The sequence below is a fragment of the Capricornis sumatraensis genome, chromosome 3 (assembly GCF_032405125.1).
Source record: "Capricornis sumatraensis isolate serow.1 chromosome 3, serow.2, whole genome shotgun sequence".
NCBI classification, from domain to species: domain Eukaryota; kingdom Metazoa; phylum Chordata; class Mammalia; order Artiodactyla; family Bovidae; genus Capricornis; species Capricornis sumatraensis.
The window spans coordinates 68,393,107-68,530,112 of NC_091071.1; the positions used below are offsets into that span (position 1 = coordinate 68,393,107).

The following is a 137,006-nucleotide window of genomic DNA, read 5'->3' on the forward strand; positions in this document are numbered from 1 at the left end:
CGAGCACTTGAGAGCCAGTATAAGTAAATTCTAAGTCCCGCAGCAGAAAGAAGGGGTCTGTCTGCTTTTTAACCATCCATGTGCTAAGTCACTTCAGTTGTGTCCAACTCTTTGTGACCACATGGACTATACCCCACCAGGCTTCTCTGCCCATGGGATTCTCCAGGCAAGAATACTGGAGTGGGTTGCCATGCCCTCCTCCAAGGGATCTTCCCTACCCAGGGATCAAACCTGTGTCTCATGTCTCCAGCACTGGCAGGCAGGTTCTTTACCACTAGCACCACCTGGGAAGCCCCTCAACCACCCATGGCTAATCTATATAAAAGGAATGTTTCCTGTTCTTTATTTCCTTATATTTGCCAGGTTGGTCTGCAAACCAAACAGGGAGTCAGTTGGTCATACATTTAAAGATACTAGGTAAATGGCACCCCACTCCAGTACTCCTGCCTGGAAAATCCCGTGGACGGAGGAGCCTGGTGGGCTGCAGTCCATGGGGTCGCTAAGAGTCGGACACGACTGAGCGACTTCACTTTCACTTTTCACTTTCATGCATTGGAGAAGGAAATGGCAACCCACTCCAGTGTTCTTGCCTGGAGAATCCCAGGGACGGGGGAGCCTGATGGGCTGCCATCTCTGGAGTCACACAGAGTCGGATACGACTGAAGTGACTTAGCAGCAGGACACAGTCCTAAAGGATAAAATCATTTGCTTAGCCACTGTTCAAGTGGTAACAGTGTGTGTGCCTTCAACAATGTTGTTAGAACTTTCGAGTCCTGAAAATACCTGACTTCTGAACTAAGCAAGCAGAATCTAGGCAAAGGAAAGTCTAAATTTTCTTTATAAGCTCGCATGCTACGGCTGCCAATAAATCACACAAATTCATATGCATAAGGGCCATGGCAAAGATGTTGAGTTCATGATAAGTTCCTCTTACTTGAGACTTACAAGTCTGGGACCTACTGCTAGAAAAGGCCTTCTGAATTGCATCCAAGGCACTGGCTTAACCCCAGGGATGAAACAATTTTTTGAACCTGTGCCATCACTCTTACCTCATTTGCTCATAACAGCTACTGATAATTAATCACAGGATTCTTTCCTATTAGCCTGGACACTACCCCAGAAAACTTCCCAGCACAGCACTACAAGCAAATTAGTAATCATTTGAAGTCAGCACATAAGATAAATCTTCACAACATTTAAGAAGACATTTTTTTGAAATCCCATCTAGTTTTTGGCTTCTCAACTTCACCTGCACATGAATGGCAAGAACCTGGAACAATGGTTCTTATGAGTGACCTACAGATAACTGACAAGCTTGTAATCGGAGCATGTTGACAAGGTGATCCACCAAGGGAAGGAACGGAGAGTGTATTAGGGTTGACTCTTTGCTGTGACATATTGGCCTCAAACTCTGTAATAGCTGAATCACAATAGAAGTTTATTTCTTGAAATAATCATGAAATAATTGAAATAGTCATGAAATAATCCAGATTGGTTCCAGGTTGGGGGGATGGGAGTGTGTGAGCTTCATTCCATGGTATGATTCCATTTATAGGACATTCTGGAAAAGGTTACACTAGAAAGACAGAAAACAGACCCAAGATTGCTAACAGCTGAGTATAACTGGGGATTCCTTGACTACAAAAGAAACGCTTGAGATAATGATCCTATTCTGTATCTTGAGTATGGTAGTAGCCATACAACTTTATGTTGTATGAACTGAACACTAAAAACTGTGTGTTAAAGAAGATGATTTTAAAGTTGTATGTAAACATATACTTGGCCTTGTCACATGGCATGTGGAATGTTAATTCCCTGACCAGGAATCTAACCCAAGTCCCTTGCTTTGGAAGCACATAGGCTTAACCACTGGACCACAGGGGAAGTCCCTGTTTCTAGATTTTTTTTTTTTTGATTGTGCAGGCATGGGTGTCCCAACCACTGCATTATTAAAAGTGGTCAACTTTGTATCAATTGTAGAAGATAGGGAAAAAAAATTGTTTATTGAATCAACTTTGGCCAACCTAATCAGCTATTTTAGTAATAAGTGTATATTTGAGCCAAGCATATGGAAATGGTGTAAACTGAGGAAAATGAAGGTGAATATATGGGCAAAGTAAACACAAAAAAACAAAGGCTTGTTTCTTTTTTTAAAACATTTTTATTGAGGCATAGTTGATGTACAGTATTTACAATATTATATTAGTTTCAGATGTATTACATAGTTTTTCAAACTTTATAGACTGGGACAGTGCTGGCCCACTGGCAGGCACAGTTGGGTCCTGGGGTCTGGCTGCAGGGCCCAGTGGTCCAACAGCTGGTGACAGGCTGGTTGCTGACATAGCTGCCTGCAGGCTCTGGGGCGTCCCAAAGCTTGCATTGGTCTACTGGTGAGAGGAGCCAGATCCCAAGGCAGCTATCTAAAGGGCCCAGAGTGTCTCAAGGCTGGTGTCGGCCTGCTGGTAGGTGGGGCCAGGGCCCAGCCAGACCCAGAGCTGGTGCTGGACTTCTGGCAGGCTGTGGGGCTGTGGTTGTCCCGGGGCTGGGGTCTGTCAAGGCTGGTTTCGAGCAGGCTTGCTGGTGGGCAGGGCCAGGACCCAGGGAACATGGGGGCTGACATCTGCCAGCTGGAGGGTGGAACCGGTTCCCAGGGTCTCTGGCTGCAGGGTTCTGGGCGTCCTGGGTTTAGCGCCGGCATGCTGGTGTGTGGGGCTGCGTCTTGCGCCCTCTGGTGGGCAGGGCCATGTCCAGGTGCGGCTGTGGGCTCAGCCTGTCTGTTTGTAGAGGGGGCTGTCTCCTCATCTAGTTGCTTGGCCTGAGGTGTCTCTCAATGCTGGTGTCCCCAGGTTGGTGAGCAGTGAGGCTAGTAAGCTAGAGGGAGGGCTCCAAAGTGATGGTTGCCTGCCCCAGTGTCCGTGTGGTAGCACAGCTCCCAGAAACGGTTGTCACCAGTGTCTGTGAATCCAAGGCGAGTTCTAATTGCTTGCTGCCTCTCTAGGAGACTCTTCAAGATCAGCAGGTAGGTCTGACCCAGGCTCCTTTCAAATTACTGTTTCTCCTCCTGGGACCGGGAACATGTTAGAGTTTATCTGTATCTTTTAAGAATGGAATCTCTATTTCCCATAGCCTTCTGGGTTTCCCAAAAGCAAGCTCTACTGTGGAGGGGGGTGCGGCAGAGAGGGGGTGAAGCGGGACTCAGACCCTAACTCCTTGGGAAGAACCTCTGCAATTATAATTATTCTCTGTAATTGTAATTATGGGTGGTTCACCTGGAGCTATGAGTCAACTATGCCACAACTCTGTCCCACCTACCCATCTCATTGTGGTTCTTTCTTTACATCTTTAGTTGTAGAAGATCTTTTCTGGTAGGTTCTAGTCTTCTTAATCAGGAGTTTTTCTGTTAATAGTTATAATTCTGGTATGCCCATGAGAAGAGGTGAGCTCAGGGTCTTTCTATACCACCATCTTGGGAACTCGCCAAAGTCTTGTTTCCAACATAATTCCACCTTCTTATTAATGAGGTGCCATCTACACATCCATCTGTCTTCATTTCCTAAATCTCAGGGTCAGTTTGTCCATTTTGTTCCTTTGCTACCAGATTGAATTTTTTTAAAAAAAATTTTATAAATGCCTTATAAATTATGCCAATTTAAAAATAGAGGCTAAAAATCATTATAATGTGATGAAGTATTCTCTAATGACCTATTATTAATCACAATTATGATACTCTAGATTGTAATATACACATTTATTTAATAACAGAAAAATAGCATCATAGTTTTATTTCTAGATCACTAAAAGAATGCTCATTTAACAGTTAAACTCCAGCATTTCAAGAGATCTTAAAATAAATGTATATTTAACATGATTATGACCTTGTCTGAATTTATCCATTACATTATGGTTTTTATATTACTCGAGCAGCCAGTTCACATGTAACAAGTTTTTTTTTTTTTTCTTATGGAAATAAACAATCACCCAAAGGCAGAGAGGTACTAAAAGCACTGGATAGTCATCCATCAGACTTTATTTGGCCCATGTCCTACCGTCCTCGTTGAGTATTTAGTCAGAAAGATCACAGTTCCCTGAGGAAGGCCTTTGTCATACAATGACTCAAGGTTATGTGAAGGTCTCTCACAGGGCAGCTTGGTGAGCTTCCTAGCCAGACTTTGTGTCTCTGGGCTTTCTAAAAATTAAAACTTAAAATACACTGTGGATTTCAGAGGTCTCTACTGTGGTCTTCATACTAGAGCTTGCGCAGGAATTGCAGGAGCAGAGTACCTTAGACAGTTTTAAGGGGAGTGATTTCCAGCCCCTCAGGGTCTGTATTACTTCTGCTTAAATCTGATCTGCCTGAGCACTTATGCTTGATCAAGGCATTGTGCCTAGTCTTTCCAAGCTCGTCACTCCCAGGCATCTCTATCCTACTTCCTAAAATAAGGCAGACCTCTCACCCATCTGGAGTCCTGCCAGCGGGCCTGATTTCAGGCTGTGAGTGCCTACAGGGACACTGCCTTGATCAAAGCACTGGTTTGTGTCCCAGCTGTGTGATTTCAAGAAAGAAGAGATAAACATTCCATGATTATCTGCTGATCAGTATTACATTTTCAAGTCTCTAGAACATGTATCAGAAGTGAGTTAGTATTTTATATTTTCTTGTACAGTCATCCAGACTCATAAGAGAAAATTTGTGATAAGCCACTACATAAACATAATTTGACACTGTATATTCATTTCTTACTTGGATGTATTTCCTGCTTGTTCTTGCTCAGCCACTTTCTACCAGTTTATTCTACCCTATGATGTACTTATCAGATATCAGCTTAACAAGAATATTTGTGGATTCTACTGTAAACAGTCATTAATATGATTTTCATAAATTCAACATGTAAAAATGGCTAATCATTTGTTTTTGCTGTCAAGTTCCACAGAATCATCATATTTTAGCAATAAGTGATACATATCTATTAATATATGGACTAATTAAAAAGGAAAAAGGATCCATCTGTCTCATTAAGATATATAGTTCCAGTAACACTTTATTTATTATGATAATCAGTATCAATTTTAATAATGCATTTATGTCATTATATTTAGTTGCTTACTAATAATGGTGATGATAATTTAATCCAGAAGAAAGAGTTAACACTTGGCTTTACCATTTCAGGAAGCAAATATTTTACATTTCAGCTTATACATAATTTTTGTTGCAGGAAAGTATGATAAAATTATTCACTTTTTAAACTTTCAAATATCAAAAATTTCAATGGGTAAAGTAGACATACAAGTTAAAGGGGGAACAAGAATGTAAATTTTCCTAATGTTGAAAAAGAGACTTCATATTTTTATTGAGATATAATTGACATATGTTAGGTTGAAGTGTACAACATAATGACTTGATATTTGCATATGTTGTGAGCTGATCACCACAACAAATCTAGCTAACATCACCATACATAGTTAGAAATTTTTTCTTTTGTTCAGAACTTTTAAGATCTACTCTTTTAGCAACTTCCAAATATGCAGCACAGTACTATTAAATAGAGTCACCATACTGTACATTATATCCTCATGACTTATTTCATAACTGGAAGTTTATACCTTGTGATCAACCTCATGCATTTTGTCTTACCCTGGCTTCCCACCTCTGGCAACCACCAATCTGTTCTCTGTATCTATAAATTCAGGTTTTCTGAGATTTCACATAAAAGTGAGATTTTACAGTGTTTGTCCTTTTCTCTGACTTTTATCACTTAGCATAATGCCCTCAAGGTCCGTCCATGTGTCATAAATGGCATGTTCATATGGTTTTGAGTAGTGACAGTGCATATAAAATTGCTTTGGTATTCAGATTATATTGTCTACATTAAAAAGAGTTGTTAAGTCTCAGTGCAGGCTATCCCAAAGTATGCCATGATGGCACATTGATTATTTTGAATTATATTGTTTGAGAAACAGTTGGTGCAAGAACACTCTGACCCTCCTTCTCTCTGTCTCCTTGGAAGCAGGAAATAAATCTCTCCTGTGAAATGTGCCCTCCCTGCCTCTGGAGGTGGAGACACAGCCTCAAGGCTAGAGAAAGCCTGTACAAACAAACTTCGTTGCTTTTTTTGCTAATTTATTACCCTAAACCCAAACTCTGTTTAGATTCTTCACTGACTAAGAATCCAAGCCTAAATTCCTTTGTCCTGTCCCTTCTGTACAAATTTGTTGTTTCTTTGTCTAAAAAGTATCAAAGCTGCCTGCTTTGGTCACTTGTTAGGTCCTGTTTCTGTAAGATTCCATTTGTATGAGTGAAATCTGCTTTGTTTTTTTTTTTTTCTCCTGTTAAGCTGTCTTATGTCAATTTAGTTACTAGATTAGTCAAAAAAAAAAAAAAACCAAGAAGGGTAGCAGGGAAATTTCCCTCTTCCAACAGAGTGGAGCAATAAACAGGTTTTTGTTAAAAGCCTCAGTATTATAATAGGACTACAGCCTTTGCTACTATATAAATTTATGAGGAAAACTTTCAGATGTTAACATAAAATGTTTGAGAAGGCACATTGTTTTTCAAAACTATTTTAGGGAGTATATAAGCCAAAAAATTCACTACTCTAATGAAATAAAATCAATGGCCCCAGTGTTCTGTTCCCAGATCTGTTGTAAAATTAAGCATTTCTTTCACTTTCTTCATTTGTCTTTATTTCTCTAAATATAAAATGGAAATAATAACTCTCCTTATGGCCAGAGATGTCTGCAGAATTCTTGCCAAAAAAAATCCCCTGTGTAATAGAAAGTCACGTTGCTTGTTAATTTACTTGCAAACTACTGACAGATTAGAAATAAAAACATTTACTACCTTGTTCTTTTTTAATATTTGTTAGAAGTTATTGCAGAAGAATCTGAAAATAAATGACCATCCACTATCCAAGAGTTCTAACAAGAAAGGTAATTCAGAATCTCAGAGCTGGACTTGCCTCATAGTGCAGTGGATTAGAGTCTACCTGCCAATGCAGGGGACACGGTTTCAATCCCCGCTCCAGGAAGATTCCACATGCCTCAGGGCAACTAAGCCCGTGTGCCACCACTACTGAGCCATGCTCCAGAGCCCGTGAGTGGCAACCACCAAGATCGTGTGCCACATCTGCTGAAGCCTAGAGAAGCCACCGCAATGAATAGCCTGAGCTCCGCAGGGAAGAGTCAAGCCCCCTCCCTGCAACTGGAGAAAGCAAAGAAAAAGCAGCAAAGACCCAGCACGGCCAAAAATCAATTAATTAATTTCTTAAAAAAGACTCTCAGAGCTTTAAGACAACCATTTCTAACTTTATCTTTTAAAAAGCCTATTCCCTTTATTGTCTTAACATGACTATTTTACATAAATAAACACGTCTGTTGAAAACAACAAAAATGTGAGACAAGCAGATACAAGAATTTTTAAAAGTTCATATTCCTAAATCTCCTCTTTTGATGAGAGTTTTTAATAGTCTTCTATAAGTTTATAGGTATACAGTTTGCCCATACTTCAGTTTCTGTTCTCATTACTGAGTGATACTAACCTTGGTTCCTTCACTAAAGAAAAGGAATATTATTTTATTCACACATTTAACAAAAAAAATTATTTCTTGTGGATTTAGCCTGTGCTAAATCACTGGCTAGGGCAGCAATATTGCTGTGTGTGGGAATGTAAACTGTGCAGGATTGGGAGTGAAAGAGGAGATTAATACAATATCTTGGAACTTACATAGTCTGGAAGCAGATCTGGACATTCTGGAAAGAAATTGAACGGCTGTATAGCTATTTATATCAGTCACTAGACATCTTTAAGTAACTATTAACACTAAACATTTCTGGGAGTAATTATCCAGGCAGTGAAGACAACCGCAGAAATAGAACAAAGAGAAAAAAATGTCATGTGAAATTCGGCCTAAGTCAAAAATCCAGTCTCTGCTTAATGATGATGGTGTCTGAGCTCACATTTACAACACAACACAAGCAATATCTTTGTTATGCAGTAAAAGTAAAAATGGTAATTGATGCTGGCATCAGCCAGCTTTGGACTAAATAACTTCTGGTGTTGTTTCCAACAGGCTTGCATGGGAAGGCTACACTCTGAGCACAGAATTAAGAGAATTCAGTTATGTAATTGGTGATTGTTTACTGGCGTCAAAGTCTTTCCCCACCAGTAGATAAAACCACTAATCCAACCAAGAATTAGAATTTTCTTGCTTCTGATGGGAAACACTTTCCATCTTGCAAGGGTGACAGTGAAGGGTAGGACAGGGCAGAAAAAAAGGTTGCTAACCATCTAGGCACAACTTGACAGTCTTTGGACAAGTTCATTAATCTTTGGCACCTCCAGCAGAGGGCAGGCAGGTATAGGGAAAAGAAAAGAAACAGCCCTTTATCTGTTTCATTTACTGGTGTCCGAGCCTTGAGCAGGAGAGTGAGACCATAAAACTGAATGTGAGAACTGAAACTGCAAAGCCATCTTCACTACCTATATGTTAATATTCACAATATGACTGTTCCATGACCTTCAACATTTTTGTCAGAACATTTAAACTTTCTCACTATCAGTTATAAATGTGTGGGGAAATGAAATAATAGTAAAGGTATCATTTATTTAGTATATTATGATGTGAAACATTAGATACATTGAGAGTTAAAGTGTTTCATTTCTATGTAAAAAAAAGATTATCAAGAGCACAGCGCTTACCTTCTTGCTGTAGAACTTACAATAAGAAACGAGTGTCTTTTCTATGTTTTGGCTCATCTCTAAATTTGAATCAGTCTGCAGCATGGCATCCTTTGCACTTTCAGTATCAGTATCATCAAGAGTTCCTTGAACAGCAACTCTGAAAAGATAGGTTACACACTGTTTCAACCACTAGCCTCAACTCAGGTACCAACCAATTGCCTTGAATGTGTTTGGATTTACACGTCTCCACCCAGCCCTGCCCAGACGCCACCTGCTGCCTCCCAGCCCAACCACCCATGACTAACTCCTCTGCAGCTGACCCTTCACACCCCAAGGGCTCAGATCCTTGGGGAACTCACTGGACTGTGCTCATTTAGGTAGTTGCCACCTGCCTGTCAAGTTTCTATTGAACTCAGCTTTTTTTCCTTTTTTTAAATCAAAATAAACTTTCCTCTCAAGACATTCTTTTGTGGGGACTTTGACTCACAAATTTGTATAGAAATATCAGAAGAAATAGCTGGCCAACCAGAAAATGCCTGTGTCTGTAGAGCAGAATTTGGGGGTGGGGGTAAGGGGATAGAACAGGCAGGAGATGTTTTTGTTGTTGTTGTTATGAGCCATGACTTTTTAATTATGTACATCTATTACTTTGCTACAAACAGAAATTCAAAAGGGAAATAAAACGGCAGGCTTATTTCCTCTGAAATAGGGTAACAATATTTGATTAAATTAGATCAGTAATTGTGGAGCACTTATTATATGCCAAGTGTTGTGCTGGGCATGAGGAAAACAAATCAGAACAGAATGAACCTGCCTGGAAACAGGCCACAGTGACCTGAATCCTTCAAGTGGCCTCTTAGTGGCCTTGTGGAATGAAATCCAATGTACTGCTTCTAACTCTTACAGTCAGAATGTAGAAACAATTCGGGCAAGGTATGTATGCAAAGTCAAGCGTCTCAGGAAAAAATGTGAAAGATTCAGTTGACAATATCCAAGAACTGAGGGATGTGTTTCCAAGCCCAAATTTATTTATAGCTCAGATTCACTGAGAAGTTCTAGTGTTACTCAGTGGAGTCTCCTGACAATTACTCTCTTGATGATGAGTAAGTTTTCCTTGCCATTTATTAAGTTCTTGCTGTGCTCATATCCTGCTAGTTTTAATTCTCTCATAGAAAATGGAACATTTATCTTGCCATAATAATGCTTAATTGAATATATGCCTGCCCTTTGCAGCAAACAGAAAGGAAAAGCTTATGTTATTATGACTACATACTATAATTCTTTAGTATTTCATACCAACAAATTCTGAGAACTTGAAACATATACTGATACGTAATGGCTTTTTAAATATTTTAAACAGTTCTAAAATATTAAAATATGTTTCTCACATAAGAGAAAAGACAGAATCTCTAGAGGAGTTTTGAGTCAAATCTCACTTCAACTTTTATGTATTTATCAGCTCCTCTTTTTTGCAGTCCTTCTCATGTGGCCCCATATTAGAATTACCTGGGAGCTTCTGAAAAACCAGCACCCTGGACACACCCCAGTGAGATTCTGATTTACTCAGTTGTGGGAGGAGCCTGGTCATGTGCATTTGTTTAATATGTCCAGAGATGGTTCTAATTTGTAATTAGGGTTGAGCACTATCGACTGTCACTTCAAGTGGTTCTCGAAGTGTGGTGCCTGGGCCAGCAGCATCAGCACCATCTAGGAAATAGCTACGAATGCAAATTCTCAGGCCCATTCCACCCCAGTGAATCCAAATTCTGGGGTGGAGCCCAGTAATCTGCGTTTTAACAAGCCCTCCATGTGACTTTTGCACAGTCAAGTTTGATCCATTAGACTCAAAAGAATATTAAAAACCAGAATCCCAGGAGAATGGAGTTAATGAATGAGAGATCATAGAGCTAGGTGGGCTCTCTTCCTGGGGTGTAGGAAGCTCTGTTGTAGTGTGGGTGCAAGTGCAGGCCTTGCTGATGAAGATGCTTTTTTTAATAATAAGCTGACTCAGTACAGATCACACCTTGGTGAAGTGAGTCACACTAGGAAACTAGCCTGAACCTGTTATACTTTTTTGTATCAGATGAGGGAGATTCTTGGGGAGAGAAAAGGAATATTCATTGGAAGGACTGATGCTGAAGCTGAAACTCCAATACTTTGGCCACCTGGTGTGAAGAACTGACTCGCTGGAAAAGACCCTGATGCTAGGAAAGATCAAAGGCAGAAGGAGAAGGGGACGACAGAGGTTGGATGGCATCACCGACTCAATGGACATGGGTTTGAGCAGGCTTCAGGAGTTGGTGATGGACAGGGAAGCCTGGCGTGCAGCAGTCCATGGGGTCACAAAGAGTCGGACAAGACTGAGCAACTGAGCTGAACTGGAAGTCTTCTGAGGCAAAGATAAGGTCATTCATCTCATCCCTGGATTGTACGTGCAGAATAAACAAATCCTGAGTTTCTGATCATTTTATAGGGTTTCCAGCTTCCCAGTGAGGTGCTCCAAGAGCTGCCATGTCCCTTTTGGACAGGATTTTAAATTCTTCTCTTTATCAAGGAGTACAGGGTGAGGTTCCACCATGCAGTTTTTGCTAAAATAATAACTGTGATAATGCAATACAAATGAAATCAGGTAGTTCAACTCCTGCTGAGTGGACCCAGTACCTTGGAAATGGGAAGATTTCTTCCTTCATATGGTCTCAAGATGAGGATTATACATATTTATTGGAAGATTAAGGTCACACTAATTATTTTTAAGTGGATCTCCAATCTTGGAGAGAACCTAATTTAGTTGTTGGGATTAATTAACATCTCTAACCATCTCAGAAGATTGTATTAGCAGGGACATTTGGAGTTGAGTTTAGAATCTAGAGCATCAGTGCTCAGCATATTCTAAAGATAGGGAAGACAGCTGCTCAATCCATCCATCATGATTAATATGGTGAGTGCTAAACTCATTATAATCAAAATCTACAGAGGAAATATTCTGCTGGAAATGTCAGAGGCTCATTAAAGCTGGTTATGAGCAGGAGAAAATAAGGGTAGGACTCTACCTGGATAGTTTGCCAGCAAATTTTAAACTAAATGCAATATTTAATCCTGTTGTGTCCTTCTGGGACTGTACAGATAAGGCCAATCATAGGTCTGGGGAACTGGCCACAGAATTATTTGTTGCTTTAATGATTTTAGCCCAGTAGGTTTTCCCAGCTGGAGTTGGCAAGCGAGAGAACTAAATTTCCTTAAGGCAGGAATGAGTAACATTTAACACAAGGAAGCCTCTCTATTCAGGGTAATCTCATTGTCATGATAAATTGGGAAACAAGTTTATCAAATTTACATATGCTATTATTTACATATTTAATAAATAAGTGCTTTTTTACTTTTTTTTAATTGAAGGATAATTGCTTTACAGAATTTTGTTGTTTTCTGTCAAACCTCAACATGAATCAGCCATAGATATACATATATCCCCTTCTTGTTGAACCTCCCTCCCCATCCCAGCAGCCCGGGTTGATACAGAGCCTCTGTTTGAATTTATTAGCCATACAGCAAATTCCCGTTGGCTATTTTGCATATGGTAATGTAGCTTCCATGTTACTCTTTCCATACAACTCACCCTCTCCTCCCCTCTCCCTATGTCCATAGTCTATTCTCTAAGTCTGTTTCTCCACTGCTGCCCTGTAAGTAAATTCTTCAGAACCATTTTCCTAGATTCTGTATATATGCATTAGAATAAGATATTTATCTCTTTCTTTCTTAATTACTTCACTCTGTATAATATGTTCTAGGTTCATTCAGTTCATTAAAACTGACTCAAAGGCATTCCTTTTTATGGCTGAGTAATATTCCACTGTGTATATGTACCACAACTTCTTTATCCATTCATCTGTTGATGGGCATCTAGGTTGCTTCCAAGTTCTAGCTATTGTAAATAGTGCTGCAATGAACAATGGCATACATGTGTCTTTTTTGATCCTGGTTTCCTCGGGGTATATGCCTAGGAGTGGGATTGCTGGGTCATATGGTGGTTTTATCCCTAGTTTTGAAAGGAATCTCCATACCATCTTTCATAGTGGCTGTATCAATTTACATTCCCACCAACAGTGCAAGAGCGTTCCCTTTATTCCACAGAGTCTCCAGCATTTATTGTTTGTAGACTTTTTGATGATGGCCATTTTGACCAGTGTGAGGTGATAACTCATTGTAGTTTTGATTTGCATTTCTCTAATAATGAGCAATGTTGAGAATCTTTTCATGTGTTTGTTAGTCATATGTATATCTTCTTTGGAGAAATGTCTGTTTAGGTCTTTTCCCCACTTTTTGATTGGGTTCTTTGTTTTCCTGGCATTGAGTTGTATGAGCTGCTTATATATTTTGGAAATTAATCCTTTGTCAGTTGTTTCATTATCTATTATTTTCTCCCATTCTGAGGGTTGTCTTTTCACTTTGCTTACAGTTTCCTTTCCTGTGCAAGAGCTTTTAAGTTTAATCAAGTCCCACTTGTTTACTTTTGTTTTTAATTTTCGTTACGCTAGGAGGTGGGTCATTACTTTAGTAGCGTGTGAGATGAGTGCAATTGTGTGGTAGTTTGAGCATCCTTTGGCATTGCCTTTCTTTGGGATTGGAATGAAAACTGACCTTTTCTAGTCCTGTGGCCACTGCTGAGTTTTCCAAATTTGCTGGCATATTGAGTGCAGCACTTTCACAGCATCATCTTTCAGGATTTGAAATCGCTCAACTGGAATTCCATCACCTCCACTAGCTTTGTTCATAGTGATGCTTTCTAAGGCCCACTTGACTTCACAATCCAGAATGTCTGGCTTTAGGTGAGTGATCAACCATTGTGATTATCTTGGTCATGAAGCTCTTTTTTGTACAGTTCTTCTGTGTACTCCTGCCACCTCTTCTTAATATCTTCTGCTTCTGTTGCTGCTGCTGCTGCTAAGTCACTTCAGTCATGTCCGACTCTGTGCGACCCCACAGATGGCAGCCCACCAGGCTACCCCATGCCTGGGATTCTCCAGGCAAGAACACTGGAGTGGGTTGCCATTTCCTTCTCCAATGCATGAAAGTGAAAAGTGAAAGTGAAGTCGCTCAGTCGTGTCCAACCCTCAGTGACACCATGGACTGCGCCTTCCAGGCTCCTCCGTCCATGGGATTTTCCAGGCAAAAGTACTGGAGTGGGCTGCCATCTGCTTCTGTTAGGTCCATACAATTTCTGTCCTTTATCGAGCCCATCTTTGCATGAAATGTTCCCTTGGTATCTCTAATTTTCTTAAAGAGATCTCTAGTCTTTCTCATTCTGTTGTTTTCCTCTATTTCTTTGCATTGATCACTGAGGAAGGCTTTCTATCTCTTCTTGCTATTCTTTGGAACTCTGCATTCAGATGCTTATATCTTTCCTTTTCTCCTTTGCTTTTTGCTTCTCTTCTTTTCACAGCTATTTGTAAGGCCTCCTCAGACAGCCATTTTGCTTTCTTGCATTTCTTTTCCATGGGGATGGTCTTGATCCCTGTCTCCTGTACAGTGTCACAAACCTCATTCCATAGTTCATCAGGCACTCTATCTATCAGATCTAGTCCCTTAAACCTATTTCTCACTTCCACTGTATAATCATAAGGGATTTGATTTAGGTCATACCTGAATGGTCTAGTGGTTTTCCCCACTTTCTTCAATTTAAGTCTGAATTTGGTAATAAGGAGTTCATGATCTGAGCAACAGTCAGCTCCTGGTCTTGTTTTTGCTGACTGTATAGAGCTTCTCCATGTTTGGCTGCAAAGAATATAATCAATCTGATTTCGGTGTTGACCATCTGGTGATGCCCTTGTGTAGAGTCTTCTCTTGTGTTGTTGGAAGAGGGTGTTTGCTGTGACCAGTGCATTTTCTTGGCAAAACTCTATTAGTCTTTGCCCTGCTTCATTCTGTATTCCAAGGCCAAATTTGCCTGTTACTCCAGGTGTTTCTTGTTCCTACTTTTGTATTCCAGTCCCCTATAATGAAAAGGACATCTTTTTGGGTGTTAGTTCTAAAAGGTCTTGTAGGTCTTCATAGAACTGTTCAACTTCAGCTTCTTCAGCATTACTGGTACTCAAAATTCTCCAAGCCAGGCTTCAGCAATACGTGAACTGTGAACTTCCTGATGTTCAAGCTGGTTTTAGAAAAGGCAGAGGAACCAGAGATCAAGTTGCCAACATCCGCTGGATTATCAAAAAAGCAAGAGAGTTCCAGAAAAACATCTATTTCTGCTTTATTGACTATGCCAAAGCCTTTGACTGTGTGGATCACAATAAATTGTGGAAAATTCTGAAAGAGATGGAATACCAGACCATCTGACCTGCCTCTTGAGAAACCTACATGCAGGTCAGGAAGCACCAGTTAGAAATGGACATGGAACAACAGACTGGTTCCAAATAGGAAAAGGAGTATGTCAAGGCTGTTTATTGTCACCCTGCTTATTTAACTTATATGCAGGGTACATCATGAGAAATGCTGGGCTGGAAGAAGCACAAGCTGGAATCAAGATTGCCAGGAGAAATATCAATAACCTCAGATATGCAGATGACACCACCCTTACAGCAGAAAGTAAAGAGAAACTAAAAAGCCTCTTGATGAAAATGAAAGTGGAGAGTGAAAAAGTTGGCTTAAAGTTCAACATTCAGAAAACAAAGATCATGGCATCTGGTCCCATCACTTCATGGGAAATAGATGGGGTAACAGTGTCAGACTTTATTTTTTGGGGCTCCAAAATCACTGCAGATGGCGATTGCAGCCATGAAATTAAAAGATGCTTACTCCTTGGGAGGAAAGTTATGACCAACCTAGTTAGCATATTGAAAAGCAGAGACATTACTTTGCCCACAAAGGTCTGTCTAGTCAAGGCTATGGTTTTTCCAGTGGTCATGTATGGATGTGAGAGTTGGACTGTGAAGAAAGCTGAGTGCTGAAGAATTGATACTTTTGAACTGTGGTGTTGGAGAAGACTCTTGACAGTCCCTTGGACTGCAAGGAGATCCAACCAGTCCATTCTGAGGGAGTGGGATTTCTTTGGAGGGAATGATGCTAAAGCTGAAACTCCATTACTTTGGCCACCTCATGCAAAGAGTTGACTCATTGGAAAAGACTCTGATGCTGGACGGGATTGAGGGGCAAGAGGAGAAGGGGATGACAGAGATAGCCAGATGGCATCAGTGACTCAATGGACGTGAGTCTGAGTGAACTCCGGGAGATGGTGATGGACAGGGAGGCCTGGCGTGCTGCGATTCATGGGGTCCCAAAGAGTTGGACACGACTGAGCGACTGAACTGAACTGAACTGAGGAGGTGGATCATAGAGGATCTTGCTTTGATTTACATCATCAAGTGTTCTGCCTATGTTTTCCTCTGAGAGTTTTATAGTTTCTGGTCTTACATTTAGGTCTTTAATCCATTCTGAGTTTATCTTTGTGTATGGTGTTAGGAAGTGTTCTAATTTCATTCTTTTACATGTAGCTGTTCAGTTTTTCCAACACCATTTATTGAAGAGGCTGTCTTTGCTGCATAGTATATTCTTGCCTCCTTTGTCAATTATAAGGTACCCATAGGTGCATGGGTTTCTTTCTGGGCTTTCTATCTTGTTCCATTGGTGTATGTTTCTGTTTTTGTGCTAGTACCATAGTGTCTTAAGACTATAGCTTTGTAGTATAGTCTGAAGTCAGGAAAGTTGATTCCTCCAGCTCCATTCTTCTTTTTCAAGACTGCTTTGGCTATTCGGGGTCTCTTGTGTTTCCATATGAACTGTGAAATTTTTGTTCTAGGTCTGTGAAAAATGTCATTGGTAATTTGATTGGGATCACATTGAATTTGTAGATTGCATTTGGTAGCATAGTCATTTTTGCAATATTGATTCTTCCTACCCAGAAACATGGAATATCTTTCCATCTGTTTATGTTGTCTTTGAGTTCTTTCATTAGTGTTTTATAATTTTCTGTGTATAGTTCTTTTTCCTCCCTGGGTAAATTTATTCCTACCTATTTAAATATAAATAAGTACTTTTAGTAGAAAAACTCAGAAAAATGCTAACTGGGGTAGAGATATTGGAATAAATTAGGATATATTACATAACATGAATTTTTTATTGATTGCTGAAAATGTCACCACTTTTTTCCTCTCCTTTATATATTATTTATATTTAAAGGTATGTAATACTCTAGAAAAGTTTCATACATACAAGGATATTTAAATGTCATGAATATATCATCTTGTAGATATTGAGAAACTCCATAGGACTCCTTATGAAAGATACTAACTGGAAGAATTTTAAGAATACAAAAAAATAAAAGAAAATAATAAAATTAAATCTACTCTTTATAATGAAATGCAAAGAATGTTATACATAGTTGGAATTTGTAAATAGGAAGAAATAGATCAGTAATGTATTAAATCCTAATATGTCAATCATCCTATGTGGTCATATTAAAGCATATTATGATCATCACATGCTTTCCTCGACAATAACCTCTCAATTATCTGCTGTCAGATAATTAGAACTGCTAAGTCAAAATGGACCACAGTCAATGTATTCTTTTTATTTTTTTGGCTCACTGGGTCTTAGTTGTAGCACACAGGAACTTCAATCTTCCCTAAGACATGTGGAATCTTTAGTTGTGGCACATGGGATCGAGTTCCCTGACCAGGGGTCAACCCCTGGCCCCCTGCATTGGGGAGCCCCATGGAGTCTTAGCCACTGGACCACCAGGAAAGTCCCGGTGATATTCTACAATAATGCCTTTCATCAACAGTTTAGGCTATTATGTTGAATTTTATATCAGTAAAAAATGAAAATTAGAACATGCTAAAAACCTATTTGTGATGGGTAATATATTAGTTATTTATTAATTAACAAATTCCCAATATGGCTGCTTACTCCTTGAGCCAACAAAGAGAGTCTCTTGAACAGGTCAACTACAAAATGAAGTCTCACACAACATCACATAGGAGGAGGAGCAGCATCCATCCCTTCTGCCATATTCTGTTGGTTAGAAGAAAATCCTAGATCCTGTCCACACTCAAGGAGAGGGGGGTTACACAAAAGCTTGAACACCAGAAGCAGGATCCTGGAGGCAGGGGGGTGGGAGGAAGAGAGATACTGTAGAGACTGTTCAACACAGGTAACTTACAAAATCTGCCAGCATGTCATTTCCCCCACCTATGAAGCAGGAGCCCATGGAGCCCCTAAGCCCCACGGTTGGTTGTTGTGTGCATTAAAATGAATATAAGGCAGAGCCTGGCAAATAATGGCCCTCAACACACAACAGTTAACACCTCTGTCTCCCTCTCTGTCCCCTTCCTCCACAGTGGGACAGAGTAGTTCTTCTTTTGTTTCTTATCTTTGCATTTTTTGTTTTGCTCCTTGATGAAACAGGATCCTAATAATGCCAGTCCAAAACACAAAATCAGGATGCTAAATTCCTGACTACTTGGTTGGGGGGCTGGGGGAGTGGCAAGGGCAGGTGTCTCTTTCTGTCTTGCTACTCTGAGAATATTGCTTTGGGATAATGAAGGATACTTACCTAAAGGTAGTACAGAGTATAGTTTTATTTTTAAAAAACTTTTATTTATTCATTTATTGTATTTTGGCTGTGCTAGGTCTTAGTTAAGGTATGTGGAATCTTTAGCTGTGGCATGTGAGATCTAGTTCCCTGACTGGAGATTAAACTTAAGTCCCCTGTACTGGAAGCATGGAGTCTTAGCCACTAGACCACCCAGGAAATCCCTATTTTTCTTAAATTAGTACTGTGGATCAAGAACAGTTTTGACTCTGGAGACTGGAGAACTCATTTCCTATAGTTGTGGGTAAAAAGAGCTAAGCAGAGAGAAAGAACAGTTAGCTAGATCCCCTGCCCTCCCCTGTCTCCTGGCCTCACTGTTCTCTGCTATGGTCACCCTGCAGAGATGAGTCCCCTTACCTAATTTGGTTCAGAAATCCCAGACTGATGCTGCTGCAAAAGCATCTATAATTGTCACCCTGTCCTCCAGCTCACTCTTCCACACCCACTGGGCGGTGTTTGACAGAGCTGTTTGTGACCTTGGTTGGATTCCTGCCTCAGACTTTACAGATTGCTGTCCTGGACCACTCTTGGTACCGCCAGTGTTAGGCTGGGTTCTCCAAGAGGCAGATGCTAAAATGGGATTAGATATACCAAAGATTTGTTGGGGGAGGTGCCGGTGAAGGACAAAGGAGGAGAGAGCACAGGAGGCAGAGAGTCTTCAGACCATGATGGTAACAGGGGTCTGACTCCTGAGAAAGGGAAGATTGGGAGGGAGAGCCTTCATCCTCAGGGCACTGACCTGGTCCTTCATTGTCTGCATGGCCTCAGCAAGAAGCTGTGTAGACCCCAAAGTTATTTCAGCTGAGGGCTGTAGGTCAGCTCTGCTCCCTGACATAGGTTCTGTTAAACAGAAAAGTGAACGTGAACTCGCTCAGTCGTGTCCGACTCTTTGCGACCCCATGGACTGTAACCTACCAGCCTCCTCAGTCCATGGAATTTTCCAGGCAAGAGTACTGGAGTGGGTTGCCATTTCATTCTCCAGGGGATCTTCCCAACCCAGGGATCGAACCCAAGTACTCCCATACTGCAGGCAGATACTTTACCGCCTGAGCCACCAGGGAAGCCTGCTCTGTTAAAGCAGATCTGAGCAATGTGCCTATGTGGCTGCCATAGGTGATGGGATGTGTTTCCAAGGTCAGGATTCCTGTCAACACCTTTTGAGAGACTTGTGTAAAGAACAAAATCCCTTTTGAAGGATATTTTGGCTAATTTGGACCCTGCTTCTTTAAATGCAACAGCGTTTGGGTATTCTACATCATACAAGGCTTCCATAGTTAAATTTCAGCATCTAGTACTTAACAACTCTAGAAATAGTATAAAAAACCCAATACTTTTTTTTGTGAGACAAATTTCTCAGTAACATAGATTTACGTACTGGAAATGTGAATACCTAGGGTAGGAATTTGTGCTTGACTTCATAGTCACTGGAGACAATGAAGATTTTCTGAGCAACAGTAAGACGCTGCAAGTAACCACATACAGCTGTCTGTTCAGCATCAAATGAAGGGTGTGGAGCTTTATAGGTACTTGTATAGAAATAAAAATCACCCGAAATAATTACAACCCTACAGCGCTGACTTATCAAACAAATATGTGTTGGGTGTCACATTGGGTTCTGTACTAAGTGCTGGTTTGACTCATTCACAATAATCAAAGGTATCCTGCAAAGCTAAATGCTTACATGTGATTCATGTGGTATCTTATTGTTTAAATTAGCATCATTGCAGTAAGGGAAAGATTATTATTCTCATTTTACAGACGAGGAAATTGAGAGAATATTTAAGTAACTTATTGACAGCAAGGCATTGTGCATTCATTCACTTAGCGAATGTTTCTTTGGGCACAGCTAGCCAAAATTAGACCACATAGCGTTCTGAAGGTCAGCGTCAGGATTTTAACCCAGAAGGGGGGACGCAGGGAAGTGATGTGAAAAGGTTTCCAGTTTTCAGAGCTCCCCTCTGCCTCTAATGGGCTCTGCGAACAGAGGAAACCCTCAGGACCATTTTGAAGAGGAGGCTTTTGGAGTGGTTCAAGTGAAAGAAGAGGTGTCAGTCAATGGAGGAGCGTAGATGAATCTGAGAGATATTTAGGAAGCCAAAATCTTCAGCAATTGGTGAGTGATGGACCTGGGGTGAGGGAGCGGGAGGTATTAAAAATAACTACCAGGATCTGGCATGAGCCAGTGAGTACATAATGATACTACTTGCTGAGATCAAGGACACAGGTGAAGGACTAGGTCTGAAGGGGAAGGTGGCATTCACAATGAACCCCTTAATTCCAGCTTGATTACTATCACTGGGGAGTCAATCCCAAGGCCACTTGAAGTGATGGGTTCACCTTCAGCTTAGTTTACTGGTCTCAGAAATACCTACAAAATTTTCATCTTCCCTCTAGAATGCACTCTTCTCCCTGGCATCAGTTCTTTCTTAAAACATAGTATTAATTGCTTATCATTGTTGTTCAAAAAAATATTTTTATCTCCCTCCTGCATTTCAAGGAATAAAATCCAAATGTTTCCCAACCTACCACGGCTGCCCCCAGCATACCCTATGCCCTGTGAGCACTTTCCTGTCCTCTGATGGGCCTCCCAGAGTTGCTCTCATAATAATCTCACTGGTTAATTTGTCTTTCTCCTGCTCCTGAAAGGCAAGGATCCATTTTCTGGGCCCTGATCTTTAGCATGGAGCTCTGCACTTCCACACGTGGTAGGTCAGTATTTCCAGCACGCGGTACTCTCCATCTCTTTCTTGCTCACCGGTTGCTTCTACTCAGTCACATTTGCTGGTTTCTTCCCATTTCCCACCTCTTAAACTTCACCTTACGGATAAAGTACCACAGGCCTCAGTCCTTTCACCTCCTCTGCAGCTACATTCACTCCCACACTGATCTCATCCAATTCCATGGTTTAAATACAATCTCTACACTGATGATCCAAATTAATATCGCTGGCCAGACATCTTCCTGGAGCCTCAAATGGATATATCCACATTCCTCTTCAACATCTTCACTGAGAGGCCAATAAACATCTCAGATTTACACATGTGTAACTCCACTCCAGTTTACCCCTTAAAATTGATTCCATCTGCTGTCTTCTAACCTTACAGTGAATCGGCCTCAGATCCATGAAGTTAGACTTGCTTCCTCCTTATCTCTTATACCGCACAGCCAAGCTGTCATAAAATTCTCTGGGCTTTACCTTCAAAAATAAGATTTCATTTTGTGTTACCTTCACTCCTACCACATTGTTCCGGGCCACCACAGTCTCTTAGCTGGACTAGTGTGGTAGCTGCCTAATAGATCTTCCTGTTTTCATCCTTAACCTTTGTCTTAGTTGGGGCTTCCTTAGTGGCTCAGACAGTAAAGAATCTGCCTGCAATGCAGGAGACCCAGGTGTGACCCCTGAGTTGGGAAGATCTCCTGGAGAATGGAATGGCAACCCACTCCAGTATTCTCGCCTGGAGACTTCCATGGACAGAGGAGCCTGGGGGTCATAGTTCATAGGGTCACAAAGAGTCAGACACGCCTGAGCAACTAACACTTTGTCTTAGTTAGGATAAGCTAGTTTGCCATAGCAAATATATTCCACCCCCACCCCACCAAACTCAGTTCAACCTCTGGAGTCTCATGTCTGATGACCTGAGGTGGAGCTGATGTAATAACAATAGAAATAAAGTGCACAAGAAATATAATGTGCTTGAATCATCCCAAGCCCTCGTCCCTGGTGCCAGAAATGTTGGGGGCTTCTGGCTTAAAGAACAAGCTGCTTGCTTTCTTCTGTAACAGTCAAGCACTGGGTCCAGGTGTGCAAAGCAGCCCTCGCCAGCCTGCCATTCTGTACTCAGGCCGCCCTACTCTCCTAGGCATATACTGCAAGTTAAGAGGGGTAGCAGATCTGGTCCCTGGGCAAGGGACCAGCTGCCTCCAGTGACAAGTCTATATGGTGGCAGAAGGAGAATGGGTTTGGATCACCTGCCAGTCATCTCTGTGATATTCCCAAGAGCTCGTTCTCACCATAGCAGCCAGACTTTCAAACAAAAATAAGTCATTCCTCTGCTCATTGTCTCTAGGGAGGTCCCCGCTTCTCCCGCAGTACAAGTTCTGACAGTGGCTCCCAGTGCTGTGCACCATCTCAGTCCCATTACTTCTCCATCTCAGTTCCTTTTTCTTCTCATCTCATTTTCCTCTTTCCATTTGGACCACAGTGGCCTTGCTGTTACCCAAATGTGCCAGCCATGCACCCACCTCAGAGCCTCCATGTGGCCGGAGTCTCTTCATCCAGATGCCTTGGGAACTCACTCTTCAAGACTTTCCTTCAAGACTTTCCTTCAAGACTTTCCTCAGAGCCAGCTTTCAATAAGGCCGACATTGACTCCCCCATTTAAAACTGTGACTCCACATCCTGCTGTCTCACATCTATACCCAATCAGTTCAGTTCAGTCGCTCAGTCGTGTCCGACTCTTTGCGACCCCATGAATCGCAGCACGCCAGGCCTCCCTGTCCATCACCAACTCCCAGAGTTCACTCAGACTCACGTCCATCGAGTCAGTGATGCCATCCAGCCATCTCATCCTCTGTCGTCCCCTTCTCCTCCTGCCCCCAATCCCTCCCAGCATCAGAGTCTTTTCCAATGAGTCAACTCTTCGCATGAGGTGGCCAAAGTACTGGAGTTTCAGCTTTAGCATCATTCCTTCCAAAGAAATCCCAGGGTTGATCTCCTTCAGAATGGACTGGTTGGATCTCCTTGCAGTCCAAGGGACTCTCAAGAGTCTTCTCCAAAGCCACACTTCAAAAGCACCAATTCTTTGGCGCTCAGCCTTCTTCACAGTCCAACTCTCACATCCATACATGACCACAGGAAAAACCATAGCCTTGACTAGATGGACCTTTGTTGACAAAGTAATGTCTCTGCTTTTAAATATGCTATCTAGGTTGGTCATAACTTTTCTTCCAAGGAGTAAGTGTCTTTTAATTTCATGGCTGCAATCACCATCTGCAGTGATTTTGGAGCCCCCAAAAATAAAGTCTGACACTGTTTCCACTGTTTCCCCATCTATTTCCCATGAAGTGATGGGACTGGATGCCATGATCTTCGTTTTCTGAATGTTGAGCTTTAAGCCAACTTTTTCACTCTCCTCTTTCACTTTCATCAAGAGGCTTTTGAGCTCCTCTTCACTTTCTACCATAAGGGTGGTGTCATCTGCATATCTGAGGTTATTGATATTTCTCCTGGCAATCTTGATTCCAGCTTGTGCTTCCTCCAGCCCAGCGTTTCTCATGATGTACTCTGCATAGAAGTTAAATAAGCAGGGTGACAATATATAGCCTTGATGTACTCCTTTTCCAATTTGGAACCTTGATCATTTTCTTTCTCACCACTTACCGCCTTCAAATAGTTTATGTAATTTCCTTATTTAATGTTCACTGTCTTTTTGCTCAACTAAAATACAATCTCTTTTACTTACTGTTGCTTTCCCAATACTTAGAAGAATGCCTGGCCCCATCACAAGTGCTCAACATTTGTTGAATAAATGCCAGAAGCTGAGAGGAAGGCCTAGTATTAGTAAGTGCTGATTCAGACTCCATCCCATGGTTAGGGGGTTAGGAACTGCTACCCCCCTAAATGTGTGCCAAGTCCCATGAAGGGAATCAGGAAAAGCAACCTCCATAGCTTGGTACAATTCTATTCCCATCACAACAGCACAAAATCAAAACCAATTAATAAAGTAAAACACCATAATGTAAATGTCTGCTGGTGTACCGCAGCAGAAGTGTCATTTTCATTGGAATGGGGCATGTTACATAATACTCAAAGCTATTGTTCCTTTCCCCTGTGGTCCCCAACTCCTCTCTCAATAAATTAAGTATGGTAGCTTATTGAAATGACTGCTATAGAACTCTTACCAAAGAGAAGGAAAAACTCTCATGGTTATTATAGTCTGGAACAACAGAGCTCACGATATCCAGGGACCATATACCAGCTCAGAAATAAGCCAGACTCACTAAGCCTGTGGCCAGGAGAAGAATCTAGTGCAGTTTCTTGCCATAATTTATATTTCTCTGAGTTGCTCATGGTTCAGGCAGTGAGCTAACAGTCACCGAAGGAAGAGAAATGTCAATGCCTGAGGTTAATCCAAGGTTTTTTCTTTGGCTAAGTGGCCCTGAGCCCTCTGCAGTTGCTCCTGAGACCTACCTTAAGCCTTCCTAAGCCAGGAGAAATGCCTGCAGACTGTCACAATACCGACTGTCTTGTTCGCTCTGGCTGGAGAGCTTGGGCTGTTGCCAAATTCACAGATTTATTGTCTGAGTCAAGACTTCAGCGAGTTCACGTTGTTGCCACAGACAGTGGCTCCTGCAGATATAAAGTAAAAAAGAGTAGCATAATTAAATTTATTCAGCAAATATTGATTGAGCATCCAGTATGCGCCAAGCACTGCCTAGGGCATTCAGTGATGAACAAAATACAATGGTCCTTTTCTCAGAGCCTGCAGTTTACTGAAAGATGCTGACAAGCAGACAGACGATTACATACGAGTGATAAAGGCTGTGGCTGAGAGTGCTGTGTGAGAGGCACCTGGCCAGATTTTTGTATGTTGGGGTAGACATGAGGCATGAAGGAAGACTCCACCAGGAAGAATGGACCTGATGTAAATGCTTCCTTAAGCGCTGAGGGGAAAAAAATGTTTTCAGATTAAGGAGAGTGTTTCTTGGTAACTTCTGTGTCTGGTAGAGAATTTTGCTTTTGAAAAATTAAGAAGATTGGGGGCTGAATGGGACAAATGGAGAGATTGGGTTCCACATATATATGCTATTGATACTATGTGTAAAATAAATAACTAATGAGGACCTACTGTATAACTCAGGGAACTCTACTTATTGCTCTGTGTTAAACTAAATGGGAAGGAAATTCATAAAAGAGGGGGATATATGTATGCATTAGCTGATTCACTTTGCTGCACAATAGAAACTAACACAGTATTGTAAAGAAACTATACTTCAATAAAAATTAATTTTAAACAAATGAGAAATTAAGATCAGATTAGATTTGGCTTCCAATACTCGTATCTGTGTTACTGCCCTCTTTGTTGTTTCTTTTTGCCTCCTGCCCCATTTTTTCCTCTCCCCATTTTTTCCATAACAATTTCATATGTTGAGAAACAATGAGCTGCAGTTTCACAACCTGTTTGTTATATTTCTACTGCAAACACTCTGCTGCTCACCCTCTAGTGGTCATCACTGATCCAAGCCCTCCTGGTAAATATCGTACATTAGGTTTTGAAAATGCTTTTAGTCCCCGCTTTCTCCAAGATTTCATCTTGTCATTTAAATGACTGGAAAGAAAAGATTCTTGGGGTATGAAAATTTTGGCAAATTACGAACTAACAGGCATCAATTCTTCAGTAAAAAAAACAACAACAAGCAAACCAAAAAACTTTCATCCATAAAGGCACACAATACAGCCTATGATTTCTGAAAGTTTAATTATTTGTTAATTATTATTAATTAATAATATTACTATTAACTAACATTTTAGGTACTATTGTCTTAAGGGGATCTCTGCAAGAGTGTCAAAACTGTATTTTCTGTGCTGTAGAGCTACGTTTTAGTAAAAGGTCTCCCTTCTCCAATTTACCTTCTGATGAATCCCAGACACTCAGGATAAGCCTGGAATTACACCCATTAGCCAATACACCTGTACTTGGAAATATCATCCAGCCAAACTAGTTTCTAGAAAGTTCTTCTGCCTTTCAAAATATTACAGAATCTTGCTTTTATTCACTAACAAGTATTTACTAAACACCTACTTTGTGCTGAGACCTTATTTTAGAGACAAGTAGAATCTATTATCTACTATCCAATCATGTCTTTCTTGGATAGTGGTGGGTGGGGGAAGCTATACTATTAAATAAATAGTATGCTGCTACTGCTAAGTCGCTTCAGTCGTGTTCGACTCTGTGCGACCCCATAGACGGCAGCCCACCAGGCTCCCCCATCCCTGGGATTCTCCAGGCAAGAACACTGGAGTAGGTTGCCATTTCCTTCTCCAATGCATGAAAGTGAAAAGTGAAAGGGAAGTTGCTCAGTCATGTCCAACTCTTAGCGACCCCATGGACTGCAGCCTACCAGGCTCTTCCATCCGTGGGATTTTCCAGGCAAGAGTACTGGAATGGGGTGCCACTGCCTTCTCCGAATAAATAGTATAGGTAATTAGTGTTACAGAAGAACTCGGATATGGCCTCTTGCTGACAGTAAGGAACACATCAATTCATATAAAAATACATTTTAATTCATATCATTTAGAGCAAGACTAATCTGCTCTAAAATTTAATATTTAAATTTGTCAATATTATGCATAATCATCGTTTTAAATAATACTAAAAACATAATAAAAGTGAGCAATCTCCTATCTTACTCTGTCCTCACCACCAATCTACTCCCTAGAGACAGCCACTTTTAACTTGATTAGCTGGCTCATCTGGCATTTACCTCTACGCCTAAAATAATATGCCTGTAAGGGTGACCACATCCCCAGTCTCCGCATAGGTTACAGTGTACATCTGTTGTCCTGGCATAACTATTACCAGTGGCTTTCTTCACTCTCAAAAGCATCTCTATTAATAAATTATCTAACTGTGATATTTACAATGAATCATTATGATTTGTTGCCTAAATGCAGGATCTTTAGACTTATGGTAACTGAGTCCTCTACTTAAAAAAAATTCATTCTCCTCAGTTATATAATTTGGGGTTAAATTCAAAATCAATGTTTACCCTGTTTGACTATGCATTGCTAAGCCAAGTACTTCACTGTGACATTGTTATCTATCTTATATAACTTTTTGTTTTCTCTGAAATAATTGCCTCTTTAAAATTAACTTTGAGGGTACCTCAGTTTTTTCCCCAGGTGCTTTAACAGAGCTATGAAATGCATAAGCAACAGTTTTTCCAAATGTTCAGACTCTTCAGATGACTTTCCCCATAGCAACACTGTTCCTAGAGCCCTCTGTCCTTCTGTTCCATTCCAGACCCATTTGCTCTGGATATTTTGCACGGCTGTTATCCTGAGACTTCTCTTCAAATTCTAAAAAGATAGTTTTTACATAGAATTCAAAACCCAGTCAAGCAATTGAAATGTAAGGACAGAACTGTTGTTGTTTAGTTGATAAGTCATGTCTGGCTCTTTTGCTACCCCTTGGACTGTAGCCCACCAGGCTCCTCTTCCATGGGCTTTCCCAGGAAAACCACTGGAGTAGGTTGCCATTTCCCTTCTTCCTAACCTAGAGCTGGAATCCACGTCTCCTGTGTCTCTTTCACTGGATTCTTTACCACTGAGTCATGGGTTTCAGCAACCAAAGGAAGAATGCATAGAAAGATAGAAGCATAGCATATTGATACCCCAACTAATAAAATCTCTGAATTTTTTCTTCCTGCTGAGGAAATATAAATGCTATATGGTCTCCAAAAATGAAAACCATTTATTACTTGGAAACAAAAGCAAAATATCAGGAGATTTAAGCAGCCTTCTGGGTTATGATCTAAAACTGCAAAGCCTAAATAGTTGTGGCATTATAGAAATATGCTTGAAATTTATATTTATGAAGAGAACAAACATTTAAACCTAAAACAAATTTAGTTTGTAAGGAGTGGAAGAAAGAAGGTATGTCATCTAGAGGAGTTATTTGATGATTTATGATTAAGAACACAACTTGAACACATAAGGTAACTTAGCAAGAGGTTTTGTTCTGATGTAATGGTGCTAGTTTTAAACTTTAAACATCTTGAAAAGGCAGGGGAATGTATGAAAGTCTCAGCTGATTCAGAGATAAATAATGTAAAATCAATAGTTTTAGAAAAAATCCACATTTGTCTTCCTCTCTACAGAATAATTTCCATCTCTTTCAGAATCAGGTAAACTCTCTTTATCAATACTGCAACCTCAACCAATTCATTGTACTTATCTTAGTCCCAAGGTTTTCCACAGAAATAGTAAAGGGAAAAAAAATGCTCCTGACTTTCTGCTACTCTGTCCAATTAATTTGTTCGTTCAAGGAATAAAAATTCTTGAGAATCTATCTTTCTTCAAGTTTACATTTATCTCCACCTCTCAAATATATTTAACTTTTTACAAATAACTTTTATTCGTCCTCACTTTCCTTTTAACTTTCTGGGGATCTCCTGAGAATGACAATGGAATTTTCCTTTTCTTTCTTTTTCTTTTTTAAAGCCTAAAACATTTCTTTTCCGGCCTTTTACAGAAAAAGTTTGCCCACTCCTGCTCTTGGAATTTTCTTCTAAGACAGAAACGTTGATTCTTCCTTTTCTCTTCTGCTGTTGTTTTTATCATAGACACGCAGACATGGAGAGATGTAATTACCCCTTGCTATTCATTTGTGTCCAGATTTACTGGTCTGATTACATCATCAGTATGTATTATATCAAGGATAGCTTTTATATCAAATATAATAATGTGGACCCTAGTCTAAAAAAGCCTTTTTACAGCCACTAATTTAAGTGACAAATATTTATATTGACCCCCTAGAACAGATGGAGGAAATATTATTATCCTCTGAGGTCAAAAAATATTGATTTTGAAAAAACTCAAAAGGTCTTGTCTTAGGAGTGTAATCCAATCTTTTTTGGCGATTTTGATTTGAAAATTCATAAGGAACAGAAACTATAATTACAATTATCTCTCTGCTATCAATTAAAGTCAGTGATCAAATATCAAATATTTATAATTTAAAATTGTTTATATATTGCTACCTAAAGTTGGGAAAAAATTTTCAATATTATAATGATTAGTGAAAAAGAAAACAAATTTGTCCAAAAGTTTTAGAGTTAATTGATGAAGATTAGGATGACTCAAATTATTGCAAAATAGACTTCTCCTACATTGTATGATTTTTTCAAAAAGATACTTAGAACAATAGTTGGAAAGAAGACATATAAAGCTATATTTTAAAAAAATGATACCCAAAACAGGGTAGAAAAGTATGTTTTTATTACCTGTACTATGAAAATAAGCCTTTTAGAAGGAAAGATTAAGTCATACAAAAACATTCAAAACATATAAGATGGATCAAAGTCAATCATTTCAGCAATTTGTACTCCTAAGGCAAAGGATAAAGTTCAGCTACACAAAGAGTATCCAACTGAATGATGGACTCAGGCAAGTCACCTTGGCACATACACTTCAAGCCCTGAATGAAGGGCTATCAAACCCTGCCATAATCTTAGAGAAGTAAATCTGAAAAATAATAAGAACAGAAGTAAAGACAACTTAAAAATCTAAATATACTGTATACGCACTTTTTAAAAAAGTATACTGATCAGTGTTGCAATCACTGTAATATTGTTTCTTTTTCTCTTTTTGAAAAATGTGTTTAAAACATTTAAGAAAATCTAATATACTAGACTTGTGGTTTTAGTTGAATGAAAAAAGTGTTGTTTAGCATCAATATTTACATACAGAAATTTAGCTTATTAAATTTAGTTTTTGTAAGAGAGCAACAGAGGATACAGATAAGCAACAGTTAGAACTGGACATGGAACAACAGACTGGTTCCAAATTGGGAAAGGAGTACATCAAGGCTGTATATTCTCACCCTGCTTATTTAACTTATATGCAGAGTACATCATGAGAAATGCTGGACTGGATGAAGCACAAGCTGGAATCAAGATTTCCAGAAAAAAATATCAATAACCTCAGATATGCAGATGACACCACCCTTATGGCAGAAAGCAAAGAAGAACTAAAGATCCTCTTGATGAAAGTGAAAGAGGAGAGTGAAAAAGTTGGCTTAAAGCTCAACATTCAGAAAACGAAGATCATGGTATCTGATCCCATCACCTCATGGCAAATAGATGGGGAAACAATGACAGACTTTATTTTGAGGGGCTTCAAAATCACTGCAGATGGTGATTGCAGCCATGAAATTAAAAGATGCTTGTTACTTGGAAGGAAAGTTATGACCTACCTAGACAGCATATTAAAAAACAGAGACATTACTTTGCCAACAAAGGTCCGTCTAGCCAAAGCTATGGTTTTTCCAGTAGTCACGTATGGATGTGAGAGTTGGACTATAAAGAAAGCTGAGCACCAAAGAATTGATGCCTTTGAACTGTGCTGTTGGAGAAGACTCTTGAGAGTCCCTTGGACTGCAAGGAGATCCAACCAGTCAATCCTAAAGGAAATGAGTCCTGAATATACATTGGGAGGACTGATGTTGAAGCTGAAACTCCAATCCTTTGGCCACCTGATGCAAAGAACTGCCTCATTTGAAAAGACTCTGATGCTGGGAGGGATTGGGGGCAGAAGGAGAAGGGGACAACAGAGGATGAGATTGTTGGATGGCATCACCAACTCAATGGACATGAGTTTGAGTAGACTCCAGGAGTTGGTGATGGACAGGGAGGCCTGGCGTGCTGCAGTCCATGGGGTCCTAAAGAGTCAGTCACAACTTGGCCACTGAACAACATTTCTGATTTAAGATAGTTGTTGATATCTTCAAATGCTTATATGAGAATATTTCATTCTGCTTGATGTGTGAACTTACAGTTTCTTTATATTTTCTTTCCTTACAGTTTTCTTTGTATTTATGGGTTGTTTCATCAGAGAACAATTTTCCTCAGTTTGATATGCATGAAATTCCATTTCCTTGTTTTTGCTGTATGTGGGTTTCGCTTTCCATGTGTTCATTTCTATGGTATTAGCATGTTTTCAAGCTTCTTGGCTTAATGGTATCATCTCATGTTAGTATAGCAAAGTCAAGGTACTTTGTTAGGTTTAGGGGGTGTTTTCATGGGTAAGGAGGGCTCGAGTCCTCTTATGTTTCCCTTTGCTCTAGCAGGAACCTCAAGTTTCTCATTTTTCTTTTTTCCCCTTTTCTTCTTTTCCTCTCCCCACCCAATTGCCAAAGGGGATTTTTTACCCTTTTTTTTTGTATGTTTTTCCTTCTCCAGAGCTGAGTTTCAATAATTGCCCCTTTAGTTCGCACTTGTCCCTTGAAATCACTTATACTTCAAAAGGTCCTTCCCTGAAGTCCATGCTTGTGCCTGGACACTTTTTTAGTATTTTCAGACTGAGGGTAGACGTGGTGTTTGTGGTTGTAGATTAAAATCCAGTTTAGGCTTCGCACTACCTCCTTTATTTTGCTTCCCTGCATTTCTGGTTCTCCTTTCACTTGCTCGAGAGCCTCAGGACAGGGCAAGTTTGTGGAGGGAGGGTGAGAAATTGCGCTCTGGGTTTTTATCTTTCTCTTTTTATCCACAGTTATTTTGAAGTTAGGACATTCTCTGTCTTCTGGTTGTGCTAAAGATGTGATTTGAGTATAAATTCACTTTTTTTCTTTTGCTATTTGTATTGTTTGGGGAGAATCCATGAGGGAAAAAGTAGATAGATACACTACTGTCATTGGCTGAACCTACCTGGAGGTCTATTCACTAAATTTTTATTGACTTTGGCAAATACTGAGATTTTGACTACTAGTTTTCATCTTTCATTCTTCCTTGCTAACAAAAGCTCAGTTTGCAGTGGAGGAAGTAAATACACACATTTTAAAAATTTTGATTTTCAGGATCCTGTGGTAAGGTGACATGGTTTTTTCAAAGAGCTATAAGGAGACATTTACTGGGTAGGGTTTGCAGGAAAGTCTCAACCTTGTAAAAATGGTCAGATTCAGCTAGAAGTACCTTCTATTCTTTTCCTTTTTTTCTTCCAGGAATTTAGATATGATACCTGAAAGGGGAGTAGCTATCTTGTGACCATAGGATAAAAGTCAAAAGCTAAGGATGATAGAAGAGAAAAATAGAAGGAGCTGGAGTATTTGAGGGCCTGCATCAGCCCTGGATTGCTTACTCTCAGCTTTCTGCTTATGTAAGTCTTTCTTGATTAAGTCCCTGTTTGTCAAGTCTCTGTTCAGAGATACATGTGTTGACCAATACCTTGATTTACTAAGGCATTTCCTCCTTTGTGCTGTGGAGATGGTCATTTTCGCAGCTCAGCTTGTCTAGGGCTCCACTAATTTGTTGCATATAGCTATTCCTTGTATATCAGTTATATATTATGGGACTCAAGGTTTTCATCATAGAAGAATGCAGAGAAGATGATAAATATTCCCATAGACACCTTTCTTTCATAGTCTCTGAACTTTTCTTCATTTTGTACGTCCTTCTGATAATAATCTCACCTATAATTTATAAATAAGCAAGGCTTAAATGCCCATAAAACAAGTCAGTAGCCAAGTTTGCCATTCACTTATTTATTCATAGTTCACTAGGTGAACTACAAGGAACTTCCCCAGTGGTTCAGCAGTAAAGAATTCACCTGCACTACAGGAGACAAGAGTTTGAACTCTGGGTCAGGAAGATCCCCTGGAGTAGGAAATGGCCTGGAGAATCCCATGGACACAGAAGCCTGGCAGGCTATAGTCCATGAGGTCGCAAAGAATCAGACATGACTGAAGCACCTGAGCACGGAGGCATGCATGTGCACTACAAAGCTTGCTTATCCAGGCGTTAGGTGACACATGATGCTACCAGTGAGGGGTGTGTGGCATGAGCATGCCAGCTGTGGGAGCAGGTGTACCATGGTGTGACATACACTTGCTCCAGACAGAGGGAGGTAAACAGGGCGGTGCTAATTTGGGAAGACAGAAGGCAAGGGAGCAGAAAGAAGGTTACAGGAGATCCATAGAGAGGGCTCCAAATAGGAAACCTCAAAGAAAATATCACACCTAAGTTAAATAGAACAATGCTTGGGGTGTGTCATGCTTAATCTCTTTTCCTTCTGTTATCCCAATGTGGGTTTATATTCCCTAGCAGAATTCCTTACACATAGGGAGTGCTCAGAATGAAGGATTAATTCAATAAACTTTGAGGTAGGGTGTAGTTCTTTTTCTAATGAAATCTATGATCTTGGACTGTCTAGATGTGTATGCTTGATTTCTTCATTTCTGAGTAACCCTTTGTTATAAACGGGTACCCAGGATTTGCTTTCATTGGGTGTGGTAAGAGATGCAGACACAGAAATGACTGCAGGAAGACCTTTTATACCCACATAGTCCTAGAAATAGAGGTACAGTTCATCATGCAAGGCTGCATAGGGAAGTACCAGGGTTGCTCAGGAGACAGAGGGAACAAGGGAGAAATGTGGGCAAGAGTATTTACTGTGGTTTCTGTGGGGAGGAATGGGAGAGACAGGGTAAACAGGATTAGGACTGGCAAATTTGAATAATGTTAGCAGGCGCTGGGGCATAGGGGCTGTACCTTGCTGTCAGGTACCAGGTCCTGGAGTGATTAGGGCAGGGAGCTGGTGGCCTGGAATTATGAGCCCAATGAAGGCTGGGGTACAGGCTGGATTGGATGGTTTACATATGAAAGGTGAATTATTTGCTATCTCTAGGAGTTAGCTAACCCTGGGAGGAGCAATCCTTCCAGGGTCAGCAAGGCCTCAGACATCAAAGCGGCAAATCCAGAAAGTAGAAAACAGTATTATATACATTTTTTGCATTTACTTTAGTTTCCTGTGAAACTAAACTTTATTTATTTTTGGGTGTGCTGGGTCTTTCTTGCTGCACTCGGGCTTTCTCTAGTTGCAGCAAGCAGGGGCTACTCTTTGTTGCACAGGCTTCTTACTGTGGCAGATTCTCTTACTGTGGAGCACAGACTCTAGGGCACAGGTTCAGTAGTTGTGGTGAAAGGGCTTGGTTGCCCTGTGGCATGTGGGATCTTCCCGGACTAGGGATCGAACCTGGGTTTCCTGCATTGGCAGGCAGATTCTTAACCACTAGACCACCAAGGACATCCATGAATAACATCTAATAAAGTATTCTTGGTAAATACAAGCTAATTCATAAAGCAATTCTATATTCTGTAGTGCTCTTCACTTAGTACATACGCTAAAATTTACAGACCAACAGATACTAATACAGCTCCTGGTGTTGGGCTTGTAAGCCCTCAGTAAGTAAGGTTTAATGAATCCTATAGAGATTGTCAATAAAATATTAAAGGCAACCAATGACAGCACAGATAACCCATCATGAAACTGGGACTTGACCATAGGCATCATGTTTCCTAAAGCATTGGGTTATCCAGTAAGACCATGCTTTGGCCACCGCAAAGGCCTGTACAGCTGCTCCTGAGAAAGTCTAAATAATAAACTTCACGTAAAGCATCTCACTTCTAGTCAGAAATCAGGAACCTGTTCAAAACAACTGACTGGAGAATTTGAGGAAAGTTCCAGGAAGAGTTTTCCCCATGTCTGCTTTCTGGACTTTCAAAGTCCTGTTGAATTTCCTTCCCAAAGATGAATCATGGCAAGCCTGACTGAAGTCTCAGCATTTGGTCGTCTCCAAAGCATCAGTAATCACTGCAAGCCAGCTGCTGCTAAGGCAATTAGGAGAATTCCAACACTCTGAGCTGATGGTCTCTTCACTTTTTGGCAATAAAACAAAGCGTAAGAGACCCAAAGAAATCATCAAGGTCATATCTTTATTACTTCCCAGATGTGCCACTTTTTTTTTCTCTACTTCCTAGAACAACAAAATAGTCATTATCTGTTAGTCATAAACCTTGTGATTCAGCTCTGTGATTATTATTTTCTCCGATTAAATAAACTGTATATACCCTTCACAATTTGATTTTGAACTCAAGTGGCCAACTCTGGCTGCTTAGCTAGAGATGGAAGTTTAGGTATTAATGTTTTCTAAATGTTGCTTTAATAATTATTTTAACCTCTCATCTTACTCTCACCTGGTCGGAAATCATGGCCTCATTGGATGTTTGCTCTACAGGCTGCAACTCGATGTTAACCAACCTTGGTAAAGACAGTCTCATTGGTTGGCAACCAGTCAGGCTTGTGTCATTTGTGTTGCCAGCAGAAGAAAGAAATGTTATTTGAAATTGCTACTTCTATACCAGGAGAGTTCTTGGTTTATAACCTCAATATAGATAGCTTCTTCCCCATGACTTAAATAGCAAAACACTATTACAGTTACAAACCATTTAAGCAAGTATAACTAGCATTATATTATGTGTAACTAGCAAGATATTATATTTATTTCTATTAATATAAAACCAAGCAAAAGCATGAATGAAATAAGGATTAATGGTATGTAGTCCATTCTTCTTTCTCAGAACCATAGTAAGTGGCTTTCTCTTAGAGGAATAAGTCTATATGGCATGGGTGCCAGTTTAGTTCATTGCGCTTTGCTCTTAACGAAAAAAAAAAGACTCATGTTAATAATACAACAAAGAGTTTATCAAAATCTATAAAACTTTGATACTTTGTGGCATATTATAAGCATGTTCATGTCAATATTTTATTCTGATTTATAGAAACTGTATAATTTCCCCACCCAGAAGTAATTCTGAGATATATATATGTATGTGTGTGTGTATATATATATATATATATATATATATATATATATATACATATATAAAATACATATTGAGTAGAGTTATAAGGGAAACTGTTTCACAATCTTTTACAGATGTGTGTGGCAAATAGCACTTGGAGTGCATTGTCCCACTGTCATTAAGTATTTTTTTAAAATCTCAATTGTAATGATTTCATATAAAGCCATTGTACAAATTATCATCGTTTATTTTATCAGTCTTCAATGATTAATTATTTGGTTTGTTCCCAATTTGTTGCAATGAAAAACACAATACCCCCACTAAAAAGAAAGAGAAACAAAAAAGAAAAGTAATAAAACACAAATATAACTCTACAAAGTACTTCTTTTTAGCTCAGTAATACGCCTTTTGTTCTTCCTAGGAGAAGTTTCTAGAGGAAACAAATGCATAGTAGTAAACTTTTGAAACAGCGCCCCTGATAAACTGAAAACTCCATGTGGGTAGAACTGTGTCTCACATTCATCCTTATAGCCTCAACCCCTGGTCCAGTGCCTGACCTGGGTACACATTCGATGCATATCTGCTGCTTATCTGTACTTTTTAAAGATTTTCTACAATGAACAAAAGCTCCCACCTATCCATAGAAGGCAATGGCACCCCACTCCAGTACTCTTGCCTGGAAAATCCCATGGACAGAGGAGCCTGGTGGGCCGCAGTCCATGGGGTCGCTAAGAGTCGGACACGAGTGAGTGATTTCACTTTCACTTTCATGCATTGGAGAAGGAAATGGCAACCCACTCCAGTGTTCTTGCCTGGAGAATCCTAGGGACGCGGGAGCCTGGTGGGCTGCTGTCTATGGGGTCGCACAGAGTCGGACATGACTGAAGCCACTTAGCAGCAGCAGCATCCATAGAAGGTGGCACTGGTTGATTAACATTGAACTTTTAGAGTGAGTTGTGGCCTCCTAGTGGAATACTACAGCTCTGAGAATAATTCTACCATGAATGTTAGTTGATATTTTCTTTCACTTTAATGAGTAAGAAGGGCTTCCCTGATGTCTCAGATGGTAAAGAATCCTCCTGCGATGCAGGAGATCTGGGTTCGATCCCTGGGTTCAATCCCTGGGTTAGGAAGTTCCCTTGGAGCAAGGCATGGCAACCCACTCCAGTATTCTTGCCTGGAGAATCCCATTAGACAGAGGGGCCTGGTGGGCTACAGCCCATGGGGTTGCAAAGAGTCGGACATGACTGAGTGATTAAGTATAGCACAGCACAATGAGTAAGGCCAAAGACAGACAATGGAGACATACTTTGGAACTTCACTCGTTTACCAGTGATGTGATTGACTTCTTTGCAGAATCAGATAATAGGAAGAATATTTTCTTAATTTTTTGTGCCATTCGCATTGTAATGGATATAGACAGGATACACTTTTAGTTTAATCTGCATTATTATCATTTTCTCTGACATGTTCATAAGTCTAGACAATCAAAAAAAAACAAGTCAAATCCTGATTCGTAGAATTTCCTGATTTCCGTGGTGTAGATACTCCAACTATGGCCAATTTCAAGTTGCCAATGTGATGTCACTACATGTGGTACTGGGCAGAGATGTGCAGCACACACTAACTGTGGTATTTTCTCCATGCAGGTACTTAATAACCTCAAGAATGGTAATAAAATGTGGTAAGGTAATTAGGAAGGGATTGACTTTATTTATTACCTTTGTTTTTAATATAATTCATTTAAACGCAAATATGTATATTTGTATCTAATATATTACAATATAGTATAACTTGTATATAAGAATTTTATATAATTTATATAAGATTGTATATAATTAAAGTTTGAATAGCGGCTGTGTTGAACAACCAAACTGAAGAATCCTTGAAAATGCAACAACTGCCTGACCCCAACACACTACCACCTGGAGTTCTGTTGGAAGAGGGTTGAACCTGCAATAGCACAGCTGCATCAAGCTGAACGCCATAAGGCCCAGTCATAGCTGCTGATCAAAATGCGGAACGTTCCTGATGACACATCGGTTTCCATTCCTGCCCTTGTCATTGCTCGTCTTGTAGGAGCACAGCCATCATCTCTGTAACTGTTTCCCCAAGGTCAGTTTGAATCGCATTTTTGTCTTTCTTCAAAGAATCTGCCTGCAATACAGAAGACCCAGGAGACTTGGATTCAGTCCCTGGGTTGGGAAGATCCCCTGGAGAAGGGCATGGCAACCCACTCCAGTGTTCTTACCTGGAGAATTCTGTGGACAGAGGAGCTTGGCAGGCTATATATAGTCCATAGGGTCGCAAAGAGTTGGAAAAGACTATAGCAACTGAGCCCGCAGGCATGCGTATGCCATTATCAAGGCTATTAACATCACTGTTTTCTAGAGCCCTTGAAAGCAAAGTCTAGTCATTCCTGTTCTATCTCCCATTCCACATGGGTGAGTGTGAGGCTGAAACCCTGGCTTGGAAGGGTTTAGGGAAGCAGGGCAGAGACCCCACAGCTGCAGGGTATGAAATAAAGAGGAACTGAAGAGGGTGTCTGGGCAAAGGCAGGCTGGGCAGACATCAAGAAAAAGGGCCAAGGTGTCCCTGGGTCTGAAGTTAAGTATCTGCTCCCACCAGGGCCAGCCACATTAAGCAGGGGCATCGGTTTGGAGCCAGAGTCAGGAGTGTCCCTGAGGCAGTGACAAATGAATAGTGTAAGTAAGATTTCAAGGGAGACATTGGCCTACTTGAAAGAGCCATGATTAAGAAGGTCACAATTGCTTTCAGAAATAAGCAATACAAGAGAAAGCAATTTTACTGAGATGGGTGCATTGGTACCCATTAGTCACCGATCACTCCAGTTAATCTATTAAAGCAGTTATTAAATCTATTAAACAGTGCTGGCATCTCTCGAGCCCATGGAACCTCTCCCCTCACCCCCAGCCCCAGTTTCCACTGTTTTCCCTGGTTGCCCAGGATGGTTACCAGACTCCACAATAAGCGGAACTTTCTCACAGCATCACAGTGTCCTCATTCCTTGATATTCCTGCTAGATGGCAGCCTAGAGCACAGAAATCACTCTTCTATTCCGTAGATTAAGGGAATATTATGTTTTATTGGCCTCTAACTGTGCTTCTCCAAGTCAGATCTGAGACTGGCAGCATCAGCATTATCCAGGAGCGTGTTAGAAATGCAGATTCTTGGGCCTCAGACTTAAAGAAGCAGACCCTCTGGGGTGGGACCTAGGCATCAGTGTTTTAATGAAGTCTTCAGGGGATTCTTAGGCATTAAAATGTGAGAAGCACAGTAAATATATCATACTATAGTTGGTAAAAATCACAGACAGGCCGTCACAGTTCAACTCTCTGGTCTAAATACTGCCGGAAACAGCTGCTCCAAGTTGACTAGCTTTTCATCTGGGATGTGTTTACCTTGAGATTCCCACATCCACTACTATCTTCTTCTTGGGAATCATCCAAATTGTTCCACACATGTGATTCTGTACACCTATGAAGCTGTCAAATTAGAGGGGAAAAGTGGATTATTATTTGCAAAGAGTGATAGAGATATTCCAACACAGAGCACCACTTCCTTTTCTCTTGATTTCCAGCGTCCTCACAGTAGAAACAGTGCCAAAAAACAAAAACAGAGTATGTGGGAATTAAGTTGTCATGTAATTTAAGCTGTATTTGTACAAAGAGAATCACTCTCCAGTAGACATATATAAGAATTGTTCTTTCCTGTTGTGTTTTAATTTATCAATTGTGTACATTATCTATCCATGGCAAACCCCACAATATATTATAATAATCCAGTTGAAGCAATACTCATTGCGTGATTCAGTTCAGTTCAGTTCAGTCACTCAGTCAGGTTTGACTCTTTGTGATCCGATGAACCGCAGCACGCCAGGCCTCCCTATCCATCACCAAATCCCTGTGTTCACCCAAACCCATGTCCATCGAATCAGTGATGCCATCCAGCCATCTCATCCTCTATCATCCCCTTCTCCTCCTGCCCTCAATCTTTCCCAGCATCAGGGGCTTTCCAATGAATCAACTCTTCACATGTGGTGGTCAAAGTATTGGAGTTTCAGCTTCAGCATCTGTCCTTCCAATGAACACCCAGGACTGATCTCCTTTAGGATGGGCTGGTTGGATCTCCTTGCAGTCCAAGGGACTCTCAAGAGTCTTCTCCAACACACAGTTCAAAAGCATCCATTCTTCGGTGCTCAGCTTTCCTTATAGTCTGACTCTCACATCCATATATGACCACTGGAAAAACCATAGCTTTGACTAGACAGACCTTTGTTGGCAAAGTAATGTCTTTGCTTTTGAATATGCTGTCTAGGTTGGTCATAACTTTCCTTCCAAGGAGTAAGCATATTTTAATTTCATGGCTGCAGTCACCATCTGCAGTGATTTTGGAGCCCCCAAAAATAAAGTCAGCCACTGTTTCCACTCTTCCCCATCTATTTGCCATGAAGTGATGGGACTATATGCCATGATCTTAGTTTTCTGAATGTTGAGCTTTAAGCCAATTTTTTCACTCTCTTTTTTCACTTTCATCAAGAGGCTCTTTAGTTCTTCTTCACTTTCTGCTATAAGGGTGGTGTTATCTGCATATCTGAGGTTATTGATATTTCTCCTGGCAATCATGATTCCAGCTTGTGCTTCCTCCAGCCACACTACTTTATTTAGTATTTTAAAATTAGGTATTATTTTCTTCATTATTAAAGATACATGCTTAGAGAAAAAGAAAAGATAATAATCAGTATTGTGACCTCGTTTATCCACAGTAGCCTGATTCAATCAGCCAGTCAGATGAATCCTTTAACAAATCACTTTTTGATGTGATATATAACCAATTATACATTTTACTTTATTATTGCCTGATCAAACACAGCTAGTCAATCATATAGCCAACAAACATCCATTCTTCCATGTATTGTGGAAAACCTAGGTACTTAAAGATAAGTAAAAGTCTGATAGAGACAGATGGTCACACTAACCACTGGTGTGACAAACGCTGGCCCTACGTGGTCTTGTGGACATTGTCTAAGCTCTTCTATCTTTTAGCATAGGTACCAATCTTTCTTCTTCTAGTAGCACATTATATAGTACCTAAAAGAGACAGACACATATAAAGAGCTCAGTAAACAATTAAAAATATTTAACTTCATTTTCATCTTATTTTGTGCTGTGTAGAGTGCTACATCTTCCAAATGTTTATTGCATGTAATCAGTGTTGTGCTGATAAATACCTCTCTAGGGGAAGACAGCCTGATTGGTAGTGTTTGCTGTTCTCAGTGGGAGAAATCCTCCCACCATGGCTAATTTCATGCCACTCAGTAGGTAATAACTGACTTGTAGAAATTTCGAGAATTTAACAGCCAACTAGGAGGAAACGATAGGAGCTACATTTTTTTTTTAATTAAAAAATAAATGGTTGGGGAGATATTATAGTACAGCCTCTGTAGATGATTAGAAATGTAATAACTTTTGTACAACTTAACATTACTATGAAGTGTATGTACAGTTTGTAAATCTATCCTGTTGCTACAGAAATGGGTATAATAGAAATACTCAGATACAAAATAGCTTTATATATTGAATAATGTAGTACTATTGTACACCTATGGCACCCCACTCCAGTACCCTTGCCTCGAAAATCCCATGGATGGAGGAGCCTGGTGGGCTACAGTCCATGGGGTCGCCAAGAGTCGGACACAACTGAGCGACGTCACTGTCACTTTTCACTTCCATGCATTGGAGAAGGAAATGGCAACCCACCCCAGCGTTCTTGCCTGGAGAATCCCAGGGATGGGGGAGGTTGGTGGGCAGCTGTCTATGGGGTCGCACAGAGTCGGACACGACTGAAGCAACTTAGCAGCAGCAGCAGCACATATAAGGGCTTCCCTGGTGGCTCAGTGATAAAGAATCTGCCTGTAATGCAGGAGACCCAGGTTCTATCCCTTGGTTGGAAAGAGCCCCTGGAGAAGGGCATGGCAACCCACTCCAGTATTCTTGCCTGGAGAATTCCATGGACAAAGGAGCCTGGCGGGCTACTGTCCATGGGGTCACACAGAGCTGGACTCAACTGAAGTGACTAAACAGCAGCAGCAGCAAGTCTATATAAAGAATTTCAATATTCCTGATGGAACAGTTGAAAGTATGTATAAAAATGATAGGTTGTGCTTTCTTTGGGGCTAGGGGAAATTTCTTTTATTATTATTATTTCCAATAGAATAAAGAAAGTTGACATTCTGATAAGAGCTTTTCCATGGAATGTAATAACAATCACCATCTTTTCATTGTAACATGCTAACACATAGTTATTTTACACAAAGAGAGGGAAAGATATTGTTGAAGATTTTATCAATTATATTTACTTTTTGAAAAGAATGAAGTAACATCTATTTTTTTCTTTTAAATAACAGATTGCCTTTATTGAGGAAACAGAGGTGGTTAAGGAATTCTTTGCACCTGAACATGAACAAGAAAATATGTTTAAAGTTCATTGCAGCATTCATTGTAATAATGAGTTAATGGAAGCAACCCAACTGTTTCTCAACAAGAGGATCTATAAAATGAAACAGTATCCAGAGGTTAAATAAATGGATTAAATCTACATGTATGAACACAGCAAGAACTAAAAAACAACATTGGATGAAAATTAGACCATGTACCATAAATGTCATATAGGTAAAAATTTTAAATCTATAAAACAATGCTGTATATTTCTTGTGAATCCAGTTGTATGTAACAGAAGCAGACAAAATGTGGCCTGGCTACACTCCAATTCAAGAGTTGTTTTCTTAGAGAAAGGTGAGAAATGAGCATGGTAAGGGAAAAACAGGCAACTTTAACTTTGTGATAATAATTTTTTTGTTAAACAAAATAAATTAAGTAACAAATTTTATTATTAAAAGGAAAATAAATTTAATTAAAGCAATTATAAAATGTCAGTATTTGTTAATTTAGGAAGCTGGCTTATGGAAGTTTTTTATATTATCTATTGTTATTTTGAAATGTTTTTCATTAACAAAACTACAAGTGAAACAAGAAAATAGATTGGTTCTATCTGCAAAAAATGTAGATATGTCCTTCATGTTATAAATTGTTAGAATAAGTAATGCATGTAATAATTTGGAAAGTTAATGAGTATTTCCAAACTGCAGTCCATTTTTACTTTTATTTTGATCAATTGAAAGTTTCAAGGGAATGGACTAAAGAAACCAAAGGGAAAGAAAGCAACAAATAGAAAATATTAAATTAAAATATATACTATATTTCTTTGAAGGATAAACAATCTATAGTCTGATGTAGCAATTTTTTATGCACCAGTAAGGGGACAAGGTGGATGGGAACATCTTCAGCTTTGGTTGTTCAGTACAGCTGCTCAGTCATGTGCTATTCTTTGTGACCCCATGGACTGCAGCACACCAGGCTTCCCTGTCCATCACCAATTCCCGGAGCTTGCTCAAACTCATGTCCATTACGTTGGTAATGCCATCCAACCATCTTATCTTCTTTCTTCCCCTTCTCCTCTTGCCTTCAATCTTTCCCAGCATCAGGGTCTTTACAAACGAGTCAGTTCTTCACATCAGGTGGCCAAAGGATTGGAGGTTCATCTTCAGCATCAGTCCTTCCAATGAATATTCAGGACTGATCTCCTTCAGAATGGACTGGTTGGATCTCCTTCTGTCCAAGGGACTCTCAAGAGTCTTCTCCAACACCACAGTTCAAAAGCATCAGTTCTTCAGTGCTCAGCTTTCTTTATAGTCCAACTCTCACATCCATACATGACTACTAGAAAAACCATAGCTTTGACTAGACGGACCTTTGTTGGCAAAGTAATGTCTCTACTTTTTAATATGCTGTCTAGGTTGGTCATAGCTTTTCTTCCAAGGAGCAGATGTCTTTTAATTACATGGCTGCAGTCACCATCTGCAGTGATTTTGGAGCCCAAGAAAATGAAACCAGATTGCAAAGATATTCAAATATAGAGCAAAACCAAAGTACATCTTCAAATTGACAACACTCAATAAGCAGGTGTTCTAGAAATTCATCACAAATTAGCCTAGCAAAGAATGCACAGGAGTTTTACTGGGAAAGCTCGTTGTAAGTTTTTTATGAAAGAAAACTTAAATAAATGGAGAGCAACACCATTTTTGTGGTTGGTATGAATTAATATTGTAAATGTTCCATTTCTCCCTCTATTAATCTATAAGTTTAATGCAATTCCAATCAAAATCCAAGTGAAGTTTTTAAGGAACTTGAAAAATGTATTCTAAAGTTTATATGAAAACATAAAAGTCTAAGTGAAATTTGGAAAAGGAGAAATGAAGACTGTCAGTAAAAATAGACTCAGTAAGAAATAGATTCATGAATATATTTACAAATATCAGAATACCCTTCTTAGGGGCTTACATGGAGGAAGATTTGACTCATGTATCGAGTCCAGAGGCAAGCAAGGGTTGATACTGAAACTAAACAATGCTATTAATGACCCTAAGTCACTCTAAATTTTCCTGACCTGCTGTTCGTAATGTGTAGACATTTCTCCCTACCCTTATCACCTCAGAGTATTGTACCTCCAGGCCTCATATCTACATTCTAGAAAAGAAAAAGGGGGAAAGAGATGAATGGCTTTCTCTTTTAAATAGTAGTCCTTTTAACTTGGAAAAGTAAATTCCTAAGGGAATTTTGCCTCCGTCTTATTATTTTTAACCATACCATGTGGCTAATCCTTGCAAGAGAGAGGCTGAGAAAACAAATAATTTTTGCTGGTAATATTGCTATCCCAAACAAAGTTGGAATTCTAGTCATAAAAAGAAAGGGAGAATGGATATTGAATACATAATTAGAGTCTATATTAAGGAGGACATACTCTTCTAATGATAAACAACCAAACAAATCATCAGTGTATTTCTGGCACAAGTCAGACAAATTGACCAAAGAATGGATCAGGATAAGAGAGGATAGGATTAGATGGAATGGAATGAAACAGAATGTACAGAATACTCCAGATAGACCCGGGTGTATATGGGAACTTATTTGATAGAGGTAACTTCACAAGTCAGTCTGAAAGGGATGGATTATTTAAAAGATGCTATTTGGTCCATTGGATAGAGAAAACTAAAGTTGAAACTTTGTTACTCACATTTAAAGATGACTTTCAAATGGATAAGAGACCTACATGTACAAAGTTAAGTCATAATAGATACGACTACATGAATATTATATTCTATTCAGTGAAGGACACACAGATAATATTCACACCTGATGACCATTTGGAAGAACATATATACTATGTTAAAAATTGACCAGGGATTAATATTTAACAGTGCTGTCAAAGAGAACTTTCTGTGATGATGAAAATATTCTGTATCTATACTCTCTGATATGGTAGCCACCACCCACCTCAAGTTACTGAACACTCAAAATGGGGCTAGTATAATTGAAAACTCAGTTTAAAATTTTAATTAATTTTAATTTAGTCTTGCATGGCTCGTGTCTACTTTATTGGACAGTGCAGAACTAGAGTGTTTAAAGAATTCTAGAAAATTAATAAGAAAAATACAAGACAGTCCAATAGAAACATATAAATAGATCAGGAAACCTAAACAGCTAGCAAGTATATGCAAAGATCCAAAATCACAATTAGAGAAATGCAAATTAAACAGAGGCATGCTTATCATTCATTATATTGGGCTCTGCTGATTTCTGCTATTACTTTGACACAGCAGATTTGTATTTCAGTTCAATATTTCCCTAAAGAACATAATGCTTTATGAGACCTGTATTGCAGAAAATATCTGAATATTGAATTAAATCTGTAAGAACAGAGAGAAGAAAGGGCCAAGAAGAAGAGAGCTGGTGACATTTCACAGGTATTCCAGGAGGCTGCTCTGGGTGCAGGTATAGATACTGTCTTTCAGACAAGCTTCTCAGTCGAATGTGTCCATTAATCCTCTGCACCTGAAATGATTTACCTAATCATGTGGCCAGGCCTGGGATTTGATTCCTACAGCATTATGAAGCTTTAAGATTCTCTCCTCTTTCTTTCCCTTTTCCTCCTTTAGAATTTTGTAGAAATGGGTTTGTGGAAATTTCTTTTGCTTTTTATGGAAGCTGATCTTGTAAATCTTTCTTAAACTAAAGAATATTCAGAGCTGCAAAAGAAAATAATTGGGCACTCGTATTTTACTGCACTTTTCCTAAGGCACTATCATGATCTCTTTGTAAATTTACTTTCTAATTTTTTAATTTTGTAAATATTGATAAATTAATGACCTCAAAAATCAGAAGTGATACTTCAATTTTAAAACTGGATCTTTAAAATAATGGAAATTAATGTCTTTGTGGATTTCTAAACATTCTTTCACAACTTTCCTCTTCTTCAAAATAAGCATGCCCCTTGAATTCTGGCAATCACGTGCTAGTAGAAATTTTAGGTATACAAATTTATTTCATTCATCACCACCATTATTACCAGTTATCTCTCTGAAAGTCAAAGCGTTAGTTGCTCAACTGTATCTGACTCTTTGCTACCGTATGTACTATAGCCCATCAGCTTCCTCTGTCCATGGAATTTTCCAAGTAAGAATACTGGCATGGGTAGCCATTCCTTTCCCTAGGGGATCTTCCTGACCCAGGGATTGAACCAGGTCTCTTGCATTGGAGGCAGATTCTTTACTGTCTGAGCCACCACGGAAGCCCCAGTTATCAGTCTACTTCCAAATAAAAATCAAACTGGAATTTAGCACATATCTGGCTATTGAAAATTTTAAGTATTTCCATTTCAGAGAAGAGAGCCTGAGCAATTAATCACATTGAGAATTAAAAAAAAAAACAAAAACAGTTTCTTAACTGAAATAATTCTTTTGCTTCTCCCAAGCCAGGAAAAGAAAAAAATGTTGGAGCAAATTTAGTACATGACTGAGATCTGAGAGATTTTAGGAAAATTTTTTACCTACTTCAGCCTTGCTAACTAGTTGACATCAATTACTACAGCTTGTCGGGAGGAAGATCTTTATGGGTTTTGTATTTGTTCTTTGTCTTGTTTTTTTTTGGTTGTTGCTGATTTATTCATGTCATTTAAGCGCATATATATGATATATATATATGGAGAAGGAAATGGCAACCTACTCCAGTATTCTTGCTTGGAAAATCCCATGGCCGGAGGAGCCTGGTAGGCTACAGTCCATGGGGTTGCAAAGAGTCAACACACCTGAGTGGCTTCACTTTCACTTATATGTACATGTATGTATATGTCTCCTACTACATGCCATACGTTGTTTTAGGCCCTGGGAATGCAATACCCTTGAGCCCTTATTGCACTTATAATCCAGAAAGGGGAAACAAACAATTAAGGAATTTAAATGTCATTAAATGCTCCTCTAAGATAAAGAACACTGTGAGAGCTCATAGCAGAGGCAACCAGAGTAGGCTAGACTAGCGATTCAAGTCAGGCTTACTGAATAAAGGGATAGTTAAGCAGAGCCCTGGAAGATGAGCCAGACCCAATCCTGTGGGGAAAAAAGTGTGAAAGGAATGCATTCCAGGCGCAGGGAGCTAGCTATAGCAGGGACTAGCAGGAGATGAAGCTGGAAGGAGTAAGTCACAAACAGAAGCATGGGATGATTAGATGAACATTTCACAAACAACATTCTGCCTGCAGGGTAAGCATGGAGATCGACTAAATCTGTCAGGAATCCAAATAAAAGCACAAAGATAGAGAAAAAGGATTTATGGAAAATGTAAATCCCCAAGATGGCTGATTGATTAGCTGTGGGTGGTAGGGTGGGGAGAGAGCATTGACCCCAAGCCTTACCTGAATTTTAGCCACAGTGGTGAGCAATTAATCACTCAGTTACCTCCACCCAGATGCAGGGGAGGTTGGGAAATGAGGGTTGGCTGTGTGCCCATAAATAGAATGAAGTGGGCTGAGGAGCACATTGCATCATCTGTGCTTTAGTGTCAGCCAAAATTGATTCAACTTCCCAAGCTGAGCTCCAGATCGGTAGGGGCAATTGAATGCTAACACGTTTGTTTTCACCATTTTTCTGGGTGGAAGAGCATTCAAAGGTTGAACAATCACTTGGAGATTCCATGTTTTCTGTTCTACCTGACAATGTCTAGTTCAACTTCTCAAATAATTCTTCCCCTACTTTTGTTACCGAAAGCAAGGTCCAGCTGCTTGCCGCTCAAAAGCCATTAAAGAGGCCAGCTTGGTAGAAAGGAAAGTTTGCTTTATTTTGGATGCCAGCAACCAGTGGGAGTAGGGGTAAGGAGTAGGGATGCCTGAGGTGACTGTCCAGAGGCTGACTCCCCTCCTACCAATCAGTGGGCAAGAGGTTTTAGAGCTTTTATAGGCAGAGTGGGGCTACCTGCAGAAACAGCAGTCAAATCTGACAGTCATCTTGAAATCGGTCATTGGTGGTCTGACCAGCGTCATCTTGTTATAAGTACAGTTAGTCTTCAGTTCCAGAGTCAGTTTGTTTCCATTTCCTGAGGCCAGTTCTCAGAATTGTGGCGACTTACATCATGGTTACCATCTGGTCATCACGTAATTAACTTCTCTACCTGGTGGGGGTTTCAGTATCTATAAGACAGCTGATAGAATGTGGCTCAGAAAATTATCTATAGCCCTTGAGAAGGAACTAAAAGTCCCTGACTATTCTTAATGACTACATTATTATCATTTAATCTCCTTTGACTGTTTTCCTCTGTTTCTGCATGTTCTCACTTCTCTGATTAAACTTATTCTTTGCCTAAATTTTTCCCATAGACTAAGGCAGGCAGAGGACTGTGGGGGTGGGGAGGGGCAAATACCACAGGGCCCTGCTCTGTTTCACTTTCGTTTTCTGAGAAAATAGATTTTTAACTTCCGTGCTTAGATACTTCTATGTTTTCTCCTTCAGCAAAGTATCATCTCAACCACGATGACCATATTAGTTATCTATTACTATTTTTAAAATTTCTCCAAAATTTAGTAGCTTAAATAATTACCTATTATTATCTCTTGTAGTTTGGGGGTGTGGGGATTGGTCATGAATTCAAACAGGGCACAGTGGGAAGCATGGTGACTGTGTCTGGGACTTCAGCTGAAAGAGTCCAGGCCTTGGGAGTGGAGCCATATACAACTTGCTCATTCATGCATCTGGAAGTTGATGCTGGCTTTCAGCTGAGGCTTTCCAGTCCTCTTTACTTGAGCCTCCGCAACTGGTTTGACTTCCCACACAGCACAGAAGCTGGGTTCCAAGGCAAGTGTCCTGAGAGGGCCAGGCAGAAGCTGGAGCTTTTTTTTTTTGGCTGCCCTGGGTCTTAGTTGCAGCATGCAGGATCTTTCTTGCTGTGTGTGGGGTCTTTCTTGCAGCATGCATGATCTTCAGTTGCAGCATGAGAGATCTAGTTCCCTGACTAGGGATCGAACTCGAGCCTCCCTGCATGGAAATGTGGAATCTTAACCACCAGACCACGAAGGAAGTCCCTGAAGCTGCATCATTTTTGTGGCTCAACTTCAGAAGCCACATATCACCACCTTCATCATTCCCCACTGACCAGGGCTGTCACAAGCCCTGTCTAGACTCAAAGAAGAGTACCTACATGCCCTCTCTTGTGGGGAGGGGTGTTAGCCACATCTCACAAAGAACATGTGAGATGGGACCAATATATTGGTGCAGCCATTTTTGGAAAATATCCTACAATGATCAATTCATTTTAATTTGAAAGAGAAGCACAAATCTCAGGACAGCTTTGGTGTTCGCCATTAATCCTTTTTAAACTAGTGTGTCTGAATGGGTCTCTTTTCTAAAATAGGTAAATGAAATGAGTGACTACATCTTCAGTCCTCTCAAAGTTGTCGATGAAAAGACCTCTTCTTACTCAAAGTTCCTATCTCTTTGAAGATAATTACCAGAAATTGTACTAGGAATAAGCCAGTAACATAAAAGCAACTCTGCTACAGCTAATTGGACCGTTTGGGTGGCAAAGTGACAGAATTGAATTCAAGCTATTTTAAATAGGTAAAGATTCATTATTTCATGAATCTGAAAAGTTTAGTGGCTCAGATGGACTCAGTACTAGCTGGATTCAGAGACTCAGAGGATCTTCTCAGTCCTGTCTCTTTCCATTTCTCAGTTCTTGATTCCTCTGCCCTGCTTGACTCCCAAGGAGGTTCTTTCCATGTGGTGACACAGATGGGTTGCCAGCATCTCCAGACTCAAACTGACTTGAGTGCTTGTATGATCTCAGGAGATCAGCTTCCTCTACGCCTCCTCTTTGTTATTGTTGTTTAGTCACTAAGTCATGTCTGACTCTATTGTGCCCCCATGAACTGTAACCCACCAGGCTCCTCTGTCCATGGGATTTTCCAGGCAAGTGTACTGGAAAATTTCCTTCTCCAGGGGCTCTTCCCCACCCAGGGATTGAACTCCCGTCTCCTGCACTGGCAAGTAGATTCTTTACCACTGAGCCACCAGGGAAGCCCCACCCTCCTCTTAGCATCCTTAATAATGCCTGGAAAAGGATTCTGGACCTGTTTGGTCAGATGGGGGGAGTCACGGTTCTGGTATGTATTAGGATTCTCCGGATAAACAGAACCAGTAACATACATAGAGATATAAAAGGTGATTTATACAGGAACTGGCTCATGTGTTATAGAGGCCGAGAAGTCCCATGATCTGCCATCTACAAACCAGGAAAGCTGGTGTTATAATTAACTCTGAGTCCAAAGACCTGAGGACTGGGGTGATTATGTAAATCCCAGTATGAGTCCAATAGCCTGAAAACCAGAAGCAGTGAAGTCCACGGGCAGGAGAAGATGGGTGTCTCAGCTCAGGGTGAGCTAATTTGCCCTTCCTCTGCCTCTTTGATCTACTCCATTCCTAACTGGTCGGATGGTGTCCTCTTGCACTGGTGAGGGTGGTCTTCTTCACTTAGTCTCCCAATTTAAATGCTAATCTCTTCTGAAGATGCTCACAGACTTACCTAGAAATAGTGTTTTGCCAGCAATCTGGGCATCTCTTAGCCCAGTTGGGTCGGCATACAAATTTAACAGTCACAAGGTAGAAGGAAACTCTGGCCAGCCAGAGTCACCCTCTGGCAGGGACCCTCAGTCATAAGATCCAGGATCTTAGGATTGGCCTCCCCAACGGATGTCACAGGAGTAGCTCCTGAGTGAAACAGTTCCTGGTATCAGTAGCTCCTGATACCAGACGACAGGTGTAAGGAGTTGAGCTCCAAATTCAACAGCTGTAACCAAAGCTAGTATAAGTTTTAATTCCTCATCAAATTTTGGTCTAGACTTTTGGTAGAGCTGAAGGAAAGTCAACTTATCAAACTCAAATGAGCAACCTCCTGCACACTTAATGCTATTGAGTGGGGTGACTAAACCATTTCCACTTTGTAAGTTTAGAATGTCAGATTTTTCTCATAACCATATGTTCATTACTATTTTATCTTTGAAATAGCATCATTGGACTTCGATCTTAACCTACACTGAGGTTTATAGGTCTCCTGTGGAAAGCTAAGTTTAAAATCTTCTTGGCATTAAATCATAAAGGAGAAATAACCTGCCTTACCCTGTTGGAACATGAGTTATGAATTCATGCTTAGGTGTTTTATGACTACATATCATAACTTTTATTAGTGGTTCCATTAATATTGCCAGTCATGAGCCATAAAATCAACTCTGAGTGTATCCACAGGCTTTTATGAAACTCTTTCTGAATCACTAGTTTTTCTGTAAATCATGTAAAACATCTTTGTAAAAGAGTGAAAATCCAGATGGTTTTGGTTTAGCATTCACATTTTCTGAGAGTCGAATCAGAGCTGCTCACAGCTGAGGGGGCACTTAGAAGTCATCAGGTCCTATCCCTTTCTTCCAAGGGGAGTGCAGGCAATCGATACTGTTAGTAAAATGAATGAATCTCCATGACACCATACTGCTGGTAAACATATTACCTCACAACATCCTAGGTTTCTTTTGTTGTTGTTTGCTTGCTTTTAAGAAGAGTTCTATCTATCAGAAGAAATACATTTGAATCAGTTCTAATGAGGTGGATGAAACGGGAGCCGATTATACAGAGTAAAGTAAGCCAGAAAGAAAAACACCAATACAGTATACTAACGCATATATATGGAATTTAGAAAGATGGTAACGATAACCCTATATGCAAGACAGCAAAAGAGACACAGATGTATAGAACAGTCTTTTGGATTCTGTGGGAGAGGGAGAGGGTGGGATGATTTGGGCGAATGGCATTGAAACATGTATAATATCATATAAGAAATGAATCATCAGTCCAGGTTTGATGCAGGATACAGGATGCTTGGGGCTGGTGCACTGGGATGACCCAGAGGGATGGCACGAGGAGGGAGGGGGGTTCAGGATGGGGAGCACATGTACACCCGTGGCGGATTCATGTTGATGCATGGCAAAACCAATACAATATTGTAAAGTAATTAGCCTCCAATTAAAATAAAAAAATTTAAATAAAAAAGAAATTTGCCCTGATTGTTTTTCTTTTGGGGCTTCCCAGGTGGCGCTAGTGAACCCACCTATCAATGCAAGAGATGTAAGAAACACAGTTTTGATCCCTGGGTCAGGAAGGTCCCCTGGAGGAGGGCAGAGCAACCCACTCCAGTATTCCTGCCTGGAGAATCAATTAGCCGCCACGTGGCAGATGCTACACTTCTCATTTCCAGACGACCTGGCTTCCTGGGGTTCCACTTCCTCGAGCATCATGTCCTCTGTTCTGTCCAACTCTCTGTGTGTGTCATGGTTGCCTTAACCAACTGCATCTTGACTACTTGACTTTGGCCATGTTCCTGTCTTCACTGGGGATAGTTGTTCATTGTCTTATAAATTTGTCAGGCCCTTAGTTTTCTGGTTCCCATTTATGCATCTTATTCACAGTGATATCTCAGGAGACAAGTCAATTAAAAATTTGCTGGAGTCCAGATACCTTATTTCAAGGCCTTTGCTGGACCAAAACAAAGAATCAAAAAAGAAAAAAAAAAACCCCAAGATGAGCTTTGTCTGGCATTTTCTCTAAGTGGAACGTTAATATCAGTGTATGGTTTGCAGCATCCTCTTTCTTCCTACTTTAAGGGAGACTCTTCTCTGGCTTTGATCATTGGGTTGTCTTTTCTTTCCCCCTAACCATCAAAGACTATTACAATGTTTCACTGATCTCATCCACAGGGCCTGGTAGGATTCTTGGATGTAATAGTGGCAGGATAATATTCTGAGATGTTACCTGAGATTTTCTTTCCTGAATTTCTTTTACTTTTTGACTTTATTCATTTAGTCAATGCATTCATTGCCTCCAGGACAGGTTGTTACAGCAGAAAAGCAAAGAAAACACTTTTTAAATCTCTGAAGCTTGCGCTTTTGGACATTCACAAAAAACCCCTCAGCCCAGAGGGAACTCAGGTCATAAAAATTAGATGGGGAAAGTTGTGTTACCTGCAGTCAGAGTCTGCTTTTCTTGCTGTCACACCCCCTGCTTCTCTTCATCTCTACCTGTGGTCTGTTGAGCTACATGAATTTGTTCAGATTAGAAAAAGAGAAAGGAGAAACCCTCTGTACGTTTGGAAATCCAAGACCAGAAGAAAACATGGGTTCCCCCGAGAAAGATGCAAGACGTGAGGGTTTTCTCCTACCCAGAAGGAGCAGAATGGGTGGAAGTATCCAAATGATGTATCCAGGCAACCAAAGATAGCCTCACAAAGCCCTGCTCTTTCCCGTGCAACTTGGGACCCAGCAGAATGATTTCCCTTGAGCCTGAGCATAACACAGAAGTTGAAAGTCATGCTAAAATAGAGGCTTAAAACAGAAATTAGTGAGTACAAGTAGATACTGTGTTACTTCACCCAGATTCCCTTCCTAGTGTCAGTTCATCAAATCTCCAGCGGCTGGGAATACCATCTTCAGAACCTATGCCCCCCACCCCCACTCCAGGAAGTGACCTCTGTCCAGTACTAAATGATGCAAGAATAAAATGGCCCCACCATCTCACCTCAGTTTGAGACAACTCTGAAGAGCCAGCCTAATTCTAGAATTCTCCGAAGGACTGTCTGAGAATCGGTCAGATGAATGCAACCACTTTGCAGAAAGCTTCTTGCTCTGCCCATTCCTGCCTCCCTCACTTCCTTCCAGGTTTATCTCCTAAGAACTCTCCCCAGTAAAATTTCTAACTCAGTTCTCCCCTTCGTTCTGTTTCCAGGAAACCCAATCTAAGACATCCACATAACTGAGCTTGTAATTTGAGAACTCATAATTTTGCATCAAACATAATTTTTCCAAGTTTGGAGATACATTATTTTAGAGACTCCTGGTGCATATACGTTTTTAACTCTGCTCATTTTTGGCTTCAGTTCTCTTGAACCAATTTTACTTCTACTCGCTCCTGTCTGATAATGATTATTAAAGTGAAGCAAAATAGGAATGGAGTGTTTTAACCTTTACTGTATAGCACGTTACCATCAGTCCAAACATTAGACCAGTGTCTCCTGGGCCATCAATTTTTCTTTTTAAGATCTATTCTCTAGCAGTTTTCACATATGCAGTCCGGTATTAACTAGGGTCACCATGCTGTGCACTGTATCCTTATGTCTTATTTATTCATAGCTAGAAGTTTGTACCTTTTGGCCATCTTCTTTTCAGTAAAGTAAAACGACTCTTTGCTTCATCTTTCTTGTTTTTCAAAATGTCATCTCCTTCTAAGGTTTTAGCTTTTATTTTTCAATTATATAAACTTCACTAATTTTATATCTTAAGATGGGTGATGACTTCAGGTCCCCAACCAGTTTATAGAGACCTCCTCTGCAAGTCCCACCTAAGAGTTCTAGGAGATCATTTCAGATTGTAGGGGTAGTTGGCACCTTTTGTTTTATTTGAAGACTTGAAAGCCTCAGCTGAAACTGACATAGAAAAGTCTCATTTAATGCCCCTAATAGGCAATAACTTAAATACCTGTCATCAAGTCAGTATTTAAATTCAACCAATGTATCCGATACAATGGAAAACCATAAAATCCCTAAAAATATTCAGGGTGATTTATGGATAAAATCATGACATGAAAAATGTCATTGTCAAATAAAAAAAAGAATAAGTTATTGAAGAGTATTTATAGGCAAAGAGGTTTTGTGTTTTTATTTTTAAAAGGATATGTGTTTGGCATATATATGTATATAAATACACATATGTTCATATATCCATGGAAAACATTAGTGTATTAACAGCAATCATATCTGGGGAATGGAATTGTGTGATTTGAGAAGTGCACAGAAGAATTTATTCTCATTTAATATTATTATTTGAATTTTTATAATAACAAATCATTATTTTAATAAGTTAAAAAAAGAGCACTTCAGTGAGAACATGTAATGTAACTATTCTGTTCTAGCCTGTTTATTTTAAAGTGGGCTTTTCAAGATCACTAGCCTGGGAGACAAATCTGGGTTTCACTGTCAGTTCTGCTATAAACCAATTTAGATATAGAAATAGGCTATCCAAGAGGTAGCATTATTTCATTGCTTTAAATTTTTTCCAAACTTTTATATGTATAACTGAGTCCTTTATTGTATACTTGAAATGAAAACAACCTTGTAAATCAACTATACTTTGATAAAGAAATATTTTTAAGTATCCAAATAATTTTAAAATATTTGTAAGTTATTAAAGAACATATACGTAACATATGTAAATTATGTGGCATGATATTATGCCTCTCTATGAATTTGTTATCCAGCACAAAATCTTCAAATTTGACATTAACCCACATTCTCCTCCCTTGCTATCCTGCCTGTGTAACCATCTGCCTGAGTTTTGCCTTTATCAGCCTCTCACTTTTGAAAACACATAGTTTTACACATGCCTTAGCAACACATTTTGTCTTGTTTGTTTTTGAGTGGTGGTCTCATTATAGTATGAATCTTCTGGGAATTGCTTTTCACTCAGAATTATGTTTCTAAGGCTCATCCTTATGGGTAGCTGTAGTTCACTGATTTTCACTGCTGCGTATTACTTCATTGAGTAAATAGATTATCAAAATTTATTTCCTGTCATTGGATTTGGGGGATATTTCCAATTGTTTCTGCTGCTACAGAAAGTGCTGCTATGAACATTCCAAAATATATGCAAATTTCTCAAGGATGTATACATAGGAGTGGAATTTTGGAATCTAGGTAGATTTATAAGAAATTGCCAAATTAGTTTTAAAAGTGACTTATAAATTTACACATACTATACATCATAATATACACTGAAAATTCATGTTTTTCCACATTCTCATCCTTGGCTTTGACAGGTGTTTAATCTAGTAGTAATGTTAGTCGCTCAGTAATGCCCGACTCTGTGCGACCCCATGGACTGTAGCCCGCCAGGCTTCTCTGTCCATGGAATTCTCCAGGAAAGAGTACTGGAGTGGGTTGCCATTTCCTTCTCCAGGGGATCTTCTTGATTGAGGGATTGAATGAGGGTCTCCTGCATTGCAGGCTGATTCTTTACCATCTGAGCCACATATCAACAGTATTTCAAATGGGGTCTTAATTTCTATTTTATTTACTAAAGAGATTGATCACTTTTTAATATGTGATTTGGCTACCTGAATTTTTCTTTTGTAAAGCACCTGTTTATAGTTGTCTACTTACAATGCCCTTACATTGTAGGCACTTCATAAATGTTTGTTGACTAAATGGATGAATTCTCATACAGCAAAGTAAGACTTAGGAGATGTGCTTGTTAATTTAAGAATGATGTTTAACCACAAAGAACTATGGGCCCTACTCCCTTCAATTCAGTTCAGTTCAGTCGCTCAGTCGTGTCCCACTCTTTGAGACCCCATGAATCACAGCACGCCAGGCCTCCCTGTCCATCACCAACTCCTGGAGTTCACTCAAACTCACGTCCATCGAGTCGGTGATGCCATCCAGCCATCTCATCCTTTGTCGTCCCCTTCTCCTCCTGCCCCCAATCCCTCCCAGCATCAGAGTCTTTTCCAATGACATTGTATTTTACTTTCATTATATAGTCAATGTTATATGACTGATTGATAACTGAGTTTATTCTTTTCCATGATGGATTTTTTATTTTAAAAAGTCTTTATATAATTATCTTAAAGATAGTTTTTGCATATTATCTTTGGGAAAGTTCTATTATTTACTTTTAATAGCAACAGAGGAGTTCTAAATCTTGTTCTAGTAGCTAAACAATGCAAATTGTGCTTCTGTTCTCAGAATTAAACATTTTTTCAGAAAAACATGAATATTGGATCTAATTCCAACAAATAAATTAGCAGGATTTTTTCTAACAGAAAATGAATAAGTAAATAGCTTTGTGGATGCGCTTTTATTCTATGTTCAAGAAAAAGTGTAAACAGCTATTCCTGTCACTGTTGTGTACTAATTCTTGTGAACAGATATGTCATTAGAAGAAAACAATATTGAGAAAATTCTATCAATTATCTTTATTTTTATGATTTTTTCCTAAATATTACCAAATTAGAAACAGGCGATTATTACATAATTCTGTCTGACAGGTGTTCCACAGAAGCATGATTTAAAAACTACCTTTCTCTAGTGAAACCAATTAAGTAAGGAAGGCATTTGACAGCAAAAATTTTAAAAAGTTGGATTGGGTCCTTTCTCACTGCCTTCGTGAGGCGGAGGCGCTCCTTACCTGCTCCCGGCCGAGGCTGCTGAGGTGCCTCAGTCCACCGATACATGATTTTCTGCCATTTCTTGGCAAAAATGGCAACTGGTGATGCTGTTCTGAAGAGATTGGAGCAGAAGTGTGCAGAAGCAGATCAAATTATTGAATATCTTAAGCAGCAAGTTGCTCTTCTTAAGGAGAAAGCAATTTTGAAGGCAACTTTGAGAGAAGAGAAGAAACTTCGAGTTGAAAATGCTAAATAGAAGAAAGAAATTGAAGGATTGAAACAAGATCTAATTAAGGCAGAAATTCAAAATGGAGTAAAACAAATACCATTTCCATCTGGTACTCCACTAAAAACTGATTCTACAGTTTCTGAAAATGAGATACAGTCTATACCAATCACAATCATATCTTCTGGTGCTAAAGAGCAAGTAAAAGGAGGAGGAGGAGAAGAAAAGAAGATGAACGAGAAAGCTGAAAAGAAAGGAGAAAAAAAGGAGAAAAAACAGCAACCAGTAGCAGGAAGTGCTGACTCTAAGCCTGTTGATGTTTCCCGTCTGGATCTTCGAATTGGTTGTATCATCACTGCCAGAAAACACCCTGATGCAGATTCTTTGTATGTAGAAGTAGATGTTGGAGAAATAGCCCCAAGAACGGTGGTCAGTGGCCTGGTGAATCATGTTCCTCTTGAACAGATGCAAAATCAGATGGTGGTTTTACTTTGTAACCTGAAACCTGCAAAGATGAGGGGAGTAGTATCTCAGGCAACGGTGATGTGTGCAAGTTCACCAGAGAAAGTGGAAATCTTGGCACCTCCTAATGGATCTGTTCCTGGGGACAGAATTACTTTTGATGCTTTCCCTGGAGAGCCTGACAAGGAGCTGAATCCTAAGAAGAAGATTTGAGAGCAGATCCAGCCTGATCTTTACACTAAAAATGTATGCGTAGCTACATACAACGGCGCTCGCTTAGAGGTGAAAGGGAAGGGAGTGTGTAGGGCTCACACTATGGCCAACAGTGGAATAAAATAAAACACTTCAGTTTCTGAAATACATTAGAGAAAACAATAAAAAGAAATAACATTTGTCACTCATAGCTAAAATACAAAAAAAAAAAAGTTGGGATTTCCTTGGTGGTCCAGTGGCTAGGACTCTGTGCTCCCGATGCAGGGGACCCGGGTTCGATACCCGGTCAGGGAGCTGGATTCCACATGCCACAACTAAATATCTTGCATTTAGCAGCTGGGACCTGGCACAGCCAAAAAAAAAAAGTCAAATAGGAGTTTTACTTCTACATGTCTTCTCCAGTGTGTCTCCTAAGGATGTTATGGGAATGTTCCGCTCAGATCTCCCTCCAGAAAAAAAACTTACCACTTAGCTGGATCAACAGAAATAATCAACAAACCATCTATAACAGAAATAAGAAAGAGTTTTATTTGAACCACACTGAGGATATAGCCCAGGAGACAGCCTCTTAGATAACTCTGAAGAACTACTCTGGAGAAACATGTTTTTTCAATACAGTTGTATATCTTGTCAGAACAAAGAACATCAAAGGAGTCAGTGGTACGTTCCTTAAATGTCAAAAAAAAAAAAAAAAAGCCAATCAGCACATACACAGCCAGTCAGTGTGGCCTGGACACCTAGGAAAGGGAGTTTTATCACTGAAGGAAAACCAGCATGGGCATCCCAGGAAAGGAGGCATTTAATCTTTGTCTTCAACATGGACATTCTTCTCTGCTGGTCAGTCACCTTTTTCCTTAATAATTAAAGCAGATGTACAATATATATTTGATAGGCTGCAAACAGAATGTGTTAGCATAAAATTCAAGTTAACTTGTGTGTAACTCAGGATGACTTCCTCATACCTCATTATGTAAGAATCTCTCATCAGCTGTAAAAAGTGCAGTTAGCCAACAAGCTCCATCTGTGGGTGCCTTCAGACTCTGCTTCAGCCTTCAAAAAAGGCCACTCATCCAGGGTAGGCCTCGGTCTCTGGCTCGGCATGGTGAAGGTAGCGGCCATTTCTGCCCTTAGTGGGGATCCTCACGGGCAAGCTCTGCTCTTGAGCTCCCCATTATGCTCTTAGCCAAGACTGTCAGTCCCGCCATCATAGTCTGAGGCTCTCTCTCCCCAGTGCTGTTTCCTCCCCAGTTCATCATCTCTAAACTCTGTTTTGGCTACCCTTCAATCAGCCTTTTGCCCTCCTATCTCTGTCTGGTGTCAGCTTCCTCCAGTACCCAACTGCCACATGTTTAAGTAAAATGCTGGATGGTAGCATTTGTTTTTAGTGACATGCATATATAGTATGTAGATGACTGAAGTCCACTAAAGGGAAAAACTATTAGTAACTATTTTAATTGACTTTGGATTGCTACAGTAGTGATTGGGCTTTTGAAAGCAAGCAAATGTTTCCATCATATAAGACCATGGATTTGAGAAATGTATCCATAGCTTGAAAATGCTTTACATTAAAAAATTTTTTTTACAAGTGGTAATATTCAATGTAGAAAACCTCATGGCATCATTACTTGATAATACTGATATTAGTGGCTATCATTTATTGAGTACTGACTCTATGGCAGGAAATGTGCTAAGCATTTTACATACATTATCCCATTTAGTTCTAAAGGCTGATGTCTAAACAATATTAACTCATGAATTAGTTAATTGCTCTTAAGAGTTTCAGCTTTAGCCAGGAAGTACATTAATACTAGATCTGGAAATTGCTATCCTGGCTATATAATGAATGTGTTCATTCAAATGTTAATGTACAATGGCGGATCTTGGGAACAGAAATGTTACAGTGTTTATTAGCTTAGTCCAGTAAAGTGTATCGGAGAAGGCAATGGCAACCTACTCCAGTCCTCTTGCCTGGAAAATCCCATGGATGGAGGAGCCTGGAAGGCTGCAGTCCATGGGGTCGCTGAGGGTCGGACACGACTGAGCGACTTCACTTTCACTTTCACTTTCATGCATTGGAGAAGGAAATGGCAACCCACTCCAGTGTTCTTGCCTGGAGAATCCCAGGGACAGGGGAGCCTGCTGGGCTGCCGTCTATGGGGTCAAAGAGTCAGACACGACTGAAGAGACTTAGCAGCTTAGCAGCAGTAAAGTGTATACCATAGGAGTAATTATGAACTTTGTAACTACTTTATTTGTTTAGAGAAAGTACTATTTTCTCTAGGTGAAAAGAATCACATTTCTAACACATAACTTGGAAAATGATGATAAATCTGTTTGATTTATACCATTTCCATTCATGTATTTCTTTTGAAATCTGAGTCAATGGGTATGAAATACATTTTTCTTATGTAGTGTACCATCAGGCCACTCAGAATGGCTATTCTCTTGCTCTCTGTACATCCCCTGCTTGACCAGTGCCTGGTGAACATGATTTCCCCCTCCCACTCTGCCACCTATCGATTGTTCTAGAATGACTCCTCCTGCTAGTTTATTAAAGGGATACATCTGCCCTCAGGATGGTTGTGAGGGTTGTTAATCTGAGGAGATTTTAGGGACATGCCCTAGATGGTGATTTCCCAGTAACTGATGAGCCAATCTGACGTCAATTCTGCCTGTAAATGATAGCTTCCTTACCCCCATGCCCACTAGATGCCATGTCCTGTCTGCCATCTACAGTGGGATGTTGCCCCACGACCTTTTGCTTCAGAGGTGGGTGTAAGATCCCCTATCCAATAAACCATTGATGTCTCGGTTGCCATCTCTGGGCTCTTTCTTTGGTCTTGAGGCTGGGCAACTACAAGGCTTGCAAGCCTTGGCTTGCAGGCCAGTAAGGAGTATATCAAGAGCAGGAAAAGTTGCCTGAGAGTGGAGTCAACACTACCAGCTCCCAAGGTGTGGATCCCTGACTATTTGGCATGAGGTTGGATTTAGTCAAATGCTTTTCCTATCATTGATTTTTCTTCGTTAGCCTGTTTATATGGTGGATTATGTTGATTTTTGTTTTTTTAATGTTGAACTATCCTTGCCTATGTGAAATAAATGCCACTTGGTAATGGTTTATGCTTTTTTTTTAATGAATTGTTGGATTTGCTTTGCTAATATTTTATCGAGGATTTTGCATCTAAGTTCTTTTTTGTTTCTTCATTGCTGCACATGGGCTTCCTCCAGCTGCGGCAAGCAGGGGCTACACTCTAGTTGGAGTACACGGGCTTCTCATTACGGTGTCTTCTTTTATTGTTAAGCACAGGCTCTAGGGTGCTTGGGCTTCAGTAGTTGTGGCACATGGGCTTAGTTGCCCTGCCTGTGTACTCTTGCCTGGAAAATCCCATGGGCGGAGGAGCCTGATAGGCTGCAGTCCATGGGGTCGCTGAGGGTCGGACACGACTGAGCGACTTCACTTTTCACTTTCATGCATTGGAGAAGGAAATGGCAACCCACTCCAGTGTTCTTGCCTGGAGAATCCCAGGGACAGGGGAGCCTGGTGGGCTGCCGTCTATGGGGTCGCACAGAGTCGGACACGACTGAAGTGACTTAGCAGCAGCAGCTGTGGGATACAAGATCTTCCTGAACCAGTGGAACCTGTTTCCCCTGTACTGGCATGTGGACTTTCAACCACTGGACTACCAGGGAAGTTCTGCATCTAAGTTCTTGAGAGAAATTGGTGTGTAGATTGCTTTTTGTACTGTTTTTGTCTGGTTTTGGTATCAGAATAATACTGGCTTTATAAAATGAATTGGAAAGTGCCCCCTTTCCTTCTATTTTCTGGAAGAGTATATAAAACATTAATTTATATAAAACGTACATTAATATCTTTAAACATTTGATAGAATTTTCCTGTGGAACAATCTGGGCCTGGAGATTCTCTTTTTGGCTTTCAGGCTACAAATTTCATGTTTAAAGAATCATGTAAATTAATTCATGCTGGTTGAGTTTTGATATTTTGTAGTTTTTCTCTGGCTGTTTTTAAAGGAAAAAGGAAAACATTAAACACGAGAGTCACATATAATATGCAGATTTTACTAGTAATTTGAGACATTTGCAGAGTGTGAAGTATCTTCTACTCAGGATTTAACTATTATGGACTTGTTAATCGTGAATTTAAACCATTGCTAAGTGTAACACTGAGGGCCTTGTTTATTGGTTTTTCTTTTCTTTCATCCCAAGTTTCTGACTTTATTGGTTCTCTTTTCAGATTATTGAAAGTAAATGATTCAATTTTTATGCAACTCAAACCCCAAGGTCCTATCTTGCATGGAGTCTAGAAAACAGAAACATCTTCTGCTATTGAAATAATACTCCAGATTGTTGTTGTTTTGTCACTAATTCATGTCTGACTCTTTTCAACCTCATGGACTGTAGCCCCCCCAGGCTCCTCTGTCCATGGGGCTTCCCAGGTGAGAATACTAGAGTGGGTTGCCACTTCCTTCTCCAGGGGATTTTCTCGACCCAGGGGTTGAACTCATGTCTCCTGTGTTGGTAGGTGGATTCTTTACCACTGAGCCACCAGGGCAGCCCCAGTACTCTGGATACGTGTTTGTATTTTTACAGTTGTATTGGTCTCATACACAAATACAAATAGCAGGATAAACATGCCTTCCAATGATGATGAGCATTTAAGAAAATGCATATATTCATTTTATAAACCTAGTATTCAAGAGTGTTTCCTGTTTTACATCTCTAAATCGTTTGGGAGTATTTCTTCTGTGTGGTCTTGATTTTATAGGGTGTATTGGCTAGTGTAATGCTGGCAGCAGTAACACTATGCTGCTGCTGCTGCTAAGTCACTTCAGTCATGTCTGACTCTGTGCGACCCCATAGACGGCAGCCCACCAGGCTCCCCCGTCCCTGGGATTCTCCAGGCAAGAACACTGGAGTGGGTTGCCATTTCCTGCTCCAATGCATGAAAGTGAAAAGTGAAGTCGCTCAGTCATGTCCGACTCTTCACGACCCCATGGACTGCAGCCTACCAAGCTCCTCCGCCCATGGGATTTTCCAGCCCAGAGTACTGCAGTGGGGTGCCATTATAAATTGCAGTAAATCAAATTAAATTCATTACAATGCTCCTGGTAAAAGTTAATCAGAGAAAAATGTAAATTTTATTTCCTTTATTGAAAAGAAAATCTTGGATTGTTTAATATGATACTTAATAGGGAAAAAGCCAGTTGTTTGAGAACACTGAGGAATGGGAAAATCAGTCTTTTACTTTGTTCAATTAAAGATAATTGATCAAAGAATTGCAGTGTTCCCCCTTCTGAGACAAATAGGAGAATCTTCAGTTTCAGTGTGTTGTTTTCACTTAAGAATCATTTTCTAAAAATTTTGAGTGTACTTATCATAGCGTTAAACAGAACACTATTGTAACTTTGTTTTGAATTCAACTGCTGCTATCTGCTGATTGAAAATTAAAAGTGCATTTAGGGTGTTTTCAAAGGCACTTGAAGAAACATAGGTCTGAGGTAAGAATATTTTCAGCTTTTATAATAACTCACAATAATCCATGATTTGGGACTTACATTCTTTTTTTCATTATAGAAATTTAAAAGTATACACTTTAATGTGGTTTATGAAAATATCCAATTATCCATGACTCTCCAAACATTCTAATAAAAAAGGAACCCAATCAACTGAGTGGCAATTCAATGATACTGGGACAGAGAAATTTAATTCCATGACCTAGGAAAGCCATCTGAGGAGGGTGCTTTTCTTGTCTTTTTTAGGCCTAGTGCCTTTCATTAAGCCTGCTCTACAGCAGACACTCAAAAAATACATGTTCATTAAACAGCAAATCTTATATTCACCTGGCTTCCCTGGTGGCTCAGACAGTAAAATATCTGCCTACACATGTGGGAGACACACGTTTGATCCCTGGGTCGGGAAAATCTCCTGGAGAAGGAAATGGTAACCCTCTCTAGTATTCTTGCCTGGAGGATTCCATGGACATAGGAGCCTGGCAAGCTACAACCCATGGGGTCACAAAGAGTCCAAGGCAACTGAGCGATTAACACTTTCACTTTCATATTCAAATAGCTTATTTTTTCTCAAAAGGCCTGGATGCCTGACACACAGATGAATTATATAATACAAAAGAATACTAATGACTTTAATCAAACAGAAGGAAATGGAACAAGCAAAGAAACAAATTCAAAATAAATTAAAAAACAAGTTTGGAGGTGGTAAAACAGCCTTTGATTACCATATGGATTTGGTTTCACATGGACAGACTAAAAATACAGTGACTCATAAACATGCAATTAAGTATTATGGAATTTTTGAATTGACCTTTTTGCCTTAGGCATCTTACCCTCAGGTGAGTCAAGTATTAGCTAGGCTACTATTAGTAATCCTTAGACAATTACTGAAATTTTTTGCTTTACACTATGAAAACTACATACCATCTCATAGGACTTGGACGACTATGGTCTACCACTAAACATAGCTCCCTTCAAAAGTAATTTTTTCCAGATAATTGCCCAAGAAACATACTGGAGAGGAAGTATACACTATCCTGAACTGACAGTTGCAGATTCCAAATGTCAGTTGCCAATTCTTATTTCTCTTTCTGGGAGATCCCCTTCTTTCTGCTCCCCATCCCTCACCTGCTCCCTGCAAGGTCCTTAAAGTTGACTGCTGCCCAACCTGCTCATTTAGGGCTGGCCCCACTTTGGCTAGACGTGGGATCAGCCTCTACGTGGAGTGTGGCCAACCTCATTCCAAGTGCCATACTCCTAGGTTCACTGTCACGTGACTGCTGGGGAAGAGCACTTCACTTCATTCCAGTGGTCAGAAAGCACACAGAGCTTGGCACCGTGAGGCAGACTGTAGCCGCAGTGATGACACTGCCAACGCGATGAGAGTTGGCTTGCCTCAGGCTAACGCCGCATCTTATGTTTGTTTGAGGCAAACCCAGGAAAGCCAAGATAACCAGGAGCATGCTGAAGCCATCACTTTTGACTGGGTCAAACTACATCTTGGAGAAAAGTATGAACAGCAGGGATTTGAGAAAGAACTATACGCATAACTTACCCAATCACATTTTCACAACTGTTTGAATTTCCAAACACACATAATTAAAAAAAGAAAATGCACTTACTATGTTCGATAGAGGATGAGATGGCTAGCTGGCATCACCGACCCGATGGACGTGAGTCTGAGTGAACTCCGGGAGTTGGTGATGGACAGGGAGGCCTGGCGTGCTGCGATTCATGGGGTCGCAACGAGTCGGACACGACTGAGCAACGGAACTGAAGTGATGTTGGATTTTGAATTTAAAATGGACACAAAATATAAGCATATTGCTTTAGTCTTTGGCTGGTTAGAAACGTTCCTCTGGGAGATAAAGTATCCACAAACAACACTAGGCACAAACTGTTCTATAGGATTACCCTTGTATATTGTCAATCTTAGGTAATTTACCACTGCAGAAAATGACTCTAGGATAAGCTCCCAGGAATAATATCCCAAATCTTACTACAAAACTGACATGAGAAAGAAACCACCACGGCTTAATAGCGCAGGGCTTCCTTCAGGCTGATGAAAATGTTTCGGAACTAGAGAGAAGTGGTGTTTGCACAGCTGTACTGGATGCCGCTGAATTACTTTAAAATGGTTAGTTTTAGGTTACATGACTTTCGTCTCAAGAAGAAAAAGTAAAAACGACAACAACAAAGGGAAAGAGGAAAAACTCGCCACTGTGTTCCGCCACCTCTGAGCACTAAAATCTAGGCACTTAAAAAAATAAAATAAAATAAAATCTAGGCACTTGACTTTCCTGTCGCGTGAATGCCAATGTCATTTCACAAACATGCTCCTTGCAACCACGATGCCCTCTGAAAGGCAGACAGACTTGCGTGATTCACAGCAGCATATGGGACATCGCATGGAACTTGTTTCTTCACGTTTCTTAGTGCAGGCTTTCTAATCGCTAACACGCAGGTTACTCTCTGTCTTCTAGCAGCAAAGTACACTTGAGGAAGCACGACTCATAATATGGAGATTTAGTAAACTAGAGAAGGCCATTCAAGAGATGGTATGACTATATGACTTACTACATCCTCCTTGCCATGTGAATGTCATGGATATTGACTGAGAATTTAAACCTAAGAAGAAATCTCAGCACATTTTATCAGAAGACCAGGCAAAGGCTTGGTTTCACAACACCACCATTTCTTTGGGGCGGTCAATATTATTTGGAGTATATACTCCATCACTTGTTAAATTGGCCTGTATTCTTCCCGGCATCACTTCCCAGGAAGTATGCTTAGCCACTGACCTATCTTAGAGGGGGCACCAGAGATGCCACCCATGAAGATATTCACAAAATCAAATGTTTTATATATTTTTAATGGAAATATAGCTGACTAAAAATATTAGTTTTAGGCATACAACAAAGTAATTTGTTATATGTATTTTCAGATTATTTTCCATTAAAGGTTATTACAAGATACTGAATAGAGTTCCCTGTGCTATACGGTAAATCCTTGTTGTTTATCTATTTTATGTGTAGTAGATAATCTCATACTCACATTTATCCATACTTCCCTTTGCTCTTCAGTAACAACTGAAGCAACTTAGCAGCAGCAGCAGCAGCAGCAACCATAAGTTTAGTTTCTAGTTTGGGTTTTGCATATAGATTCATCAGATTCATGTTGATGTATGCCAAAACTCACCACAATATTGTAAAGTAATTAGCCTCTAATTAAAATAAATATTTAAAAAATTAAAAGTATTATTTTTGAGATTGCACATGTGTTATAATATTTGTTTTTCTCTGACTTTCTTCCCTTAGTATGATAATCTCTAGGTCCATTCATGTTGCAGCAAATAGCATTACTTCATTCTTTCTTATGGCTGAATGATATTCCATCACACGTGTACCACATCTTAAACCAATCATCTGTTGATGGGTACTTGGGTTTTTTTCATATCTTGGATATTGTAAATAGTGCTGCTATGAACAATGGGCTGCATATATCTTTTCAAATGAGAGAATTAGAGTTTTCTCTGGACGTATGCCTGGGACTGGGATTGCTAGATAATATGGTAGCTCTATTTTTAGTTTTTTTAAGGAAACTCCATGCTGTTTTCCACAATGGCTGCACCGATTTACATTCCAAGCAACAATGTACAAGGGTTCCTTTTCCACATACCCTCTCTGGCATCTAATTATTTGTAGATTTTTTTGATAGCCATTCAGGTCAGTGTTATGTGAGGCATCACTGTGGATTCGACTTCCATTTCTCTAATAATTAGTGATGTCAAGTGTCTTTTCATGTGCCTGTTGGCTATCTGTATGTCTTCTTTGGAGAAATGTCTGTTTGGGTCTTCTGCTCATTTTGTGAATAGGTTGGGTTTTTTGATATTGAATCGTTTGAGCTGTTTGGATATTAACCACTTGTTGGTTGCATCATTTGCAAGTATTCTCTCCCATTATATAGGCTGTCTTTTTGTTGATGGTTTCCTTTGGTGTCATATGGCCTCAGACACATAGCCAACATGATACTCAACAGAGAAAAGCTGAAAACCCGTCAGCTACAGTGTGGAGTGGGCTGGTGCTAGGGCCCGGCAGGAATGGAGGTAGCTGCAGGAATGGAGGTGATTGTGCTGCCACTTGGGACTTAAGCTGCCTGCACACAGGACTCTCCCAAGACCTGTCCACCCCAGATCTGGCCTCAAGTTACAGTGTGGGGTGGGTGGCACTGGAGAACTCCCACTGGGTAACAAACCCTATGTATTCCTCTCCAGGGACTGTCTGCCCAGAGATATGCATGGCACTGCCCTGTGTGTGGGCTAACAAAATCCCCCACCACATGTGCTGACAGTGGGTTCCAGTGCTGGACCTGTCTCCCTGTGAATGTGCTGACATGGGGCTCTGAGGTTCAGCCTGAAGCACACCCCAGGCCCTCCAGGCTGTCTCCGCACAATTAGAGTCCTATCCCAGGGCCTTTCTGCTGGAGATTTAATGTCTACCTACTCTACATTCTAGCTGCCCTGCTCCACACACCTTTGGGACTGAAAAGGGTGGGGAGGTGGCGGCTGTCAGCACTGGTCTCTCTCCACTCTGATTGCTAGCAAGGCAACATGTACACACGCCTTGCAAACAGGGTCCGGGCCACTCCAGCTTCTCTGATCCACAGACCTCCCAGCAGGCAAGGGGGCTCCCCAGGGCGAGAGTCTGCCCATGTGGCCCTTCCCTGTGTCACAGATCCCTTCCAGGGGTGCGGATCCCAACCTGATGCCTTTTATCTTTTGGTCCTATCCAGTTACACGAAAATCTTTTTTTCAGCTTTGGTTGTGTAAGTGGTCTTTTGCCAGTTTTTGATTGGTTTTATGAGAGAATTGTTCTACATGGAGGTGTATTTTTGATGGGTTTATGGGGGAAGGTGAGCTCTAGGTCTTCCCACTGCACCATCTTGATGCTCCCTCCCCTAAGTGGCTTTATATCTATAATAATAGAGAATTTTATGCTCACACAGAGTATAATCTGGCTCAGAGGGTCTAGGCTGATCTTGAACCTCTTATAATTGCTTAATAATGTCATCTCCTGTCTGTCATTTTGGAGATGAGTGGCAGAGGGTATCAGAGATGAGTGCCCCAGATGATGCTTGGATAAGGACATAATCAATATAAACCTCCAGATTCTCAGTTAAAGCAGAACTAGAAAAGTAGTCTGATCACACCAAATTGTGGCACAAGACAAGAAAATTCAAACAGCCCTGGGGTGAGACAGCAAAATGATACTGTTGATCCCTCCCAAGTGAAGTAAACAACTGGTAGTCTAGGTGGAGAGGGCTAGAAAGCAAGCCATGGTCAAGTTCATGGCAGCCCAACATTAGATTGGACATGCTGCCATTTATTCAATTATGAACCACATCAAGGACCAAGTCAACACAGATGGAACTATCTTATTCTGCTATGTCTAGTCCTCAGTAAAACCCCAGAAGCCATGATTTGTTTTGAGGGGACATACTTGAGATTTGAAGGGTGAAATGTATGAGCAATGAACAACTGGAAAGAAAAAGATTTTTAAAGGATATTTAGAGATGGGAATACCAGACCACCTGACCTGCCTCTTAAGAAACCTATATGCAGATCAGGAAGCAACAGTTAGAACTGGACATGAAACAACAGGCTGGTTCCAAATAGGAAAAGGAATACGTCAAGGCTGTATATTGTCACCCTGCTTATTTAACTTCTGTGCAGAGTACATCATGAAAAATGCTGGACCGGAAGAAGCACAAGTTGGAATCAAGATTGCTGGGAGAAATATCAATAACCTCAGATATGCAGATGACACCACCCTTATGGCAGAAAGTGAGGAGGAACTGAAGAGCCTCTTGATGAAAGTGAAAGAGGAGAGTGAAAAAGTTGGCTTAAAGTTCAACATTCAGAAAATGAAGATCATGGCATCTGATCCCATCACTTCATGGCAAATAGATGGGGAAACAGTGGAAACAGTGTCAGACTTTATTTTTGTGGGCTCCAAAATCACTGCAGATGGTGACTGCAGCCATGAAATTAAAAGACGCTTACTCCTTGGAAGAAAAGTTATGACCAACCTAGATAGTATATTCAAAAGCAGAGACATTACTTTACCAAAAGGTCCATCTAGTCAAGGCTATGGTTTTTCCTGTGATCATGTATGGATGTGAGAGTTGGACTGTGAAGAAAGCTGAGCACTGAAGAATTGATGCTTTTGAATTGTGGTGTTGGAGAAGACTCTTGAGAGTCCCTTGGACTGCAAGGAGATCCAACCAGTCCCTCCTAAAGGAGATCAGTCCTGGGTGTTCATTGGAAGGAATGGTGCTAAAGCTGAAACTCCAGTACTTTGGCCACTTCATGTGAAGAGTTGACTCACTGGAAAAGACTCTGATGCTGGGAGGGATTGGGGGCAGGAGAAGGGGATGACAGAGGATGAGATGGCTGGATGGCATCACCAACTCGATGGACATGAGTTTTGAGTAGACTCCGGGAGTTAGTGATGGACAGGGAGGCCTGGCGTGCTGCAATTCATGGGGTCACAAAGAGTTGGACATGACTGAGCGACTGAACTGATAATAGCTCCAAAAATTAAAATACTTATGTTTAATTCTAGTATGTTCAGAATCTGTATGCTAAAAACTATGAAACACTGAAAGGAACCAAAATCAATCTAAATAAATTGATATATATTATGTTCATAGAATGAAAGTATCAATATTGTTAGGATGTAAAATTTCCCCATATTGATCTACAAATTTAACACATCACCACCAAAATCTCAGTAGGAATTTTCCAGATACTGATTTTAATATCTTTTCCCATTAATAGTGACAAGGGCATCAGTTTTTCAACCAAATTATCAACAAAACTTCCTTTACTATACCCTTAGCAGTTACCTACTTACTGGATGGTCATGTATTATGCTAAATCATTGCAATCGTCTGCTGCATTATTGCAAAACACTAATGAAGTGCTCCAGTCACAGATATGAGGTATTACTAGCTGACTTTGATGTGTTATTCCAGGACACACATGCTGGAGACTGGTTCACCATCTAGGGTCACCAGAGAAAGTATCCCTTGGACCTTGCTTAAGGGGTCATCCCAAGTTCTCTTTGCCCCATCATTGCTGAAAAGTACCACAGCTTTCAGGATTGGGTCCATGCTTACCACCACCAGAAGGTAACGGGATGTTAGTGGAGCTGCTATTATTTGCTGTTATCTCCCATGACCCTCCTATGAAGTGGATATGAAGGTAAAAATTACACAAGCGCATCACTTCCTTGCATTAACTGGGACTGTTATTACTTACATGTTCCACTGGGTAAGATCCTTAAAACTGAGATTTCACCAAAAATAAGTTAACAAATAGAAACAGGACTTCAAGCTCATGGGTATACCCCACTAAGTACTCCAGATATCAGGGATGGATCACTCCTAGCCCTTCTTAACACTCTAAGAATGAAATTACTAGCTATGTCTGACTCCCTACTCATACTTCAACCAGTTTAACCTCTCCAGTTTGTCCTTTTGATGCTGAGCAGTTTATCCCACAGGCTTTAAAACTCTTGCTATTTAAAGTGTGGTCTATGGATCCGCAGCATCAGTATCACCTAGAAGCTTGTTAGAAATGTAGAATCTCAGACTTCACTGCAGACCTGCTGAATAAGAATGTTTTACCAAGATTTCCAGGTGATTCACATGTACATTAAAGAGTGATAGACATTGCTTACAAGGACTTAGCTCTACCTTCCCACTGGTTAACTAAGTCCTTGTGAAAACATATTGGGACCCAGTAACAATAATCAAGGTCAGCTGTGCACCACAGAAAATGAACTATCACCAGACAATCTAATGATTGTTCCTACTGGTTATTTTGTTGGGCACTAAGGGTCCCTTTCACGATGAAAGGGAACTTTTCCTCCAGAATTTAATTTGCCACTCCACAGCTAGAGAGGGTTGGCTTTACCAGATTCACTGATGAGCTCTAATAGCTTCCTGGTGGCATCTTTAGAATTTTCTATGTATACCATCATGTCATCTATGAAAATTGAGTTTTACTTCTTTTCCACTTTGGAGTCCTTTTCTTTTCCTCTCTGATTGCTGTGGCTAGGACTCCCAAAACTAGGTTGAATAAAAGCGGCAACAGCGGACCTTCTCGTCTTGTTCCTGATCTCAGAGGATATGCTTTTAGCTTTGCACCACTGAGAATGAGGTTAGCTGTGGGTTTGTCATATGTGGTCTTTGTCATGTTGAGGTATGTGCCCTCTATGTCCATGTTCTGGAGTTTTATCATAGATGAGTGTCGAATTTTGGGAAATTTTACTGCATCTACTGAGATGATCATATGGTTTTAATTCTTCTAGTTTGTTGATGTGGTGTATCATACTGATTCATTTGTGGGTATGGAAGAATTCCTGCCCCTTGGGATAAAGCCCACGTGCTCATGGTGTATGACCCTTTTAATACATTGTTGGCTTTTATTGGCTAGTATTTTGATTCTTTTTGTGTCTACGTTCATCGGTGATACTGGCCTGGAATTTTTTCTGGTATAGGAATTTTATAGTTTTAAAGTGCTGACAATATTCTGTGTGACAACTGTAGCACACTGTCTTGATTTGTCTTGACTCATAGACTCGCAGAAAATTAACTGAGTGAATGTAACATTCAAATGGAAGTTCTCTGGTTGACCTTACTGGGATGAACATTGTATAGTTTTGCTTAAAAATCTCCTCCTAACAAAGTAAAAGATAGCTGCCACTGTTCCTCAGTATAAATAACAGCTTTCCCAAGACAAGAAAAGACAAGTTTTGCAGCAAAAACTGGCAATCTTGCCCTAGGATGAAGGGACTTAGAAACACATTCCAAACCCCACTAAAATGGAACCTCTGTTCTGAACGTAATATAGTTGGACTAATTATAATATTGGCACCAGTGAGGAAAAGTGTTAATAGTAATAATAATGATGATAATATATTGTTTACTATTTGACAAGCACATGCATATATGAATACAGACTAAATCTCATGTTATACAATTTTCAAAAACTGGCATTCTTACTGTTAGAAGCCTGTGGTTAGTGACTGCTGAAGGAATGTGCAGCGTGTGGTATGATACGCCTACTTCTCTTCAAATGTGTAAGTAGAACAAAAGGTGCAGTAGTTTAAGAATGCCAGGACCAACCAAACCAGTGGTGCGTTCTTTTTTGATATATATAAAGTTCTTCACACCACATTTTTTCAAGTGCACTGGGTTTAGCTATAAGAAAATTCATTTGGGGGCCAGAAATTAATCATATACAGTATGCTGAAAAAAAGTTTCTTCAAGAAAAACTATTGGCAAACCAGCCTAACACAACTCTCATTCAGTTCAGTTCAGTCGCTCAGTCGTGTCCGACTCTTTGCGTGAATCGCAGCACGCCAGGCCTCCCTGTCCATTACCAACTCCCGGAGTTCACTCAAACTCACATCCATCGAGTCGGTGATGGCATCCAGCCATCTCATCCTCTGTCATCCCCTTCTACTCCTGCCCCCAATCCCTCCCAGCATCAGGGTCTTTTCCAATGAGTCAACTCTTCGCATGAGGTGGACAAAGTACTGGAGTTTCAGCTTTAGCATCATTCCTTCCAAAGAAATCCCAGGGCTGATCTCCTTCAGAATGGACTGGTTGGATCTCCTTGCAGTCCAAGGGACTCTCAAGAGTCTTCTCCAACACCACAGTTCAAAAGCATCAATTCTTTGGCACTCAGCTTTCTTCACAGTCCAACTCTCACATCCATACACGACCACTGGAAAAACCATAGCCTTGACTAGACGGACCTTTGTTGGGAAAGTAATGTCTCTGCTTTTCAATATGCTATCTAGGTTGGTCATAACTTTCCTTCCAAGGAGTAAGCGTCTTTTAATTTCATGGCTGCAGTCACCCTCTGCAGTGATTTTGGAGCCCACAAAAATAAAGTCTGACACTGTTTCCACTGTTTCCCCATCTATTTCCCATGAAGTGATGGCACCAGATGCCATGATCTTCGTTTTCTGGATGTTGAGCTTTAAGCCAACCTTTTCACTCACCTCTTTCACTTTCATCAAGATTTTTAGTTCCTCTCCACCTGTTAAAACTTCACAGTTATGGCACAGAAATTAAAGGTACAAGTTGAAGTTGGTTGACTTGTTTTTTGGCTTCCTCTCCAGGTGGCTGCTTACGAGGCCACAAAGGGCCCGTAACACTAGCAGTCTTTTCCCTGGTCTTTACTCACACAGTCTTATCATGGAACTTGTTGGTTTCAGCAATGAAGGGAAGACTGATGGTCGTATCGCATCAATCAGGAACAGGACAGGGACCTATCTTGGATTAAACGAGTTTAATTCTGACTTACAGCTGGTACAAACAGAGGGCAATGCTGGTCAAATTAAGCCTTTTCCTATATACTTATGCTGTGAAAAGTTATTCAAAGGGTACACTCACATAACCTCTTAAAAAAATCACATGGCGGAAAATGTTCATTTACGTAGTAAGTTAGTCATCCGCAGATGTGTGGATAACAGAAATCTAGCATAACTCAAACCATACAAACTCTACCACTTGCTCTTGCCATCAGAATTTGGAAATCTCAGTTCAAAACACTTCCTCTACCAAGTGTAGTGAGGGGCAGTATGAGCCACCTACCTGCAACTTCTTGTATATTTACAAAATGCTGACTCTTGATGAGGAGAGACCTTTATTTTTAAAACAATTATATTTTTAAAAACCTAAATTGGGTCACTTTATTTTCAGGATAAGAGTTGATCCATGTTTTCCATTTATTACCATACACAAAACATTTTATAAAAAATAATAGGGTAGACTGCCACTTCAACATCTTCATGTAAAAACTTCACAGTGCAAGAAAGTGATTACTATTAAGTATGAAGACATCTAAAGCCAGCTAATATTTTAATTATAGGCCAGAATATTTTTTTGTGATTCTTCCTAAAAAATGTTGGCACACTCATTTATTGTCCAGGTTACAAAAATCACTTAGTATCACTTCTTACCCTTCAGTATATTTTTAAAATCTACATAGCATCATACTAAATGCTGGTGGGAAAGAGAGTGTAAGACTCTAAAAAACTTCTCAGGTAGCACAGTAATTTAAAACCGACTAGGAGAAAGCATCCCCCTCCCCAAATACTTTTGTATGTAATTTTCTGTCCCTTAACCACAGTAACAAAGTAAAAAACCATTATACCTTAAAAAGAAGCTAAAAAGGAAAAGATTTCACTTCTCCTTTGAAAACATCACTTCTTACCTTTTAAAGAGAGAAATTTTCACTTTGTGTGTGTGGTGGAGGTTGTTTCATAAATAAAAATATCAAATTTATGTCAGTTGTACAAATGTTTCATTTAAGAAAGAAAGCAAACACTTTGATTCAGAGGATTTTAAAATATTTCATCACTACAAGAAAAGTGTAATTTTAAGCTAAAAAACTGTAACACATTTAGCTAATACAAATCATCCACTGGCGTATCCTATTGTTTCCCATAAAATGCATAATTAAGGAGTAATAGGTCAAAGATCTCTTCCCAATGTCGGTCGCATTAGCTAATCAGCCCCGGGCAAACTCCATACACCTGCAGCAGCCTCAAGATCCTCCTTTCTTACCCGAGGGTCCAGGGCTAACAGCTCTTTAACGTCCCTTCCTATTTACAAATTTGTGTAGAATTGTTAAGCTTGCATAACCCTTTTGAGAATGAGGCGTTTCAACTTGTATTTTCTCCATAAATTTCCCCATTTAAGTATTATAGCTATTCTCTAAACATTTAAAATCTTACTTTAAAATTTATTCTCAATGTATTTCCCTGTCACCTTAAAAGATGAGGGAAGACTAACAACTTAAGTCTCGCGGCATCCTGGTCTCCTAGGCTGGGTGGCTGACGGTGATTGGCAGATATTGCTTGAGACCTGACTCCATCGGGGCAGCTTTGGGCCATACTCTTAAGGCTCAAAACAAAGATGATACCACCTGTTTGGTACTTCTTAAGCCTGACAGAGTTCTCATTATATACTAGATATACCACAAATTTGTACACTACAAATTACCATATGAATGCAAATGATTTTTGTGATAAGCCCAAGGTGACTTTCTTTCCTGAGGAAGTATAGATATCCTGATCAAGTATAGATAGATACGTTTTACAACATGTTTTTCGTCAATACTCGTGCATTTATGGTTTTAATCCTTTGGTTCCATGACTTTCCCCCTGTTGTCAACCTGTCTCCTGCTTCTAATTATGCTTCTAGTTGCAACATTTTGTGTCTCTTAGAGTCCAGAAGTCTGACCTTTCCACAGATGAAAACCAAAACCTAAAGATCTGTTGCTTTAGCAAATGTCGTATCTTCATTACTCACTTTAAAAGTGTGATTTTCTAACTAGGCAAGGCATCAGACTCATCTACGAAGTGTTGTAAAAATTGAGATTTCTGGGCTACGGCTACAGTCTGATTCTGTATATCTAGAGTAGGACCCAGAAAAACCCTCTCATAAGCTCCCCCAGGTAATCTCAACAATCATTAGTATAGTTTCTAGGATTCAATGTTCTGCCCTCAATTTCTTAAATTCAATTTAGAATTTTAGCAGCTAGTCGTTTTTAGTACAAAAATTTCCCACTGCATTAATCATAAGCACATTCAAAGTAGACTGCCCATGATCTTGGCTTAACTCAGTAGGAAACTAGTCATTACAACCCTTTGCAATAAAATTAAAAAATGATGAATTAACTTCAGAGTGAAGACAATGCATGTAGATGCTGAAAGGTGGCTGGCTGTATACACTTACAGGGTGCCTGTTTGCTGCCTTAATCGCAGTCTGAGGATCATTCTTACTGCATCTGTCGTTACTAAATCAAATCTGGCAGAACTCCTCTAAAACAGAAAGATGGCTAACCGGCTACTCAGTATTAAGGAACTGTTTCTAGCAGACATAAAAGTATTTTTTTAAAAAACGACCACACAGCTTCCTATAGAAATGCAGACTTCATGCTTCTGAAGTCTACCATAAAGAGAAAGTTGACCAAAACTACTGTTGCTTAAAAATATGTTCAATTAACTGTGAAAATATAGGTGTAAAATAGGTACAACTTCGTCCTTTACGAGATTCACCAAGTGTAAATGAAATTAATCTTCCACCTATGCTACCTATCCAAATAGTTAACTGTGAACACGACGCATGAAGTATTTGGTATAACGTAGTTCTGATACCACCCCTTCCAAATTTAATAAAAAGCCACATCCGGATTTTTCCAGGGGTCCCAAGTGTGTCTAGGCACTGCGGAATGTCGTCATGTCTTTTGGTTCTCTGCTGGGGACACACCAGTCGTCAGCCTCGTGGTTGGTGTTGTAATGCTTCCAGGCAGCTTTGTTATACACCGGGAGTCTTTCTATTGATTCTGTTGACAGAGCCTGAGAGGAAGAGCAGGAACTACATCAGGCACTTTTTGGGGAGTCCATTATTTGAGAAAAATCTACAATAGCAAAAAGTTTACTACAAATTAAACCATACTCTATACTGGATTTGTATTTTATCAATCATAAAACCATCTGCATACATGTTAAAATAGAGCACACATTTGAAACGTGTTACTTACTAAAAGCTTCCGGCAATGGCTCAGTGTGCATGTTGAGGTTACTGCATGCAGTATTCTCTAACCAGCCTAGAAGTTGCTGGTTTGGAGTTTTACCCAAGTGTCATAGACATTCTTATAAAATCTGATCAACAAAAATTCATTTTCAACAGAAGTTGAAAAAGTCAGTTAAGTGTAAAAGCATAAAAATTCACATAGGTACCTTAATATATGTAATGTAAAAGCATTTAATGAAATCGGAGTTTGAGCCTGTGTCTTTTCCTACCATTAAAGTCACCAATTTTAGTTATAGCATATGTGATTTCCACATCATGCATAGCTGACCCTCAGGATCACTCCCAACCCCACATGAACACCAAAATCTGCCGATGCTCAAGTCCCTTATATAAAATGCTGCAGTATCTGCATATCATCTACACACATCCTCCTGCACACTTCAAATCATCTCAAGACAAACTACAACAGCTAATACAACGTAAATGCGATAAAAATACAATAAATATTATGTAAATAGTTGTTGATGTGCAAGAAAATCAAGTTTTGCTTTTTGCAAGATTCTGGGGTTTTTTTTCTTCAAATATTTTTGATTCATGCTTGGATCTATGGATGCAGAACTCAGGGATATGGAGGGCAGACTGTAATTTCATGTTTCCAACATTATCGCCATTAAGTCACTGTTCTATTTTGGCTTTCTGTGTATCACTGGGATAAACTACGTTCCTCATTATCTTCAAACTAGGATATGTTGCTAAGATTTCAACTATAGCAAAAGGTATTCCCTAAGATGCAGAAAATATTAAACTAGAAATGTAATTCCAATAATGGTAAGGAAGGACTTTATTTTTAATTATTCTGTAAGACCTCCTGTATTCTATTTTTTTCCAAAATGGAGCTAAAAATCTTTCACCTATACTTATATTTTTTAATGCCAGAACTGCCATAACCCCTTGATCTATAACAAAGCAAATAAAAACATTATATTTGATGATAAAAAGGGCAACATGAAGGCAATATTTTTAAGTTCCTCACAACTGAGATGGTTAAGAAAGAAAACTTTTATCTTCAAAGAACTTAACATTTTCAGACAAATTTACTTTTTCTAATGTAAAGTCTTCAGCATTTCCTATCAAACAGGTGCCATCTAGTGGCCACGATAAGAGTGACTAGAGTCACTAAAAATGGAGGTACCTACCACCAGTCTGCGGCTGAACCAATCCAGCACACTGGTGGGGCTGAGGGCTTTCTATCCCTGTAACATACACTGCTGTGTCAGATAAACACATGGAACATCCCAGGTAAGTCTGCTTCCACCAGGTGAGCTATATGCCTACCAAGGGTCATCTGTAATTGTTCCTAAATTTGTTAATATATTTAAATCTGTCACTGTAATTTAATCTAAATATTGCTTTTAACAAAGCACACAAAAATGTAGGTGTGGCGTGGGGGGAAGGTTCTCTGACAACTAAGATGACGTTTCATAAAGACTCATGAAGTAAAGTTATATAAAAACTGCTGTCAAAAAAGAGAAGACAACTGTAAGGAACTGCATAAAAACCAGTAATGATTATGCACTTGGCCGTTTCTTTCATTAAAGAAACCAAAACAAGGTACTCTAAGTATAGCTTCTGTAAGAAAGACAATTAAAATTTCAGTCTGAAGAGCCATATGCAAATGAAAGGCCTTAGCAAGTATATCAAAGACTGGTCAATCAACGTCCATTCATGCATCTTAAATTACAAATTTAATTTTAACATAACTTTTTGACTGCCCACTTTAACCCAATTTTTCTTCTACTAACAATCATAGTCCTGATCACTATGGGTAAGAGCATTTCTTTCCCACAAAGAGATCATTTGTCAAAACAGATGAGATCCTTGTTAAAAAAAAAAAGAAAACACATGTTTGTATTTTAATAGCATGAAGTAGAAGAAAGTCTCATTACAGTTAAATACTGGTATCTTACAATCAAAAAGTCCCAGAAGTACCATTAAGTACAGAAGACTATGGTCTTTACCTTAATGTAAATGACTGCATCTGTCCCATAGCCCTCTAGGGAATAGAGCTTTAGGTCTCCTTGGAAATACTGCGCATAAAGGCGTGATATGGGCAATCCATAACCAAAACCAGCCTGTTTGAGAAAAAATGAAATTTTATTCAGAAAGCCACACACTGAAATACTTTTCTAATTAAAATAAATGGTTCTGGAGTATCCCAGGGCTATCAGAGCCTGCACCTAAAAGATTTGTTAATACTTGAGTAGTGAAAGTGATCAAGCTGCAGCCTAGTTGAGCACTGTATTAGATGGCTTCCCTCTGGTCATTTGAAATTCCTCTTTTTCCTATAAAACAAGATGTGGGGGTCTAGAAAAAGCATGCTTCTCTCTTGTTTACTGGCCTGCTCCAGAGTATCCCTATACTGCTTTCGGCGTTATCATTTAAAACATGTTCTCTCTTTCAGGAGCAAGAGTAGAAAGACCTGGTGGCAACCTCAGATGCATCTCATGACTTCATACCATTAATTCCAGCCTGAGTCCTGAACCTGGAGAGATCCCTAATAGGTCGACTCTCTTAATACTCACTGACATGTCACCTCCCCCACTTAGAAATCTTCAAAGCACCCCAACACCCACCAACCCTCACCATCTCCAACCCATTGCCTTGGGATAAAAATCCAAGCTTCTAAAAGACAGCTTTTAAGATTTAACAAAATCAGGTCTGTGCCTCCCACTTCCCAGTCCAGCTGAAGTAGACCTCCTGCTCCTAAGTTCCTCAAGCACATCAGGTTGTTTTTCACAGCTGTGTCTTTGCTCATTCTGTTCCCGGTATCTGGAATGGCCTTTACCTGGATAAATCCTATCAATTCTTTAATATGAAGCAGAACATTTGGATAAGTGTAAAAAAACAAAGTATTTTTTATCACCAACTCAGGTGTTTAATGACATTTCATAGAATAGTTTAGTGAAGAGTGTATGTGATTCAGGAATCGATGCTATAACAAATCCAGGCTCTGGCCTTATCTACCGCCACCATTTTTTACTTGACTTTTTAAACCAGAGTTTCTGTTTGCCCCTCCAAATAAACTACCCATTCCCCACACTTCCCCTTGTCCTGGGAGGCTGGCCTGAGTTGATGTGAGCGGGCTTCTGTGCCCTCTGCTTCTGCATCTAGCCGAAGGGGAGGCCAGCAGGAGTCTGCAGGGAGCCATTCAGGGTCGTCATCCCCTGCTCCTGGGCGGGCTAGGCCCTGGCGAGTAAGCAGCTGCTCTCTAATGCTCCTTTCCAGGTTCTGCTGACTTCTCCTCCCTGAGTCAGGTGGTGACAGCTCTGCTGCTGCTAGCCTGGATTCCTGTACTATCCCATCCCTCTTTCTGTAACTTGTCTCTTTATAGATAAGCCTTCCATGAAGTATCATAATTTGAACTATCTCTTTCCAAGTGAGACTCTGACAGGTACTTTGACTGGTTCCATTTCTGCACGAGCAGATGGCTCAGGATCCCGTAGTACCCAATCTACTTCATCACTGCCTCTCCCTCAGCCACACGCCTGTGGACCCCTCAGGCTTCCCTGTAAGTAGTTAGAGAAACTAACTTTCGTTTAACTAACGCTAACTAACACGGTGGGCTTGGCCCACTGCTGGGTCTGCAGTGTCCCACACCAGCCAAAAGTGGGCTGCACTGTCACTACAGCCTCTCTCGGGGCCAGGCCCAAGACAGGAGTGAAAGCAAATCCTGCCAGTGGGTGGAACTCAAAGTGGCCCACCTACATGGGCCATGGGCAGTGGCAAACGGGCTGGCCGGGCAGAGACTTGTAAAGAGCAAAGCTGGGTAACTGACAAGAAGAGGGAAACGAGGGTAGTCCTCTCTGCACGGCTCACGGCATGGAGACTGTCCGCTCCTGCAGACGCGCACTGAAGGCACCCACGTGAACGCAGCTCCCAGCATGACCGGATGGCTGCCCCAGTGCTTGCTTACTGGTCCCCTTACAAAGGGGTCATAACAGCAGGAAGGAGGCTCTGTGAAAGCTCAACCACAGGCTGACTCTCGGGAAGACTGTGTAGCTGTGTGGGCAGCCTGCGTCATGTCAATCCTCCTGTTTTTCTTAAAAATCCACATACATCTTGCATCCTAAACAACTCTTACACAGCATTTACTACGTGCCAGGTACTATTAAAAAATGTGTTGACATATATTAACTCAATCTTCACAGTAATTCAATCTTAAGGCTGGGGAAATTGTGGTACTGAAGGGTCAATAATATTCCCAAGGCTGTATCCTAAACAACTCTTACACAGCATTTACTACGTGCCAGGTACTATTAAAAAATGTGTTTACATATATTAACTCAATCTTCACAGTAATTCAATCTTTAAGGCTGAGGAAATTGTGGTACTGAAGGGTCAATAATATTCCCAAGGCTGAACAGCTAGGATGTGATAGAGCTGAGAATGGAGCAAACAGTTTAAATTTAGAGTCTGGACAAGTACACTATGCTGCTCTCCACAAAAATTCTAAAACATTTGTTTACTACAAAAGGAGCATATTCCTTTTCTCCACTTAGAATAAAACTGGAATCTAAGAAGATACTCATGTTTATTTGACCTTCTCTGTCCTCGGGCACATGGATGCCTACCCATATCTCAACTAGAGCAATCATTTAAAAGGTTTGGTAAGACATGAACTGTATTGCAGCTGTAGTTACAGAATCTCTGCTGTTTAACTAGTAAGTGCTGTGCAGTTTGAATGAAGTCTTCTCAGTGACTTCCTAGGAAAGAGTCTAAAATAAACCCATCTTAGACTGTTTTTCATCATGTTACAAAATAACTCCCGGGTATATGCCAGAGAACCGTCAAAGCCTGGAACAACAAGAGTTTTGGGCGAGAGATTTGGCAAAGCACTTTTCTGGGGGTTGGAGGACCAGGACTGAGTCCATTCAAAAGCTAATCTTATTAACCTGAAAAGAGGAGACTGATTTTTTTTTTTTTAAGCCATCAACAGAACTGTTATTTGAGCCACGGGCAATTAAATTAATTAGAACTCTAGTATTACTTCTGAGGCTCAAATATGTAGTCTTTCTAATTACAAGTACTTGAGGGGAAAAAAAAATTACTAAAGATTAAATCAGTGTTGACCAAATACTAGTAAAGCTGGTAATTTAGACTTCACATTAATAACAGTATATCAAAATGTGGTTTACCACATGATAACTACTGACACACCACTATCAAGCTTGGCAATAAGAACTCTCAAACTCAACATTTTTTAAAAAAAGCATTTCAAAAACTATAAATTTAGGGGAAAGTGTTGTTGTTGTTTTTCTCTAATAGCTTTCCCTCATCCTGTTTGTGAACCCCACACAATGGGTTAACTGATTTATGTGGTAACCTCTTTTTTGGAGAGTCACAAAAACCCACTTCAGAGTGTTTTGATCACATACCAGGGGCACTGCTCGGGACGTCTCGACACGAGGCCGGGGTGCAGTGGAGTACATGTAGTTAAAGAGTCGGTCGATTTTTCTCAGAGGAACACCACCTCCGCGGTCACTCATCTAGGGACAGAAAGGATTATGCCCTGTGACCAAGTCCCAGAAACAGCAAAATACCCACGCACGCTGTGTCACCATTTAACTGTGGCTGACGAGCCATGCTTTTCAAAATGAATACCATGAGATTCAAGTCACAAACATAAACATTTCCCCCACTGCTGGACTTAATCCCTCTACTACATAGAATTTTAAGATATAAAGAACTCCCCTGCGATACAGAGTTTCAATGCTGTTGTTTAGTGACTAAATCATGTTTGACTCTTTTGCAACCCCGTGGACTGTAGCTTGCCAGGCTCCCCTGTCCATGGGCCTCTCTGGGTAAGAGTACTGCAGTGGGTTACCGTTTCCTTCTCCAGGGGATGTTCCCAGCCCAGGGATCAAACCTGCATCTCTTTTGACTCCTGCGTTGGCAGGCGGGTGCTCCACCACCGAGACCCCTGCGAAGCCTGCTTTCAATGCTGCGGTTTTGTGAATTACTGCAGTCACACTAATGCAGCAGCACACGACGGGGAACAGGTCTAGCTTATCTTGAAAGGGAAAGTGAAGTCGCTCAGTCGAGTCCGACTCTTTGCGACCCCATGGACCAGGCTCCTCTCTCCATGGGATTCTCCAGGCAAGAGTACTGGAGTGGGTTGCCATTTCCTTCTCCAGGGGATCTTCCCGACAGGGATTGAACCCGGGTCTCCTGCAATCCAGGCAGACGCTTTAACCTCTGAGCCACCAACAACAAATTTGTAATTCCTCTCTGGCAGGCAGTTTGGCAACCTGATTAAACATGCATGTACCCTTTGACCCAACAATGCTTATCTTAAGAAAATTATGAGAAAAGCATGCAAAGTATGTATGAGAATATCCATCACAGCACTGTGTAGAACAGCTAAAACTGGATTATCACCTAAACGGGGGGCTATTTAAGTAAACTAATATACATTCTAAAACAGAATACTATTTTGCCATTGAATATTACATAGAACTGTATGTACTGGCATGGGATGTTCATAAAATATTAAGTAGCAAAAAGATGGAGAAACATTTATAACATTCTAATTCCATAAAAATTACAGAAGTCTATAATGAAATATAATTCTATTTCAACGGAATTATAAGTGATTTTCTTCTTTGAGGGCTTTAGTTTCTTAATTTTTTTCCACAATTACTTCTATTATGGTAAAAAAGTATAATTTTCACTTTCAGGGAGGAAAAAATAGAACCATTTCATTGTGTTTTAAGAGTCTCATCTACAAGTAATTTCACAGCATAGTCTCCTAGACAACTTTCTGGTGAGTTATAAAGGACATAGTTCTTTGTATTGTTCTTATGTCCTTTTCCAACTCAAATCATACGCTATACTGAATTTGGTAATTCATTTACAGATTGTCTTCATTATGTTTTCCTTCAATTAACATGGAACATATTTCCCTAGCTTGTCTTGGAGTCTCTTGGACTGCAAGGAGATCCAGCCAATCACTCCTAAAGGAAATCAACCCTGAATATTCACTGGAAGGACTGATGCTGAAGCTCCAATACTTTGGCCACCTGAGGCAAAGAGTCAACTCAGAAAGAGATATGGGTGCTCGGAAAGACTGAGGGAAGGAGAAGGGGGTGGCAGATGATGAGATGGTTGGATGGCATCACCAACTCAATGGACATGAACTTGAGCAAACTCCAGAAGACAGTGGAGGACAGAGAAGCCTGGCATGCTGCAGTTCATGGGATCACAAAGTGCTGGACACGACTTGGCAACAGAATAGCAACAACACATTATATAGCTTTATCTTCTAATCTACTATAGCCATTTCCTCTAGTCACAAAATCTAAATTGATTCTACTATCTATAATATTTGCATGATTGTGATATTCAAACAAACCTGCTTTTAACATATTGATATATAGATAAAAACCATACTGAATTATATGTAATAAAAAGTCAATTTGAATGGCTTATAGTGTTAGTTGCTCACTAACAACATTTAGTTGAGTTTTTATAGTCTCAAAAAACTTTCAGTTCAGCTCAGTCACTTGCTCAGTCGTGTCCAACTCTTTGCAACCCCATTGACTACAGCACACCAGGCTTCCCTGTCCATCACCAACTCCCGGAGCTTGCTCAAACTCATGTCAGTTGAGTCAAAAAACTGTGTGTGTGTATCACACACATATCTTACTCTCACAATAGAAATTCACAGATATTTTAATTTTTAAGATAAAAATCTGCTTTGAAATGCCATTTGAAGACTTGCCTCTGATATGTCTATAATTAGATAATTGCAGTATAAAAATATACAAGAACATTAGGAACCTGTATGTAGCATTATGCTTGAAATTGTTCTTGGCTATGAATTCAAAGCCCTGTGAAGAGATTTATTTTAGTAAGATGAATAAAGGGCTCTGGGTATTTCCTGAAATGTATCAATTTGTTCATTATTCATCCTTCAATTTAATGCTCTGCTACATATTTACTGGTATCATGAATCAGAAGCATGGTTCTACAAATATTAAGTAAGTAAAAAACAAATTAGAATAGATACTAAGATAAGAAGGCACAGTTCAATAAATATTTCGTGATTTTCCTTAACCTTCTGGCCAGAAGCAGTACAGCAATCTAGCAGATACGACACAAGAAGTGATTTCTAGCCATGGGACAGAAGGATAAAAGCAGAGTGGAACAGAAAGGCCAGAGGCGCCTTTGAAAAGTGTCACCTCATTAGAAGTAAAGGGGTCTTCTAAGCCATAGGAGCATAGTTAAAGAATGATAAAGGTAACTGCTTTTGCTCTGTAGCCAAAAATGTAATACTACATTGCAACCAAACCTGGGGCCAGTTTTTAAAGTGGTCAAAAGTGTTTCCACGAAACTTGTTAACAGATATTATACCAGAGAACCTGAGTTATTTGTGAAAAAGGAAGGAGGGAATAATGGAAAAACAGACAGACATTTGGTCTGTGTATCTTCAAGACAAGAACGGCACTCTGATAATAAATATATTGTAAAAGAGATGTGGAAATTTTAAAATCTCTGAAGACTATTTGAAGAAAAATGTGAGAATCATAGAAATACAAAACTATGCCAAGGGAAAGGAAAGAGATTGTGAAAGTGGAGGGTGGTGTGGAATCATGTCAACAGGAAGGCAGAGAAAGAGAAGTTTGCCAATTACTTTTAAAGTTTTCTCCTTGGTGCATGAAACCACCACTTCTCAATGTCACCCAACCGAGACCTGCCATCCCTAATGTCCTGTTTCTCATAACACTAGGCTCCCTGGCTAATGTATGTGGATTTTCAGGTCCAAGGGAAATGAATCATTACTAACTTGATGACAGTTCTGAAGGCAGGAAATTTACTAACCTTGGACTCACCCATAGCTCCCAAAGTTTCTTATACAACAGCTTTTTCAAGGTCAGGTGTGTAAAAAAAAAAAAAATGCCAACAGTGAATGAACCAAGATGTGTAAGTTTTAATTTATCAGATATGTGGCTATAATACTTATGTCACTCACTGCAATTGGACCAAACACCAAGTCTGAAAGAGCAGTTAGACTTGTAAGTTAGAAAAAAAATTCTAACTTAGCAGAGGGATAATAAGTTAAAAATGTCAGTAATTTGAACAGCGAAAAGAATGGGGAAAAAAATTCCAGGCCTTGATCCTGAAAGTCTACAGTAAGTGATGGGGTTCAAAGCTCTATATAAAGAGCTAACAAGGGTAGATGCAGTCATACAATTTGGATTTGAAGAGGCAGAGCCTAATACAGCTAAGACTATTTACAAACACTTCTGGAAAAGTCTGTTCAAGACCCTTATGAGCTTTGCTTTTTTAAAACAGCTTGATGAAAATATAATTCACATACCATACTATCCACCCATTTAAGGTGTACAACTCAGGAGCTTCCCTGGTGGGCCAGTGGCTAAGACTCTATGCTCCCAATGCAGGGGGCCTGGGTTCAATCCCTGGCCAGGGAACTAGATCCCATATGCCGAAGCTAGCAGTTTGCATACCATGTGCTGCAATTAAGACCCAGCACAGCCAAATAAATATAAACAATGAAATTTTCAAAAAAGTGTACAACTCGTGGCTTTTTAACAAACAGGCATACTTCTGAGATATTGAAAGTTCAGTTCCAGACACCACAAAAAAGCAAATATTGCAACAAAGCTATCCACTTGAATTTTTTGGTTTCCCAGTGCCTATAAATGTTATGTTTACATTAATACTGTAGTCTATTAAGTGTGCAAAGCATTAGGCCTAAAAAATGTACATAGCCATTAATTTAAAAATAAAAAACAAAAAAACAATTAGAATAATATCAAAGGTCATTGGTCACTATAACAAACATGATAATGAGAAAGTCTGAAATATTGTAAGACTCGCCAAAATGTGACACAGAGAAATGAAGTGAGCAAATGCTGTTGGTTAAAAGGACACTGACAGACTTGGTCAATGCAGGGTTGCCACAAACCTTCTGTTTGTAAAAAACGCAGTATCTGCAAAGTGCAATCAAGTAAAACAAGGCAAGGTATGCCTACATTCATAGGTACGTGCAACTATTTCTCCAGTCAATTTTAGAATATTTTCATTACCTCAAAAAGAAACCCTGGACTCTTTATTGATTACACTAAGTAACCACTAATGTATTTCTTGTCCTTATATATTTGTCTGTTCTGGACACTTCATATAAAGGAAATCATATATAATGTGTGGCCTTTTGTGTTTAGTTTTTTTTTACTTGATGTATTTTTAATGTTGCAGCATTCATCCTGTAGCGTGCACCAATACCTCACTCCTTTTATGGGCAAATAATATTCCACTATATACCACATTTTTGTTGATCTATTATTCAGCTGATGAACATCTGGGTTGTTTTTAGCTCTTGGCTGATGTGAATAATGTTACTATGAATAAACTCATTGTTTAAAGACCTGTTTTCAAGCTTTGGGGGTATATATCTAGGAGTGTAACTGCTGGGTTATCATGAACATTTCTTTACACCAAACAGGCAGACTCCCTTAGCAAAGCCTGTCTACCAGCACAGAATGAGTCTCTGAGTGCCTAAGAGCTCAGTGACTACTGATCCATGCAGCGATGGATGACCGCAAGTAATGGAACGCAACTGCAGACCAGCATGCTAAAGCACAAGAAACAGAAGCAGAGAAAGGTATGAGAAAGACCATGCCGTAGCACAGCTGTTGTCCCAAAGCAGAAGACAGGCGGCTTATTTTGAATCAAATAAACCTTAATGGGCAAGTAGCTGACATTTAACTAACCAAAAAATAGACACATATCAACAACTGGACTGGAAAAAAGTGATATATTCATATTAGTTTTTCAGCTAACAGATGATACTGCCATATATTCATTTGTGATTCATTCTTTTATATGAATAGCCAAGAGGGATAAATAGAAAAAAGTTCAGAGGAACTAGTAGAGAGAGCTGAGGCATATTAATTTTAAAAAAAGCAAGCAGTATTACTATCCTCAGAGTGATAAAAGAGGAAACCAGGACAGAATGCTATGAAAAAATAATAAAAATAACAGTTCCTGGGAAATTTATAATAATAGAAATAAAAATCCAATAAGAGTTGGGAATTCAAGGTCAAGAAATCTCAGAGTAGAATGAAAAGTTAAAGATATAAAAAACAAGAGGAAAAGATAAGAATAAATTAGAGGGCCATTTCATGAAGCCCAGAATTTTTGAAACATAACTATCAGAAAGATAAACAGAAAAGAAGAAAGAACCATGGAAACAGTGGAAATTCTAAAAGGCCCAGCTCAATGGGTACAAAAAGGCCACTTCACGTCACATCATTAGGAAATTTCACAACAGAGCTGAAGAACTTAAACTTCACTTAAAACCGGTCAGACACAAAGAAACAGGAATTTGAAAAAGCATTAAGTCTTCTCAAAAGGAATAGCAGAAGTAATGTCAGCAGAAACAGTGGAGAAAGGAGCTCCAAAATGTCCCCCATCAAAGCACGAGAGCAAAAAGGCACAAATTGTTAGAACTCTGGAAATTAACCACAGGCTTGTAGCAATACAGGGAATATGTACTCAAGAAAAACAATGAGCTTTGTAGTATTTTAACTTGGCTTTTCTCGACCTCCCATCCCCACTACCAACAACTTGCAACCAGAGTGAAACCAGCAGCCTGACAGCCACTGGAAACACTGTCTTTGTTTGACCTTTGACCTGATTCTGAGCTCCTTAATGCAAAAAGTCTTGCATGCTCCTACTCCCCATCCTCAGAAACACTTATCAAAGACAATTACAGGTAACTGATTAATTTGATGGCTGCCTGAGGCAGTCTTCGACAGTTAAGGCAAATAACAGGCTACCCAAAACACTTGGGTAGGAAAAGCTAAGGAATGAGATGTCCATAGGTGCTTAGAAAAACTCAAGGATATACTGGGAACCTAGACGGTCATGCTCGCTTAGGGCTATGTTCTGTAAGGACCTGAGAGAGTCCTAAGCATTCACCTCCACCTGACCTTGAAGCTCTGTACAAGCAGAATGTAAAGGTTAAGTCAAGAGTTGTCAACAGCCTGATTCAACATTGAAGGTGTGACCCAAAGTGCACACAGAATTTTAAGGAAAATTCAGTTCAATCATTAGTTGACCACTAAGCAGAAAGCACACACAACAAAGAATATAGACTTCACAGAATTAGTTTCAAAGTCACTAAACAATGTCCAAGAACAAAGGAGAAGCTCCAACAAGACAGTAGGAGGGGCTAAATTGCATCTAGAATCAAACCCCATACCCACCAGAAATGCTCAGAGGGCTCAAACAAACTTTGCGTACCCCAGGACCCAGAGACCCCACAGAGACTGAGACAGAACTGTGTTTGAGTAGCTCCTGTGGAGGTACGGGTCAGCAGTGGACTGCCGCTGGGGCAGGGGCTCTGGGTGCAGCAGACTTCGGTATGACCTAAGCCCTCTTGGAGGAGGTCGCCACTAACCCCATCATAGTGCTGCCAGAACTTACACAGAACTGGGAAATAAACTCTTGGAGGGCATAAACAGAACTTTGCGCATACCAGGACCCAGGAGAAAGGAGCAGTGACCCCACAAGAGACTGACCCAGATTTGCTTGTAAGTGTCCAAGAGTCTCCGGCAGAGGCGTGGGTTGGCAGTGGCCTGCTGCAGGGCCGGGGGCACTGAGTGAGGCAGTGCATGCATGGGACCTTTTAAAGGAAGTCGTATCTTCACTACCTTTGCCATAGTTTGGGCCAGGTAAATAACAGGGAGGGAATACAGCCCCACCATCAACAGAAAATTGGATTAAAGATTTACTGAACACGGCCCTGCACATCAGAACAAGACTCAATTTCCCCCTCAGTCAGTCTCTCCCATCAGGAAGCTTCCATAAGCCTCTTACCCTTCTCCATCAGAGAGCAGACAGACTGAAAACCACAATCACAAGAAACTAACCAATCTGATCACATGGACCACAGCCTTGTCTAACTCAAGGAAACTATGAGTCATGCCGTGTAGGGCCACCCAAGACGGATGGGTCATAGTGGAGAGTTCTGACAAAACATGGTCCACTGGAGAAGGGAATGGCAAACCACTGCAGTATTCTTGCCTTGAGAGCCCCATGAACAGTATGAAAAGGGAAAAAGATAGGACACTGAAAGATGAACTCCCCAGGTCAGTAGGTGCCCAGTAGGCTACTGGAGATCAGTGGAGAAATAACTCCAGAAAGAATGAAGGGATGGAGCCAAAGCAAAATCAACACCCAGTAGTGGATGTGACTGGTGATGGAAGTAAAGTTTGATGCTGTAAAAAAGCAATAATGCATAGGAACCTGGAATGTTAGGTCCACGAATCAAGGCAAATTGGAAGTGGTCAAACAGGAGATGGCAAGAGTGAACATCGACATTTTAGGAATCAGCGAACTAAAATAGACTGGAATGGGTGAATTTAACTCAAATGACCATTATATTTACCACTGTGGGCAAGAAACCCTTAGAAGAAATGGAGTAGCCATCACAATCAACAAGAGAGTCCGAAATGTAGTACTTGGATGCAATCTCAAAAACGACAGAATGATCTCTGTTCATTTCCAAGGCAAACCATTCAATATCACAGTAATCCAAGTCTACACCCTGACCAGTAATGCTGAAGAAGCTGAAGTTGAATGGTTTTATAAAGACCTATAAGACCTTCTCAAACTAACACCCCCAAAAAGATGTCCTTTTCATTATAAGGGGCTGGAATGCAAAAGTAGGAAGTCAAGAAATACCTGGAGTAACAGGCAAATTTGGCCTTGCAGTACAGAATGAAGCAGGGCAAAAGCTAATAGAGTTTTGCCAAGAGAAAGCACTGGTCATAGCAAACACCCTCTTCCAACAACACAAGAGAAGACTCTACACATGGACATCACCAGATGGTCAACACCGAAATCAGACTGATTATATTCTTTGCAGCCAAAGATGGAGAAGCTCTATACAGGCAGCAAAAACAAGACTGGGAACTCACTGTGGCTCAGATCATGAGCTCCTTATTGCCAAATTCAGACTCAAATTGAAGAAAGTAGGGAAAACCACTAGACCATTCAGGTATGAGCTAAATCAAATCCCTCACGATTATGCAGTGGAAGTGAGAAATAGATTTAAGGGACTAGATCTGATAGATAGAGTGCCTGAAGAACTATGAACAGAGGTTGGAGACATGGTACAGGAAGCAGGGATCAAGACCATCCCCAAGGAAAAGCAATGCAAAAAGGCAAAATGGTTGTCTGAGGAGGCCTTACAAATAGCTGAGAAAAGAAGAGAAGCGAAAGGCAAAGGAGAGAAGGAAAGATATAATCATTTAAATGCAGAGTTCCACAGAATAGCAAGGAGAGATAACAAAGACTTCCTCAGTGATGAGTGCAAAGAAATGGAGGAAAACAATAGAATGGGAAAGACTAGAGATCTCTTCAAGATAATCAGAAAAACCAAGGGAATTTTTCATGCAAAGATGGGCACAATAAAGGACAGAAATGGTATGGACCTAACAGAAGCAGAAGATATTAAGAAGAGGTGGCAAGAATGCACAGAAGAACTATACAAAAAGATCTTCATGACCCAGATAATCACAATGGTGTGATCACCAACCCAGAGCAAGACATCCTGGAATGCAAAGTCAAGTGGGCCTTAGGAAGCATGACTACGAACAAAGCTAGTGGAGGTGATGGAATTCCAGTTGAGCTATTTCAAATCCTAAAAGATGATGCTGTGAAAGTGCATACTCAATATGTCAGAAAACTTGGAAAACTCAGCAGTGGCCAAAGGACTGGAAAAGGTCAGTTTTCACTCCAACCCCAAAGAAAGGCGATGCCAAAGAATGCTCAATCTACTGCACAACTGCACTTATGTCACACGCTAGTAAAGTAATGCTCAAAATTCTTCAAGCCAGGCTTCAACAGTACATGAACCATGAACTTCCAGATGTTCAAGCTGGATTTAGAAAAGGTAGAGGAACCAGAGACCCGATTGCTAACATCCATTGGATCATCAAAAAAGCAAGAGTTCCAGAAAAAAGGTCTACTTTTGGTTTATTGACTATGGCAAAGCTTTTGACTGAGTGGATCACAATAAACTGTGGAAAATTCTTAAAGAGATAGGAATACCAGACCACATGACCTGCCTCTTGAGAAATCTGTAAACAGGTCAGGAAGCAACAGTTAGAACTGGACATGGAACAACAGACTGGTTCCAAATAGCGAAAGGAGTACGTCAAGGCTGTATATTGTCACCCTGCTTATTTAACTTATATGCAGAGTACATCATGAGAAACGCTGGGCTGGAAGAAACACAAGCTGGAATCAAGATTGCTGGGAGAAATATCAATAACCTCAGATATGCAGATGACACCACCCTTATGGCAGAAAGTGAAGAGGAACTAAAGAACCTCTTGATGAAAGTGAAAGAGGAGAGTGGAAAAAGTTGGCTTAAAACTAAACATTCAGAAAACTAAGATCATGGCGTCTGGCCCCATCACTTCATGGCAAATAGATGGGGAAACAGTGGAAACAGTGGCTGACTTTATTTTTGGGGGCTCCAAAAAATCACTGCAGATGGTGACTGCAGCCATGAAATTAAAAGACATCTGCTCCTTGGAAGAATAGTTATAACCAACCTAGACAGCATATTAAAAAGCAGAGACATTACTTTGCCAATGAAAGTCTATCTAGTCAAAGCTATGGTTTTTCCAGTAGTCATGTGTGGATGTGAGAGTTGGACTAGCAAGCTGAGTGCTGAAGAATTAACACTTTTGAACTGTGGTGTTGGAGAAGACTCTTGAGAGTCCCTTGGACTGCAAGGAGATCCAACCAGTCCATTCTGAAGGAGATCAGCCCTGGGATTTCTTTGGAGGGAATGATGCTGAAGCTGAAACTCAAATACTTTGGCCACCTGATGCAAAGAACTGACTCGCTTGAAAAGACCTTGATGCTGGGAAAAATTGAAGGCAGAAGGAGAAGGGGACGATAGAGGATAAGATGGTTGGATGCATCACTGACTAAATGGACATAAGTTTGAGTAAACTCCAGGAGCTGGTGATGGACAGGGAGGCGTGGCGTGCTGCTGTCCTTGGGGTTGCAGAGTCAGACATGACTGAGCAACTGAACTGAACTGAAACAAACAACAATCAACTTTAGGGAGCAGGGAAGCAAATGATTTTTAGACTTGTTACATAATATTCTCTTAAATGTCTGATTTTCAACAAAAATTATAAGATATCCATATCACAGGGGTGAAAAATATCAATAGAGACTAAACTTGAGGAAACTCATGTTTTGTAAACAAAAACTTTAAATCAGCTATTTTAAATATGTTCACAGACTAAAAGAAATCATTTCTAAAGAATTATGAGGATGATGCCTCACCAAATAAATAACAGCATATAAATATAGAAATTATATGAGAGAATGAAATAGAAATTCTAGAGTTGAGAAATGCCATAATAACAACTGAAAAAAAAATCACTAAGAGGGCTCAACAGCAGATTTAAACACATGGAATGTAGACTCATCAATAGTGAAACAGCTCAAGTGAAATCCTGTCTGAAAAACAGAAAAAATACAAAAGAAAGAAAATGAACAAAGTATAAAAGACCTGTGGGACTCCATCAAATGTACAGACACGCACATACTGAGAATTCCAGGAGCAAAAAGATAAAGGAACAAAAATAATATTTGAAGAAATGATAAATAAAACTTCCTAATTCTGATGAAAAAGATGAAGCTCTTCAAACTCCAAGTATAACAAACTCAATGAGACAGATCAGCACCTGGACAGATTACAATCAAACTGTCAAAAGCCAAGAATCTTAAAAGCACAAGAAAAGTGACTCTCACATACAAAATATCCAAATAAGAGGAACAGCTGGTTTCTGATCAGAAACCAAGAAGACCAAAAGGCAGTAGGATTAACATTGCTGTTGCTGTCAGTCACTAAGTTGTGTCCAACTCTTTGCAACCCTATGGTCTGCAGCATGTGAGGCTTCCCTAGCCTCCACCATCTCCCGGAATTTGCTCAAACTCATGTCCATTGAGTCAGTGATAACATCCGATCATCTCATCCTCTGTTGCCTCCTTCTCTTCCTGTCCTCAATCTTTCCCAGCATGAGGGTCTTTTACAATGAGTCCTCTCTTTGCATCAAGTGGCCAAAGTATGGGAGCTTCAGATTTAGCATCAGTCCTTCTAATGAATATTCAGGGTTGATTTTCTTTAGGATTAACTGGTTTGATCTCCTTGCTTTTCAAGGGACTCTCAACCGTCTTCTCTGGCACCACAATTCAAAAGCATCAATCCTTCAGCACTCAGCCTTCTTTATGGTCCAACTCTCACATCCATAATGACTACTCAAAAAACCATAGCTTTGACCATATGGACCTTTGTTGGCAAAGTGGTGTCTCTGCTTTTTAATATGCGGTTTAGATTTGTAATAGCCCCTCTTCCAAGGAGCAAGGGTCTTTAAAATTTCATGGCTGCAGTCACTGTCTGCAGTGATTTTGAGCGTTAATTTACTAGCGTGTGAGATGAGTGCAATTGTGCGGTAGTTTTGAGCATTCTTTGGCATTGCCTTTCTTTGGGATTGGAATGAAAACTGACCTTTTCCAGTCCTGTGGCCACTGCTAAGTCTCCCAAATTTGCTGGCATATTGAGTGCTGCACTTTAACAGCACCACCTTTTAGGATTTGAAATAGCTCAGCTGGAGTTCCATCATCTCCACTTTGTTCATAGTAATGCTTCCTTCAAGACGGTGGAGTAGAAGGATTAACATATTCAAAGAAATGAATATAGAAAGAAAAAGCCTATCAAACAAAAATTCCAGAGCCAGTAAAATTATCCTTCAAAAATGAAGGATAAATTGAGACATTCCCAGAGAGGCAAAAACTGAAAGTTTATCATTGATAGAACTCTCCCATCAAGGAATGCTAAAGGGAGTCCTTCAGCCTAAAATGAAAGAATACTAGACAGTAAATCAAATCCACATGAATAAATAAAGAGCACCAGGAAAGGTAACCACATAAATAAATATAAAGAATAGTTTAAGTGTTTTTTTTGTTCATAACTTTTTTCTCCAGTATTAATTAAAAGATAAATTCTATAGGGCAATAATTATAAACCTGTGTAGATGAGCATACAATGTATAATGACATATCTTATATGACAATAACAACCCAAAGATGGGGATGGTGAGGGGACAGACCTATCTAGGATCAAAGTCTGTGTATACTATTGAAATTAAGTTAGTATATAATCTGAACTAATTTATAAATTAACATGTTAATTATAATCTCAGGATAAGTACTAAGAAAATAACTCAAATATAATTACAAAACAAGAGGAAATTAAAATGATATACTAGGAAATATTGGAAAAGGTTAGTTTTCATTCCAATCCCAAAGGAAGGCAAGGCCAAAGAATGCTCAAACTACCACACAATTGCACTCATCTCACACTCTAGTAAAGTAATGCTCAAAATTCTCCAACCCAGGCTTCAGCAATATATGAACTGTGAACTTCCAGATGTTCAAGCTGGTTTTAGAAAAGGCAGAGGAACCAGAGATTAAATTGCCAGCATCCGCTGGATCATGGAAAAAGCAAGAGAGTTCCAGAAAAACATCTATTTCTACTTTATTGACTATGCCAAAGCCTTTGACTGTGTGGATCACAATAAACTGTGGAAAATTCTGAAAGAGATGGGACTATCAGACCACCTGACCTGCCTCTTGAGAAACCTATATGCAGGTCAGGAAGCAACAGTTAGAACTGGACATGAAACAACAGACTGGTTCCAAATAGGAAAAGGAATACGTCAAGGCTGTATATTGTCACCCTGCTTATTTAACTTATATGCAGAGTACATCATGAGAAATACTGGGCCAGAAGAAGCACAAGCTGGAATCAAGATTGCCAGGAAAAATATCAATAACCTTGGATATGCAGATGACACCACCCTTATGGCAAAAAGTGAAGAGGAACTAAAAAGCCTCTTGATGAAAGTGAAAGAGGAGAGTGAAAAAGTTAGCTTAAAGCTCAACATTCAGAAAACAAAGATCATGGCATCCGGTCCCATCACTTCATGGGAAATAGATGGGGAAACAGTGTCAGACTTTATTTCTTTTGGCTCCAAAATCACTGCAGATGGTGATTGCAGCCATGAAATTAAAAGACGCTTACTCCTTAGAAGAAAAGTTATGACCAACCTAGATAGCATATTCAAAAGCAGAGACATTACTTTGCCAACAAAGGTCCATCTAGTCAAGGCTATGTCTTTTCCAGTGGTCATGTATGGATGTGAGAGTTGGACTGTGAAGAAAGCTGAGCACTGAAGAATTGATGCTTTTGAACTGTGGTGTTGGAGAAGACTCTTGAGAGTCCCTTGGACTGCAAGGAGATCCAACCAGTCCATTCTGAAGGAGATCAGTCCTGGGTGTTCTTTGGAAGGAATGATGCTAAAGCTGAAACTCCAGTACTTTGGCCACCTGATGCAAAGAGTTGACTCATTGGAAAAGACTCTGATGCTGGGAGGGACTGGGGGCAGGAGGAGAAGGGGACGACAGAGGATGAGATGGCTGGATGGCATCACCGACTCGATGGACGTGAGTTTGAGTGAACTCTGGGAGTTTGTGATGGACAGGGAGGCCTGGCATATTATGATTCATGGGGTAGCAAAGAGTCAGACAAGACTGAGTGACTGAACTGAACTGGGGAAATACTATTCTAACCAAAAAGAGTAGCAGTAATGGTGAAATAAAGGATGAAAAAAGACATGAGATATATCAACAAAAAAGGAGAAAATGGCAAAACGTAAATTCTAGATTAACAATAATTATTTTAAATGTATGTTACTTGAACTTTTAAAAGGAGGACATTGGCAGGATGGATTAAAAGATGATTAAACCATATGATGTTTACAAGAGACAGACTTTAGATTCAATGACACAAAAAAGTTCAAAGGAAAAATACACAAAAATAGACACCATGAAACCGGAAATCAAGAGAGAGTTGAGATGGTTATCAGACAGAATATACCTGAAGACAAAAATTGTTGACAAAAATAAGGAAAGACATTTTACAGGGATAAGAGATCAATACAATAAGAAAATATAAAATTATAAACATGCATACACTTAACAACTGAGCTCCAAAATACGCAAAGCAAAAATTGACAGAATTATAGGGAGAAGTGGACAGTTCAACACTAATAGTTGGATATGTCGATACCCCACTTTAAATTATGGGTGTGCCAAACAGAAGATAAACAAGGAAACGGAAGATCTGAATGACACTACACCAACTCAGCCTAATAGCTATGTATAGAACACTCCACCCAACAACAACAAAATACACATTTTTCTCAAGTACACATGGAGCATTCTCCAGGATAAACCATATGTTAAGCCATTAAATAAGGTTTAGTAAATGTAAAAGGACTGAATTCATACAAGCTATATTTCTGCCACAATGAAATGAAACTGGAAATCAATAACAAAACAAAATGCGGAGCACTGACACATAGTGTGGAAATTAAACACACTCCTAAACAATCAATGAGTTCATCAAGAAGAAATCACAAGGAAACCAGAAAATAACTTGCGATGAATAAAAACACAACATAAAAAATACATGGGATAGAGAAAACACAGTGCTAAATGGAAATTTATAGCTGTAAAAGGACTCAAATCATCAACTTAAACTTCCAACTTAAGATACTAAAAAAGAGCAAACTACAAAGCAGACAAAAGGAAGAAAATAATAAAGGTGAAATTAATGATATCAAGAGAACAACAACAGAGAAAAATTCAGTGAAACAAAAGGGGGCGTTTTGAAAACATTAACAAAATGGACAAAATTTTAGTTCAGCTAATCAAAAATAAGGGTGTGTATGTGTGTGTGTTAGTTGCTCAGTTGTATATGACTCTGTGCGACCTCATGGACTATAGATCCACCAGGTTCCTCTGTCCATGGGATTCTCCAGGCAAGAATACTGGAGTGGGTTGCCATGCCCTTCTCCAGGGGATCTTCCTGACCTAGGGACTGAACCCAGCTCTTCTGCATTGCAGGCAGATTTGTTACCATCTGAGCCACAAGACTCAAATCTGCAAAATCGGGAATGAAACTGGGACTAGTACTACCAACCTACAGGAGGCAGCAAACAAAACTTTCCAAATAAAAAGAAACGCCAGGAGGCAAAGTGGCTGTCTCAGGAGGCTGAACAAATAGCTGAGGAAAGGAGAGAAGCAAAAGCAAGGAAGGGAAAGGCACACCCAACTAAATGCAGAGTTCCAGAGAGCAGCAAGGAGAGATGAGAGGGCCTGCTTCAATGAACAATGCAAAGAAACAGAGGAAAACAACAGAAAGGGTAAGGCTTGAGACCTCAAGAAAACTGGAAAGATCAAAGGAACATTTCATCCAAAGAAGGACAGAAACTGTAACGACCTAATAGAAGCAGAAGAGATCAAGAAAAGATGGAAGGAATACACAAAACAACTGCACAAAAAAGTTCTTAATGATCCGGATAACCACAACAGTGCAGTCTCTCACTCAGAGTCAGACATTCTGGAGTGTGAAGTCAAGTGGGCCTTATGGAGGCGCTGCTGCCAATAAAGTTAATGGACGCAATGGAATTCCAGCACAGCTGTTTAAAATCCTAAATGATGACGCTATTAAACTGCTGTACTCAGTATGTCAGCAAATTTGGAAAACCCAGCAGTGGCCACAGGGCTGGAAAAGGTCAATGCTCATCCTAAGCCTCAAGAAGGGCAGTACTAAAAAATGTTCAAACACCAAACAATTGCACTCATCTCCCATGCTAGTTAAGTGTGTGTTAGTTGCTCAGTCACATCCGACTCTTTGAGACCCCATGGATTGTAGCCCGTCAGGCTCCTCTGTCCATGGAATTCTCTAGGCAAGAATACTGCAGTGGGTTGCCATGCCCTTCTCCAGGGGATCTTCCTGACCTAGGAGCAAACCTGGGTCTCCTGCATTGCAGGCAGATTATTTACCATCTGAGCCACCAAAGAAGCTTCCCATACTAGTAAGGTTATGCTCAAAATCCACCAAGCTAGTCAGCATTACATGAAACGAGCACTTCCAGATGTTCAAGCTGGGTTTAGAAAAGGCAGAGGAACCAGAGATCAAACATTCGCTGCATCATAGAAAAAGCAAGGGAATTCCAGAAAAACATCTACCTATGTTTCATTGACTGTGTGGATCATAATAAACTGTGGAAAACTCTTAAAGAGATGAGAATACCAGACAACCTTACCTGTCTCTTGAGAAACCTGTATATAGGTCAAAAAGCGTAAGTTAGAACCGGACATGGAACAACTGACTGGTTCAGGATTGAGAAAGGAGTATCACAAAGCTGTTTACTGTACCCTGTTTGCTTAACTTATACACACAGCATATTATGTAAAACCCTGGGCTGGATGAGTTACAAGCTGGAATCAAGATTGACAAGAGAAATATCAACAATCTCAGATATGCAGATGATACCACTCTAATAGCAGAAAGCAAAGAACTAAAGTCTCTAGATGAGAGTAAAGGAGGAGAGTGAAAAAGCCAGCTTAAAACTCAATATTAAAAAAATCTAAGATCATGGCCTCCCTCAGAAGATCCCATGCATGTGACTGTGGTATTGGAGAAGACTCTTCAGAGTCCCTTGGACTGCAAGGAGATCCAATCAGTCCACCCTAAAGGAAATCAGTCTTGAATATTCACTGGAAGGACTGATGTTGAAGCTGAAACTCCAGTACTCTGGCCACCTGATGCGAAGAGCTGACTCATTTGAAAAGATCCTGATGCTAGGAAAGACTGAAGGCAGGAGGAGAAGGGGATGACAGAGGATGAGATGGTTGGATGGCATCACCGACTCAATGGGCATGAGTTTATGTAAACTCTGGGAGTTGGTGATGGACAGAGAGGCGTGGCGTGCTGCAATCCATGGAGTCACAGAGAGTCAGACATGACTGAGCGACTGAACTGAACTGAAGATCATGGCATCTGGTCCCATCACTTGAAGGCAAATAGAAGGGGAAAAGGTGGAAGCAGTGACTGATTTCCTCTTCTTGGGCTCTAAATTCACTGTGGATGGTGACTGTAGCCATGAAATTAGAAGATGATTCCTTCCAAACAGGAAAGCTATGAGAAACCTTGACTGTGTTAAAAAGCAAAGATATCACTTTGCTGACAAAGGTCCGTAGAGTCAAGGCTATAGTCTTTCCAGTAGTCATATATGGATGTGAAAGCTGGACAATAAAGAAAGTAGAGTACTGACAAATTGATGCTTTTGAATTGCGGTGCTGGAGAAGACTCTTGAGTCCCTTGGAAAGCATGGAGATCAAACCAGTCAATTTTAAAGGAAATCAACCTTGAATATTCATTGGAAGGACTGATACTGAAGCTGAAGCTCCAACTCTTTGGCCACCTGATGTGAACAGCTGACTTGGAAAAGACCCTGATGCTGGAAAATATTGAAGGCAGGAGGAGAAGAGGGTAACAGAGGATGAGATGGTTGGATGGCATCATTGACTCAATGGACATGGACATGGCATACTCCAGGAGGCGATAAGGGCCAAGGAAGCCTGGCATGCTGCAGTCCATGGGGTCATGAAGCATTGGACATGATTTGGTGACTCAACAACAACTACCACCAAAATTACAGAAAATAAAAGGGATTATGACGGAAAACCATGAACAACTGTATACCAATAAATAAGAAAACCTAGGTGAAATAGACAAATTCTTAGACAAACTACAGAAAGTAACTCAGAAAGAAATAGAAAATCCGAATAGATGTATAACAAATGAAGAGATTGAATTGGTAATCAAAACTCTTTTCACAGAGAAAAGAACAGGCCCAAATGGCTTCACTGGTGGATTCTACCGAACATTTAAAGAATCAATACAAATCCTTCAAAACCTAAAATACAGACAAGGAAGGAGCACTTCTCAACTTATTCAAGGCCAGTATTATCTGATATCAAAAGCAGACAAAGATACCACAAGAAACTACATACTGATAAATATCCCTTATGAATATCGATGCAAAAATCCTCAATACCTATCCCCAAAATGCACAGTTGGTTCAACACACAAAAATCAATCGTTCTAATACACCAACTGGTAGACTTTAGAACAAACACCACATAATCATCTCAACCTACCCAGAGAAGGCATCTGATAAAATCCAACATCCTCTCATGATACTGCTGTAGTTGTTGTTTAGTTACTAAGTCCTGCCTGACTCTTTCGTGACCCCATGGATTGTAGCCCACCAGGCTCCTCTGTCCATGGTATTTCCCAGCAAGAATATTGGAGTGGGTTACCATTTCCTCATCCAGGAGATCTTTCTGGTCCATGGATCAAACTCATCTCCTGCACTGGCAGGCGGACTCTTTACCACTGAGTCAGGGAAGCCAGTTTCATGATATATACTTAACAAACTAGGAATGAAAGTGAGCTTTCTCAACCTGATGAACAATATTTACGAAAAACCCACAGCTGATATCACACTTAATGATGAAAGACTGAAAGCTTTCACTTTTAAAGAAGAAAATTTAACTTGTATGTATGTGCTGTATGTTCAGTCGTTCAGTCGCGTCCAACTCTTTGTGACCTCACGGACTGTAGCCATCCAGGCTCCTCTGTCCATGGAATTTTCCAGGCAAGAATACAGGAGCGGGTGGCCATTTCCTCCTCCAGGGGATCCTCCCTGCCCAGGGATCAAATGGGAGTCTCTTAGTCTCCTGCACTGGCAGGCAAGTTCTTTGTACTAGTGCCACTGGGAAGCCCTAGTTGTATGCATCAGTTCAGTTCAGTCGCTCAGTGCTACTCTTTGTGACCCCATGGACTGCAACACACCAGGCTTTCCTGTCCATCACCAACTCCCGGAGTTTACTCAAACTCATGTCCATCGAGTCGGTGATGCCATCCAACCATCTCATCTTCTGTCGTCTGCTTCCCTTTTGGCCTTCAATCTTTCCCAGCATTAGGGTCTTTTCCAGTGAATCAGCTCTTCGCATCAGGTGGCCAAAGTATCGGAGTTTCAGCTTCAGCATCAGTCCTTCCAAGGAATATTCAGGACTGATTTCCTTTAGGATGGACTGGTTGGATCTCCTTGCTGTCCAAGGGACTCTCAAGAGTCTTCTCCAACTGTTCAAAAGCATCAATTCTTCAGCACTCAGCTTTCTTTATGGTCCCAACTCGCACATCTATACATGACTACTGGAAAAACCATAACTTTGACTAGACGGACCTTTGTTGGCAAAGTAATGTCTCTGCTTCTCAATATCCTGTCTAGGTTGGTCACAGCTTTTCTTTCAAGGAGCAAGTGTCTTAATTTCATGGTTGCAGTCACCATCTGCAGTGATTTTGGAGCCCCCCAAATTAAAGTCTCTCACTGTTTCCATTGTTTCCCCATCTATTTGCCTTGAAGTGATGGGACCAGATGCCCATGATCTTTGTTTTCTGAATGCTGAGTTTTAAGCCAACTATATCACTCTCCTCTTTCACTTTCATCAAGAGGCTCTTTAGTTATTCTTCATTTTCTGCTATAAGGGTGGTGTCTAAAATGTGCCAAAAGCCAGGGAATAATTAAGTAATCGAGAGGGTTACTAAGCCCAGATCAACTACTTAATGAATTCAGTTGAATAAGTAAATAAATGTTTGTTTTTAATAGCATAATAAAAAAAATAGCTCATTATATCAGAGAGTTGGACATGATTTAGTGACTGAACAACAAAAATAAACATGGAAGAAGAAAAAAATGACTAAAAGTTCTCCTAAGATCAGCAAAAGAAAAAGATACCAGTTCTATTCAGCATTGTACTAGAGGTTCTAGCCACACCAATTAGGCAAAGAAAAAAAAATCAGATTGGAAAGGAAGAAGTAAAATTATCTCCATTTGCAGATGACATAATCTCGAGTAGAGAAAATCCTAAGGTGGTCACAAAAAATATTATAAGAACTTATAAATGACTTTGGCAAGGTTGCAAGACACAAGATCAATACACAAAAATCACTTATAGTCTTATATATTGGCAATATATAATCCAAAAATTAAATTAAGAAAGCAATTCCACTTTAAAAGCCCCCAAAAGAATGAAATATCTAAGAACAAACTTAATAGATGAAGTGTAAGATTTGTGCACTGAAAATCGGAAAACTTTTTTGAAAAAAAAAGATTTAAATTAGTGTAAAGACATCCTGTTGTTCATGAACTGGAAGACTTACTTGATTTAAACAAATAATTTGATCCCCATAAAAACTCAAGCTGATGTTTTTTTGCAGAAACTGACCAGAGATACCTAAAATTCTTATGAAAATGCGTGGAACCCACAATAGCCAAAAAAAGTTGAAATAGAACAACAAAGTTTGAGGAATCACATTTGTCAATTTCAAAATTTACAACCAAGAAATAATAATCAAAATGTTCCTGAAGCGAGATATGCAGACCAATGGAATAGAATTGAGAATCCAGAAATAAACGTATACATTTATAAGCAATTAAATTTTGACAATGATGACAGGAAAATTCAAATGAGAAAAAATAGTCTTTTTACAAATGGTATTGAGAAAACCAGATTATCTACAGGCGAAAGAATGAAACTGGATTCCCTATTTCAAATCATTTACAAAAATTAACTCAAAATGGATCAAAGACCTAAATGTAAGAACTGAAACTTTAAAACTCTTAGAAACAAAGGCATATATTATTGTGACTTTTGAATTAGGCAATGGCTTCCTACATGTGACATTAAAAGCACAAGCAATAAATGAAAAAAAAACCAATAATTCTTCAATAATTTAATTGAAGAACTGAAATTCTTCAAAATTAAAACCTTTGTGTTTCAAAGAACACTCAAGAAAGTGAAAAGGTAAGCCACAGAATGAGAGGACACTGCCAAATCATATATCTCATCAGGGACTAGTATCAACAAGAGAAAATAAACAAATGGAGAAAACTCTTACAATTCAACAATAAAAAGACAACCTACTTAAAAACTGAGCAAAGGATCTTAATTGACACTTAAAAAAAAATACCATGAGATATTAGAATTAGAATGGCCGAAGAACTGATGCTTTTGAACTGTGGTGTTGGAGAAGACTCTTGAGAGTCCCTTGGCCTGCAAGGAGATCCAACCAGTCCATTCTGAAGATCAGCCCTGGGATTTCTTTGGAGGGAATGATGCTGAAGCTGAAACGCCAGTACTTTGGCCACCTTATGCAAAGAGTTGACTCATTGGAAAAGACTCTGATGCTGGGAGGGATTGGGGGCAGGAGGAAAAGGGGATGACAGAGGATGAGATGGCTGGATGGCATCACTGACTTGATGGACGCCAAGTCTGAGTGAACTCCGGGAGTTGGTGATGGACAAGGAGGCCTGGCATGCTGTGATTCATGGGGTCACAAAGAGTTGGACACGACTGAGCGACTGAACTGATAATCTAACAGAACGGCTACAATCAAAAAGACTGACAATAACAAATGTTGGTAAGGATGTGGAAATATTGCTACCTTCATTCATTACTGATGGAAATGTAAAATGGTACAGTCACTTTTAAAATGAGTTTGGTATTCCTAAGAAGTTAAACAGTTACCTATAGACAATTCAGCTTTTAGGTATATACATAACGGACCTGAAAACCAATGTTCACTTATACACAAATGGCAGCATTATTTATAATAACAAAAAAAAATGAATGGATACATGCTATAACATTATATTGAGTGAAAGAAGTCAGTCACAAAAGAGTACTTATTGTATGACTGAATTTTTATGAAGTGTCCAAAACAGGGAAGTCCGTACACAGAAAATGGATTAGTGGTTGCCAAAGGGTGGGGAGAGGGAGCAGTGAGGAGCGACTGTTAAAGAGCACTGGTTTTTTCTCTTGGGAGTGAGGAAAATGTTCTGAAATTAAACAGTGGTATGGTTACACAACCTTGTGAACACACTAAAAACCACTGACTTGTGTATTTTAAAAAAAGAACACTAGATACCTTCAAAGTCTCTGAAAGATGATTACTTCTAGTTTGGAATTCCACGTATGAACTTAAATACTGGGAAAATAGCAACTGAGGCTAGGCAACTGAGAGGGGAGATGCTCTAAGAGAGCTAACTCCTCAGCTACCATAAACAAAAGCCAATATTTGCTGTCTAAAAAATTTTAATTTCATAAACGGCAATATTAGAAAATGTCTTTCAACTACAGCAATACGAAAAGAAATAACAAAAAGACTGTCTCTGAGTAGTGACCTACAAGTGGCAAGGAACTGACACATTTCATTTTCATCTCTCTGCATTTATTAATTTGATACAAAATTTAAAATGATTATTTAAAAAAGAGAAACATCATCATACTCTAAGAAACTGAGCTATCTAAGAAAAATGTAGTAGAAATGGCCTGGGACTAGGGTCCATGAACATGAATTTGAGCAAACTCAGGGAGATAATGGAGGACAAAGGAGCCTGGCGTGCAGGAGTCCATGGCATCACTAAGAGCTGGACATGACTCAGAAACTTAACAGGGCTCAAAGGACTGACATCCTGTCCTGTGTCATTTATTGGCTATTGAATAATGAGTTAATCACCGTGTCTAATTTCTGTAAAATTGAGAATAAAATTACCTTTGCCCCTTACTGAAGAGCTGTTAGGAAAATCAAATGAAACACTTAAAAGCAGATTTAAAAACATTGTTTAAAAAGGAGAAATTATGTACTATCTACATAATACTGTAAAATACCCACATATTTTAAATTTTACTTATCAAAGTAGATATCAAACTGGACAGACATGATTCTGCAAAACTGTCTGTCTCCAGGGTTTACTTTAACCTGAATCATCTGGATGAAGGGTCAGAACAGAAACAGACTCAAGGGAAAATTTCATAACCTGTCAGATAAATGAAACGATGTGCATATTATCTAGCAGGAAGACGGTTTCTTTCTCCTAAGAATAAATTACGTCTTCTGGAAAACATGTACATGTCTGTACATTAGTTTTAAAAACCTAAAAAAACAGCACTTACCTTCACAGTCAAATCCTCTTTACCCAGTGTGACATGGACCTGAATAGGCGGATAAACACCTTTGTCAGCATGATGCTCCATCGTTGCTCTCATTGCATTCTGAAATACATAAGGGTTACGTTAAAAATACAACTTTAAAGAAAGAGAGAAACAAAGTATAATTTTCAAGTATATATGCACTCCTTGATATTTTTTAAAAATTTAATAAAAACATGCCTAAGAATCATAATTCATAACTCAATTTAAAGGACTACTTCTAAAAAGTAAGTCAGTTTTGGAGGACTTGGTAGGTAAAAATCCCAACTAAGTTCTGCATATTTTCTAAAATCAGAATCTCAACATTTTTAACTAGCTTTATATGAAAGCAGAAAATTCTACTCAAATATTTTTATAATTTGGTAGATAATGGGCAAAGTTTATTTTTGAAAACAGTCTCATCTCTATTTTAAAGAACCATTTTAATTGTCATAAATTGCTTTAAGAAAAAGTGATTTTTTTCATTTAGTACTAATAGCAAGTCTTATGATGATGTAGAAATAAATCTAATTTACTACTAATTGGAAACTGGAATATTTATTTACACAGTAAAACAGTTTTGACCAATTTCTAAAGGATACAAGGGTACACAATGTCAACAGAGCATAAGCACTAAGCAATAACATGACATGTAGTGTTGAAGCAGGAACTGCTAAGACTACACACAGTTTAAAAGGCAAAAGGCTGGACTGCACTTGGAGTGTGTAGCCCTGGGACAGAGTCCCCAGAGGAAGACGTTCTGTCATCTCTACCGAAGGCCGTTTAAGATCAGGTTTCAGCCATTATTACTGATGTAATATAAAGTCTGTTACGTAATATGGTAATATTTCTTTTATTAAGCATCATAGGGAACGAGATCTTTAGGTGACTGAAATTTCAAGGAAAAAATTACTTTTAATCCTTTAAGTGCAAATCGTTTATTCATTTAACCACTTCAGTAGAAAGATTTTTGTACGATATTAGATACATTCTTGCTGTCTTAGAACCAAGAACATTTTTCAGTCTTTGTTGTTCTAAGACAGTCAGCTAGTTTTTCTATGTTTCAGTGTATTTTTCTTTTTTCATGATCAGGCTGAAAGCCACCTCGTCTCTCTTCCACCTGCTCCTGGCTGAAGACAAGGTAACCACACTGAGAGAGGCTACAGGCTTAATGTGGGGTAATATTTCAGCCACATGGACCCATACTCCTCATCACACACTTTCCTGTTTACCCGCAACTGTCTTTGGTATGCTGCTGAGAAAAAAATTTACTCTCAACATTACGAGCACAACTGTATTTAGTTTTCAAAATTTGTTGTAAAGAGCAAATATAACAGCAGAAGTCACATAAGTCAGTGTAAGTGACTTTCTCCACAAAAATGCATACAATGCATATGGCAGTGGGACTGTGGTCCTTTAGGGGTGGAGAATCATTCTTCTAAACATTTTGCTTTGTAAAAATACAAATAAAACTGTATCAAACACCTATAATGTGCTGCCATTGTATAAGACATTTAGGATGTTATTCTCAATCTTCATAGCAACCTGGGTAATAATATTGTCCTTGTTTGACAGAGGAGGAAACTGAGGCTTGGGGTTGAGGGACTTGCACAAGGTCACACACATCTTAGGTGGCAGAACTGGAATTCAAATCCAGGTCTTCCTGAGCCCCAGGTCTGAGCTTACCACTACACTGAGGGCATCAGTGTTGACCAACAGCTTATCTCCACTGATGTGCCATGAAACACCAAAGGATATCTTTTAATGAAACTGAGGAAAACCTGGTAAACTATTTAAACTTTCAAAGCAGATTCCTAACCTTAGGAAAGGACTGATAAAGGTGATGTAATACTATGTTACAAACCTTGAAAAGTTCAAACACCATGTGATAGAGATGGGATGGTACATAAACCACTTGTATTGGCTGTCCTGGTGATTTTGCTACAGAGCAGAAGAGAAAAATATGAAAGTACAGAGAGATGTGCTTAAAGCATTTTAAAGAATATATTGTGTAGTGCTGAAAAGAAAACATTTACTATGGAGGATAGTACTACTGGGGGGAGAAGGGCTACACCAGTTTTTCACTTTATCTGTGTTTGAATGCTGGGCTCACACAGTTTATCCCTGCCTGTGACAACATGAGCCCTGCAGTCACTCTTGCAATCCTGCACAACCATCTACCAACCCATCTTCCCATTCCTGTCTATGATGGTTGAGTCTGTTTAAGACAGTCTTACGGTCAGAATTTTTTCCTTCCATAAAGGAGTGTTAAAGTCTTTAAATTCCACGGTCCAACTCACATAGATACATTCTTTCATTTAAAAAGCCATTTTTTAATTGTTTCACCCAGGTGGGATGCTTTGTTTTATTCTGGGCATTTCTGTGCATATAGATTCAAATAAAAACTTTGAGCTAGCATTGACTTATCAAGGGCCACTAATTATACATTCAAACATGTAATAGGAGCCCAGTTGGGGGTAGAGAACAGATAATAAGCACAGCAGAACTTTCAGGAAAGGAGTATAAGAGTCGCCATACCTCAGAATTCTCATTCAGCCAATAAGCTGGACTCTCCAATGAATAAACTGGCTCTTGGAAACACAGATGGTACATCTGGAAACTGCCCACAGCAGTTCAGGTTCCCAAACTATCACTTGTGCCTTGTGGTTCTTAATCACTGAATGTACTATTATGGCTTTAGAAAAACCAGGCAACTTTATTTTCAATGGGGCAACTTCTCCCACTGCCCTCCCACTCTAAGGTCCAGAATACAACTCAGCAGAAGCCTATTTAATTTTATTCTTCTTACAGGGTCATTCTAACTGAGGTAATGTCTCCCTCTATCAAACTACCCTACCTCCAGGGAAAACAGAGAGAGACTCATCAATCTCCTTCTGAGGCATCTAAACCTTCTGTGTCCAAAAGAAGACCATCAGAGATAATCAGAGTCTCAAACAGATGGACATCTTTCTTTCTTCTTTTACATCTCCAGTCTTTTTTACTTCCTCGACAATAAAAAATTGGTTTACAACTAGGAAGTAGAAATCTTAAAGGGTAAACCTTACATTAGTGAAACACATATAAAAGTCAGATGTAATTTTCTTGAAAGCATTAGTCGCTCAGTCGTGTCTGACTCTTTGCGACCCCCATGGACTGTAGCCCACCAGGCTCAGGCTCCTCTGTCCATGGAATTCTCCAGGCAAGACTACTGGAGTGGGTAAGCCATTCCCTTCTCCAAGGGGTCTTCCCAACCCAGGGATCAAACCCGGGTCTCCTGCATTGCAGGCAGATTCTTTACCGTCTGAGCCACCAGAGAAGAATCACTTTTTTCTGTGACTAACCAGGAAATAAAAAATATGCAAAGAATCAATATTATCAATTAAAATAATGAAAATGGGAAAGAAAAAGGTAAAATGTCTTTCAGAAAAAATCCAACTAAATTAAAAAATATACATATATACATACACACACATAAATACATATATTTTTAACATGATTTCTCTCCCTCAGCTTTCATATCCAATAAAGAAGTTGTTTTATATTAAATCTAATTTATCATTCCTTCTCAGATAATCATAACACTAATCATTAAGGAAAAGGCATCAGGCTTACCATTTAGTTCTTCAAGTTCTAGTTCGGGAGAGTTAATATAATACAAATCACACAGACGCCTAGCATTTTCATAGCCATCTAGTGTGAATCAAAACAAAAAAGTAATTAAATAAATTTACTTTTGCTTCATGAAGATGGCAATAATATATAGACAAATGAAATTTTAAAGCTTTCTATAGAAAAGAATATACTTTAATAATCTTAGTTTGGGGAGGTCTTTTTAAAGTATGACATGACAAAGCCTAAGGCCATATAAAGCAAAAAGTGACAGATATGATTACAAAAAATTTTTCAAATATCTGTATGGGAAAAGACACCATAAACAAAGTAAAAAGAAAACCAGCAGATTGAAGAAAATATTTACAATACATGTAACGAAAATTTAGAGTTGGTAAGGGTTTAGGGAATACTCACTTTCATTCATTGTTTGATACATTTTTGGAGTTATAAAATTTTAAATGCATTTTAAATATTTTTAATTCTAGAAATCCTGCCTTCTAAAATACTAGCAAAAGTCAGCACATATATAAGGATGTCTACTGAATACTGTTGGTGATAGAAACAACAGAAATATGCATCAATAGGAGTATGGATTAATACATTCTGATACATCCCCAACAGTCATTCAAAAACCTGGTGTATATCCACATGTACTACACATGGCACGATGTTTGTAAACTTACAGAAAAACATACACAAAGTATCCCATGTTCCAAAATCAGCAACGTAAGACCAACAATTATGTGTGTGCACAAGCATACACAGTACAAACAGAAAAAGCTGTGGCAAGATACAAGCCAAACTATTATGAATTATGGCTTCAATATAGGGAATTAGAAAGGAGGGAATAAGGAAATATTTTGAAGTCAAACAGATACCCTCATAACATCACCACCTTTTCCCTAATAAAGCATGGTATCAACAAAACATTCATCCTATACATAGTACACAATTAGCATTATAAAGCCATTTTCAAACCCATGCATGGGTTATATCATTTTATCTAATGATTCAAATAACTGCTTTAATAGCAAGAAAAAACACTCAACAATTTTGATTTTGGCATTCTTTCTGAAAGGAGAAATGTATTTACCTTTAATAACTTCAACCACATTGCAGTTTGGATTTATACTTCCAACATGTTTTCGATGAGATAGGCTTCCTTTGCCTTTTCCACCAAATAATAAAGCTATAAAAAATTAAAAAACAAATAAAATAAGCTAAAATACATAATGCCGCTGTCTGGATTTGAATACTGTTTCTCTAATTGGTACCAAACAGTAGGACAAGTATTTTCCTTAAAACATAAACATTTTACATAACGTTAAACATAAATTTAAAACCCGCCTTTCAATGGCAGTCTATTTGCTTTCCTTAATACACACAAACAAAAGTAAAATTAAATGTTCTCCCTAAAAGGAAGTTTTCTAAATAAATGTAAAATATACCAACACAGATTATTTAGCTTTTTCTCTTGACTTCCAGACACTTACAGTGCTGATTAAGTAACATTCTAATTGAAATTCGACTCATGTAGAAACGATCCAAAAAATACTGAACATTCTGGCTGGTGACAGGATCCACCCCGAAGCTTTCCTTGTATTCAACCACACCTTCAGCCATTGTGGGTATCACGTCATTGTGTCGGTTCCTGATCCGTATCACAGTGTCTGTAAAGCTAAACAAATCTGTCTGTCAAAACAGCCAAATATTTTGGCAAGTGAATGTGATACTAAAATCTAAATATAGCCAATTATACTAGACAAGAAACGCCTAATTCAGTAAATGAAGCATCAAGGCATGTTTTCTTACACTTATTTAAGTATATTTCAGATCATAAAATATACCATCTCTATAGAGATGTTTTCAGTTCAGTTGCTCAGTCGTGTCTGATTCTTTGTGACCCCATGAATCACAGCACGCCAGGCCTCCCTGTCCATCATCAACTCCCAGAGTTCACTCAAACTGTCCATCGAGTCGGTAATGCCATCCAAACCATCCATCCTCTGTCGTCCCCTTCTCCTCCTGCCCCCAATCCCTCCCAGCATCAGGGTCTTTTCTAATGAGTCAACTCTTCGCATGAGGTGGCCAAAGTATTGGAGTTTCAGCTTCAGCATCAGTCCTTCCAATGAACACCCAGGACTGATCTCCTTTTGGATGGACTGGTTGGATCTCCTTGCAGTCCAAGGGACTCTCAAGAGTCTTCTCCAACACCACAATTCAAAAGCATCAATTCTTCAGTGCTCAGCTTTCTTCACAGTCCAACTCTCACATCCATACATGACCACTGGAAAAACCATAGCCTTGACTAGACGGACCTTTGTTGGCAAAGTAATCCCTCTGCTTTTCAATATACTATCTAGGTTGGTCATAACTTTCCTTCCAAGGAGTAAGCGTCTTTTAATTTCATGGCTGCATCACCATCTGCAGTGATTTTGGAGCCCAAAAAATAAAGTCTAACACTGTTTCCACTGTTTCCCCATCTATTTCCCATGAAGTGATGGGACGAGATGCCATGATCTTCGTTTTCTGAATGTTGAGCTATAAGCCAATTTTTTCACTCTCCTCTTTCACTTTCATCATGAGGCTTTTTAGTTCCTCTTCACTTTCTGCCGTAAGGGTGGTGTCATCTGCATATCTGAGGTTCTTGATATTTCTCCCGGCAATCTTGATTCCAGCTTGTGCTTCTTGCAGCCCAGCGTTTCTCATGATGTACTCTGCATAGAGTTAAATAAGCAGGGTGACAATATACAGCCCTGACGTACTCCTTTTCCTATTTGGAACCAGTCTGTTGTTCCATGTCCAGTTCTAACTGTTGCTTCCTGACCTGCATATAGGTTTCTCAAGAGGCAGGTCAGGTTGTCTGGTATTCCCATTTCTTTCAGAATTTTCCAGTTTATTGTGATCCACACAGTCAAAGGCTTTGGCATAGTCAATAAAGCAGAAATAGATATTTTTCTGGAACTCTCTTGCTTTTTCCATGATCCAGCAGATGTTGGCAATTTGATCTCTGGTTCCTCTGCCTTTTCTAAAACCAGCTGGAACATCTGGAAGTTGACGGTTCACGTATTGCTGAAGCCTGGCTTGGAGAAATTTGAGCATTACTTTACCAGCGTGTGAGATGAGTACAACTGTGCGGTAGTTTGAGCATTCTTTGGCATTGCCTTTCTTTGGGACTGGAATGAAAACTGACCTTTTCCAGTCCTGTGGCCACTGCTGAGTTTTCCCAATTTGCTGGCATATTGAGTGCAGCACTTTCACAGCATCATCTGTCAGGATTTGAAAGAGCTCAACTGGAATCCCATCACCTCCACTAGCTTTGTTCATAGTGATGCTTCCTAAGGCCCACTTGACTTCACATTCCAGGATGTCTGGCTCTAGGTGAGTGATCACACCATCATGATTATCTGGGTCATGAAGCTCTTTTTTGTACACTTCTTCTGTGTATTCTTGCCACCTCTTCTTCCTATCTTCTGCTTCTGTTAGGTCCATACCATTTCTGTCTTTTATCGAGCCAATCTTTGCATGAAATGTTCCCTTGGTATCTCTAATTTTCTTGAAGAGATCTCTAGTCTTTCCCATTCTGTTGTTTTTCCCCTATTTCTTTGCATTGATCACTGAGGAAGGCTTTCTTATCTCTCCTTGCTATTCTTTGGAGCTCTGCATTCAGATGCTTACATCTTTCCTTTTCTTCTTTGCTTTTCACTTCTCGTCTTTTCACAGCTATTTGTAAGGCCTCCCCAGACAGCCATTTTGCTTTTCTACATTTCTTTTCCACGGGGATGTTAAGAAACTCCAAAACAAAAAAAAAAACTTGTGAAATGTAATTATTTTCTTGGAACTCCTAAAAGTAAGGGCTGCCACAAAACACAATCCTACAAATGTGAAGGGTTTTCTTTAACTATCATCAACTAAGATTATTTCAACACCCGCTATGAGGATGGGATCCAGGCACAGTCAGCGTAAGAGAAGACAGAGCACTTGCTTCCAGGGAACACATGCTCTGTAAGGAATGAAGATGAATGAGCCAATAAAGGCTGTCTGTTTTGGAACCATTCCCCAGGTTCAAGAGAGAAAGGGCCACTTAGAAAAGTAGAAAGGAATTCTAATTCCATTCTATGAGTTTAAAAAATGGGAGAAGAAAAGGTGAATGCGTGTTCAAAGAAAAATCTTCAAGCTATCCAGCATTTCTATTTCTGTCACTTGAAGACACTACTGCATGGCTTTGCCAACAGACATCCATCTAGTCAAGGCTATGGTTTTTCCAGTAGTCATGTATGGATGTGAGACCTGGACCATAAAGAAAGCTGAGTGCTGAAGAATTGATGCTTTTGAACTGTGGTGTTGGAGAAGACTCTTGAGAGTCCCTTGGACTGCAAGGAGATCCAGCCAGTCCATCCTAAAGGAAATCAGTCCTGACTATTCTTTGGAAGGACTGATGCTAAAGCTGAAGCTCCAATACTTTGGCCACCTGATGCAAAGAAATAACTCACTGGAAAAGACCCTGATGCTAGGAAAGATTGAAGGCAGGAAGAGAAGGGGACGACAGAGGATAAGATGGTTAGATGGCATCACTGACTCAATGGACATGAGTTTAAGCAAGCTCTGGGAGTTGGTGATAAACAGGGAAGCCTGGTGTGCTGCAGTCCATGGAGTCACAAAGAGTCAGACACAACCCAGCAACTAAAGTGAACTGAACTACATGGCTAATTTAAAGAAGTAAATAAAAGAGGAAAGAAGTCTTAGTTGTGAAGTAACGAAATCTACCTTGCAATATAGCCATCAGAACGCACACTTCCAAATGACTGCTTCCTCATTCAAAGTCTTCAGAGTCATCACCTTGACTACTATTAACCTATTCCAATGATGCTCTCATTGCTCAAAATATTTTTGGAAATTCCTAGTTTATGATTAGTTTCAAAACCAAACTGTGAATCCAAAATACAAACAACAAACTCCTTGAAAACAATTCATCATTTCTAGTTACTTCTTAATCATTTATTTCACATCTCTCTTTTTTTGTCAAAACCAAAATAGTGTTATTTTGCCTGGCTGCTCAAGTTATTTTTTAAAAATTCAGCTCTGAATGACTATTTTCCGAAGGTTTTTCTGCATAAGGTTTACTTTTAAGTTAGACTGGATGGGTCTAAATCCATTCACTGTCCATGTAAGCCTAACGCTATTTTAAGACTTTTTGTGCACAGACAGTATCTCTTTTTGCACAGATAGTATTATTTCAGTAGTCATTTTAAAGAGTAAATGACATCAGCTGTGTAAATTTTGCTGCATACCTATGCAAATTCTTGTTATTTTCAAACCAAAATCATGTTTAAAAAGTGAAATGTTGCTACTACCTTTAAAGACAGTAAAAAAAAAAAAATGTGTAATGGACTTGGAGGACAACAACAGGGACAGTCTTAAGTTCTGAGCAACATTCACTGGAAAAAGCAGGTAACTTGCCTCAGGGGATTATGAGGCTTATTAGTCCTGGTATGTTGACTATTAACAGGTCACATTACTTACATTGTCTCGCAGACCACAGTTCATAAACTACAGACAAGTTTCTGTCTTGTAGGCCTTCAGTGTTTGTTGAAAGTTTAGTTTCCAATCTTTCAAAATTAGGAAATCTAACTTAAAAAACAAAAATAACTAGACTTGCAGTTTTTCTTATACCCGCCCCCTCAACACACACACACATATCACGTGATCTGGGCAGTGTTTCTGCTGGGCAATGTTCAGTAGAGCTGAGAGGCTGTCCTTTAGAAGCAAGCACTCATCACCAAGCCTTCACCAGTCTCCTGCCATCCAAGTGGCCCTGAGACCACATCAAGATCTCCCCTGATCACCACATTTGAACTGCATCTTTCTTTACACTAGAGTGAAGAGAAACGTGAAGTTTTTCTTATGCCCAGTCCAATTTCTGAATTTATGTTACCTGGCTGGCCTGTATGGACTGCGACAGATACATATACCATCATATGTTCTAAAGTAGTGAAAAACCAAAAGTTAATCAATTTCCCTAAAATGATCCAATAGCAATACATTTACATTTTTACATGATGTTCAAAGAGTATATGAGGTTGTTTTATATGATGTTCAAATAAGGCAAAACAACTGTACTTACTCATAAATCGTTTTAGCATCTTCAGCACTTTTGTCCTTAAACTCAAGAAGCTCTTGAAGACTCTGGATATACCTAAAATGTAAATCAACCCCTTGTAAGACTGTTCTTTTACATTGTGAAAGTCCAATATTGTGAGAATGATCAAGAGGCATTTTAAACATTTCTTTACTGTTAATTAACTTTTAGCAAATTATGGTTGAAGGGGGATTTGTATACCCATGCACATTCAAGCAAAGTCCCTGACAGTAATTAGAAGGTACATTTTCTCCTAAAAACGTAGGTTAAATTTGATTTGAGAAATTCCTACTCTTTTTGAAGTTCTCAACTTGAAGTCGTTTTTACATTTCTTAAAATTACCACTGTCCATCACAGTATAAATATACTGATGGTCATGGGAACTGAGTCTGTCACCAACAATTATGTGATCTTGGGCAAATGACTTAACTTGTCTTAGTCTCAGTAAAATGTGGAGGCCAGCTTACCTTGGTCTAAGAATCTAACTTAAATGTCTGTTTTAAAACCTTAATTTTAGATGTTATGTCCAGTCAGCAGATACTTATTGAAAGTCTACAATCTAACACATGGTTCTTCTAAACAACTGAACGAAAACACAAAAGTCATGAAAATGCTTGTTTTTAATTTACCTAAAAATATGATGGAGCAAATCCACCTGGTAAAGGAGCAAAATGAGGAAAGTCAAATGCCTCTCTGAAGGTCATGCAGCAGAGGACAATGGCAGTGCAGGGCCAGGGCCAGAACACCTATCATTCAATGACCTTCTTCAGTGTAATGTCTCCTTTGGCCGGACCTTCAGCTGCCATATTTTAGTAGGCGTCCAGGGGCAGTGCAAGTGTTTTAAAAATCTGCAAATCCCCATGTTGGTTTCCAAAGTTGTTTCTGACAAACAATATGCCCTACTGCATGCCAAGGCATTCCAAAGTCTAGTGATTCTGAGTCTACTGTTGTGACTTAACCCTTACTCTTCATTGGCAAGAACAATTATGCTTTAATTCAGAAGATACTGAAACCAAGCAGGACCCTGTGGGGCTCCTGGGCACAGAAGCCTTTCCATGCCTCCAATTTCATATTTGTAGGGAACAGACTCCAGTCTCCATGACCTTCCTTGAGGTCCAAAGGGCAGGTTCAAACAGGTGCTAATCAGGGAAGAGAGAGGATGCAGAGACAAGGGAGAAGCAGCCAAGAGCCAACAGTGCAGACCTGGAGTCAGTCTGGTTTCCCCTCAAGAGATAGACATCTCTGAATTCTTTCACAGCACTAAAACGCCCAACAAAAGAAAGATATTAGCATTTTTCATCCCAGAAGGTTTGATAATCTCAAGAAGCACATCAGACACCTGAGGCCAGATTAAAGGCCTGCACGTACCCTGATCATTATCAGCAAGCTCTTCCTTGAACCACTGCTATAAAACTCCTCACCAAACATCCCTGGGTTGGGACACACAGTTTTTCAGGGCAAGATCCTGCTGTGTCCTCCATTGCCTGGCAAAGCAATAAAGCTATTCTTTTCTACTTCACCTAAAACTCTGGCTTCAAGATTCAATTCAGCACCAGTGAACAAAGGAAGAGTTTTTGGCATTAAATTGTCAACATCTACAATGTGTCAGGCACAGATATTTTAAAAATGTAACATATTCTACTTTTAACGATTTTTTTTTAAAAAAAAAGGAATAAACCTCCATAGAAAACTGCATCAGAGTTCCTAAACAAATGCCTCTTACTTAAACCACATTTCTAACTATTCCATTTTTGGACTGGAAAGTATCTGATTATCAATTATGGAGCAGTCATTATTTCTTTCACTTATTTTAAAAAGTTGACATATCAGCTTCTCCCATAATTATATTGCTTACAACAGGAAAGCTAGGATCTCCATAAATCATAATTGGGAAATGCCTTGCAACTAAATTTTTCCATTTACGACAACTCTGGCAAACTCTTGTTTGAAATGTATAGTGGTTAACAGAATAACACTTTTAATAACATTAACAAGAAAGGCTGTATACAAGTGGCCACACATGCATACACACCCTTAATAGCTCTACTGTCATTTTTAGAAGAGAGATCATAGTTTCTACACAATTCTAATAACTAATTGGTTTTAAATGGTAGAATAAATATTTTAACTTTTGTGACTTATAAAGATATACTTCAATAAGATAAATTCAGTTTATAAAAAATATTTACACCCTTTAACACATTTTATTAATCTGACTTCAACATACAGCAGTAGACACAAACAAATCTGAGTTTGAATCCCATGAATATTTTTGCCTTAGGCAAAGGACTTAATCTGTAGGTACCTCCATTTCTTCATCTGTAAAATGGATGCCCACTGGGCAGGGTTATTGAAGGGATTAAAGGTAAAGTATATAAATCTCTAGCTATCAATTTATGGTAGATATTTTTATTACATTATAAAATAACATCCTTGGAGATTTAATAACACGAATCTTAAATACAGTGTCTGTATTTCTGTGCATTTCTGATTGTTTTTTCAAAACCAAAAAGTAGTACAGTCCAGGATTGAGGTGACAAGCCCAGATACACCCAAACAAAGGAGGAGGAATGCTGCTACTACCTTGAGACATCACTGAAGAGTAAAAAAGTATTTGCTTTAACTTTGGGTAAAGTCTACAACTCTACTCAAATTGCAAACACAAGAACAGTGAATCTTACCAGCTCTGTACCAACTGAACTGATGGTGTCCGGAGAAGATTATCTGGAAGAAGACTTATTTCTTTCATTATATTTGCCAATCTCACGGGCAACTCTTGCCGCAGAAACATAAATGAGGTCTTTTCACAAGCATTCACAGATCCTGAAACCAAATACAGTGTGAATAGCAGTAAGTGGAAGCCAGAAGGCAGAGAGAAACGCAGAGTTATTTGGCAAGTGATATCATCATCACAATGACAAGGCAAGAAGAGGAGCAAGCGACAAGACAGTCCAGTCTCTAGGGCTGTGCGACATTCTGAACCACCTTCCAATCACACTGTAGAGCATCAGTGAGGTTACTTTCCTATCTCCATTATTCACATCTCCCATCTTAGAATGAAGACAACCTAGGCAAGTCTGAGCAAGGCACAGTCTGATTAACGTAGGACCTGTAAAAAGCCTATCTTATATAACCTGTTGCTATCATTTTAAAAACTTGTTTCCTAACTTTAGGTTTATAAGAAAAACCTGTCTGAGAAGCAGTGGAAATTCTGACATGTTCATGAAACAATTCATTGAGTCCAGGTAGAACCACTATACTAATTGCCATAAGCAAAGAGTAAATGAAGAGTAGTCTTTCGGGCAACAGAAAGCAAAAGCTGCCAATGCCTCCTCTGCGATCAGCTTCAAGCTTCTCCCCCAGTAGGTTCTATTCAACTGTCTGATTCCTGGAAAGCAAACTGCTCCTTCCTCCACTCCTACTCAAGATGCTAAGCAGAACAGCTGTAGAATCGCATTTGGCAAGCAGTTCCATTTAAAGTTAAACTAAAAAGTCATGTTATTTCAGTGATGCATTTTAAACTCACTGATTTGCTCTTTTAGCAAGAGACAACCATAGCAAAAACTAGATTGTCAATAGGAATAATCGTATTAAAAGAAAATATTTTCTTGCGGAAGTTTAATGGCATATTTGGGAAAGAGGTCAAATTCACCGTCTTAATAACACTACAGTCATTTTAAGGTAAAAACAAAAACCAAGAGCTTTGAACCAAACAAAATCGACACTGTAAACCACAAGTTTAAGTGGCTAACTACGCTGCTATCTTTCAAGCCACTAGTGATCCGTTGGTGACCAAACCGACTCACAGTGCAAAAGATAACTCGTCGAAATTTTGACTTGATTAGTCTTTCCATTTCACCTTAGCGCCCCACTATGAGAAGTCAAAGTTAAATGCCTGACTTTGCAATTCCTCTTCATCTTTTCTAGAGAAAACCAGGAAGCACTCATCTGAGAAAGAGGAAAGCGGAGAGTCACTTTGGTAAACAAACCCCATAGCATACTGTACCCATGCACTTTACACGTGCTGCGGACTCTTGTTGACGAAATGAACTGTACGGTTGGTGGCAACTCTTAGGCCAGTGGCAAGGAAAACATTCTATGAAACACCGGGCCAGTAAGAACCTGCTTCCCCTATCAGCATGCCACTTTTATGTAATCATCATATGCAAAACTGAGCATTTATCAGCACTCTGCAGAATCTGAACGTGACTCCCGGAGGTGTCAGCACACTCGCCTCTCACTCGGGCTGGGCTCTTCCGAAAGCGCCTGGCTGGGAGCGCGGAGGTGCACACGTGCGCTGAAAAGAGGTTCGAGCCCCGGGCTTGTTTTTCAACAATACACGGGGAAAAGGCACACTCTCCCAGTTATCTCTCGGGGGCGCGGACGCCTGCACCTGAGCAGAGGGATCCGTCTGTGAGGGACGGAGGAGGCGCCCGAAGCGCGGGAGAGACGTTGAGGAAGGGGGCGCGCCGGCGACGAGAGGGCACCCGCGCGGGCCGGGCCCGGCCCGGGTTAGCGGCCGCAGCTCCCGGCTGGGGTTGCGCAGAAGGCCCGAAGCCCGGGCCCTACTCACCGAAGTCCAGGAACTGCTTCATGGAGAGCGGGGATGGCGAGAAGCGCGCGTAGAAGTCCACTTGGCCGGGAACGCCGCGTTCGGGCGCCGGGCCGGAGCCCGAGTCCGAGGTGAGGCTGCGGCTGACGCTAGGGCGGGCGGCGCGCAGCCCGGGGCCCGGGCCGGCCGAGGTGGCTACGCGAAGCAGCCGCGCTAGCCTCATGCCGAGCCGCGCCGGAGGAGCCGGAGCCCCGGGCGCCAGGTCGCCGCTCCGCCGCTCAGCCGGGTGGTACGTGAGGGACGTGGCGGCCTCGGGGGCGGGGACCGGCTGTCACCGCCGCGGCCACCGCCCCCCTTGCCGGAGCCCGGCCCTCCGCGCCGCTGGGCGGGGCCCGGGGAGGGGAAGGAGGCGGGGAGAGAGGCGGGGATCGCGTGCGGACCGCCCCCGAGTCAAAGTCCCGCCCCCCGCGCCGCGGGGCGGGGCCCGGAGAGCGGGAGGGCGGGGTTTCGCGTGGAGGCCGAGCAGCTACGAGCCTCTCGTGGTGTGGCGCGCCTAGTCACAAGCCCTTTGGAAAGAAATCCCACTTTCCTGCTTCCTCAGGTCTCCTGTCCTCCGCCGAAAAGCTCTAGCACAGGATCGACATCCGCTTCCAGGCACCACAGTGTCTTGCTTAGAGCGTGTTCCAGAAACGCTCCAAAAAACAAGCCCATATTTTACGGAGGAGCAAACTGAGACCCCCAAAATTTTCAGAGCAGACCCTTGCCAAACAGTGGTACAAAAGTACACATGGTTATTACTATAGAGTGTGGCCCTAAATAATAGCGCAAAGACTCCCGTCCCAAGAGAAGAGAATTGGCGGCTCAACGTGAAGCTTTATCTACTGTCATTCTCCGGCTGGGCAGCAATGTGTATAAAGGCTCCCACAACTCCGACTGCCCTTCTCTTTAACTGTCTTAGCGTCACAGTTTGATTGCTCCAACCTTTGCAGTTTCCAAATAGTGAATGTAAGACTAGAGAATTTCTAATTTCGATTTAATCGCCCAGAGCTGCGAAGGCTGTCTATAGTGAAAATCACCACTGTCCCTTCTTGCCACTGCTCCTCCATATATCTAATCCTAGTGGTTTGTTATGTCTTAGATGCCAACAAAATTACTTTTCCTTCGGTGTGTAGTTTAATTTAAAATATATATTTTATATATTATACAATTTTAAGATTTTATATATATGTGTATGTATATACATAAATATTTACAGCAGTTATTACATTTCTATTCTCCCTATTCTGATCTTGGGTTGTATAAAAATATGTGTAAAGATTGAGATGAATGTCTTTTTAGGGTGTATTAGTGTTACTAAACTGCATTCATTTGCCTAGCGTGCAGCTCTGAGATGCCAAGGTTTGCAGGGGAAAGGTTTATAAGTCATGAGGCAGCCAAGAGAGGAGAAGGGAGACCAAATCTTAAATTCACCTCCTTAAGGGAAAGAGCTTGGGATATTTGTGCGACAAAGAAGTTGGGTGACCTGAGGCCTGGGGAAAGGTGACTGGAGATAGGAAAAGGTGAAGAAAATGGCAGGGTGGTATCATCTGAGGGTGGAGTGTTTGGCCTTCTGATGTCAAGAGGTTCTCCATCCAGCACTCCAGCAGGCCCAGCTGAATGGTTGGTGGTCTCAACTGATCTGAACTGGGCAAGACTAGCTCCATGTTCCTGAAAAACAACTTTTGAAACCATTACTATAGTGACCCATCCATCAGAGGTACTGCCTCTAGAGGACAGCTAAAGGAGTCGCGATTGTCTAAGCTACCTGACGAAGGGTGTGCAGTGTGCAGGAACAGTGAAGGCAAGTTTGATCAGTGAAGTTACTGATATTACCGATTAAGCAAAAGTTATAGTTTAAGGGATCACACTGATGACTGCCCTCAGTTTCACTAGTCCCACGGGTTTAGCTTGAAGGAAAACACTGACCACCTTTGTTGGTGTAGGTAGTTGAGGGTTGGAATAGAAGCAACACTTAAACATGTTTTCCAAAAGTGGTGCCTCTAAGAATTCTTTCAGATATCTGTTAACCTGGTTGTTGTTACCATTTTGGTAAAAATTTCAGAGAGGAAGCAGTATGAACATAAGACTATGAGATAGGTAGAGAAAGTCAGAGAAGGCAATGGCACCCCACTCCAGTACTCTTGCCTGGAAAATACCATGGATGGAGAAGGCTGGTAGGCCGCAGTCCATGGGGTCACTAAGAGTCAGACACGACTGAGCAACTTCACTTTCACTTTTCACTTCCATGCATTGAAGAAGGAAATGGCAACCCACACCAGTGTTCTTGCCTGGAGAATCCCAGGGACGGGGGAGCCTGGTGGGCTGCCGTCTATGGGGTCTCACAGAGTCGGACACCGACTGAAGCAACTTAGCAGCAGCAGCAGCGGAGAAAGTAATCAAGTCTTTTTTATATATTTGCTGCCCTACCAGCCATACTCTGTACCCTCCAAGTGTGACCTTCCTTCATCTATTCTATGAATGTTTGTTGAAAGCACATTATGTAAAGTCCATCATCGTTGAAGTTTTACACATATCTTCAAATATTAGACAGCCTGCTCCATAAAATAAGGATTATGTTTGCTTTGAGTGACCCAGACGGCAGATGGAAGACTTGGGGATGGAAACTGTAGGGAGACAGATCTCACCCTCACGTGGACAAACTTTGGTTCCAGCCCTTTGACTATGAAAGGGGCGACCTTAGAGGAGGAGGGGGTTCTTGTCAATGACAGAGACCAAAGGATAGCTTTTTAAGGAGGCTGTGGGGAGGGTGATTGCAAAGCTGTGTGGTGCTATGAACACAGCCTGGATTCTGGTGTCAGATCCTCTTTCATGTACTGGATATGTGACCTCGAGTGAATTACCTTTCTGAGCATCAGCCTCCTTCCCTAGAAAGGGGGGAAACTGGCTGTCTCATTGAGGGTGACTGTGAATAGATAGTGTAGCCATCTGTGTTAGCACAATGCCCAGGATATACTAAACACTCAGATTCCACCTTTTTTATTTTTTTTGGCCATACTGCTGTTTTTTAAAAAAATTATTTCTTTATTAGGGTTTAATCAGAACCACTTGCACACATTTTTCATGAAGCAAACTTTACCAAAGGTTTGGTAGAAGACAATTTACAACTGAACATTAGCCATCCTTAAAATAGTCCTCAACTGTTCCGCAGCTCTCTTGCAGCCTCCAGTCATGTGGCCTTCCTCCTCCTCCCCTTCCTTCCAGATTACTCCCTGAGCTCTGAATTCTCCTCACACTATCATACACAGTATAATCGGCTTCCTCAGCCTCAATTTGCAACTCTGCTGCTTTCCACCCGAGCATGTTGAGGTGCTCAACTGAACATTAACTTGTGTGAAAGTACAAAGGTGAGGCAGAAAGCTTGGGATTTATTGTGTCAAGGTTCATTCACCCAAAAACCAATCCAAGTTTTCTTTTCTTTAAAGTATATTCACCAAACTTCCACCCAACTTATAGCAAATGAGTATATAAAAACAGATACAAAATTGCATCAGCTTTTCACTTCTTGGTCAAAGGCTGAGGATCCAGAAACTGGAGAGAACGTTAGATATTTTTTAGATATCTGTTAGATTGATGGTTATTAAGACTGTGGTAAAAATATTTTAGAGGAAGCGATATGAATTAATAAGATATGAATGAAGTGATATGGATACATAAGATATGTATTCAAAGGTAGAAAGTGATCAAAGGGTGGAATATCTTTCATGAATTTTTACCAAAGGGCTATATTATTTAACTATGTACATATAAAGTATAATTGTAATTTAAGGCTCTCTAAAAACTTCTTTATAGCAGACTTGGGTGGATTCTCTAAATTCACTGAGATTGTGTGATTATTGTCGGATTGATTTGGCTGAAAATCATGTAAAGCAATAGGAAACAAACTGAACTATGCCACCCTGTCTCCTTTATCCTGTGGCTTCATGGGGCTCAGAGGACAAGAGGAGAGAAAAGTGATTATTCATTCTCCTGCTTCTTCCTGCTGGGCCATGACTTGTGTCCCTTTTAAGTATGGCCATAGCTCCCTTCCTGTGCCCAGGGAGCCCTAAAGGCGGTACCAGTTTCCCTCTCCTGCTGATTGGGGTGCTTCACTATCTCCATCTCTACTCTGTCCACACCTCTGCAAACAGTCCCTGAAAACACTCTTCAGTTTCCCCTTTGAGTACCATACCATTTCCTGCCCCAGAACCCTGACTGCTGCTTTACAAAGGTAACTTTCAAAAGACATAAAATCATGTCTTTCATGCAACTGCAAAATGAACACATCTCTATCACGGTGTGTACTACTTTTATCAATTATATCTCATTGAAGCTGAAAAAAATAAAATGAACACACTAAAATTTTAATTAACACTTTCATTAAATTAGAGACTCAGAAAAGATACTACAACCAGTTCAAAGGGGAAGGCAAAAAAAAAATAGGATTACAGAAATGAATTTGTAAAGGGCTACAAAACTGGCTTTTCCCCTTAGGAGTCAGGAACCCTCCACCTCTAACTGACAGAACATATTTGCCTGGATATAGGCAAGAATATAGGTTTTTACAGGAGTCATGTACAGATGTGAGAGTTGGACCATAAAGAAGGCTGAGTGTCAAAATATTATTGCTTTTGAATTGTGGTGCTGGAGAAGACTCTTAAGAATCTCTTGGACAGCAGGGAAATCAAACCAGTCAATCCTAAAGGAAATCAACCCTGAATATTCATTGGAAGGACTGATGCTGAAGCTCCAATACTTTGGCCACCTGATGTGAAGAGTCAACTCATTGGAAAAGACCCTGATGCTGGGAAAGATTGAGGGGAGGAGAAGGACTGGCAATCTGTTTCACATATGGTAATATACATATTTCAATGCTATTCTCTCAAATCATCCTACCCTTGCCTTCTCCTAGAGTCCAAAATAGTTCTTTACATCTGTGTCTCTTTTGCTGTCTCGCATATAGGGTCATTGGTTCCATCTTTCTAAATTCCATATATATGCATTAATATACTGTATTGGTGTTTTTCTTTCTTACTTACTTCACTCTGTATAATAGGCTCCAGTTTCATCCACCTCATTAGAACTGATTCAAATGCATTCTTTTTAATGGCTGAGTAATATTCCGTTGTGTTTATGTACCACAGCTTTCTTATCCATTCATCTGACGATGGACATCTAGGTTGCTTCCATGTCCTGGCTATTGTAAACAGTGCTGTGATGAACACTAGGGTACGTGTCTCTTTCAGTTCTGGTTTCCTCGGTGTGTATGCCCGGCAGTGGGATTGCTGGGTCGCATGGCAGTTATTTCCAGTTTTTTAAGGATTCTCCACACTGTTCTCCATAGTGGCTGTACTAGTTTGCATTCCCACGAACAGTGTAAGAGGGTTCCCTTTTCTCTGCACCCTCTCCAGCATTTATTGTTTGTAGACTTTTCGATAGCAGCCATTCTGACCAGTGTGAAATGGTACCTCATTGTGGTTTTGGTTTGCATTTCTCTGATCATGAGTGATATTGAGCATCTTTTCATGTGTTTGTTAGCCATCTGTATGTCTTCTTTGGAGAAATGTCTGTTTAGTTCTTTGGCCCATTTTTTGATTGGGTCGTTTATTTTTCTGGCATTGAGCTACATAAGCTGCTTGTATATTTTTGAGATTAATTCTTTGTCAGTTGCTTCGTTTGCTATTGTTTTCTCCCATTCTGAAGGCTGTCTTTTCACCTTGCTTATAGTTTCCTTCGTTGTGCAAAAGCTTTTAATTTTAATTAGGTCCCATTTGTTTATTTTTGCTTTTATTTCCATTACTCTGGGAGGTGGGTCATAGAGGATCCTGCTGTGATTTATGTCAGAGAGTGTTTTGCCTATGTTTTCCTCTAAGAGTTTTATAGTTCCTGGTCTTATATTTAGATCTTCAATCCAATTTGAGTTTATTTTTGCATATGGTATTAGAAAGTGTTCTAGTTTCATTCTTTCACAAGTGGTTGACCAGTTTTCCCAGCACCACTTATTAAAGAGATTGTCTTTTCTCCATTGTATATTTTTGCCTCCTTTGTCAAAGACAAGGTGTCCATAGGTGCATGGATTTATCTCTGGGCTTTCTAGTTTGTTCCATTGGTCTATGTTTCTGTCTTTGTGCCAGTACCATACTGTCTTGATGACTGCAGCGTTGTAGTATAGTCTGAAGTCAGGCAGGTTGATTCCTCCAGTTCCATTCTTCTTTCTCAAGATTGCTTTTGCTACTCGAGATTTTTTGTACTTCCATACAAATTGTGAAATGATTTCTTCTAGTTCTCTGAAAAATACCATTAGTAGCTTGATAGGGATTGCATTGAATCCATAGATTGCTTTTGGTAGTATACTCATTTTCACTATATTGATTCTTCCAATCCATGAACATAGTATATTTCTCCATCTATTTGTGTCATCTTTGATTTCTCTCATCAGTGTTTTATAGTTTTCTACATATAGGTCTTTTGTTTCTTTAGGTAGATTTATTCCTACGTATTTTATTCTTTTCATCACAATGGTAAATGGGATTGTTTCCTTAATTTCTCTGTTTTCTCATTGTTAGTGTATAGGAATGCAAGGGATTTCTGTGTATTGATTTTATGTCCTGCAACTTTACATATTAATTGATTGGCTCTACTAATTTTCTGGTGGAGTCTTTAGGGTTTTCTATGTAGAGGATCATGTCATCTGCAAACAGTGAGAGTTTTACTTCTTCTTTTCCAATCTGGATTCCTTTTATTTCTTTTTCTTCTCTGATTACTGTGGCTAAAACTTCCAAAACTTTGTTGAATAGTAGTGGTGAGAGTGGGCACCCTTGTCTTGTTCCTTACTTTAGAGGAAATGCTTTCAATTTTTCGCCATTGAGGATAATGTCTGCTGTGGGTTTATCATATATGGCTTTTATTATGTTGAGGTATGTTCCTTCTATGCCTCAAAGCAGTACTCTTGCCAGCTCAAGTACAGAAAACCCAGTTCAAACTTCTTTAAGTAAAAGACCATTGTTTTCTGAAGTCACTGAAAGACTTTTCAAGTGGTAAACCCAAAACATCAGTGTGTCCTGCTCTCCTCTTCTTCTTTCTTCCTCCCCATGTTTCTTTTCTTGGTGTTGGGGCTTCTTGTGACACTTTATAAACTTCACAAAGCTGACTCCTTTCTGAAAGATCGGGCAAGGTTGGGCATGTTGAGGCATGCCCGGACATGTTGAGGCTTGCCCAGGCGTGTTGAGGCATGCCCCAGAAGAGTGCCGCAGACAAGTCCCGGAGGCGGGCCGACAACCAAGCCGTCCAATCAGGTGCCGACACGGAGCCCTTGGACACCAATCACCACTGAGCCCGCGCTTTCTTCCTTATATGGGAGCCCGGCCCTGGCTATAAAACCCTTCCCCACCCCTCATACCTCGCAGATTCCCTTTGCTTCCTTGCTCACCCACCCCCGGGAGTTCTGCCCGAGAGCGACCGCCCAATAAAGGCCCTGATCAACAGTCCATAGGGGTGGCTCTTTCTTCCCGCGGCGTTTCTTACATCTGGCGCCCAACGTGGGGCTCGAGGTGAGGGCCCCCGGCACTCGCCATATAGGCCCCCTCGAGCTCCACCGCTGCGGTAGCCCCGGACCCAGGCGGCTGACCAACCCCCCGGACGGCAGGATACAGGGTAAGTCCCTTCGGCTTTGGGGCCCGCCCTCCCTGGCGACCACCTCCTAGGGCCCGGTAACAGGTGCGCACTTACTGGGCCCTCCCAGTCACCAGCTTGTGGGGGAGACGTCCCCAGCGGCTGAGTAGACCTCCGGCTTCGGCCTTTCCCAGTCCCCAGCTCATGAGGGAGATGTCCCGAGCGGCTGAGTAGACCTCTGGCTTCGGCCTTTCCCGGTCACCAGCTCGTGAGGGAGACGTCCCCAGCGGCTGAGTAGACCTCCGGCTTCGGCCCTTCCTGGTCCCCAGCTCGTGAGGAAGATGTTCCGGATGGCTGCACGGACCTCTGGCTTCCCTTGGCACGTCCGAAGACGTTAGGGCAGCAGGGTTTGCCTCCACGCTCTGTGGTCGCCATGGGATCGATGGCCTCCAAACCCGATCCCCAATACTCCACCCCCTTAGAGTGCCTGCTGGCTAACCTGCGGACCCTAAGACTAAAGGGATATATCCGCCCCAAGCAGCTCACTTTTCTGTGTTCACAAGCCTGGCCTCAGTACCCTCTAGATAATGGCTCACAGTGGCCAACCACAGGGACATTTGACTTTGACGTCCTGCGTGATTTAGATAATTACTGCCAGAGAACGGGAAAATGGTCTGAGGTCCCCTATGTTCAGGCCTTTCGGGCGTTGCGCTCTCGCCCCACCCCTCCTCCCTATACCTCTCCCACGGCCCCTACCCCTTCCACTCTGGTTCCTGCCCCCTCCCCTTCCACTCCGGTCCCTCCTACCTCCGCTCCCGTCCCCGAGACTCCACCACCGGCCCCGGATCCTCCGGCCCTTAACCCTATCTTGTATCCTCCTCTTCCCCCTGTCACTCCCTCCCCTTCTCCGGTTAGCTCCCACACTCGCTCCCACAGCAACCCTCCGGGAGCCTCCCCGCCCCCTCCCCCAGCCCCGCTACTCCCTCTTCGACAAGTAGCCGGAGCTGAGGGTCTAGCCCAAGGTCATGTCCCCTTCTCCCTCCAAGACTTAGCACAGATTGAGGCCAAATTGGGTTCCTTCTCCTCCAACCCCACTCAGTACATTAAGCAGTTTACTGGTCTGACCCGCGCCTACGCCTTGACATGGTAGGACATATATGTCATCCTGGGGTCTACCACCACCCCCAAAGAGAGGCAGGCCATCTGGACGGCAGCCAAGGCTCAGGCCGACCAGCAGCACTATGCCAACCCCTCCCCCGAGTGCCCCCCGGGGGCCCAGGCGGTTCCTGACACTGACCCTGATTGGAACTACCAGGAAAGGGAGGGCGGCCAGCAGCGAGTACGCTATATGATAGAGTGTATCCTTGATGGGATGGAAACGTCCTCTCATGAGGTTGTAAACCTCCTCAGACTAGATGAGGTGACCCAGGGGCCCGACAAAAACCCAGCCATGTTCCTTAATCGGCTGACCGAGGCCCTCGTCCAATACACCAGGCTGTCCCCTGAGTCCCCCATTAGGGCGGCCACCTTGGCCAATCGTTTTATCTCCCAGTCTGCCCCCGATATCCGAAAAAAGTTGGCCAAGGCTGAGGACGGCCCTCAGACCCCTATCCGAGACCTGGTAAAAATGGCTTTTAAGGTTTACAATGCCCACAAAGAAACTGCTGAGGCCAGCCGAAAGGCAAGGCTCAAGCAAAAGGCCGAATTTCAGGCAAGCCTCCTAAACCAGCAAACCCAGGCCTTGGTAGCGGCCCTGCAGCCGGCGGCGGGCTCGGGGCCCCAAAACCCCCCTCCGGGGGCCTGCTTCAAGTGCGGCCAAGAAGGGCACTGGGCCAAGATGTGCCCCAATCCGCGGCCTCCTTCCAAGCCGTGCCCGTTGTGCAAACGACGAGGACACTGGGCTAGTGACTGTCCCCAGGCCTCTCGGGCCTCGACCTGTAGGGGCCGGGGACCAGAGTGCCCCAGGGAGACCTCCTGCCCTCCTCCGGCTTTGGAGCTGCTGAGCTTCGATGGTGACTGACGCCACCCAGACTCGGGGACCCCAATAACCCAAGCCGAGCCCAGGGTAACACTCCAGGTAGCGGGTAAGTCCATCAATTTTTTGTTGATATGGGGGCTACCTATTCGGTCCTTCCCTCTTTCGGAGGCACTCTACGTCCTTCCCAGGTTTCGGTTATGGGCATTGACGGCCAACCCTCCTGTCCGCTCCAAACCCAACCACTATCTTGTCAATTAGATTCCTGTCTATTTACCCACTCCTTTTTGGTCATCCCCTCCTGCCCTACTCCTCTCTTGGGAAGAGATATACTTGCTAAGCTGAAGGCCACTCTTCAGCTAGCTCCAGGATCGGCTCCCACGTCAGGGGCCTTCCTAATGCTACTTGTTGACCCTCCAACCTCTTCTGTTAATCCTGAGGTCTGGGACACCCGAGTCCCGGTGGTGGCTCGGCACCACCCTCCAGTCCTCATCCGGCTAAGGGACCCCACCTGTTTCCCAGCCCGGTCCCAGTTTCCTTTGTCTACTCGCAACCTCAGGGGGCTGAAGCCCATCATCGACCGTCTCATGGGACAGGGTCTCCTGATCCCCACGACCTCCCCCTGTAACACGCCTATCCTCCCTGTTCAGAAGGCTTCAGGAGACTACCGGCTAGTGCGGGATCTCCGCCTGATCAACGCGGCGGTGATCCCTGCCCATCCACTTGTCCCTAACCCCTACACCCTCCTTTCTTCCATACCTCCTCAGACTTCTCATTTCACCGTTATTGACCTCAAGGATGCCCTTTTTACCATCCCACTCCACCCCAACTGCCAATTCCTCTTTGCTTTCACCTGGACTGACCCCGACACCCAGCTGACCACACAACTCACATGGACCGTACTCCCTCAGGGGTTCAGAGACAGTCCCCACTACTTTGGGCAGGCTCTGTCCCGGGACCTGGCCAGATGCTCGCTTCGCCCTAGCACCCTCCTCCAATATGTAGACGACTTGCTCCTTTGCAGCCCCTCAGAAGAGACCTCCCGACAACATACTACAACTCTCCTCAATTTCCTTGGTTCCCAGGGTTACAGAGCCTCACAATCCAAAGCCCAACTGACTCAGACTTCTGTCGTCTATCTGGGCCTCCAAATCACTCCGACCACTAAAGCCCTGACAGTGGACCGGTGTAGCCTCCTCCAGTCCATCTGCCCTCTGGCCGACGGAGACCAGATATTGTCCTTCTTAGGACTGACGGGATTCTTCCGACACTGGGTCCCAAATTATGCCACCCTGGCCAAACCTCTATATGCGGCGGCTAAAGAGACTCCCACAGGGCCTCTGTCTTCCCCCACCGAAGTGACTCAGGCCTTCCACGCTTTACGCTCAACCCTATTGGCTGCACCCCCTCTCTTTCTCCCAAATCCCAACTATCCGCACCATCTATACTCTGATGGAAAGGGAGGGATAGCCTTTGGAGCCTTGGTGCAACCGATTGGCCCCGAATTGCTGCCTATTGCTTACATATCCAAACAACTTGACCCCACAAGCCAGGGGATGGTTCCCCTGCCTGCGGGCACTAGCAGCGGCGACAACGTTGTATGCCGATGCAAAAAAGCTGATTCATGGCCAACCCCTGACCATCTTCTCGCCTCACTGTCTTGGTGACCTTTTAGCCTCAGGTTTCCGTGGGCCGCTCCCCACAATTAAACCCGCTTTCCTCGCTACCCTCACTCCCTCTCTCCTCAGAACCCCCAGCCCACTCATGCTCGGAGGTCCTTGAGTCCCTTATGCAACCACCCCACAACCTGTTCTCCAAACCTCTACCAAATCCAGAGCTAACTTTGTTCGTCGATGGGAGCTCAAAGCGAGACCCCAATGGAAACCGAAGGGCGGCTTATGCTGTGGTGACCACCCGGGAAGTCCTAGAAGCTCAGCCCTTGCCACCCGGGACGACTTCTCAGAAGGCTGAACTAACAGCCCTAACTAGAGCCTTACACCTAGCAGAAGGAAAGAGGGCCAATATTTACGCAGACTCCAAGTATGCCTTCTTGATTGCCCATTCTCACGCGGCAATCTGGAAAGAACGGGGCTTCCTGACCACTAAAGGATCACCCATCTGTAATGCCCCCCACATTACTCGACTGTTAGATGCCTTATCCCTGCCCAAAGAGGTCGCTATCATACACTGCAAGGGACACCAAAATACCCATGACACTGTCACTCTGGGTAATAATATGGCAGATCAAGTGGCTCGACAAATTACCTTACAACAAGCCCCCGAGCCCCTGCTGACTTTGAGAGCCACCCTCAACCCAGATTATTCAAGCAAGGAAGCCAGAGCCTTGCTGGCGCAAGAAAGGGCTCAGAGGCACCCGTCGGGATGGATACTACTCCATAATAAACCGGTGCTTCCTGAGCGCCAGGCTAAGGCCATAATATCCCCAATCCACAATACCCTCCACATCGGACTAAGAGCTCTCTTTTCCTTTCTCAGCCCTGTCTTTTCTCCCTTACATCTCAGATAGACCATATATGCCGTCCACCGATCCTGCCTAACATGCGCATCCACCTCTTCTCAGGGAGGACTCCGACCCCCACAGGAGACTCACCAGTTGAGGGGACATATGCCCGGGCAGGATTGGCAGATAGACTTCACCCACACGCCCAGACATCAAACCTACCGCTGTCTGCTGGTCTTGGTGGACACCTTTTCAGGATGGGTCGAGGCCTTCCCCACCGCCCAGGAGATGGCAGCGGCGGTGGCGGAGGTCTTGACGGCCCATCTCATTCCCAGATTTGGGTTGCCTAACTCTCTCCAGTCTGACAATGGGCCTGCATTTATCTCGCAGATCTCTCAGCAGGTGGCTGTGGCCCTGGGTATCGACTGGCATCTCCACATCCCCTATCGGCCCCTATCAGCCCCAATCGTCAGGCAAGGTAGAGCGGGTGAACGGCATCATCAAGACGCATCTGACCAAGCTTGCCTCAGAACTGCAGCTGTCTTGGGTCAAACTCCTTCCTCTGGCGCTCACTCGCATTCGCACCACACCACACTCCAAAACAGGTTTGACCCCTTTTGAACTGCTCTACGGCAGGCCCTATCTCCTGACTCACCTCCCAGAGGGAGAGGCTCCCCCACTCGCGGGGTACCTCCCCCTCTTCTCCCTCCTACGATCCTTGCTGAGGGAACACGCAGACCGGGTCCTGCCACAACTGACAGACGACGAGGGGCCCACCCGGCCTCTGGCACCAGGAGATCAGGTACTGCTGAAAACCCTGAGTCCCCGCCCACTACAGCCTCGCTGGACGGGACCCCATACTGTAATCCTCACCACTCCTACAGCAGCCAAACTCCTGGGACACGAGCCCTGGTACCACTGGACCCGACTCAAACAAGCTCCCCCGGGTCTCCCAGAGACAGGGGTGGCCCCGGCCCCGACCCCTTCTCCCGATCACTCCTACCACTACACCCTCCCGGGGCTGACCACACTGACCATCACCCGAACCCCTCTGTCGTCGATTCCTGAATGACTGAGAGACCACAGTCCAATTCGATCCGATGCTGGCCTGGCATCACCCGCTGTGGCTGCTGACGATTACAGTTAGAATGCAGGAAGAGAGAGAGGGAGGCCCAGCAGGGCTGGTTTGAGTCCTGGTTCCAGAGCTCCCCCTGGCTGACAACTTTGCTATCCTCCCTAATGGGACCAATCATCATTCTCCTGCTGCTCCTGACTTTCGGGCCCTGTATCCTAAATAAGCTTTTGGCCTTTATCAAACAACAGCTCAACACGGTCCAGCTGATGGTGCTGCGACAGCAGTACTAAGGGCTTCCAACAAGCACTCCGTGACAAAATTAACGGCAGACGCCCCCTGTCATCCTGGCCACACCCTACCCCTCGTCGCCCCCGTTCAGCAGGAAGTAGCCAGAGAGAATCGGTGCCCCTTGTCCTATATCAAAAAGGCCGGGATGAAAGGTCGGGCAAGGTCGGGCATGTTGAGGCTTGCCCGGACATGTTGAGGCTTGCCCGGGTGTGTTGAGGCATGCCCCGGAAGAGTGCCGCAGACAAGTCCCAGAGGCGGGCCGACAACCAAGCCGTCCAATCAGGTGCCGACACGGAGCCCTTGGACACCAATCACCGCTGAGCCCGCGCTTTCTTCCTTATATGGGAGCCCGGCCCTGGCTATAAAACCCTTCCCCACCCCTCATACCTCGCAGACTCCCTTCGCGTCCTTGCTCACCCACCCCCGGGAGTTCTGCCCGAGAGTGACCGCCCAATAAAGGCCCTGATCAATGGTCCATAGGGGTGGCTCTTTCTTCCCGCGGCATTTCTTACATTTTCCTATTTCAGAAACAGACAGAGTAGCAGCAGACTTAAGTTTCCAATGAGAAAATCTCTGTAATGAGCATCTCTCATTGCTTCAGAAAAACACTAGGGGATTGACCGTGATTGGCCAGGCAGGGGCTATGTTTCCAGCCCAGGAAAACGGGAATAGGTGTGGAGAGGTGGTACACACACACCTAACATCAGGGAATAAATTAGAAGAAAGGATCCCCAAGGAAACAGCAGTTTCTTTCACCTAAAAAAGGGATGCTGGGAGGTTAAAAACAACACATCATTTCCATGCTCTATAGACTGGTAGCATGTTTTCCTATTAATCACTACGATTGAACAAAGACAGTCCATGAAATACGACATTTTCTCACAGAATAATGATTCTTCACATTTTTATGTTTTTATTCCCTTCATTTCCTGATTAATTCAGATAATGTATATACCCATTTCCACTCTCTTTTGGAGGAGATTTAGAAAAAAGAAACAAATGCTTGCTTTGGCAGCACATATACTAAAATTGGAATGATACAGAGAAGATTAGCATGGCCCCTGCGCAAGGATGACACGCAAATTAATGAAGCGTTCCATATTTTTATGGAAGCAACCTAGATGCCCATCAGCAGACGAATAGATAAGAAAGCTGTGGTACATATACATAGTGGAATGTTACTCAGCTATTAAAAAGAATACAGTTGAATCAGTTCTAATGAGGTGAATGAAACTGGAGCCTATTATACACAATGAAGTAAGTCAGAAAGAAAAACACCAATACAGTATATTAACACATATATATTGAATTTAGAAAGATGGAAACAATGACCCTATATGTGAGATAGCAAAAGAGACACAGATGTAAAGAGCAGACTTTTGGACTCTGTGGGAGAAGGCAAGGGTAGGATGATTTGAGAGAATAGCATTGAAACATGTATATTACCATATGTGAAAGAGATTGCCAGTCCTGGTTCGATGCATGAAACAGGGCGTTCAGGACCAGTTGCACTGGGATGACCCTGAGGGATGGGATGAGGAGGAGGGAGATAGGAGCAGGGTTCAGGATGGGGGACACATGTACACCTATGGCTGATTCATGTCAATGTATGGCAAAAACCACTATAATATTGTAAAGTAATTAGCCTCCAATTAAAATAAGTTAATTAAAAAAGAAAAAAGATTCACGCTACCATGACATATATTTAATATCTTGGAGAATTAAGTTGATGTTAAAAGGCAATAAAAAATATTCTAAATCCAGCATTAGCTAGAAGACAGTTACATCCCATGCATTCTCTCTTTTAATTTCCTAGATCTTTTAACATTTCCTTTGGGTGAATGGCCTTATCAGTTGGGGTTCAGGGCATAAAGTAAAAACCACTCTAGGTATTACTGCCATGAAGGGATTTAATTCAGGAAATTACATGTATACAACACAGACTAAAGTAGGCTCTAGACAGGGCCTCTGGGGATAGTATCTAGAACAATCACTCATCTAGGAGTTTCTGGAAATTTAGGTAATGAAAAATACTTATAACTACAATCCATAGTCAAAAACAGGAAATGAGACCACCACCAGTTAACCCTTTCTAATACTCAGAAAGCTAGAAGACCCTCAACACTGAACCTTAGGTCTCCACAACCATGCTTGCTAGTAGAAATACTGAGTCCACCTTGCAGATCTCAAATGAAGGTACATAATTCACAGAATCCAGTTCATGTGCAAAACCCCTAGCTGCATGGGGAATCTGGAAGAGAATTTTTAGCTTTGCAGCCCTTCTAATTAAAGGGTGAAATAGAAGTTGGCAAGCCAATCCACAGATATCTATCTCAGTGGGCTTAGGCATTATTCATTTGTTTCCTAGCAGGAGTAGCTGGGCTGTTTGCAGTGGCAACAGGCAAAGGGAAACTGAAGAACTGTTGCTGCTTAAGAAAGAAATTGTCAGATTGCAGAAGTTTAACTCTTAAGAGTTTGGCTGACTCTTACTGCAGTCTTTTTGTTACTGATTTAGAGAAGTCACTGTAACCAGACCAACATATGGTTGCTTCTGTGGGTCAGCTGCTAGAACTGGCAGATTATTCCCCATTCAGTTGTAAATGGGATTTTGCTTCTAGCAGGGCAGGTGTCTTAAAGGCATGGCCCATAGAGTAGCCTAAAAGGAATGTTATCTATCCTGTCATCCTCACATATAACAAAGACTAAAATGTGCCCTGATTGTTCTTTATACGCAAGTTTGAGGATGTTAGGGATTGGAAGTTGTTAAAGGTGAGTAGACTGGTGTCTCCTTTCTAGAAGCCTAGGTTATAATCCTTCCATATACTGTTTTACAGATGCAGAAATTAAACCAGTAGAGGT

General features: G+C 40.8%; 1 protein-coding gene, 2 non-coding genes and 1 pseudogene across 4 annotated transcripts; 3 read left to right on the forward strand and 1 right to left on the reverse strand.

The window, feature by feature from the left end:
• The first annotated feature begins 57,343 nt into the window (after positions 1–57,343).
• Positions 57,344–58,306, forward strand: LOC138077101 (aminoacyl tRNA synthase complex-interacting multifunctional protein 1 pseudogene; annotated as a pseudogene).
• Positions 58,307–58,401: 95 nt separating this feature from the next.
• TRNAG-CCC (transfer RNA glycine (anticodon CCC)) lies at positions 58,402–58,474 on the forward strand. Its single transcript has one exon. It is a non-coding gene; the product is annotated as a tRNA-Gly (tRNA).
• Positions 58,475–74,130: 15,656 nt separating this feature from the next.
• Positions 74,131–120,924, reverse strand: PDK1 (pyruvate dehydrogenase kinase 1). Of its 2 annotated transcripts, XM_068966874.1 has the most exons (12): positions 120,902–120,924; positions 120,723–120,805; positions 118,831–118,972; positions 116,135–116,206; positions 111,504–111,688; positions 111,104–111,199; positions 110,011–110,088; positions 108,263–108,339; positions 106,384–106,482; positions 82,764–82,874; positions 79,347–79,460; positions 74,131–77,150 (listed from the first exon to the last, which is right to left on the reverse strand). In XM_068966874.1, the coding sequence occupies exons 1-12, from the start codon at positions 120,922–120,924 to the stop codon at positions 77,010–77,012; spliced, it is 1,221 nt and encodes a 406-aa protein (XP_068822975.1). In that variant the 3' UTR covers positions 74,131–77,009. The 2 variants fall into 2 exon arrangements, with proteins under 2 accessions (XP_068822975.1, XP_068822974.1); XM_068966873.1 differs by having other exon boundaries at positions 120,723–120,924.
• Positions 120,925–135,150: 14,226 nt separating this feature from the next.
• Positions 135,151–135,253, forward strand: LOC138077360 (U6 spliceosomal RNA). Its single transcript, XR_011144797.1, has one exon. It is a non-coding gene; the product is annotated as a U6 spliceosomal RNA (small nuclear RNA).
• The last annotated feature ends 1,753 nt before the right edge of the window (positions 135,254–137,006 follow it).

Excerpts from the sequence above, each read along its gene's own strand:
- PDK1 (XM_068966873.1), bottom strand. The coding sequence starts at position 120,924 with ATGAGGCTAGCGCGGCTGCTTCGCGTAGCCACCTCGGCCGGCCCGGGC. Across the intron at positions 82,875-106,383 it reads AAGAGGATTTGACTGTGAAG|ATGAGTGACCGCGGAGGTGG; the intron begins GTAAGTGCTGTT and ends TTCTGTCCCTAG. Across the intron at positions 79,461-82,763 it reads CGTCCCGAGCAGTGCCCCTG|GCTGGTTTTGGTTATGGATT; the intron begins GTATGTGATCAA and ends TTTCTCAAACAG.